At 33.3% G+C, this 144,179-nt stretch overlaps 8 protein-coding genes, 1 long non-coding RNA gene, 1 other non-coding gene and 2 pseudogenes across 16 annotated transcripts; 5 read left to right on the forward strand and 7 right to left on the reverse strand.

Annotated features, from left to right (window-relative positions):
- Positions 1-125: 125 nt before the first annotated feature.
- LOC105784316 (UDP-glucose 6-dehydrogenase 5) lies at positions 126-2,271 on the reverse strand. Of its 2 annotated transcripts, none has more exons than XM_012610163.2 (2): positions 2,188-2,271; positions 126-1,788 (listed from the first exon to the last, which is right to left on the reverse strand). In XM_012610163.2, the coding sequence occupies exons 1-2, from the start codon at positions 2,263-2,265 to the stop codon at positions 325-327; spliced, it is 1,542 nt and encodes a 513-aa protein (XP_012465617.1). In that variant the 5' UTR covers positions 2,266-2,271; the 3' UTR covers positions 126-324. The 2 variants fall into 2 exon arrangements, with proteins under 2 accessions (XP_012465617.1, XP_012465618.1); XM_012610164.2 differs by lacking the exon at positions 2,188-2,271 and adding an exon at positions 2,046-2,177.
- A 4,662-nt stretch (positions 2,272-6,933) lies between these two features.
- LOC105781922 (vacuolar protein sorting-associated protein 28 homolog 2-like) lies at positions 6,934-8,863 on the forward strand (annotated as a pseudogene).
- Positions 8,864-26,834: 17,971 nt separating this feature from the next.
- LOC105783839 (expansin-A8) lies at positions 26,835-27,691 on the forward strand. The gene is made up of 2 exons (XM_012609515.2): positions 26,835-26,988; positions 27,081-27,691. Exons 1-2 carry the CDS (start codon positions 26,835-26,837, stop codon positions 27,689-27,691), a joined length of 765 nt encoding a protein of 254 aa, XP_012464969.1.
- Positions 27,686-32,420, reverse strand: LOC105783838 (beta-glucosidase 40). Its single transcript, XM_012609514.2, has 13 exons — positions 31,981-32,420; positions 30,606-30,672; positions 30,414-30,472; positions 30,205-30,280; positions 30,032-30,103; positions 29,802-29,889; positions 29,461-29,716; positions 29,233-29,348; positions 28,834-29,057; positions 28,685-28,716; positions 28,422-28,524; positions 28,212-28,320; positions 27,686-28,094 (listed from the first exon to the last, which is right to left on the reverse strand). The coding sequence occupies exons 1-13, from the start codon at positions 32,116-32,118 to the stop codon at positions 27,920-27,922; spliced, it is 1,515 nt and encodes a 504-aa protein (XP_012464968.1). The 5' UTR covers positions 32,119-32,420; the 3' UTR covers positions 27,686-27,919.
- A 19,414-nt stretch (positions 32,421-51,834) lies between these two features.
- LOC105781398 (beta-glucosidase 40-like) lies at positions 51,835-62,808 on the reverse strand (annotated as a pseudogene).
- Positions 62,809-62,909: 101 nt separating this feature from the next.
- Positions 62,910-66,573, reverse strand: LOC105783691 (beta-glucosidase 40). Of its 2 annotated transcripts, none has more exons than XM_012609280.2 (12): positions 66,196-66,571; positions 65,481-65,538; positions 65,252-65,310; positions 65,070-65,145; positions 64,889-64,960; positions 64,716-64,803; positions 64,387-64,633; positions 63,890-64,229; positions 63,727-63,758; positions 63,498-63,600; positions 63,291-63,399; positions 62,910-63,177 (listed from the first exon to the last, which is right to left on the reverse strand). In XM_012609280.2, the coding sequence occupies exons 1-12, from the start codon at positions 66,325-66,327 to the stop codon at positions 62,997-62,999; spliced, it is 1,497 nt and encodes a 498-aa protein (XP_012464734.1). In that variant the 5' UTR covers positions 66,328-66,571; the 3' UTR covers positions 62,910-62,996. The 2 variants fall into 2 exon arrangements, 1 of the variants encoding a protein (XP_012464734.1); XR_001130171.2 differs by having other exon boundaries at positions 63,138-63,177; positions 63,498-63,628; positions 66,196-66,573.
- An 802-nt stretch (positions 66,574-67,375) lies between these two features.
- On the forward strand, positions 67,376-70,945 carry LOC105783692 (uncharacterized). Its single transcript, XM_012609284.2, has 9 exons — positions 67,376-67,716; positions 67,798-68,015; positions 68,141-68,255; positions 68,845-68,934; positions 69,099-69,272; positions 69,376-69,495; positions 69,911-70,021; positions 70,104-70,185; positions 70,664-70,945. Exons 1-9 carry the CDS (start codon positions 67,468-67,470, stop codon positions 70,714-70,716), a joined length of 1,212 nt encoding a protein of 403 aa, XP_012464738.1. The 5' UTR covers positions 67,376-67,467; the 3' UTR covers positions 70,717-70,945.
- Positions 70,946-78,742: 7,797 nt separating this feature from the next.
- Positions 78,743-79,590, reverse strand: LOC105784345 (uncharacterized). Of its 4 annotated transcripts, none has more exons than XR_008193032.1 (3): positions 79,507-79,590; positions 79,157-79,219; positions 78,743-79,069 (listed from the first exon to the last, which is right to left on the reverse strand). It is a non-coding gene; the product is annotated as an uncharacterized LOC105784345 (long non-coding RNA). The 4 variants fall into 4 exon arrangements; XR_008193033.1 differs by having other exon boundaries at positions 79,149-79,219; positions 79,507-79,535; XR_008193034.1 differs by lacking the exon at positions 79,507-79,590 and having other exon boundaries at positions 79,157-79,249.
- A 16,737-nt stretch (positions 79,591-96,327) lies between these two features.
- On the forward strand, positions 96,328-101,920 carry LOC105783110 (probable methyltransferase PMT5). 2 transcript variants are annotated; one of them, XM_052626594.1, is made up of 10 exons: positions 96,328-96,495; positions 96,781-97,739; positions 97,918-98,053; positions 98,267-98,507; positions 98,956-99,181; positions 99,366-99,522; positions 99,671-99,975; positions 100,492-100,624; positions 100,974-101,179; positions 101,589-101,920. In XM_052626594.1, exons 2-9 carry the CDS (start codon positions 97,228-97,230, stop codon positions 101,121-101,123), a joined length of 1,860 nt encoding a protein of 619 aa, XP_052482554.1. In that variant the 5' UTR covers positions 96,328-96,495; positions 96,781-97,227; the 3' UTR covers positions 101,124-101,179; positions 101,589-101,920. The 2 variants fall into 2 exon arrangements, with proteins under 2 accessions (XP_052482554.1, XP_052482555.1); XM_052626595.1 differs by lacking the exons at positions 100,492-100,624; positions 100,974-101,179; positions 101,589-101,920 and having other exon boundaries at positions 99,366-99,527; positions 99,672-99,814.
- A 13,803-nt stretch (positions 101,921-115,723) lies between these two features.
- On the reverse strand, positions 115,724-115,796 carry TRNAA-UGC (transfer RNA alanine (anticodon UGC)). Its single transcript has one exon. It is a non-coding gene; the product is annotated as a tRNA-Ala (tRNA).
- Positions 115,797-118,240: 2,444 nt separating this feature from the next.
- Positions 118,241-120,425, forward strand: LOC105781817 (14-3-3-like protein GF14 iota). Its single transcript, XM_012606338.2, has 6 exons — positions 118,241-118,672; positions 118,902-118,989; positions 119,418-119,527; positions 119,600-119,748; positions 120,007-120,068; positions 120,280-120,425. The coding sequence occupies exons 1-6, from the start codon at positions 118,368-118,370 to the stop codon at positions 120,286-120,288; spliced, it is 723 nt and encodes a 240-aa protein (XP_012461792.2). The 5' UTR covers positions 118,241-118,367; the 3' UTR covers positions 120,289-120,425.
- A 9,710-nt stretch (positions 120,426-130,135) lies between these two features.
- LOC105784317 (uncharacterized) lies at positions 130,136-132,385 on the reverse strand. Its single transcript, XM_012610165.2, has 5 exons — positions 132,211-132,385; positions 132,035-132,107; positions 131,161-131,212; positions 130,979-131,048; positions 130,136-130,458 (listed from the first exon to the last, which is right to left on the reverse strand). Exons 1-5 carry the CDS (start codon positions 132,304-132,306, stop codon positions 130,372-130,374), a joined length of 378 nt encoding a protein of 125 aa, XP_012465619.1. The 5' UTR covers positions 132,307-132,385; the 3' UTR covers positions 130,136-130,371.
- Between the last annotated feature and the right edge of the window lie 11,794 nt (positions 132,386-144,179).

Consider the following 144,179-nt stretch of genomic DNA (forward strand, 5'->3'; position numbering starts at 1 on the left):
GATCTCGATGCAAGTCTTGGACATCTCTTTACAGCAGTTGAGAAGAGATATTCTTCACTGTTTATGTAAAGTTTCATTTTATTCATTGTTATACAATTTTTTAAACTCTCTTAAGTTGGGCTAAGTTTGAAAAACTGCTGAGTGGTAAATATTTTATTACATTAAAGCCAATACAAATCAGAGATTCTACCGGCTAAAAGACAAACCCAGAGACAACACAGTCTCAGGTAATAGAATCTTAAAACTAGATGCGAATCAAATGCAATAGGAAAAACATATATATAGAGTAGCCCAACCTTGAAACAAGTTTGGTTCAGAAAATCTCTAAGCCACAGCTGGCATGTCCTTAAGCCAATCATCCAATGGCTTCCCAATGGAATAGACGATGAATCCAATTTTCCGCAGCTTCTCTGCGTCGACGACGTTCCGGCCATCGAACACGAAGGCCGGCTTCTGCATGTCATTGAAAATCTTCTGGTAATCCAGGTTTTTAAACTCGTCCCACTCGGTGAGAATGCAAATCCCATGAGCATCCTTTGTTGCAGTATATGCATCCCAAACCACACTTACGTCCTTCACCGAAGTAGGGCTCATCGGCTGAAGATGGACCGGATGGTCCCAGTCGAATTTCTTCATCGAAAGATCCCTCTGAATCTGGTCTTGGTTCACTTGTGGGTCGTATATGCTCAGTTTGGCCTTGTCCCCTATCAGCCCTTTGCACACATCAATCGCCGGGGTTTCCCTCGTGTCCCCCGTGTCCTTCTTGAATGCGAATCCCAGCACCGCGATCTTTTTCCCCGACACCGTGTTGAACATCGACGACACAATCCGGTTTACGAACCGGGTTTTCTGGTAGTCATTCACCTTAATCACTTGTTTCCAGTAAGTGGCCACCTCAGGGAGCCCATTGCACTCACATATGTAAACTAAGTTGAGGATATCCTTTTGGAAACAAGATCCACCAAAACCAACACTAGCATTCAAGAACTTAGGTCCTATCCTCGTATCTTTCCCAACAGCATGAGCCACTTGGCTCACATCGGCGCCGGTCGCCTCGCATAACGCCGACATGGCGTTGACCGACGAGATCCTCTGAGCCAAAAACGCATTAGCAGCCAGCTTGGAAAGCTCAGCAGACCACAGGTTGGTGCATAAGATACGATCCACGGGGACCCAATGTGCATACACATCCCTCAATGCTTCAATAGCCTTTTTACCTTCCGGGGTTTCCCTGCCACCGATAAGAACACGATCAGGGTTAAGTAAATCACTAATCGCAGTGCCTTCAGCGAGGAATTCAGGGTTCGAAAGTATCGAAAAGTTGATCCCTTTGCTATTGTGGGTCAAAATCTTCTCGATCGCCTCGGCTGTTTTAACGGGCACCGTCGATTTTTCGACCACGATCTTGTTCGATTTCGCTACATCAGCGATCATACGAGCGGCGCTCTCCCAGTAGGTCAAATCGGCGGCTTTCCCAGCTCCGAGACCTTGGGTTTTCGTCGGGGTGTTGACGGAGACAAACACTATGTCGGACTCGGCGACATGTTTCTCGACATCGGTACTGAATGACAGGTTTTTACCTCGGCATTTTTTGACCACCTCGTCGAGACCTGGCTCGTAGATGGGGAGTGTATCACTGTTCCAGGCATTGATTCTAGCGGTGGATATGTCCACGACAGCTACTTGAATGTTGGGACATTTCAGGGCAATGACGGCCATGGTCGGACCGCCGACGTATCCAGCTCCGATGCAACAAATTTTCACCATTTTGGACAAAAATAATTGATCCTAAAAGGAGAAAAGAAAAGTTGAACTCAAACTAAATCTGGGTTTTTTTAGCTTAATTCAAAGCAAAAAGAAAATACAAGACAAACATTGATGAAATAGTGAGAAAAAGATCACATCTATCGTCTACAAAGACCATGTAACAGGCTAAAAGAGTGCAATCAATTGACAGGAAACCAGAATTTCAGTAAAACAATGAAAAACGACAATGTATCCACCAATTAATCAAAAAGGAAAATGAAAGTGGGAGAATAGATTACCTTTCTGGGGTTTGAGATATTAAGATAAAAGCAAGAAGATGAAGAAGAAAAGAAAGAAATGAGGGGTAAAGAAGGAGAGAGATAAGGAAGGGAGAGTAACAGGAAAAGTTCTTCAGGCGAAGAAGGAGGAGATTCAACAAACCTTTCCGCTCTTTATATACTCAACTGATCCTACAAGTTTGTACCGAAAAACAAACCCATCGTTCAAGTGATTTTGCATCTCATCATTTTCATGGCCAATAATATTACATTTTCTTTTAATACTAAAATTCTTTTGGTATTTACTTAGTCATCACCTCTTCCCCGTTTCATCATCAAAAGTGGTTCTGAAATTCAAATATGTTATCTCAATCCTCAAAGTTTTATTATTTTATCAATCCAGTCAGCTCAAAATCATTAATTAAATTATAAACATACGTGTACCTAACATGTTAGAAAACAGAAATTGTCCCAAAATTATATGTGAACTATGGTTTAATGTGCAATTGTATACATAAACTTTGATTTTGTGTAATTTTATACATGAAATTTTAGTTTGATCCAATTCTTATAAATTATTGATATGACATCATTTTATGTTTATATATTGCATATATAAATAATTATATTTATGTAATGTAAAAATAATTTGATGTGTATGATTAAATCAAAATTAAAGTTTCAAGTATACATTTGAACCACAATTAGAGTTTCAAGTGTATAATTACACCAAATTATAGTTCATGTATACAGTTGCACATTAAATTAAAGTTCATGTATAATTTGAGATTTATTCCTAAATTATATTAACACTTCTATTCCTTTTAACACATCAAATTCAAACTATATATTCAATAGGTACATGCATGTTTACAATTTGACTAATTTATTTTAAATATGCTTCTCATTATATAAAAACCAACATGTAATGCCTAAATTTACCATTTGATTGATTGTATATACAAAAGGAACTTACATATTTACAGCTTGATTCATATGTTTTAAATGTGTTTCACATTAGACTTAAATTAACAATTAATTTCTAGGCTAACAAAGGAGTTCACCGATACAATACTAATACTTTAATAATTCAATTAAATTTTTTGAAGCTTAGGGATCAATTAAAATTTAAGTAATAATTTAGGGATGATTGATGCAGTTAACCATTACTAAAATAAATAAAATTATGTAGCAAATATATTTCACATAGTAACTAAAATTGTTTTGAATCAAATATGTCCTTGGTTTATTTATGGACAAACTTTTTTATTTATAAAATATATTAAAATAAAAGTACCCTTATAATTATATAATTTGTTTTATAAAAAATAAATTTTTTGGTAATTCCTTAATGAATTGAGACTTAATTTGACGAGTGATACCAACTCAATAAATAATTATGTGTAATTGGTAATAATAAACTTTATTTGGTTTAAATATTATTTTATAGATTTAAAATTGTAGTTGTTATAATTTTCATATTATACATAAAATTACCATTATACATGACAATATCATAAAAATAAAAACAAAAACATTAGAGTACACATATTTTATTTATATTTCTTATGTAATTGAATCTAATTTTTGTCTCCTAATTTCTCTTCTCTTTTGTAAATAAGTAAATCAAGTTTCATAAACTAGAAAATAATTAATATATTTAAAAATTACAAAATATTGTTTTAATAAAAATATTTTCTAAACATTTTAAAGTTGCTAATTTAAAAATTAAAAATTGAAATTATGGTATAAAATAACATTTAAAATTATAAAATTGAAATTTTATATTCCAATAATTGAAAAAATATTCAAATATATGTGTAAATTAATCCATAACATTTAATTTATTATTATTTTTAACAATAAATTAACATGAGTTTTAAAACTCATTTTAATAATAAACTATTAAAAATTAATTGTAACATTCACATTTTAATTGAAGTTAGATACAGTGATGGATAGTGCAGAATTTTTGAAATGGAACAAATAGAAATTTTGAGTATCAAATTAGAAAGTATTTGGACCTGATAGGAAATTAGAAAATACTCTTTAGATAGGAAAATTTTTAAATAAAAGTATTGATTAAATTGAAAGTGTATAGAAATTGTTGTAGCCAAAGTAGGAAAAATAAAAAGTTAGGAGATACATAGTAGTGGTCGAACTATTGGTATCTTCTCGATTTCAAAACTAGTCGTACGGGTATCTAAAATGTAGACAAGAAATGCAGCATATCCCTTTTTTTACCATCTTAAAAGCCTTCATCACAGACACCACATTCGGCAGTGCATTATACTTTTCACCGATCACAATCACTTGCTTTTCATCTATAATTCTAAAAAAAAATTCTCTTTCTTCTGCAATCAACCATAACCTTGTACTCTGGCAACCAATCCATGTCCAAAATCACATCAAACTCATGAAATGTGAGTGCCATGAGATCTGCTAGAAATTCACAACCCTGAATTTTTTAAGGGGCACCTTCCACACACTTTATTAAATCTCTCACTCTGCCCAAAAGGGTTAGTAACTACCATTTCATGTTTTGTAAGTTCTGCTGATAATTCTCTCTATTTTACTAATGTAACTCTTATGTATGAATGCATAGAGTTAGGATCAATTAATGCAATTACAGAAGAATCAAATAGATAAAATTTACCAATAATCACATCAGGAGCATCTCCTTCTTCCCGTGTTCTGATGGCATAAGTCTGAAATGTTCGAACTTCAGATCTACCAACTGTTTCTCTTGTCGATCTCATACCACTACCAGTACCTCTAGAAATTCCAGGTCATCTACCTCTTTGTGGAATCGAGCTACCTTTCGCAGATTGTTCTGTAACATTTTCTGACACCTTTAGGCAATTTCTGGTCAAATGATCTTTCGATTCACATCGGAAACAGGCTCGAGAATTCAATCAACATTCTCTCCAATGAAATCTTCCACAATATTCACATGATGGCGATGTTGGTTTTCTTTTAGAACCCCGAGTGCTAGCCATAGAGGTTGTCTGTTGTGTTTGTCTTGTTTGACCTCTGGATCTTTGCCCAACCGTAGGAGAGGTATATATGGAATCTCTAGAATCTTTAACTCTCTTTGAAGACTGTGGTGGTGCCGAACCTTGCCTTTAAAATCGATACCAAATGTGATATCAGTACCGAAATCACATTCTATTTTTAAAAACTTGAGTTTTAAGGCCCAAGTATCAATACCTTCATCAAAAATTGAAATTTTAGAGTTCCAAAATGCTAATTTGATATCGATACTGTTCAGGGGTATAGATATCTTTCATAAGGTATCAATACCTTGTGATTAAGTATTGATACTTTCCCCCTGTTTTGAGTAAAAATCATATTTAAACCATTTCTAAACGTAATCGATTAACCACTAATGACCCTGGACAATTATAGTAATAATTATAGGGTTAAATAAGTTAAAATATTATGGGTAAATGTTCAAATTACATGGTGTCTAGCCAAGATCGCTTTGGCACCAAATGTAATAGTCTTATATCGGGTCCCTAAGGTCGAATCGGGTATAGTGGTGTTACATTTATTGGTATCCTAATCATAGGGACATGGTATAAGACTGTTACATTTGGTGCCAAAGTGATCTTGGCTAGACACTATGAAATTTGAACATTTATCCATAGTATTTTGACTTATTCTACTCATTAATTATTGCCTTGAATGTTTGGGATCATTATTGGATGTTCAATTATGCTCGGAAATGATTTAAGTATGATTTTTACTTAAAATAGGGGTTAAGTAACAATATATAAACATAAGGTATTGATACCTTATGAAAGGTATCTATACCCCTGTACAATATTGACGCCAAAATTATCCTCTGGAACTCCAAAATATAAAAAAAATTGTGTAGGTATCGATACCTTAACTAGGTATTGAGATGAAATATTTTCTCCTCTTCTCACTCCTTGTCCTTCTCCTTTCCTTTTTCCTTTAATTGGGTCCTCAACTTTCTTCTTTTTTTTCTTAAATACTTGAGATTACAACTAAACCCTAGCTTTCTCTCTCTTTCAACTTCTCTATGGAAGCTCTCCTCACAAAACTAAAGTATTTACTAGTTTTATTTAGTGTTTTTACTGAAGAAACATCAAAGAAATGGAAGGTTTTGAGCTTGATTTTGCTCAACAATGGTGGAAGGACATGCTTGGGATAAGAGTCGAAGAAGATGAGATGAGAGTGGTGGTTTTGGAAAGAAAGATGAATGCTTTTCTCCATCTTTCTACACATTTCCTTTAAAATATCTCACCATTTTTAATTAAAGTGGTCAAATTGCTAATGAGTTCCCTAGCCATCCCATCTTTATACATTGACCCTTAATCATTATGTTTAAAATTATCTACTTAGCTAATTACCATTTTATCCATTTTCATCTTTTATAATTTCTAAGATGACTCATACATATCATTTGGTAAAATTCATTCTTAATCCTTTCTTTCTTTTCACCACTGTATATCTCCTAACTTTTTATTTTTTCTACTTTGGCCACAATAATTTTTATACACATTCAATTTAATTAATCAATACTTCTATTTAAAAATTTTCCTATCTAAAGAGTATTTTCTAATTTCCTATCAAGTCCAAATATTTTCTAATTTGATACTCAAAATCTTATTTGTTCCATTTCAAAATTTTACACTAATTTTTGACCCGATCCATCACTGTACTCAACTCGAATTAAAACACGAATATTACAAATTAGGTAAAGTACACAGACCATCCCTCAATTATCAAATTTTTTATTTTAAGTAAGTTAAAATAAAAAGTTTACAATTAAAATACAACATTACATAACTCAATCATTTTAGTTACTTTTGTTAAAATGGGAAATGGAAATTATTTTAAAAATTACACCTCATAGCTTTGGTGTCATCATATCCTGTTCATGTTCACCATCTCTGCAACGTCAATTGAAGCCACCACCATCGCCCTCATCGCCATCTTCTTCTCCAACACCATAACTCTGACAACCGCCCCTATATATGCTTCTCCAATCGCTTCTCCGCCATCATGCGCCACTAGTCCATCTTTACCCATCGACTCTTCTCCATCTTCCTCTCTTTCTGCTTCTCTCATGCTCCTGTTGGAACTGTACAAAGAAAAGGAAAAAAAAGACAACTCTGTTGCCTGGAACTAGACGAGAGCCTCCCATATTACAACCATCAATCACCAAACTGTACAAAGAAAAGGAAAAAAATAGGACAAAAAATAAGAAAAGGAAAATAATTGTTAACCTCTGGCACGACAAGCGCGAGGGAGAAATGTACGAAACTTTTGGATAATCAAAGCAACTGAGAAACGTGACAAGAAGGCTTATGTGAGGGACACTATTTTCTCATCATCTGAATTTGAAACTGAGTGTCAAAAGTTTATTGCCCATGTCCCTAGCATTAAATGTTCTGCAGTTACATATAAAATGGACGAACCTTCTGCAATAAATCGTCTGGGGACCTATGGGGTTCGTGCCATTGCTGCATCTTCTACTTCCTCTGCTGTCATTGTGGCTAAATGCGTGCAGAATTTCGTTACTGCCATCATTGATTCATTGAAACTCAATATGGCGACAGTTGATCAAGTGCACCCTCTGTTGCCTGACCTCGTAACATCACTTGATAAGCTTGGTATTTTGCCACCTGATTGCGATGGGAAGACAAAGATGAAGGAATGGGTTTCAAGGTTGTCGAACATGGAGGTAGCTTTATGACTTGGAATCTTCATATGATTCATTTATGGCTGCTTTGCCCATTGTTGGTACTTGGAAGTGATCCAACATACATTTTTATTATTATATATTTTTAAGTGATGCTAACTGATTGATTCTCAATGCTATCCGTAAAGCTGATAACAACATATACATCTTGGCAATTATTTGGTTGATAAGCTCACGATGCTATCTGTTGATTACTGAGAAACTACGAAAAATGGACACCGACACGCAATACGAGTACGGCATAATATAAAAACGATGACATGATAATTTTTAAAAAAATGAAAATATGGAAACAGCAATAAAAAAACATTTTTAATATTTATATATATTTTTTATGTTAAAATACTTGCGTCAAATACATAAAAGCAAGTACAAAACTTGAAATCTTCTCGAATAAGTTATTTTTTAAAAAATTGATTAAGATTTTCATTCAAAGTATGAAGAATAAAAAGGTGTCATTAAAAGCCGAGGGACAAACAAAAATAAAATAAAGACGATAAATCAAAATGGCGAAAATAGTAAACCAACAGTCAGAGCAATAAATAAACATAACCACACACCAAAAAACCTAGCAACACCTCTTCTTTTTTCCCCAGCTTCGATGAAAATCCAACGTTTCATTAATAGGAAACCCTAAACTTTACATTTCTTCTTTACTTCATCTTTTTCCCGCCGTTGACTCTTCATCTGCTACTTTTGAAAGCCAAAATTTTAGTCGCCGTCCGCCAGCTACCATCTAATTTTCTTGCGTCTCTCACGTGTCCGTTTTTAGACACTCGTGTCAGGACCTGTCTGACCTCTTTTTTTACGTATTCTGGTGTATCCTATACGTATTCAAGCGTGTCCGAGTATACGTGTGTCAGACACACGTACGACACTGGTACGATGAGGGATGAGTCGTATCATATAAAAGGTTAGATACAAAAAAAAATTATGGTCGTCATATAGGAGGATCTTGTCTAATTCCGGGCAACAGAGTTGTCCTTTTTCTCATTTCCTTTTCATTGTACAGTTCCAACATGAGCATGAGAGAAGTAGAAAGAGAGGAAGATGGAGAAGATTCAAGGTGAAGATGGAAGAGTGGTGGTTGAAGGTGGATAAGTGATTGGAGAAGCATATATAAGAGCGGTTGTAAAAGATCTGGTGTCGGAGAAGAAGATGACGATAGAGGCGATGGTGGTGGTTTCAACTAACGTAGAAGAGATGATGAAAGATGGTGATGGTAAAATAACAAAACTAACAATACTATTTCTTAGGCCTCTTTGACTGAGTATTCTACTTTAGATAAATCTGTTAATATTTTGTTATTTATTCAAATAGGTTGTTACTTATTTAAATAGGTTGTTAAGCTTTACTAGATAAGTCAGGATCACATTTGTAATCTGTATATATATTCCATACTCTATCAAATGTATAGATAAGCTCTTCACTCCATTCAATTACTTATCTTTTTATGGTAATCAGAGCCTCTCAAACTCACACGAGTTAAATTTTTTTTCCTCTTTCTTCTTTCCCACTCTCTCCTACTCTGAAACAATGGCAGTCACGGTTGTTAACTCCGACAACACTACTCCCTCAGCCAATATAGTTATCCAATTCAATCCTGTGTCCCAGCTGCCGACCAAATTAATCGGTAGCCAAAATTACTCCACATGGAAAGCTCAAGTCTCCATGTTGATGCACGGCCACAACATCTTTGGCCCCCTTGATGGCTCTTTATCCGCCCCACCACTAATGATCACAACCGACAAGCATAATGTCATCAATCCAGCGTATCAAAAATGGTTTCAACAAGACCAGCTTGTTCAAAATGCTCTCTTAGCCTCGGTTAAACCAACACTTGCCTCAACCGTGGCCAATGCCCCAATAGCCCACAAAGCCTGGCTTGCCCTTCAAACTGCTTTCGCAAACAAATCACAAACTCGACTTATTACTCTGCAAGATAATCTTGCCCGACTCATAAAGGACACCCGTCCTGTTGCTGATTATCTCCATGATATTAGAACCATTGCCAACGAACTTGCCACTGCAGGTGAACCTTTGACTGATGTTCAACTCACGGTTCGTATCCTACAAGGGCTTGGGCTAGAATATACAGCCATCTCTGCTGCCATTCGCTCTCGATCAACTCCGATCTCATATGAGGAATTGTATGAGAAGCTTCTTGATCATGAACTCTTCCTTCAAAATGAAGAGAGAAAGAAACCACCAACCATTGTTGCCGCTGTGGCCCAAAACAATTCCAATCAAAGGCCATCCACCACAAGAAATCAAAATTGGCGCTCTACATCCAAAAACAATGCTCAATGGCATCAACAGCGCAACTCGACCACCTCCTCATATGACAAACCTCGTTGCCAGTTGTGTGAACGTATCGGTTACACGGCCAAGGTGTGTCGGTCACAATCACATAATCATCATCAGGCTCGTGCTAATTATGCTGGCTACACTACTCAATCTGAACAAACATGAGTGGTTAACTTCGGAGCAAGTCACCACATGACATCGGATTTCGAAAACTTGGTCCATGCACATGACTACCACGGACCGACTGAGATCACCATGAGCAATGGTAATACCATTCCAATCTCCCATACTGGTAACACTTAGATACTTCAAATCAACAATTTCAACTATCCAATACCCGATGCTCTCCTAATATTGCCTATAATCTTATCTCTGTCTCACAATTTTGCCTTGATAACAATACATCAATTGAATTCTTTCCTTTCTCTTTTATTGTGAAGGATCTGAGTACGAGAGTGCCTCTAATGCAAGGACCAAATAGAGATGGTTTGTACGAGTGGCTATGAAATAATCTGTGTTTGTCCACTCCTAAATGCATTGTGGCTGTGCAAAATTTAGACCTATGGCATCAACGGTTGGGACATCCCAATCGTCGAACTTTACTTCAAATTTTAAATAAGCTTTCAATTTCGTTTTCTACTTCAAAAATTTCATCCGTTTGTAATTCATGTGCTTCGAATAAAATGCACAAGTTGCCATTTTCTGAAAATACATTGCTCAGCACCAAACCGGTTCAAACACTTTTTAGTGATTTATGGGGTCCTTCCCCAGTCATCTTAATTGATCAAAAGCGATATTTTGTTTTTTTTTGTTGATCAATACTCCCACTACATGTGGTTATACACTTTAAAAACAAAAGATGAAGTTCAAAACATTTTTAAAACACTTCATCCTATTTTAGAACGACAATTTGACACTAAAATTTATTCCTTATATACCGATGGTGGTAAAGAGTATCTTAGGCTAATACCGTATCTATACACTCATGACATTCAACATCTAATTTCCCCTCCGTACACACCACAACGAGTAGCCCTTGTTAAAAGACGCCACCGATATGTCATTGAAACCGCAAAGACCCTAATGCACCAAGCCTATCTACCTAGTACATTTTGGACCTTTGCTTGTCAACATGCTGTTTTTCTTATCAATAAAATGCCGACACCAACACTAGAAAACAGAACTCCTCATGAAATACTATTCAAGGTTAAACCAAAACTAGACAACCTCAAAACCTTTGGCTGCTTGTGTTATCCATAGCTCCGACCCTATGCGAAACATAAACTAGTCACAAAATCCAATCTGAGTGTATATATTAGTTTTTCATCCAAATACTATAGTCACCAATGTTTTGATCCGGTGTCCTCCAAAATTTATCTCTCCCGAGATGTTGTGTTTTATGAAAATGATTTTCCATTTCAAACTATGTGTAACCGTTTCAAATTGAATTTCAAACTTGCATCTTGGGAATCAATTGATCAACAACAAAAGGCTAATAATCTCAATCAAAATACAGATTTTAGTGTGCATGCAGGTGATTGTTTCCGGCTACTGTCTCCCATCTCCATCGACCAACATCAAGGGTTGTGTCCGTGCTCAGGTACTCTTGCATCTCCTGCTGCCCCTATGCCCGACGTTGAACCCAATTCAACCGAAACCACCACCTTCCCCACTTTTCTCCCATCGCCTCCCACTCCAGCTGAAACCAGCACACCCACACCTTCGGCTGATCCCGCAAACAATGCAAGCCAACCTGAACCCACATCCAACATGCAACCCACCACCAACATGCATCCCATGATGACTAGATCCAAAAATAATATAACAAAGCCAAAACTATTCGCAGCTTGTACCACCACCAAAACCGAACACATATTGCCTACAAATTACAAACAAGCCTTGAAACAACCCCATTGGCACAAAGTAATGCTAGTCGAACATGACGCATTAATTAAAAATCAGACATGAGAATTAGTTCCATATGATCCCTCTCGGAATATGGTTGGTTGTAAATGGTTATTTCAGATTAAATATAAGCCAAATGGTACGATTAACAAGTATAAAGTGCGTTTGGTTACAAAAGGCTTCACCCAACGAGAAGGCCTAGACTATAAAGTAACATTCAGCCCTGTAGTCGAACCGGCTACCGTGCGGCTTGTGCTCACCATTGCCACTCAAAATTCATGGCCGATTTGTCAGCTTGATGTTAACAATGCTTTCTTATAGGCTACTCTTGATGAAGAAGTATACATGAGACAACCTCCTGGTTTCGTGTATTCCTCAAATCCATCTTATGTCTGCAAATTAAAGAAAGTAATTTATGGATTGAAACAGGCACCATGGGCGTGGTACACAGAACTCACTCGTTATCTGGTTAGTGTTGGATTTCAGCGTTCAAGGTCAGATACGTCTCTTTTTATTTATCAACAATCTGGTTGCACGGTATATCTGTTAATCTATGTTGATGACATCATTATAACGGGCCTTGGCACTACAATTGTTGACAAATTCATTTCTAGATTGGCACAACGTTTTTTCAATCAAGGATCTTGGTACATTACATTACTTTCTTGGGATTGAGGTAGCCCCATTTCAGGGAGGTTTGTATTTATCTTAGCAAAAATATGTTACAGATTTACTGCATGAGGCCAATATGCAAGACTCTAAGGGCGTCTTGACTCCAATGAGCTCTAACACAATGCTTGTTGCTTTCTCTTCTGATTCGATAGTTGATGGCACGGGATATCGCAAGCTTGTGGGTAAACTTCAATATCTTGCCTTCACACGACCAGCTATAGCCTTTTCTATAAACAAATTGGCTCAGTTTATGCACTGTCCTGGAGCATCACATTGGAGGGCCCTTAAACGATTGCTTCGGTACCTCAATCGGACATCAAACTATGGATTGCAAATAGTCAAAGAGAACAATCCACGTCTTTTTGTCTACTCCAATGGGCTGGTGATCTAGTTGATCGTACATCCACAACGGGGTACATTACTTACTTGGGCAGTACGCCTATCTCCTGGTCGTCCAAGAAACAACGAGCTGTATCTCATTCCTCCACAGAGGCTGAATACCGTGCTGTGGCTGCTGCTGTTGACGAGACTAATTGGCTCACTAATCTGCTATGTGAGCTACGGTATACTCTCTCGACACCACCAGTTATACATACAGATAATGTCGGTGCTACTTATTTGTGCAAAAATCCAGTTTTCCATAGTCGGATGAACCATATTGCCATCGATTTTCATTTTGTCCGTGAACAAGTTGAGAACAAACGGATTATAGTTCAGTATCTTCACTCTGCTGATCAGGTGGCTAACTTACTTACTAAACCGCTTTCTTGCAAAACCTTTGATCGATTGTTCACCAAGTTGTCACTTGTCGAGCCAACCACCAACTTGAAGGGGCGTAACAAAGCTAACAATACTATTTCTTAGGCCTCTTTGACTGAGTATTCTACTTTAGATAAATCTGTTAATATTTTGTTATTTATTCAAATAGGTTGTTACTTATTTCAATAAGTTGTTAAGCTTTACTAGATAAGTCAGGATCACATTTGTAATCTGTATATATATTCCATACTCTATCAAATGTATAGATAAGCTCTTCACTCCATTCAATTACTTATCTCTTTATAAAACAATAAAACCAAAGGTATTAGATGTAATTTTAAAATAATTTTATTATTTAATTAAAATTCCACCCATTAATAATTTTAATGGGCATGTAATCTCGGTGTCTAAATTATAAATTTTTATCTTTTGGTGTTTAAAATAAAAATATATAATTAAGTGACCATTAATGTAATTTACTTAACTAATTATTACTAAAAACTAATTACTACTTAATATGTTATCATTATGTAAGATTTATATAACAAAATATAATAAAATAAAATTATCTCTAGGTGCAAAGAGAAGGGCGTAAACAAGGGCTCGTGCTTCGGCTAAAAAAAAATAATTTAATATTTAGTCCCTTAAAAAAAATTCTCTATTGATCATCTTTTTTTTTTATCATTATAGTATTGCATAATGACTTATTTAACTCTCTAATTTTACAAAAGCAAGTTATTTTAGCCATTCATTCAATTTTTTTCTCTTTTAGCTTTTAAACTTGTATTGTTTGTCAAATCACCCTAAAATGAATAAAAAACTAACATTTGTTCACTTTGTTGACATGATATCCACGTGGCAAGCCATATGTATGCCACATCAACAATTAATTGATTTTTAAATTTAAAAAATTCTAAAATATATAAAAATATTTTTTAAAAAACTAAAATTATTAAAAATAATAAAATATATATTTTTAATTTTAAAGATTAATTAATTATTGATATGTCATACATGGGTTGCCACGTCAGCAAAGTGAATAAGTGTTCACTTTTCCACGTAAGTTCAATGACTAAAAGAGACAAAAATAATAATTAAATGAATGGTCAAAATAACTTTTTAAAAATAAAAATTAGAGGAGCATAAGTCATTATGCTTTACAATATTGGGAGAGAAATTAAGGGACAACAGAATTTGAACTCGTGTGCTAGATATGAATTCTAATCACTATTTCAAACAAGTCTTGGCATAAGATTATCTTTGTTTAATATAATATAAATTATCAATATCTTTTATATATCACATTCAAGTGCATGTTTTACATTTAGTTCAATAATATCATTTATTAATTTTATTAATTAATTAAAATGTATTAATTTTATTAAATAATATTATTAAATATGTCAATATCAATAAGGAATATTGATTATTCTAAAAAATTTAAAAATGATTAATTTTCAAGAATTGATCGTGTGTATCAATTAAAAAAATAAATATCTTTCTTAAATTAAACTTATATATTGTTATGTTTTAATTTTGTAATAATATTATTAGTGACAATTTTCTTTTTACAAAAGTTATAAACAATACTTTAATGTAATTTAATTGATTCATAAAATCAACCTACACATATAAAAAGATAATATTTTAAATTATAAAAAAATTAGGGTTTTAAACTTGTATATCATTTATTAATTTTAATATTTTTAGTTCTAAAATGTTCTGTTGAAATTTATTTATAATTTTATTAATAAAATTTATATAAAATAAAATAAAATTTTTAATTTTAATTGATACATACAATAAATATGTGCAAAAATAATTATAAATTAAATTGAAGTGTGAATCAAATACTGATGCAACTTGTTAAGCATTGGAGTAATCTAAAACTAAATAGAAAACCAAATTCTTATGCCACTTCTCATAGTATTTATATTATTAATAAAAATGCTAATTAAATTAGAGTAATGGGTTAATCGAGTGTCAACACGGTTAAAAATAACTAATATATCCTTTTATTAAATAACTACTATTATTTTTTGATGATATTTTTATCTTTTGTACTTTTATGTAAATTTTAAATAAAAGAATAAAATATTTGCATGTCTAAGAATTGAATCCATATATAATAGAGCTATAAATAAATTCTTTACCATTACACTAACAATAATTTTTAGTAAACTTAAAAAAATAACTTTTAACATAAAATATTTTCTCACACTAAGTTTGTGTATCTATCTATATTATTAATAAACCTCTGATCGAGTTGGTGAGATAGGTTAATCAAGTGTCAACTTGGTTAGAAAATGCTTTTCATACTTTTATATAATTTTTAAGTCAAATTCGCTATTAGATCTTGTACTTTGCTTAAGTTGTGGATTTAGTACTTGTACTTTAATTTTGTCATTTTTAGCCCTTGTACTTTTAGAAATTAAAAATTTTAGTCCTAACCAAATGATAACTATTGTAACGCCCTGAATAATTTAAGTCTGCTTTTATGAAATTTGACATAAATATGTATATGGTTTAGTGGTTAAGTGTTCTAATTGTGTGTATGAGATCTTTGGTTCAAGTCTTCCTTTTGGCAAATTTTGTTATTTTTTATCCAAGCCTTATCCCTATTGGGTGGGATTATATTATGTTGTTTATAAACTTATATTAGAATGAGCTTGTTGGTTTGAGTCGTAAGAAGTTAGTTTGCTAAAGGTCTAGTGTTTAAATCCTTGCGTGAATGTGGGTGATAAATTTTTTTGCGATATGGATTTTTTTCAATTTTCAATTTTTTTGTTTTTCTCTTTTCTCTTTCTTCCCAAGAAAATTCTAACATTAGTTTTCCCTTTCTCTGCATATTTCCTGTCAATTGACAAATTCCTATTTCCTCGCTCTCCGTTCTCTGTTGCAATTTTGTTATTCAATTTCAGTATTCTGGTTCTTCGGTGTTGGCGTGCGACTTGGTAAGTGTAGGGGGTATCGTTAGGATAATTTTCAAGTGTTCTTAACTTCTTATTCTTTTCGTTGATGTTGTTTCTGGGATTTTTGGTAGCAATTAATCGTGAGGAACGAAACTCATCTTTTGCAAAATCGTAGTCGGAATCACTTGAGGAATTGGGTAAGTGTGGAACACTTGAACTTTACTATTTTCGATTTTGTTAGTTTGGTTTAATTGAGGAGTAAGATAGATTTTTAGGATCTTGTAATGTCGATTTTTAGGTTCTGGTGTTCTTGGTAGAGGTGCTCATGGGCTGGGCGGCCTGGCCCGGCCCGACGGCCCGCCCGAAATATGGGAGGGTTTGGGTAAAAATATAGGTCCCAAATATGGGCTTGGGCAAAAAAGAGGCCCGATTAAAAACGAACTGCCTCGGGCACAACTTTTTTTGGCCAAGGCTGCCATTACCTACCGAATATAATAAATATTTTTATTATTTTTATTTTTTAATTTTAAAATACTTTTAAAATACTTTTATTAAATTTTTAAATTTTAAATTTTTTAAAATACTTTTTAATTTTTTAAATTTTAAAATATTTTTAAAATACTTTTTTAATTTTTATTTTAATTTTAAAATAATTTTTGGTATTTATTTAAAAATGGGCAGGTAGGCCAGGCCTGTGCTTATGAATTTTTTCGGCCGGGCTGGGCAAAATTCTAGGCCCATATTTCGGGCAGTTGAGGCCCTGCCTAGGACCCGGCCGAAATTTTTTTCGGGCCGACCTACCGACCCATGAGCACGTCTAGTTCTTGGGAGTGGTTTCGCATCAAAATCGAACCAAGTGTGTACCTTAAACACGAAAAATTGAGGTTCGGCAAAAGCTGAAAAAAGGACACTGTCAACGCCACATGGACGTGTGCCCGACCGTGTGATGGTGTGAGTGTGGCCATGTGGGCCACATGGGTTAGACCAAATTAGGCCTGTGGGCCCACATGGGCATACCACACGAGCGTGTGGGTTTTGGACCAAGCCGTGTGGGCCACACGGGCAAGGCCAATTTGGGCGTGTGGGCCCATACGGGCAAGCCACATGAGCATGTGAGCCTAAAATTTTAAAATTTTTCCTAGGGTCGCACAGGTCCTTTCGATTGACTATGGGCCTACCGTAGGGTCGGTAAGGGCTAATCAAACCTTTTTTCATGTGATCTGATATTTTGATAGTCTATTTGAGTAAAAAATTGATATGTACGTCTGACCGTACTGTTTAAGTATGTATGTTATTTGTATACGAGCATGTTAAGCATGTTAAACCTATTATTTCTGTATCCGTATTCTGTATCTGTGTTTAGGGTGAGAATTGTATATGTGGAGGAAGTGATTTGTACGGTGACCTTTCGCTTATTATCTAGCAGCTTGGCTGCATATTATCTGTTATGTGTCGCATCCACACTATATGGTGTATAGGGTTGGGTGGGTGTTTTTAACCCCCAGGGTGTGATGGGATGGACGGAGATGATGTGTAGAGGATGGGGGTAACATGCTTCGATACTATAATTCATACTCTACCCAAATTAATATTCAAACATTATAACCAATGAATCATAGCAATTGAATACTTAACTTATAATCAAGTATAATTCATTTCATATACCGATCATATATTAAGACATCTATTCATATAAATCTATTTCATTAAATACTTTCCAAAAGCACTCTTTATAATTATGCACTTATTCACATTTTACTAAGTCAAGCCAAACCACATGATTTATTAAACATTAATATATATACGACATTAACAAATTCACATAATGGTCAAGTATAAAATTTGGTTTTACCAAATTATGCACATTTTACCAAAATAATAACTACCAATTTCACAACTCGAATCAAAGCTAATTGTACCATTTATAACCATACCTAAATGACCATCAAATAAATTACAATATATGTTCATATTTTACTATCACAAACTGTACTTTAACTATCACACATACATAACTTAACTTATGTGAGCATATGCATTATGTCAAAAGCACATCATTTACCACTTTCAAACATTTACACAAGACAAATTATACATCCAAAATGAGCTACTTTCATGGCCGATTATACATCATCATTAACATTTCTCATTGCCGAATCATATAACCAACATCACAAATATATTTAACATGAAACATACCTCCAAATTAAGCTTATAACATGACCGAATATGTATACCAACATTAGTATCATGATCAAGCCATTTTCGCATGGCTATATACATATATACAAATTTCAAAACCAAACATCTCAAAACTAGCCTATACATGCCACATAACCAAAAACTCAAAGCTTATATTTACCGAAACGATAACCGGATAGTGTGATAAGGTTTCCTATGACTTCCAACCCGAGCAAGTCTCTGAAACTCTATAAACATAGGAAAAATACACAGAGTAAGCTTTGAAAGCTTAGTAAGCCATAAACAAATAAATCATCTCAATGATATTATAATTCAATTTGACTAGGCCAAATTTAGCAAATTTCAACCACATATACATTCATCATACTCGTAAATTCTTACGACCACATTAAGTAACTTCACTTATCTTATTTATCAATGAGCATATAAACCATGCTTTCAAATTCAACCATTTCAATCTCATATATCAATTCAACATTCAAATTAACTACCATACATCAAAGTCATATTACACATGCTTCATAATTCCACTGTTCAAACCATATATACTCCTCATTCAAATATGTATCACATTCGGTCATACAAAACACATAACCAACAAATCAAAACATGCTTATTTAACTCTTTCACATATACATAACATATTTAATAATTTTACCTTATCAATAACATTTATCTAATCATCTTTCAAACCAAACTGACATAGCTCAAACCATGTTTCATGTTTCATAAATCCCATGTTCGAAACATAGGACCACAATTTCATGGTATTCGAACTCTTGAATATAATTAAGCTTATTTCATTACAACTTCATATAACGAGCATATGTATCACCACGTTCATTTATATACATTCATTTTATTCATTGTCATGTATTTCACATATTGTCATTTGAAACATACTCACCTTTCATTCTTGAATATCGTATACACTTCTTACGTACCTGAATCGGATATACTTTCACATAGTCATTCATTTCTCGATATTGTTCGTTGAACCGTTCGAAATCAATAAGGATACTCGGATAGTTGGAAAGCTCTTACAATGCCAATGTCCCAAACGTGGTCTTACATGTAATCAAATATCAATGCCACTGTCCCAGACAGGGTCTTACACGAAATCGTATACGATGCCGATGTCCCAGACATGGTCTTACACGTAAATCTCAAATCGACGCCAATGTCCCAGATGTGGTCTTACACGAAATCACATATCGAAATCCTATGTCATGACATATGTATCCTAACTATTCCTATGGTTTGTACGGGACTTTCAGACGTCGTAATTTGATCGATTCAAGCTCGTATTTAATTCTCCTATACTTATATCAATTCGGCATGAATACATATAAACATAGTAATTTAATTTGACATATTTAATACATATACATTTAAATTTAACGACATTTATTCACTTATGAACTTATCTCGTACGGACACGAACAAACCGGATAACTATTCGAAAATTTTTTATTTTTCCCCCATCCAAATTCGATCTTCTCTTTTCTTGATCTAATTCAATTCAAATTTGGTTTGTTTAATAACATATTCATTCAATTTTATCCAAAAATACATAATTTGGGCATTGAGCAGCCCATTTATTCAATTTATTTTACAATTTGACCCTTCAATTTACAAATTTCACAATTTAATCCATAATACACATTTTTATCAAAAATCATTTAATTAAACATATTAGTTTATCAACAATTATTTATTTTTCATCATCAAACAACAAAAACATCAAGCTATCATCAATGGCAAATCACAAATTCATCATAAATTCTGAAAATTAGGGCATAGGCTAGCTAGAATACGAAGCAACGATCTCAAAAACATAAAAATAATAAAAAACCGAGCAAAAAACATACTTAAATCAAGATTTAAAGGTACTGAAATATTTAAGCAACCATGGTTTCTTTTTCCTTCAACTTTCGGCAAAAAAGATGAGAATGCATGGCTATTTTTTTGTTTTGTTTATTTAATTAACCACTATTTATTTAATTACCAAAATGTCCATTAATAAAACATAAATAAAACACTTAATGGTTGTCCATCTTTGTCCACTCAATTATTCAATGGTCAAATCACAACATAAGGACCTCACCTTTAATTAACTAAAGCAAATAAACACTTTAACTTATAGCAAGCTACTTTTCAATTTTACGCGATTAAGTCCTTTTATCTAATTCAGCACACAAACGATAAAATTTTCACACAAAATTTTCACACATATTAATTAACATATTGTAAACACCAAGAGTAATTTTAAAATATTTTTTGACTCAGATTCGTGGTCCCAAAACCACTGTCCAACTAGGGTCTAAACCGGGCTGTTACAAAATCCATTATTTAACATTGCCCTATTTGTATTAAGCTTTATCCGATCCTTTCTCGGATAAGACCAATTCAATAAAGAGCGCATGGATCTAGGATGATCCAATTCGCATTCGTCTCTGTACAACTCCTCACCCATGTATAACATGTATCCACAATGGCTTGAACACAACTATTACTACTAGAAAAAAACAAAAGAATTTATGTTTTTCCAAAGAAACCAACATAAAATTGAGAATAAAATTTGCTAATCAATATCAGTGTTACCACAACTCCATTTATTCTGTAAAATCCATCAAAACCACTCATTGAACTACAGAGAGAAAAAAAAATATCAGAGACTCCCCTCGAAATCACAACAAGCTAAACAACTCTAGAGAAAGTGTAATCCTGAACTGTATGGATCTTCGTTTCCAGAGCATTATTACATCGAGGATAATCACCATCGTTAGTCATATGTCTTTGCACTCTTTGAAAATTCGTCAACAATATATTCTTCCACAAAATCCATAAGAACACTCTCACCCTCTAAGGTGCCCTCACTTTCCAAATCAAACTCCAAACAGCTGAAGAAACAATGTCTTCAATATGAACCAAATTCCTATAAGTTTCAGTAGAAGAAAACACATATCTCTTCATCCACTTCTAAGCTATGCAATCATAACCTACTTTAGGTGACGGAGGCATTGTGACTGAAATTTGCAAAATAATATGTCTCGGTATAACACCACTAAGACGAATCATGTCCAAACTCCCATTCTCAGATACCATGTCGCAAACTCGCAAAGTGTCATTCGACTGCCCAGGACTTATATAGAAGTCACGGAAAGAACCCACTTGCCTAAGCCACACATCATTCTAAAAGTTCGTTAAACGACCATCTCCAAAAAACTAGTAGACATTAGCAATGATTTCTAGCAAGAACTTCATTAAAGACTTCCAAATGAAAGAACATTTACTCCTGGAAATAGAGCGTGGAAGTAAGCCTTGTACATTGTATTTACTCCTTATCACTCTAACCCACAAAGAATTTGTATTCGAAAGCAATTGAAAGCAAAGCTTCAACAAGAAAACTTTGTTCTGATATTTACAATTTCTCAGACCTAGTCCTCCAGAATCTAGCGGATGACAACATTCACCCCAAAATAACAATGCAAGTTTTTTTAACCATGAACTAGCTCCTCAAATGAAGTTACGGGCAATCTTTTCAATCTCCTTACACATAGAAAAAAGGATATGTCGTACACATAAAATAATTTGGAATAGCTAAGAGAATTGACCTTGATAGAGTTATACAACCAGCCAGGAACAATTTCCTCGCTTTGTAATTTTTTCTGTACTTTGTTCACAAAGAAATCAAAAGTGCTCATTGTAACTCTATTGTGCAACAACAGTAACCCAAGATAGTTACCAAGATCCTCCACCCAGTTAAAACCCATTTCAATACAAATAGTATCTACAAGGTTATTTAGTGTATTACGAAAAAAAGAAAAACACCTGTGATTTACCTCTATTCACTTTTTTACAAGAAAAAAATGACAAAAAGTGTTTAAAATACCATTCACAATATTCGCTTGACCCCTAATAGATTCACAAAATAGCTTTAAGTCATTAGCAAAGAACAAGTAAGATAATGCTAGACCTCTCTGTGAAAGAAACAATGGCTTCCAAGAGCCTTGTTCAACCACCTCTCCAATAAGATGCTCGAATCTTTCCATACACAACACAAAATTATAAGGGATAGAGAATCTCCCTGCCTAATTCCCCATGTAGGCTAAAATGATTTTGTAACAGCACGATTCCAAAGAACCTGAAGAGTCGATGATGTGACACAGACTAAAATCACGTCAACTAAATGTAGAGGAAACCCAAATTCAGTTAATGTGTCCTTCAGAAAATCCCATCTGATTCTATCGTAAGTATTCTCTAAATCGATCTTTAGCACCATCCCATATCAATACATTTAAGACTCTTCAAAGAATGCACAACTTCTTGTGCCACAACTATATTATCAGTGATATTCCTGCCTGAGATAAAACTTACTTGGTTCTGACAAGTTAGCTTAACCATTAATGGTCTCAACCTATTAACTATAGTCTTTGTAATAATCATGTAAAACATAAAATTATCGATCTAAACTGATGAATCCTCTCCAGACTTTGGACCTTAGGCAGTAGTATCAGCAATGTTTTGTTTAGATTAGGATCTAATAGCTGACCCTCAACATCTGCTTGACTAAAGAACATTCCGAAGGCCCAACAATATCCCATTAAGATTGGAAAAAACTTCACCTGAAAACCATCCACCCTGAGCATTTTTAGTGGAGCCATACCAAAGACCGCTTGCGAACCTCATTGTCAAAAACCATTAAGAGTAAACTCCCCTTCTCATTAGACTGCAATGAAGGAAATTTACCACGGCATGGGAATATACAGCTCTTTGAAAAAAATTACATCATGTTGCTTCAACTTCTCACCATCAAAGCACCATTCACCACTCTCAATGATAAGACCATCTACCTTATTCCTTATTTGCTTAGTCAATGTACGACTATGAAAATAACTCATATTCCCTATCACCATTCTTGAGCCAAACTGATCTAGATTTTTGAAACCACAATAACTCCTTATGTTTTAACACTTATTTTATTTCCCGTTAAAGCTCAAGTTCATGAGAGAAAAGTCTTGGAGAATTTTTCCACTTCACACTCTTTTCACCCTTTTCAACTCTGAAATCAACCGCTTTTACGCACAAAAATGTTACCATAAACACGTTTATTGCACTTTTGAACATCCTGGATATGCTCCAAATTTTCATTAACCGTCATCTTATTGTTCCAGTTATCACTAACTAGGTATCTAAAATCTACATAAAGTATCCAACTCGCAAGACAACGAAATGGTATTTCACCCTTTCTCACTTTTGGATAGAGCGAAATTAGAATTGGCCTATGACCCGATTTCAGTTTATGAAGGTCCGTAACAAAATAGTTAGGTGCAAAAGAATCCTAACATGAATTAAAAATATATCTGTCCAATCTTTAAGATAAGTCCCCTCGACACCAAGTAAATTGGGCTCCACTAGCTCCCAAGTTTCGCAATTCATTTCTAAACAAAAATCGCAGAACCATTTGCACCAAATTCTTGGAACAGAAGCACCACCCGCCTTCTTTGAACTATCAATAATCAAATTAAAATCTCCAACCAGAATCTAAGGACCAACTAAATAATCTGCCAAAGGATCTAACAACTTCTATAGCTTCCTTCTAGCTGTTGATTGAAGACTAGCATAAACAGTTGAACAAATAAAGCTATTAGAATCTTACTTACTATGAATCCTCAAATGAATCACCTAACAATGAATTTCCAAGATATCCACTAAAATATCCCTATTCCAGCATAACCAAATTCCACTAGCAAATTCATTAGCCTCAACCCGAAAAGAATTAGGATAACCAATTTTTTTAATAAGACCGTCTACCTTAGCACCATTAACCCAGGTTTCAAACAAATAGATCAACTAAAGAGAAAAATCCTTTATGTACTCATTCACACTATTATGGAACTTGGGATGCCCAACCGCTTGATAATTCCAACAAAATATCTTTATGACCATAAATTATAAATATAAAAGACAAAGCCCAGAAATGATAAACTATTTTAGCAACTAACCTTATCACTATAGTCACTATCAGAATCCATAATTTCTTCCCCACTCGAGTCATCGTCCACCATATAAGCACCATTGGGAACCTGTTCTAGATCACGAACCAATCCCCTCCACTGTCGCATCCAAATCCACCGTGTCATTCGGATGCCTACTAGTAACAATATCCGATGGTTTATCATGTTGTCCATTCCCAACATGTCTAATATTCGATACACTCATTGAGGGGTCCTGCTTAATTTCTCGAAAGTAAAAGTCCCATTCTCCTTCCCTTTAACCACCTCAGAAATTCGCTTCTCCACCACACGCACTACCTTATGTTTGTCTTTGTCCAAATTAGTAGAAACATTGAAGGAATGGACAAATAATTCTTCCCTATGGCCCACATCTATTTTTGGTCTCATCTTAGAGCTATTATCAAAAGCCATATGATCTTTTGTGGCCTTAAGACCCAATTTCCCATTAGTAGGCTTCAAGACCTTAAAACCTTTTTTCAGCCCAGATCAAATCATAGCTCATTTCCCTTTCAAATTAAAATCTTTAGATAATCCTTTAGGTTTTTTAACCTCCAAATTTCCAATTCCTCCTATCATCTCATTTTCCAAATGTTCAACAGTTTCCCCTTATTAATCACTTCGAAACTTTCTCCCTTATCCCCTCCATATGTCGCACCATCATTCTGTGAATCTTGACCTCGTCTCCACTAAGAGTCGCAAACCAAGAACCATAATAACCACCGCTGAAATCATCCTTTCTAGCTGCTCCGGATAAGCAACCCTTCCCCTTCTGCAACCGCTCCACCAACATCGAGGGACCAAAGGGTTATTCCTCCACCTACCGTTAGATCCCAAATTTCTTTGGAACAGATTCGACCATTACTATTTCTCCGTCTGGCAACGGTGCCTCAACCCCAATTCACAGATCTGCTTTATGGTCATAGTGCCCGCACCTGAAACAAACATCTAGTAGAGACTCATACTCCACGTGTTGCAACTGCCCATTAATCCTCACCTTCGACACCAAAGGCTTCCTCAAATTGACACAAATTACAAGCCGTGCAAATCGTCCCCGACGAGTATAACCTGTATGGATGTCAAGTTTCTCGACTGACACAAATTACGAACCTTCTTAGTTGCTCGACTGACACTACTATTCGAACATGAGAAATTAGCACGCACCGTGAACTCCATCGTAGACAACGTTTCTGACATTTTTTACAAAAAAATAAAAAATGCACCATTTATTACTGCAATTAATAGTATATATTAATAATGTTGTTGATTGAGTTGGTGTCACAAGTTAACTCAACATCAACTTAATATTAACGACAATCCGTGACAAACAGTTGTATTCATTTAATATTCTTAATCTGATGTATTTATGAGTTTAAATTTTGTTTTGATCACAATTTAATTTAGTTTTTATATTTTTATTATCGTATATATTTCATGTGTCATTATTAATTATTTTCAAACCATCCATTTTATTTATTGTATGTCAACTCGATATTTAATTTTTAAAAATAAAATTTTAATATTGAATTTTTGTTTCAGTAATTTGATCTCTTTTGACATGCAACAGAAAAATGACAATACCATGGTTGTTATTGAAGTGCATTTAATATTTTTAATATGATATATTTATCTATTTCAATTTTCTTTTACTCACAAGTTAAACTATTTTTATTTTAATTTCGTACCTATTGCAATTGTGTTTTTATCATTATTAATTTCAAACTTTACATTTCATTATTATTGTATGTTATTTTAAACACATATTTATGTTCTAAATTTGTATTTTCCACATGTATGCTCATGTAATAGGATTTCCCATATAGATAATATTGTTGATTGAGTTGATGTCACAAATTAACTTAAACTTAACTCGGATTGATGACAACATCATGATAAACAATTATAGTATATTTAGTAAGAATTATTATTAATTAATTTCAAACCATGTATTTTATTATTTATTAGATATTATTTTTAAACTAACACAGAGTATTCACCAATTCCATAAAATTTCTAATATATAAAATTAATTTCTTGACATTTCAACATTAATCATAAACCAAATCCAAAACCTTAATAATCATTAACTCATACTAGTTAAAAATTAATTAGATGCTGATTTAAGCACTTGCATGGCTTACACTTTGATAACTTTCATTGTTGTAGTTATTATTATCATTTATTTTTACCAAAAGCTTCAGATTCCCTTCCCTTCCTCTCTATTTTACTCTCATATTTAGCACTTAGTTTCATCTTTTGTTAGCCAAAATATCACTAATACAAAGCTGGAGAGGTACATAACATGGCTGCAAATAGGACTTGGGGGTTCTTTTTTATGGTTAAGTTCTTGAGTTTATGTTTGATCTTTAGGCTCACAGGTTCCCAATCACCACCTGCATATTGGAATGCAGCCCATGCAACTTTTTATGGTGACATGAATGGGACTGAAACAATGAGTAAGTTTCAAGCCATTTTTTTATGTATGTATGTATGTATGTATGTATGTATGTATGTATGTATGTTTCTGATTTCTTGAATTGTCTGACAGTGGGAGCTTGCGGTTATGGTGATCTTATAAAACAAGGTTATGGCCTTGAAACAACTGCCTTAAGTACAGCTCTCTTCAATAACGGTCTGACCTGCGGAGCCTGTTTTGAAATCCGGTGCTATGACTCGGTACAATGGTGTCTAAACGACACCATCATTGTAACTGCTACGAACTTTTGCCCTCCGAACTACAGCAAACCTGAAGGAAACTGGTGCAATCCACCATTGCAACACTTTGATCTATCCCAACCGATGTTTCGCAAGATTGCTGTTTATAGAGCTGGCATTGTTCCTGTCCTGTATAGACGTGTTCCTTGTGTAAAATCAGGTGGTGTTAAGTTCAAAATCAACGGAAGCCAGTACTGGATACTGATATTAGTGTACAATGTGGCAGGCGCTGGTGACGTTGTAGACGTTAAGATCAAGGGTTCAAGTACGAGTTGGATTCAAATGTCGCGGAATTGGGGCCAGAATTGGCAAACTTCGACTAATCTTATCGGCCAAAGCTTGTCTTTTCAAGTAACTACGAGTGACGGTAAGATGGTGCAGTCTGATGATGTTGCGCCGGCTGATTGGAAATTCGGTGGTGTTTATGAAGGCAAACAGTTTTAAAGTAAAGCAATTAAAATTGCATGTTCATTAACAAGTGTAATAGAATGAAAAACTATGAAGATTATAATCTAGCCTTCCTAAACACTCCGATTCATCTTTCGGTTTTCTTACATCTTTGACAACAATCAATATGTTCTTTATTAAAGAATAACTACCATACAACTGTTCTAAGTGTTGCAATTTGCAACAGTCTCAGAGACCGACATCTGCAATTCATTTACACCATTCTTAAGCAGACCCTAGGAAGTTCTTGAACCATTTGACAGAGTCCTTGGGGTATCTCTTGAGATTGTCTTTATAGTCGATGAAATATAGACCGAATCTCGAGGAGTACCCGGCTCCCCACTCCCAGTTGTCGAGTAGCGACCACACAAAGTACCCTTTAACATTGCAACCATCTTCCCTGCAATTATTCATCAAAAGTTTGGTATTCATTACACCTCATGACATGATCACAGCATATATATATTTATGCATGTAACGCTAGAACATAGATGGGTGATAAGGGAATGTTATATACTTGATAGCAGCGAGCAGGTTAGTTAAGTAGTCATTGAGGTATTTGATTCTTTTCTCATCCTTGAGAGCATTTTTAATGGATATGAATTGGCTATTCGGGTCATCCATACCTGTAATAACAATAAACCAACAATGAAATGTTTAGATCTTGTTTAAAGGCCATCCAAGAGTGGAACTTTCTATAGCTTAACAGATATGGAAGAACTTTAACCATTTTCTGTAACAATGACCGGAGGGTTTCCGTATTTTTCCTTGACGTAATTCATTAGGCTTCTCATACCACGGGGTACTATGTATAACCATATAGAATTTGCCTGCAATTTGACCAAGAAAAAAACATGGTTAATTAGGCATGAAAGTTGAACAATAAGAACAATGATTGGCAAATACGTCATCCGGTTATCTATCTACTTAGCATGTGCACGATTACACGAACTGGAAAATGGAACAATGGACAGAGATCGGCTTCAGTACCTTGTCTCCTATGGGTTTCCCATGCTTGAAAGCTGCATGCATTTAGAACAAAGGAGCGTCCTCGGTTAGTCACTAGTGTATCAACACAACAAACGATTAATCCTTAAGGATGAACTAGAAACAAGATTACAAAGAAGATGTTTACTTACGTAATGTAAAGGCACCGGAGTCCGAAACAGTGTCATTTAGTATACTACCAATCAGATTAGTTTTGTTTTCTCTTGCATAAAAGGTAGTGTAGTGATTAATGCCAACAAAATCCAAAGATCCCTTAAGAAGACCAGACTCAGCTTTAGTAAACCTCGGCAACCGGCTTCCTACTTGGGTTATCATCGAACTTGGATAATCTCCGAACATCAGTGGGTCCAAAAACCTGCAGAAATAAAGCATTACATCACCCTAGTAAAAGATAACTTGATTGCTATGAGAAGATAGTATGACAGCATATACAATCAGTTCATTTTACGAGTGTAACAAAATCGAACCCCAGTTCTAATTCTATGTGAAAGGATGAAAGAAATTCAAGATGATTGCGGACTTGGAGTTACCAGCCAAGCTGAAAATCTTGAGCTCTTTGAGCTGCTTCAATGTCTTCAGTTGAATTAGTCTCTGGTTCAAACCAAATAACATTAAACGATACCCCAACAGATCCATGTTGCTTTGCCTGCACAGCAGATACTCTTATGTGAACCAAATCTAAAGTCCAAATTTTATCAACTCTGCCTAGTTTCTTTCCGATTTTGACAAAAGTAACCCGATAGTATCCTGAATTTTACCTTGTACTTTTTCCTGTAAATATCCACAGCAGTTGCATGAGAAAGGAGAACATTATGGGCAACTATGTAAGGCTCGGTTCCAGAGTTTCCGGCCTTGCAGAACAGATGAAGAACTATGGAGCAGCGTCCCGGAGCTTGAAGACCTACATCATAACCCTGTACCGTAAATGTATCAGGTTCATTAAAAGTCATCCAGTATTTCACCCTGTCACCAAATAACTTGAAGCATGTCTCAGCATACATCGCAAAGTCCTTTCTGCAAATGAACAAAGTCACAACGATATTCATCGCTACTCCGTAATCATTTAGATAACAATATGACAATGAGAATTGTATTTTACATAATTTGAGGATCGAGCCATCCATTGTATTTGTCCTCCAATGCTTGAGGAAGATCCCAGTGGTAAAGGGTCACATATGGTTGGATTCCTGCATATGAAACATGCATTTCAAATTGTCTCTATATATGATAACGAAATGCAGCCATAGATATCATGCACTGCAGTTCATGTTTAAACAACATTTTGATCTACAGTTGAACCATGTGACGGTAAACCAGAATTCCGAATACCTGCCGCGAGCAAAGCATTAATGAAATTGTTGTAATGATCAACACCGGCCTGGTTTATTTCGCCCGTACCATCTGTTTCAGGCCAAAAATGTTAGAAATATTTCTCACATTTCATTTTATTAAATTGAAGAAATGATGATGGTAAATGATAGTGTCAGCAATGTAGAACTTACTAGGGAATATCCGAGACCAGGCTATTGAAAACCTGTAAGCATCCATCCCCATGTCTTTCATCAGTTGTATATCTTCCTGTTTTCCAGACAAAAAAAAATTAATCTTGTGCCATTCGTGTTTTAGGAACACGGAAAATCATCGGAAAAAGGAGAATCCAATGAAGAAAACGAAGATCGGAATATAATCAGTTACAAAGATCATCACTTACAGGATAACGGTGGTACTGATCCACAGCAACATCCGCATTGCTACCATCAAGTATCTTCCCTGTAACATAACATAAGGTGAAACGCTTAATGATCCTGTATACATAAATACATGCTTGTTTACATACATACGTACGTACACTGCATTGTACAAGAATCATGGCATGGCAAATTACACTAAGAAAAGACATTACCAAAAGTATGCGAGAATGTGTCCCAAATAGTTGGTCCCCTTCCATCCTCCTTCACTGCTCCTTCATACTGGAAAAAATAATATTTTCAACACTGGGTTAAGACATTTCATACGCACAACAGAAGAACCTTGATTTGGATGACAAACTGTCGTGTTGAGACATAAATTAATTTAGAACAGCAAATACTTGGTCGTTTTGTCTTCACTTTTCCTGGAAAATTCTCCTATTTGGTTTGTCATTTTCCATTGAAGTTTATAATTACAAAAGAAAAATCATGATTTGCTGCTATTATTATTTTTTTCCTTTTCATATAAGCAAAGAATTTACTCAAAGTCAAAATCATGACTTTTGAAGTGACACATGAATTTGCCACCTCCACGTATTTAATTTCTTTTTCCCTTCTTATTATTTGAGATTCCACTTTTAGGGAAAAAGTGCAATTTTAGATTATATTATTTAAATCAGATATGAATATTTTCCAGATATGTCTACACTTAATTTTCTTCATATATTTAAAATACATATATAGTTTCATATCTATTTCAAATATGTACAAAATATAAAAAGAAAGAGTCAGAAACAAATAATTTTGACCAACTGTGCAAAAAACATTATTTTAATTTATTATTTTTGTTGGCGTGATATTGGTATAGAATGTTATTATAATTTTATTGTTAAATAAAATTTATGCTGTTTTAATAATTTATATATATATTTTAAATAAATGATATAAAGTGTGAGGGTGAAGTCATTATGCCAATATACTTCCATTATAAAATTTTAAAATGTCTTTTCTACGCCATTCTTTTTGGGTTTGCACTACAGTTAATTATAATTTCTAAAGAAGACAAGAGAGAGAGAGATTGAGGAAATTTAAATTAAATAAAAGGAAAAAATGAATGGCTAGAATCCAAAATTAAATAAAGTAGACCAAAAGCTCTCTATTAGATTAGATTGAAATGGGAAATTTAAACTCTCTAAGTTAATTTTATCCTTCTAATTATATATTAATATTATTACAAATTCAGTGTAATATTTATTCCAAAAAAAGACAGTTAAGTAATAATATTATAAACATAGAAGGCTGGTAAATGAAAAAATTGTAATTCTGATCTCTGTTAAATCCTTTTACTCTCATCCTTCAACTTAGTATTCACGAGTAACCATTATCAACCTCACAAACCTTTTTCCATTTAATATATAAATAAAATACTAATAAAAACATCGAATCTTCATCAAAGTTGAATATTCAAGTTTCATCATTTTCAATTCCTTATTATCGAAGGCTGTGATTTATTCCAAAAAAATAATATACAAAAGAAAAGAAATTGAAAGACTGAAACTTTCATGGATAGTTTACTGGAAAAAAACCAACCTGGAAAGCAGAAGAGGCAGTCCCAAAAATGAAGCCCTTTGGAAAACTGGCTTTGCTAATATTCTGAGAAAACCCAGCCTGGATTCCCAAAGCTAGTAACAATGTAATAATGGGTAAAGCAATGCCCTTTAGCACCATGCCTTTAATTCAACTATTACAGAAAATTGATATGGGAGAGAGAGAGAGAGATGGAGAAAGATTTGGGTTTGGGTTAATGATTATTTATAAAGGAAAGACAAGTGATAAAAGGAAATGTGAAGAGAAAATAAGGAAAGGGGTTGTTAAGAAATGGAATAATTAAGATGATGGTAATGGTAATGGTGGTGGTGGTGGTGGGCGGGACGCAGCTAATGAGCCAAAGTTCAAAGTCTTAAAGTTCACACGTTATTTGTTGCAATGGGGTTAGTGGGCAAGTTCTTTTGGAGGGTTATACTCTCGTTTCTTTTTTTGCAGTTTTTGCTTTAGTTTTGGTTTTGTCTATAAATACGTGCAATTGGGTGCTTGTTTGGTTATGCATGTCCCCCCACTTTTCATTTTAATGATTTTACATCTTTTTCGCTAGATATGCCTGGAACCTTATCTTTAAATTTAAAAAAAAAAAAAAAAAAAAACCCCAAAAACACCTATCTCTTTTATTCACATTTGGATTATGGATAATATTTAGTAGAATTTAAACACTTTATGAGAAATATTGAGTTGATGATAAGTGTATATAAAGTATAATAAATATATATACAAAAAATGAAACACATAACAAATTTATAATATTATTTTGGAGTTTAACTACACCCTCACTATACCAAATACTTATCTTTTGGATCATACATCAACTTAGTTAAGAAATAAGTTAAAAGCATTCGTTTACGACTAATTTATATACATGCATTTTTTTTAATTATGAGTTTAGGTCCTTTTTTTTTATGTATATATATTTATGAGAATAGGTCAGTAAAAACATGCCCTATAAGATGTGTTTTCTGGCAACGGTAACATCCCCAAATGCTCACAATTCTAACGACTACATCCCCCAACAACCATATTTTTTCCTTATATAAATCTTTCTAAACTTCATTCTTTTCCATTCAAATCTATTCTTTCAAATCTCAATTCTCTCAATAATTTCGTTCTAAATCTTTCTCTCAATCATATTCTCTTCGATTTTATTTTATTCCTTTTTAATTTGTAAAATGACAAATCAACTTATTCGTTTGGATAACAAGCACATCTCCGACGTTCATTTACAAATGGTAAGAAAATATTATTAAATTATTATGTTGTTAACATTATTAATTTTATATTTTTTTATGTTTATATACTCAGGTCAAAGATCAGGTTTTGGAGACATACACAATTTAAATGTGAGTGCACTGGTTGACATTCATGGGAACTTGCGAGATGTGAGATTCTTGTATGTGTGACCGCCTCGACCGCCATTGGTGGGCGAGAATCAGCATTAAAACAACAATCAAATCCAAATAATTACATGCGGTGTTTGCAAGTATGACAGGTTAGTTGTAATATAATTTGTACAACGGGGTACAAGAGTACTCTAAGGATCGAACCCACAAGAATCAATAATTGAGCGAATTCTAACTACAAACATGAAAATAAAGAATTTAAACAACTACTCACTAGATAACATAGTACGACAGGCCATGAAAATGAGAGTATTTAAATTAATTAACTAGCTAATTAACAAAAGGACTAAATCGTAAAACATGCAAAGTGACAACAGACCATATGCATGTTCCCCACTATTAATTTTAATGATTTCACATATTTTTTTTGCTAGATATGTCTGGAACCTTATCGTTAAATAAAAAAAATCTAAAAGATGCTTAGTTAACATGTTTTTGACATCATTTCAACCCAAAAAAACTTGTCTTTGTACTTCAAAAAGGAAAAAAAAAACATGTCTTTGACTTTTCTATTCGATTTATATTTGACATTTGGATTATGGATAATATTTGGTAGAATTTAAAATTTCACCAGAAACATCGAATTGATGATAAGTGTATATAAAATATAGTAAAAATATTTTTAAGAAAAGAAATATAAAAAAATGAAACACGTGATAAATTTATAACATTATTTTTAGAGTTTAAGTACATCGTCACTGTACCAAATACTCGCATTTTAGATCAAATATCAATTTAGTTAAAAAATAAAAATTATTATATTTATAAAATAAGTTAAAGTATTATCTGGATATTTTTATCATATCAAAGCATTCATTTAGGACTAATTTATATATATGTCCTTTTTTTTCATTTATTAGTTCATACTTTTTTTTATATTTATGAGAATAGGTCAATGAAAACATGTCCTATTGGATGCGTTTTGATGCAACAGTAACATTCCCCCCACCACCCAATGGTCACAATTCCAATGGCTACATTCCCCAACAACCATATTTTTTCCTATATAAGCTCCTCTAAACTTCATTCTTTTCCATTCAAATCTATTCTCTCAATTTTTAATTCTCTCAATAATTTCGTTCTAAATTTTTCTCTGAATCCTATTCTCTTTGATTTTATTTTATTTTATTCTTTTTAATTTGTAAAATGGTTGTTAGCTCTAGTTTTACAAGCATTTTGATATAAAAAAGTATATTAAAAATCCCCTACTTAAATTTGAAAAAATTGTTAATAAGTCCTTCAAATTATTTGCAAAGTGTTGGACAAAATAAACTTCTAAAAAAGCCTTGAATTAACTTCATTTTTAACGAGTTTTTGAAGTTTGAAGGACTTCTTCCGATACTTAGGTGGACAAGTATCGGTAAAACTCAAGATGAAAAGACCTTGAAAAAGCTACAGAATTCTATCGGTAGAACTGGGAGTTCTATTGATACAACTTGGAATTCTATCGGTAGAATGTACTCCAGTAAGCAAGGTAATTTTGGCCTGGTACTTCTATCGATACCCTGGTCCGATCTACCGGTACAACCAAAGTGCTACTGATACCTTTAGGACTTCTACCGAAACAAGTGAAGTTAGTAGCCAAAGTTCAGCATCCCCTACACTTTTATTGATACTTTGATGGATTCTACCGATACCAAATGAAACCCTCAGTGCTATACCGATACAAGAGGACTTATATCGATAGAACGAGCCTAACAGCCATATTTTGGAAAGACTTCTACCGATACAAGTTTCCTTCTACCGATACAACGAAGCTGCAAACTGCATTTAATGCTGACTTTTATAGCTGCAACGACTCCATTTTGTTTATAATGGCTACAAACGTCCACAAGGTTGTTAGAGGACTTAAATATAAGGTCAAGGCTCCCCCATTGAAGTTAACAAAGACAAGAAACAAGTGCATAATTTCCAAGAACTCAATTTTCCAACCTTTCTCAATCTTTTACAAAATATTTCTTGTACACACTTGTAGGTTAAGTTTTCTATCATTCTTTCAAGTGTTGTAACTTTGTGTGAGAGTGCTTAATTATTGATTATCTACCTTTTAGAGGTATCATCTTATTCATCATTAATTTTCTCTCATTTGTGAAGTGTTACTTAAGGTTTTGGGTAAAAAAACCTTAAGGGAAAGTGGTTTTATCTTACCATTGAAAAGTTAGAGATTTGTAAGGTTAAATATTATCCTTAAAGGTTCAAATCTAGTGGATTTGGGAAATCCTTAGTTGAGGAAAGCTAAGGTAGTGGATGTAGACAGTTGAGGCCGAACCACTATAAATACTTGAGTCGTTTTGTTTTTTCCCTTTCTCGAAAACATTTAAATACACCAATTTACCCCTCTTTATAACACCCCTAACCCAAATCCGTTGCCGGAACAGGGCTATGGAGCATTACCCGAGTTTGCAAATCAAACAAATAGAAAATGCAAACATTTCATATCATATTGCATTCAAGTCAAAAACCAATTAAAATCATACATATTGTCCCTTATATGAGCCCTCGAGGCCCAAATTAAGCATTAGAAACAAATTGGAACTATATCGGAAATTTAAAATTTTTTTAAGAAAAGATCAAAATTTTTCAAAGCTGCAGGGGACACATGTCCGTGTGGCTAGGTCGTGTGAGAATTCGAAATAGGGACACATGGTCGTGTCCCAGCCCGTGTCCAAAATTATGAACTCTCTAACTTGGGTCACACGGCCAAACCACACGCCCATGTGCCAGGCCATGCGAATATATTGACTTGTACTCTTTAAAAGATATAGGGGACACATGGCTGTATGTCACACACGGCCGAGGCACACGCCCGTGTCTCTGTCCATGTGGATGAAAATAGACTATTTTATAAGCCATTTTTCTCACCCAACAAGGCATGTACCTATAGTTATCATCATACATACAAACAAGCCATATTATGGCATCCAAAACAAATAAAAGATCAAGTCTTAAATATATAACATCTTAACATACAACCAATATTCCTTTAGGCACCTCAGATGACATATTATAACATGTGTGTTAATGTATTCAATATATTCATATGTACAACTAACGTATATGCATAATTGTACCCAAGGTTTACCAAGCTAATTTGCATTATTTCAAAACCAAGTCGCTACCTAGCAAAACATACCATATGATGCCAAAATGTATTTTAAATACTAATATATTTAAATATATTTATACCATATATATTAATGTCTCGATTCTGATCAATTCATCACATCCCAAAACACATGTATATAAATGCACTTTTAACTAACATTTTACCTTTTAACATACAATCATAAACCAAATCACACATCAATCATATAAGGCAAATATGCACCAAACCAAAATGTGCCAACATACAAGCTAAATAAGTGACTAATTTTAACAAAACACACATAGGCCAACATTAACCAAAATACCTATACATGCCATTATAGCCAAAATTAAAACATCCGAAAGTACTGATAGAACCGATGGATAGTGTGATACATCTCCGACAAGCTTCCAACCCGATCGAGCTTCCGATAATTTGAAAAGTAAAGGAAAATAACTACATAAGTAATGAATGCTTAGTAAGTTCATATAAACTTTAATCATATCAATTCATTTTTAAATGCGTTTTGATGCAACAGTAACATTCCCCCCCGCCACCCAACGGTTACAATTCCAATGGCTACATTCCCCAACAACCATATTTTTTCCTATATAAGCTCCTCTAAACTTCATTCATTTCCATTCAAATCTATTCTCTCAATTTTCAATTCTCTCAATAATTTCGTTCTAAATTTTTCTCTGAATCCTATTCTCTTTGATTTTATTTTATTTTATTCTTTTTAATTTGTAAAATGGTTGTTAGCTCTAGTTTTACAAGCATTTTGATATAAAAAGAATATTAAAATCCCTACTTAAATTTGAAAAATTGTTAATAAGTCCTTCAAATTATTTTCAAAGTGTTGGACAAAATAAACTTCTAAAAAGCCTTGAATTAACTTCATTTTTAACGAGTTTTGAAGTTTGAAGGATCGCTTCCGATACTTAGGTGGACAAGTATCGGTAAAACTCAAGATGAAAAGACCTTGAAAAAGCTACGAATTCTATCAGAGAACTGGATTTCTATTGATACAACTTGGAATTCTATCGGTAGAATGTACTCCAAGAAGCAAGGTAATTTTGGCTCGGTACTTCTATCGATACTCGTCCGATCTCTGGGTACAACCAAAGTGCTCTCGATACCTTTAGGACTTCTACCAAACAAGTGAAGTTAGTAGCCAAAGTTCAAGATCCCTACACTTTTATTGATACTTTGATGGATTCTACCGATACCAAATGAAACCCTCAGTGCTATACGGATACAAGAGGACTTATATCGATAGAACGAGCCTAACAGCCATATTTTGGAAAGACTTCTACCGATACAAGTTTCCTTCTACCGATACAACGAAGCTGCAAACTGCATTTAATGCTGACTTTTATAGCTGCAACGACTCCATTTTGTTTATAATGGCTACAAACGTCCACAAGGTTGTTAGAGGACTTAAATATAAGGTCAAGGCTCCCCCATTGAAGTTAACAAAGACAAGAAACAAGTGCACAATTTCCAAGAACTCAATTTTCCAACCTTTCTCAATCTTTTACAAAATATTTCTTGTACACACTTGTAGGTTAAGTTTTCTATCATTCTTTCAAGTGTTGTAACTTTGTGTGAGAGTGCTTAATTATTGATTATCTACCTTTTAGAGGTATCATCTTATTCATCATTATTTTTCTCTCATTTGTGAAGTGTTACTTAAGGTTTTGGGTAAAAAACCTTAAGGGAAAGTGGTTTTATCTTACCATTGAAAAGTTAGAGATTTGTAAGGTTAAATATTATCCTTAAAGGTTCAAATCTAGTGGATTTGGGAAATCCTTAGTTGAGGAAAGCTAAGGTAGTGGATGTAGACAATTGAGGCCGAACCACTATAAATACTTGAGTCGTTTTGTTTTTTCCCTTTCTCGAAAACATTTAAATACACCAATTCACCCCTCTTTATAACACCCCTAACCCAAAACCGTTGCCGGAACAGGGCTACGGAGCATTACCCGAGTTTGCAAATCAAACAAATAGAAAATGCAAACATTTCATATCATATTGCATTCAAGTCAAAAACCAATTAAAATCATACATATTGTCCCTTATATGAGCCCTCGAGGCCCAAATTAAGCATTAGAAACAAATTGGAACTATATCGGAAATTTAAAATTTTTTTAAGAAAAGATCAAAATTTTTCAAAGCTGCAGGGGACACATGTCCGTGTGGCTAGGTTGTGTGAGAATTCGAAATAGGGACACATGGTCGTGTCCCAGCCCGTGTCCAAAATTATGAACTCTCTAACTTGGGTCACACGTCCAAACCACACGCCCGTGTGCCAGGCCATGCGAATATACTGACTTGTACTCTTTAAAAGATATAGGGGACACCTGGCGGTGTGTCACACACGGCCGAGGTACACGCCCGTGTCTCTGTCCATGTGGATGAAAATAGACTATTTTATAAGCCATTTTTCTCACCCAACAAGGCATGTACCTATAGTTATCATCATACATACAAACAAGCCATATTATGGCATCCAAAACAAATAAAAGATCAAGTCTTAAATATATAACATCTTAACATACAACCAATATTCCTTTAGGCACCTCAGATGACATATTATAACATGTGTGTTAATGTATTCAATATATTCATATGTACAACTAACGTATATGCATAATTGTACCCAAGGTTTACCAAGCTAATTTGCATTATTTCAAAACCAAGTCGCTTACCTAGCAAAACATACCATATGATGCCAAAATGTATTTTAAATACTAATATATTTAAATATATTTATACCATATATATTAATGTACTGATTCCTGATCAATTCATCACATCCCAAAACACATGTATATAAATGCACTTTTAACTAACATTTTACCTTTTAACATACAATCATAAACCAAATCACACATCAATCATATAAGGCAAATATGCACCAAACCAAAATGTGCCAACATACAAGCTAAATAAGTGACTAATTTTAACAAAACACACATAGGCCAACATTAACCAAAATACCTATACATGCCATTATAGCCAAAATTAAAACATCCGAAAGTACTGATAGAACCGATGGATAGTGTGATATTTTTCCGACAAGCTTCCAACCCGATCGAGCTTCCGATAATTTGGAAAGTAAAGGAAAATAACTACATAAGTAATGAATGCTTAGTAAGTTCATATAAACTTTAATCATATCAATTCATTTCAAATATGAAATTTATACATATCAAGAATAATCCATTATCGACACCACAATACTCGTGAAGTTATATTCAATAACTCACAAGGTGAATAAATTCATAGCATCACTTGTACATATTATCCCTAACATAGTAGGATTTTAAACAACCTTTAACTCTTCCAAATTTCTTTCTTTTCATTTGCATTTCTTTACTTTCTACACTAATTCCATATGCGTAACATATTAATCATAAACATATCATTCAATCATAGCCACAAGCTAATGCATTTAAACATAGCCTTTTTCGAATTAATCATATAATAAGTCATTTCATAAGAAACTACATAACATTAAACTTACCACTCTTTCATGAACACAAGCATATTTTAATTTGAGCACTTACCATTTCAATGCATCTTATAATTAAACATATTACCATTCAACCAATAACTTGGCACTTGTCTAAGCATCAAACAACAACACTTGTTAGCGTACTTGAACATATTTCATATAATTTCAACATCGATAACCTTACTATCTCAACATGTTACACTTGAGGTTATTACTTGTCTCAACTTACATAATTTACATGTATCAACATATTAATATATTGATATATATATATATACATATTATAATACATATCATTCTCTTGTCGTTTCTTCATATACATATATCATTCAAGACAACTCCTGATATTTTACCTTTCGAAGAACGACTTATGGATTTGAGTACATCGTTAATAGAAGCTCGAAAGCTGAACAGAAGCTCATGAGAGCTAAATAGATACCCATAAGGGTTGAACAGAAGCTCGTAAAAGCTGAACGAAAACCCATATGAGTTAAACAGAAGCTCATAAGAGCTGAACAAAAACTCATAAGAGTTAAACAGAAGCTAAAAGAGCTAAACGAAAACTCATATGAGTTAAATAGAAGCTCATAAAAGCTAAACGGAAAGTAAAACATGAGAGTTCGCAACAAATGATGAACCTCAGTTTACTTGGGTAATATTCCGTCATTTTCTTCCAATGTCGTCAATTCATCAAATCATGAATGTACTCAAATCTCACGTTCAATCCAAACTGAACATTAATTTCAATAATAATTTTTCCAACAATAATTCATTTTCAACAACAGAACATATATATATTACCAATCACCAATTAATATTTACTTTAATCAAAATTATACAGAATACAGTTCATACGAACTTACCTAGCTAAATTGCAGCAATACTAAAGTTCAAGGGCATTTTGGTAATTTTTCATTTTTCTTGATTTTCCACCCAATCTCGATCTAAATTAACAATTTCATTCAATATATTAATTTATACGATAAAACCATTCATTTCATGCAATTTATTCATTTTTGATATTTTTATAAATTTGCCCTTAAAGTTGAACTTTTATTCAATTTAGTACCTGAACTCAAAACATGCAAATTAACCATTTTTAACACAAATCCAAGCTATCCAAATGTTCATGGCATTTAATATAGTCCATTTTTACAATAATTTCACAACAAACCCTTGTGCTTTTACTATTTCAACAATTTAGTCCTTAATTGAAAAATTCATAAAAATTACTTAACAAAATACTTTTAAATATCAACCAATATATCAAATTCATCATTTAATATCTAAAATCATATTGATTCATCAACGGCAACATTCAAAATCTTTAACAGTTTCAAAATCGAAGTTACGTGTTAGCTAGACCTAGTTGTAATGATCTCAAAAACATAAAAATTATTGAAAACAGGGCTAAATCTGTAACAAAAATGTGAAAACCAGCTTAAAGCTCTCCCTCCATGTCGGTTTAAGCAGAAGGTAGAAGATGAATTGCATAGAAACATTAAAATTCAATTTGTTTGTTTTAATTTCAAACAATTTACCATTTTGTCATTAAATCCTTTTATTTTATTATTTTCGATGCTTATGCCGCCTCATCATTTTATTTTTGGTATATTTACATCTTAAGTCCTTCCTCTTTTCTTAATCAAGCCATTTAATCTCTTAAATATTATAATTAGCAAGTTTTGTACCTTTTTCAATTTAGTCTTTTTAATTAATTAACTATCGAAACGTTAAAATTTTTCAACGAAAATTTAATACCACCTTATTGACATTTTGTAAATATTTATAAAAATATTTACGGCTCAGTTTATAGAAACGAGGTCCCGATCCTCATTTTCTAAAACCACTTGAACTAGGGTTTTATCACTCAAATCTAATAATTCATTATAAGATATAAATTATTAATTCAAAAATATTTTTAAAACCATATTTGACTCGTAAATATTAAATAATAAAATTTACAAGCTTTCTCGCTAGATTTGGTGGTCTCGAACCATTATTTTCGACACCACTGAAAAATAGGCTGTTACACTCTTAGTGTATTTCGATCTTAACAATTGGTATCAGAGCTAGAATTCTAGAGATAATTTTACCACTAAGAGAGAAGATCTTCAAGATATCTAGATGGAAGCCATAAGTTAAGAAATTTGCTTTATGGCATTGGAGCAAAATTCCACCATATTAGGAGAAGGGCATTCCACCATGAGGCCTCATTTATTCAATGGCACCAACTACTTATATTGGAGAACAAGAATTTACCCCTCTCTTGGTGTATTTCAATCTTAAAAATTGGTATCGAAACTAGAACTCTAAAGACGATTTTACCACCAAGAGAGAAGATCCTCAAGATATCAAAATGGAAGCTATAATTCAAGAAATTTACTTCATGGCATTGGAGCAAAATTCCACCATATTAGGAGAAGGGCATTCCACCATGAGGCCTCCTTTATTCAATGGCATCAACTACTCATATTAGAGAATAAGAATAAAGTTATTCATCCAAGCTAACGACTATAAAGTTTGAAGGATAATTACTAATAGGCCATCCCTTCCAATAAAGAGGGTCGAAAATGTTTTTGTCCCAAAGGAAGAGAATGAATGAGATGATAATGATATCAAGAAGGTGCAATTAAATGCAAAAGCTATGCACACTATATTTTGTGCTCTTGGTCCAAATGAGTATAATAGAGTCTTCTTGTGTAATAATGCAAAAGAAATATGATGCAAGCTTGAAGTCACCCATGAAGGGACAAGTAGAGTTAAGGATTCCAAGATAAGCCTTCTCACCATTGATTATAAGTTGTTTAAGGCAAAACTAGAAGAAGGAATCAATGAGATGTCCAATCGCTTCGCCCACATCATCAATGGTCTCAAAGCCCTTGGGAAGATCTATCCCAACAAGGAGATGGTGAAGAAGATGTTGAATAGTCTCCCAACATCTTGGGAAGCTAAAGTGACGACAATAGAAGAATCAAAGAATCTCAATTCACTCTTCCTTGATGAGCTCATCGGTTCTTTATTAACATATAAAATAAAGATCAACCACAATGTATAAAAAAATCAAAAAATCTCCAAAGAAAGTGAGAGTTGCCTTCAAATTAACAACTTGTGAGAAGGATAAAGACTCTAGTAATAATGATAATGAGGAAGAGGTGACAATGTTTGCAAAGAAATTCAAAAAATTAATGAAGTTAAACAAAGCCAAAAGATTCCCAAGAAGAGACATCATCAATGATGAACCAAACAAGAAGGAAATGGACCAAATCGTTTGCTATGAGTGCAAAAAGTCAGGTCACATTAAATTTGATTGCCCATAATTGAAGAAAAAAGGGGCATTAAAACAAAAGAAAGAAAGCCATGATGGCAACTTGGAGCGATAACAATTCATCCGATATTGATGAGGACAATGAAGTTGTCAACCTATGCCTTCTAGCTGTTGAAGAACCAAAAATAATCCTAAGTTCTAGTGAATTAAATGAATATACATTTGAAGAATTAGAAGATGCCTTTGACGAATTAGGTATAGATTTTGAGACTATGAACTCCAAATATAAGAAAATGATTTCAAAATTAAAAGAGGAAAATAAGTGTCTAATCATAGCTAAAGAGGAAATAGAAAAAAATTAATGATATGCAAGCTTAAATTGATGATTTGATTTTAAAGAATAAGAACTTGCATAATTCCTTTTTTATGTTTCATATAGGGCAACAAAAACTAAATAATATGCTTGAATATCAAATAGCCTTCTTTGCAATAGTGGCTTAGGTTTTGTAAATTTACAAAGAGAAAGAAAATTTAAATATTTCTTTGAAAAGCCAAGCTATATTTATGATGCCTCACTCTCATGCACATATTGTCATAAAAAGGGGTATGATAGAAAAGTATGTTCTTTAAAGAAGCTCACATCTAGAAGCAAACTCACTAAGAGTGTGTGGATTCCACAAGAATTAAACACATCTCAAAATGAGGCTACTTTAAAGAATTGGATTCTTGAGGGGATAAAAATTGTTAAGACTAATGCTAACAAACCCAAGAAAGTTTGGGTACCAAAATCCAAAGTTTAACTTTATGTTTGTAGGAGGAAAGAGCATTACTTCAAGGTAAGCAACTCCAAGAAGAACTCATGGTACCTTGATAGTGGATGCTTTAGACACATGACCATTGACAAAATCCATTTCATGGAACTAATTCAAAAAAATGGAGGAGATGTCACATTTGGTGATAACTCCAAGGGACTTATTGAAGGCATTGGTTCTATAGGTATAAATTCTTCCACTCTCATTAAAAATGTGCTTTAAGTCAATGGTCTTAAGCATAATCTCCTTAGCATTAGTCAAATTTGTGACAAGGGGTTCAAAGCAATATTTGAGTCTAATGGGTGCAAAGTTCTAGATATTGTAAATAATAGGTATTCCTTTTATAGGACATACGGTAGCTAATATTTTTATGGTGAATCTTGATGACATATCTTCCTCTAATTTTTGCTTTATGACTCATAATAAAAATTCATGTTGGCTATGGCATAAAAGATTAGGACATGCAAGCATGAGTATTATTTCAAAGCTTATTAAAAATAAACTTGTTGCTGGCATGCCTAACTTTCCTATTGACTTTGATAAAGTATGTGATGCATGTGCTAAAGGTAAACATTGGAAAACATTTTTTAAATCTAAAAATATTGTTTCTACATCTAGAATAGTCTAACTTATTCATATTGACCTTTCTGGACCCACTAGAACTATGAGCTTAGGAGGTAAACAATATGGATTTGTTATTGTTTATGACTATTCTAGATATACAAGGATTTTTTTTTTCAAAAGATGAAGATTTAGAAAAATTTATTACTTTTTGTAAAATGATTCAAAACCAAGTGAGATATTCAATTTCAAATATAAGAAGTGGTCATGGAAAAGAATTTGAAAACTTTGGCTTTGATAATTTTTGCAATGAACATGGTATTAGTCACAATTTTTCGGCACCTAGAACCCCTCAACAAAATGGAGTTGTTGAGAGGAAAAATAGGACCTTAGAGGAAATGGCTAAAACCATGTTATGTGAAAATAATTTTCCAAGATATTTTTGGTCGAAAGCTATAAACACTTCTTGATATATTATAAATAGAGCTATGGTTAGGCCTATTTTGAAGAAAAAACTCCTTAGGAATTTTTTAAAGGAAGAAAACCTAACATAAGTAACTTTCATCCTTTTGGTTGCAAATGTTTTGTTTGAATAATGGAAAAGAAAATTTAGGAAAATTTGATGCCAAAAGTGATGAAGGTATTTTTTTTGGATATTCCACAAATTCTAAAGCTTATAGAATTTTTAACAAGAGAACCCTTATTGTAGAAGAATCTATACATGTTATTTTTGATGAATCTAACTCTCATTCTAGAAAGGAATCTATTGATTTTGATGATGTAAAAATATATCAAGTTAACCAAAATCAAGCATCACATGAAGATCAAAGCGTAAGTTAGTTGGTTCAATAACTCAAAATTGATGAACTCTAAGAACCAACTCACGTTGAAAGAGAATCTAGTCACCCAAGAGAGCTTTCATATGTTAAGGATGGACACATCATTGGTGATCCATCTAAAGTGGTAATAACTAGATCTTCAATTAGAAATACTTGTAATCATGTTGTTTTCATTTCTTGCATAGAACCTAAAAACATTGATGACGCTTTAAGTGATGAGTTTTAGATAATGGATATGCAAAAGAAAATTAAATCAATTTGAAAGAAATCAAGTATGGAATTTAGTTGATAGACCTAGTGATCATCCAACTATAAGAACTAAATGGGTTTTTAGAAATAAACTTGATGAAAATGGTAACATTGTTAGAAACAATGCTAGATTAGGTACAAAAGGATATAGCCAAGAGTAAGGTATAGACTATGATGAAACTTATGCATCAGCAGCTAGGTTAGAAGCCATTAGGATGTTATTAGGTTTTGCATGTTCAAACAATTTCAAACTTTTTCAAATGGATGTCAAAAGTGCAATTTTAAATAGTTTCATAAATGAAGAAATTTATGTTGAAGAACCTCCTAGTTTTGAAAATCCAAATTTTCAAAATCATGTTTTCAAATTGTCCAAAGCTCTATATGGTTTGAAGCAAGCTTTTAAAGCTTGGTATGAAAGGCTTTCCAAATTTTTAATTGAAAATGGTTTTAGAAGAGGCAAAGTAGACACCACCTTGTTCATAAAAACTAAAGACAAAGACATTTTAGTACAAATTTATGTTGATGATATTATATTTGGTGCTACTAATGAACTTCTTTATCAAGAATTTTCTAAGATTATGCAAGGTGAATTTGAGATGAGCATGATAGGTGAGCCCAACTTCTTTTTGGGGCACTAAATCAAGCAAACTAAAAATGACATCTTCATTAATCAAGCCAAATACATTAAGAAAATGCTCAAGAAGTTTAAAATGGAGGACTTGAAGCCTCAATCAACACCAATAAGCACTTCGACAAAGCTTGATAAAGATTAATAAGGTAAATGTGTTGACACTAAACTTTATAGATCTATTATAGGGTCATTGTTTTATCTTACCGCAATTAGATCAGATATAATGTTTAGTGTTTGTTTATGTTCTAGATTTCAATCATCCCTTAAGGAGTCACATTTACAAGAAATTAAGAGAATCTTTAGGTACCTTAAGGACACTCCAAATCTAGGACTTTGGTATCCCAAAGATTCATCATTTAGTTTATATGCTTACTCCGATGTGGAATTTGGAGGATGCAAGTTAGATAGAAAAAGCACTTCTAGAACATGTCAATTCTTAGGAAACATGCTTGTTTCTTGGTTTTTTAAGAAACAAAATAGTGTATCTTTGTCCACAACTGAAGAGGAATATGTTGTCATATGTAGTTGTGCTCAAATTATTTGGATGAAGCAACAATTTGTTGACTACGGTATTGATATGGATCACATTCCTATAAGGTGTGATAACACTACTGCTATTTGCTTAACCAAAAATCCTATCCAACAATCTAGAATAAAACACATAGAGATAAGACACTATTTCATTAGAGTTCATGTACAAAGAGGTGACATAGTTCTAAAGTTTGTAGATACTTTGCATCAACTAGCCGATATTTTTACAAAGCTTTTAGATAAAGAGAGATTTTGGAAAATTAGGGGAGAGTTAGGACTAATGAGCATGCCTTCATAAGCTTCTTGTATAATCTTTTTGACATTCTTGGACACTTGTGTTGTTTTATGCATACTTTGTGTACATTACTTGATTATACTTTTAAACTTGTAAATTCTTGGTTTCTCTTTATTCTCACATGCTTGAAATATTGTTAATATGTGATATAATTAAGTTAGGTAGTATTTTAAATCATAGATCAAAATTTGAGTATGTTAGTAAATGTATTTTCCACCTTTTGATTGTCTTCAAGCATGTTTTTACTTGATTTTCTTGTAGATGTTTGTTTATTATATGATTTTACATATGTTATCTATTTATTTTGTACCTTTTTCATGTCTTTTTCTTTTTTTTTATTCTATCTACTTGTTTACATGCTTCATTTTTCTTTTGTTTATATTTCTTCTTCTTATGTCTCCAAATGTTTAAATATTGTGCACTTACTCCCTTAGTTTTTCAAGCATTTTATATTACAAAAAGGGAGAAAATTGCAAAATTTGCATAATATAATTTTCAACTAAATCTTAAAGCCAAATTTTTAAGTTGAAAATTTAAATGAAATAACGTCTAAATTTTTTTCCAAAAATAGAGCTTATTTTGAAAATAATGTTTAAGATGGGGAAGTTAGCAAATTTTTTCAAAATGTTTTGTTGTACCAAAAGGGGAGATTGTTAGCTCTAGTTTTTTAAGTATCTTGATATAACAAAAGTATATTAAAATCCCTACTTAAATTAGCAAAAATTGTTTATAAGTCCTTAAAATTATTTTCAAAGTGTTAGACAAAATAAACTTTTAAAAAAGTCTTGAATTAACTTCATTTTTAACGAGTTTTTGAAGTCTGAAAGACTTCTACCAATACTTAGGTGGACAAGTATCGGTAAAACTCAAGATGAAAAGACCTTGAAAAAGCTACAGAATTCTACTGGTAGAACTAGGAGTCCCACTGATACAACTCTGGGTTCTACCGATACAACCTAGACTTCTATCAGTAGTGTAATAGGCCAATTTAGCCCGGGCTCATAAAAAATAATAAACCCAAAATAATAAAATAAAGTCTAAGTCCAGTACAAAATTATATCATTTGGCCCGATCAGAATGGCCCATTACTTGAAAAGGTTGAAAGCTTATGGAAACATATTCTTCAAGGATATGCAATCTTAGATATGATATGCAATCTTAGATATGATATATACAATCTTAGAAGATATAATTTTGTAATCTTAGAGATTTAATTTGTAAATATCCTTTAATCTTAACCTTTGATGTAATTGATCTGTACCGTTGGATTTTGGGAGGTTCAACTATAAATAGAGGCCTCTCCCTTCATTGTAACAGACTGGAGTTGGGAGTAATAATAATTATTAAGAGTATTCACTCAAATTTCTCTCTCTCTTGCGTTCTTATTTTCTTTTGCTTGTTCTTATTTTGTTGATTTGTGTATAATTTATTTATTGATTTGTATATTGTTGATTTCAAATCTCTTTTCCTTATTATTCATTTTCAAATTCATTATTTTCAAATTTGTTCACATTTTATTTTGCCTTATATATATATATTTTATTTTAAATTCATTGGTCTTTGATTATTGATGCTATTTAATCCTCTATTTGTTATTTTAGTTTTTATTATTAAATTAATTATTTTAATATTATTAACACTATTATGTGGCATCATTAATCTTGTATCATTATTATTTACTTTTTATGCCTTTAAATTTCAAATTTTGTTATATATATGCATGTATACATACATACGTTTTATAATATATACATATACGTACACATTTTTAATTTTATAAATATATATACACACATACTTTTATATATTTTCTATGTTTCATAATTTTATATACATACTTATATATTTATTTTACATATTAAAATATGTATATTTATATATATATATTATTTTTTATAATTCACACACATATATATTTTTCTTATATGTACATATATATTTTATATTTTATAATTTTTATCTATTTTCTTTGTTATTATTATTGCTTTACTTGATGTTTATTTATTTATTTATTTACATGACCATTATTATCATTATTATATTCTTTAAATGCTTCGGTTTTATTTGTTTATTTACTTGATATTGTGTATACATGATTGATTTGTTTTTTATTTATCTTTTCATTATTATTATTATTATTATTATTATTATTTTTGTTCTTGATCATGCTATTTATATTTACATTATCACAATTGTTACTCCATTATATAATTTTTATCCAAATTCGTATAAAGAGAAAATTTTGAAAAATAAAGGCAATACTCGGTATTTAGAATCTTCGAGAGGATCGAGCCCTAACGTATTGGGTTCCAACTCTTTCGTTGAATCTGAATAATCGAGAATGCTCTTTAATCAAAACATAAATAAAAAAACTCATTATCGAGAATTTAATACGTTGTGTCCTAACGCATTGGATATGACATGCTGTTTTCTCGAGATAAGAATTTTTTTTTCTAAATATAATAAAGGTAATATTCAATGTTTAGAATTTTGAGAAATTGTGCCCTAACATATTGGGCTGCGATTTCTTCATCTGACTTAAACAATTGAATATCCTTTTAAATTTTATTGCACGAGTTTTTTTGGACAAGCTCGTTTTTGAGGAAGTGAAATATCATGTCCTAACTCATTGGGTGTGACATTTTCTCTTTTCAAAATGAGAGGGTCTTATCGAGTAACTTGTTTTATATAAGTTTAAAAAAAAAAACAAAAGATTGTATTTTAAATCTCTTCAAAGTTTTTATTTTTCGACATTAAGACATTAATTAATTAACTAGGTACCAATTTTTGGGCGTTACGAGGGTGCTAATCCTTCCTCATACGTAACCAACTCCCGAACCCGTTTTTCTGAATTTCGTGGACTAAAATCGTTGTTTTAATAAAGTCAAATCGCTTATTAAAAATAACCACTTTTTGAGGTTACTCGATCACACCTAAATAAAAAGGATCGGTGGCGACTCCTATTTTCATTTTTTTCAAAATCCAAGTCGACCCAGTTTTTCAAAATAAAAATGGTTTCGACAAGTAGAACGCACTCCAATAAGCAAGGTAGTTTTGGCTTGGGACTTTTATCGATAACCTGGTCCTATCTACCGATACAACCAAAGTGCTAACGATACCTTTAGGACTTCTACCGAAACAATTCAAGTCAGCAGCCAAAGTTTAGCATCCCCTACACTTCTATCAATACTTTGATGGATTTTACCGATACCAAATGAAACCCTAAGAGTTATACCGATACAAGAGGACTTATACCGGTACTAATTTTTTTAATTAGTATTTGATAATTGGAATAAGGGTTATGTATAAGGTTTTCTTTCTTAAATGTGGTTTGCATATAACGCCCTATTGTCTTTAAAGCATCAGTAATTCTACTTATAAAAGCTTTGCTTCATTTGAATTATGTTTTTAATGAAAGATATTAAGCTACGCTTAATTGGATTGATGCTACTTTGAGTTCTGTACTCTTTAACTAAAAGACATTGATGAATTTGTTTATCATGAAGTAAGTTTTGATAATAAACCTAATTGTTGTGTTATATATGCAAAGCTATAAAAATCTATACACATAAAAAAAAATCATTATTGAGTTATTGATAGAAGAGATTATCTAATCTTGTAGTGTGACGTGACAAACTATTATAGCGGACATTCTAGCATGAGGTACAGACATAGAGATTCAGATAATATAAAGTTGTTGCTATTTTCTGATAGAGAATATTCGTCCTTAGAGATGTATTCGACTGAAAAATAAAATTTTCAAAAACGGATGCTTACCCTATATCTAAGAAAGAATTATTTAGGGATCGTTTCGTGCCGGTGGTACACTCACGAAAGGCCTATGCTACATTAGCCAAGGCAGGAAGTTTGGAAGGAGTCAACAGACGTCAAAATCATCTATTCTACTCACAGGTACGAGATGAGGAGAAGAATAACAAAATCTATGTATTAGGAATGATCTAAAATTTTTAAATATATATTTATCTTCGAAATCACAATCAATCAAAGTAAGGTCAAGAAGCCATCGTGTTCCTTCCACGTTGTGTATTTGTCGATTCCACAGTTTATGCAAATTGCTATGTCAACATGAAAACGAAAGCTTTTAGTATATACTATCTATATATATATATATATATTATTTCGAAATTATTAACGTAAAACGTACCTTTCTGTTTTTTCTCTTATCGTTATTGTTTTGCTTCTAATCATCTTATAAGCAAAGCTTGCTTAAACTTTAAAGTAACGTAAAACATGCAAAAGAACAAGTTTATCAACCTCATATAAAGCCTGGTCATTATGCTATCTGCAAATCTAAACAATTTTTTAATGGCATTTTCATTGTTTTTTTAAGCCGAAAACATCCAAAGATATAATATTATTCTTGTAATTATCAACTTGGCATGTAATTTATTTTTGTCATCACTTTCTCATAATCCATATCATTACAAGAAAAAGTAAACATCATTCACATGAAATATATTTAAAAGATCATATTATATATTCGAGTTTGGAATCGTGTCGGACATGTATTATTTTTTCTGTTTACCACAGCTCATCTCTTGAACCTCATTGTGGCTTATGGGAAAAAGCACACCTGACCGCTAAGGACAAGGGAGAGCTAGTGGACATATATTATTTTTTATGATTAAGGAGATTCTAGGAAGCTCTTGAAATATGTAACTGAGTTGTTAAGGTATCTGGTGAGTTTTTCAGTACGGTCCACAAAATATTGACCAAATCTCGAAGAGAATCCAGCAGTTCATTCCCAGTTATCCAGCATAGACCATACAAAATAACCCTTTTAACATTGCAACCGTCTTCACTGCATCATAATGTTAGTAACCCACATCAAATATAGGTGTCAGGATACAGGTACTTCAAAAAAAATGAAAAGTCCGGGTAACGTACTAGATATATGGTACACGTAAAGGGCATAGTTAACGTACTAGATAGCGGCAAGAAGGTTAGTTAAGTACTCAGTGTGATACTTGGTTCTTAACCAATCCTTGAGAGCATCTTCAATTGGGGTTATGTTATTTGTATCATCCACTCCTATAATAAAATCACAAAAGAATAGCAATTTAGCTCTTCATGGTATGGTAATGGCTGAATAAAAATGGATTATTGAAGAACTAATAACACCCTATGTATATGCCATTTGCTGTGAGAATGATTAGAGGGTTTTCATACTTCTCCTTGATGTATTTCATTACACTTCTTATGCCATAAGGTACGATGTATAACCATTCAGAATTTGTCTGCAATGCAGAAACCATATCGGATCGAATGAACCAAATAGATTAACAAGTATGAAGAATAATATCGTAATCGGTTGCTCCCGAAATGATAGACGAAAGTTCGACTTGTATACCCTTCCTCCTATTTGCTTCCCATCTTTGAATGCTGCATGCATTCAGTTAAATGGCTTATGATGTCTTCATTCTTGTAATTAACTATGCAATACAACTACAGTTCGGAAATGTTAATGTGTTCTTAAGGGACGCAGTTTACTTACGTATAACAAAGGCATTGGCATCTGATATACAGTCATTAAGGTAATCGAAATCCGAATTAGTTGCATATCCCCTTGCATAAGATGTAGTAAAATGATTGATACCAACAAAATCTCCTACATCGGTTCTCATTGAGCTCGAATAATCTCCAAAGAACAATGGGTCAAGAAACCAGCCAAGCTGAAAATTGTTGGTGTTTAAGGGCAGCAGCAAGTTGATTTGTTTTGCTTGAACAGCAAGCCTCGAGGCTTGCAGAAGAAACAACTGAAGAAAGAAACAGAAAATAAAGCTTGCGAATGGAAAACAGAAAAGAAAAGAGAGAATTTGAATGAAAAACAATTGAAATTTTTCATTAACCTTGAGAATAAGGCATTAAGCCATTACATATATCAGCTAACATGTAAAACAAACAAGTAATCACCTAATCAACTACCTAACTCAACTAATCTGCCTTGAAACTTACAAAATTATCTTCCACATATTGTTATGCTGATTTTTCAATCAATCAACATCAAAATTACATCAAAACATTTACCTACTTAGTTCAATATGAACTAAATTACAAAAGGATTAAAAAAGAACTAAATGCAGCAAGTAAATCAGCAACTTTAAGCTTCAGCTGCTGCACACCATGGCTCGATTGCTTGCTGCCATTTCTTCCTGCATGGCCACCTTTGCATGGGAACTAATCTCAACACTCCTCCTTAGTTTCCATGCTAGTAACACCTAATTCTCTTTTCAATTTAATAAACTTTGACACATTAAGTGCCTTTGTGAAGATATCAGCAATTTGCTCTTCTAAATTGCAATGAACCAGCTCGATTTCATGAGCTTGCTCCATCTCTCTTATAACATGTAACTTGATATTAAAATGCTTCGTTCTGCCATGGAAGATGGGATTCTTTGCAATTGCAACAGCAGATTTGTTGTCACAGTAAATCTCTGTTGCTCCTTCTTGATTTTGGTTTAAATCAACCAGGATTTTTCTAAGACATATGGCTTGATTTATAGCAGATGCAACAGCAACATATTCAGCTTCTACTGTTGATTGTGCTACTAGGCTCTGCTTCTTAGAACTCCAGGAAAACATGCCTGAGCCAAGGCTAAATGCATATCCAGATGTGCTCCTCATGTCATCACATGATCCAGCCCAGTCACTATCGACATATCCTGTTAACTTTATGTTTTCAGCCCTTTTGAACAACACACCATGATCAATGGTGATGTATCTCAGCACTCTTTTAGCTACTTGAAAGTGCTGATTATTGCAACAATTCATGTATCTGGATAGCACACTAACTGCAAACATGATATCGGGCCTTGTTGCAATCAAATACAGTAGACTACCAATGAAACTCTTGTACATAGTCTCACAAACTGGTTCACCACTTTCCTGCCTCGATAGCTTCATTCCAACAGCCATTGGTGTGCTTGTTGGCTTGCAGTTCTTCATAGAGAACTTGTTTAAGACCTTCATAGCAAAGGAACTCTTGCTGAGAAATATTCTATTTGCAGTTTGTTTCACTTCCATTCCTAGGAAGTAATTCATTCTACCTAGATCAGACATCTCAAACATTTTCATCATTTTTCTCTTGAAGCCATGCAGCATATTCTTGTCTCCTCCAGTAACCAATAGATCATCAACATAAAGTGAGAGGATAAGCTGAGTTTCAGCTTGATTTTTCTTCACATACAGTGTTGGTTCACTGACACTTCTCTCGAATTCCAAACTGATTAGGTAAGAGTCAATTCGAGCATACCAGGCTCGAGGGGCCTGCTTCAAGCCATACAAGGCCTTTTTCAGCCTGTACACCATGTGTTCTTTGCCTGGAATTATAAAACCTGGAGGTTGCTCAATGTAGATTTCTTCTTCTAGGAAGCCATTGAGAAATGCAGACTTCACATCCAGCTGATGAATGGTCCACTAATTTTGAGCACCCAAGGCAACTATCATTCTGACTGTGTCAAGCCTGGCTACTGGTGCAAAAGTCTCCAGGTAGTCCAGGCCATATCTCTGACTAAATCCTTTGACAACAAGCCTGGCTTTTAGCTTGTTAAGACTGCCATCAGCATTTTTTTTGCTCGATAGACCCATTTCACTCCAATGGTCTTCTTTCCAGCAGGCTTATCAACTAATTCCCATGTCTGATTCTTCTGAATCATGTTGATTTCATCAACTATAACCTGTTTCCAGCCTTCATTTGCCTCAGCCTCTTCAAAACTGGTAGGTTCTGCTATAGCAACCTGTGCTCTTTCATAAATTTCATCTAGGGACCTTGTGCCTCTCACAGGCACATCATCGATGTCCATTTCAGGACTAAGCTGCTCGAGTTCAGCTTGATTAGGCACCAGGTCTTCTGAAGTAACATCTCTGCTTACTTGAATTTTGCTTGTCAAGGGATCCAGAACCCTGTAGCCCTTCTTGACTGAGCTATAGCCTACTAGAATACCAGGCTGAGCTCTCTTTGAAAGCTTGTCCCTCTTTACTACTGGTATTTGTGCATAGCACAGACAACCAAACACCTTCAGATGTGCCAAGGAAGGCTTGAATCCAAACCAAGCCTCGAGCTTTAGTAGGAAGCCTATTCTGAAGGTAGACAACAGTGTTTACTGCCTCAGCCCACATGGTTTTGGGCAGTTTCTTCTCAAAGAGTAAGCACCTGGCCATATCCATCAGGCTTCTCTTCTTCCTTTCAGATACCCCATTTTGCTGAGGTGTGTACACATTTGTTAGCTGGTGTTTGATGCCAGCATCATTACAAATGGCTTGGAACTGAGCTGAAGTGCACTCAGTCCCATTGTCTGTCCTTATCAATTTCAGCTTGCAGCCTATTTCTGTCTCAACAGCAATTTTAAACTTCACAAACACTTGAGCTACCTCAGACTTGTGTTTCAAGAAGAAAATCCAGCAAAACCTTGTAAAATCATCAATGAAAAGGATAAAATACCTGTTTTTGCTGATTCAGTTCTCATAGGTCCACATACATCAGAGTGCACCAGTTGCAGTCTTTCAGTGGCTCTCTATGTTGAGTTTGTGGAAAATGGTAGTCTTGCCTATTTTTCCATCTGGCATACTTCACGCACATCATCATGCTCCACTGAGTTGGTGAAGTTCTCAGCCAAGCCCTCTCTGGCCATTCGAGCCATCGACCTGAAGTTGGCATGTCCAAGCCTTTGATGCCAGAGCTTGGAATCATCTGTAGAGGCTGTGTATGCTGACTTTGAGTCATTTGGCCAATGAACCTCAAAGCATTTGTCAGTCATTGTGACTGTCATAAGGCTTGATCCACTTGGATCAGCAATCTGGCACTGTTTGTCTTTGAACACAACTGAATAGCCTTTCTCGAGTAGTTGAGCTATGCTGAGAAGGTTTCTGTCAATCTCAGACACCAATAGCACATTCGAGATGACTTTGTTGCCTGTAGGAGTGCATATCAGGACATCTCCTTTTCCTTCAGCCTTTATAAACTGACCATTTCCAACCTTGACCTTGGTTTTGCAGCTTCTGTCCAAGGTTTTGAACAAGGATGCATCTAGTGACATGTGGTTAGTGCAGCCACTGTCCAATAGCCAACCTTTTAAACATTTCTTCTCAGCAGCTGAGCAGGACATAGCAAAGACCTGCTCCTCTTGGTCACTACTATCTTCTGCCACTCGAGCTTTAGCCTTTAGTTGTTGAAATTGGCTCTGCCTTGGTTTGGTTTTGTTTTTACAAATCTTTTCAACATTACCCTTCTTTTTGCAATGCTGGCATATAGCATCTAGTCTGAACCAGCATTTGTCTTCTGGATGACCTGGCCTCTTGCAATGTCTGCAGGGCTGGTCACTGCTTCTTGCAGCATCAGGCTTAGGCCTGTTTTCTAGGGCTTTTTGCCTCTATGAGCATTGGTGCTCGAGGCTTCTCTGGCTCTAGCTTGAAATGCACCTTCCTGGTGGTCTTCAGCCCTACTAGCTCTCCTTTGTTCCTGAGCATAGAAAGTGTTGATTAGCTCAATTAAAGAGATGCTAGCTAGATTTCTTGAGTCCTCTAGAGAGGATATGTTGGCCTCATATCTCTCAGGCAGAGTGGAGAGGACTTTCTCCACAATTCTTGCCTCATCAAAGTGCTCACCTAGGAGCTTTATGCTGTTAACCACTGCCATGATTCTATCTGCATACTGCTTCACTGTTTCTTCTTCCCTCATCTTCAGATTCTCGAAATCCCTTCTCAAATTCAACAACTGATGTTGCCTTGTTCTTTCTGTGCCTTGAAACTCCTCCTTCAGCTTATCCCAGGCCTGTTTTGGAATCTCACAGGCCATAATCCTGGTGAAGATGACATCTGATACACAGTTCTGAATGCAGGACATAGCTTTGTGCCTTTTGGTCCTCTCATCAGCATGTTGTCTGATCTGAGCTACTATGGGATTGGCCCTCAGTGGTGCTGGCTCAGCATCTGTGTTGACAACTTCCCACAGATCAAAGGCCTGCAGGTAAGTCTTCATCTTGACCAGCCATATGTGGAAGCCTTCTCCATTGAAGACTGGTGAGGCTGCTGGTGAAAATCCTGAAGAAGCCATTCAGGTTCCTTGGTTTGATACAGCAGGTTTACTAAGACAAGGGCTCTAGATACCAATTGTTGGTGTTTAAGGGCAGCAGCAAGTTGATTTGCTTTGCTTGGACAGCAAGCCTCGAGGCTTGCAGAAGAAACAATTGAAGAAAGAAACAGAAAACAAAGCTTGCGAATGGAAAACAGAAAAGAAAAGAGAGAATTTGAATGAAAAACAATTGAAATTTTTCATTAACCTTGAGAATAAGGCATTAAGCCATTACATATATCAGCTAACATGTAAAACAAACAAGTAATCACCTAATCAACTACCTAACTCAACTAATCTGCCTTGAAACTTACAAAATTATCTTCCACATATTGCTATGCTTATTTTTCAATCAATTAACATCAAAATTACATCAAAACATTTACCTATTTAGTTCAATATGAACTAAATTACAAAAGGATTAAAAAAGAACTAAATGCAGCAAGTAAATCAGCAACTTTAAGCTTCAGCTGCTGCACACCATGGCTCGATTGCCTGCTGCCATTTCTTCCTGCATGGCCACCTTTGCATGGGAACTAATCTCAACAAAAATCTTGGGCTCTTTGAGCTGCTTCAGTGTTTGCTGTTGCATTGTCTGTGGTTCATACCACTTAGCATCCAGTGGTATCCCAATTAATCCATTTTGTTTATCCTGCATACAGACAATTTCCATTGATGTTAGTTTATTTTGTAGATAATATGTGAAGTTACCAATGTTGCCTGCATAGACACGGTCCGAAGCAAACCGAACAGCTGTTTCATGTTTGCATTAGACAAAAACTAACCTGAAAGTAACCCCAATTTCTTACCTTGTAGTTTCTCCTATAAATATCTGCGGCTGTTGCATGAGACTGGATGGCATATTGGGCAACTATGTAGGGCTCAGTTGTTGGGTCTCTAACCTTGCTCAACACCGACGAACGGTGCCCCGGTGCATGGTTTCCTTTATAATAGCCTTGTATGGCGAACGTATGAGGTTCGTTAAATGTGATCCAGTGCTTCACCCTGTAACCAAATTTTTCAAAACATGTCTCAGTGAACAAAGCAAAGTCCTTCCTGAAAATGTATACAGTCATGTTCATTACTCCTAAAGATTCAGAACATGAATATATAGATGATCTGCAACGATCAATTCGTGTGTAAGAAGGTACTTTACCTAATGTGGCCATCGAGCCATCCACCGTACTTGTCCTCCAATGCTTGAGGGAGATCCTAATGGAAAAGGGTCACGTATGGTTTAATTCCTGCTTCATAACACACAATAAAAAATGCTTCTATATAATTATAGCATTGATGAGATTATTGTAATGATCAACACCTGCCTGATTGATTTCTCCTGCACCAGCTGTTCCAAGAAAAAAACACAAATTGTTGCAAAATTTTCACCACTTTTTTTGATCTCTTACATGATAAAAGCTATGAGTGCAAGTGAAATTGGCAAGCTCACTAAGGAATATCCTAGACCAAGCTATTGAAATCCTATAAGCATCCACCCCCATTTCTTTCAACAGTTGCATATCTTCCTGTTTTTCGGGCAACGAAATCAATCTCGTGTCATTCGTGTTTTAGGGATGTGAAAAACCATCGAAAAAAGAAGTATCCAATGAAGAAATCGAATATCTGAATATGAACAGTTGTGATGATCATCACTTACAGTATAGCGGTGGTACTGATCCACAGCAACATCAGCATTGCTATCATCTGCTATATTCCCTGTAACATAACATAAGGTTAAATGCTTAATGATCCTATATACATGCATGGATGCATACATACATACATATACTGCATTATTCAAGAATCATGGTATGACAAATTACACTAAAAAAAACCAATACCAGAAGTATGTAGGAATGCATCCCAAATAGTTGGTCCCCTTCCATCCTCTCTCACTGCTCCTTCATACTGGAAAAATAAAACAAAGTTAATAAACAAAAAAAAATCATATTTTCAACACTAAGTTAAGACTTTTCATATGCACAGTACTTTGATTTGGATGACCATCTGTCATGTTGAGACATAAATTATTAAAACAGCAAACATTTTCTAATTTCCATCAAAGTTTATAATTGCAAAGAAGAATCATAATTTGCTGCTATTTTATTCCTTTTTATATAAGAAAAGAATTTACTCAAAATCATAATAATGACTTTTAAGGTCATACATGAATTGGCCCACCTGCACATATTTAATTTCTTTTTCCAGCTCCTCCTTATTGAAGATTGACTTTGGGGAAAAAGGTGAAATTTTAATTATATTATTTAAATTGGTATAATAGGATATTATTTTTCAATAGTTTAATATTCATATTCAACTTTAGGATTTTTATTTTGATTTAAATTTTTTATGACGAAAATATTAATGTGTCATTAAACTATTTAAAAGAGATACTGATGATAGCATCATTATTTCATACAATTATTTCCTTGTCAAATATATGTACACAATTTTTAATTTATTTTAAAAGATTAAAGTATGTTGCAAGTTTCTGTGCCCTCTGCAAATTTAGAACTTTTATTTCCATGAATTTAATTTTCTTACTTTTTAAATTTCAAAATTTATGTCTAGTTGTTAATACTATTTTTTAAAAAATTGTTAGTGTGGTATATTAACAGTTATGAAATAGACTTTAATTTTAAAATATAAAAAGTAAAAGACTAAATTCCTAAAATAAAAATACAAAAATTTAATTCTAAATTTACAAAACAATACATGTTTTAATTATTTTAAAATGTTATATCTATTTCAAATATATATTGGATATAAATATTGAAAAACCGATTTTTAGCAAATTAAACAGTTGAAACAAATTTATTTTAATATACTAATATTATAAATTTTTCAATGTCTTTTTTTCTTTAAGAAGATTTTAAAGCAAAGTCAAGGGAAGACAGTTGAAGAGTATTATTTTCCTCTCATAAACTATCAAAATAGTCACTTTTATTTATCTTAGTTTATATTTTAGTCATTTATGTTATTATATTGTAACATTTTAATCATTGAGCCGTTATTTACCATCAACGATTAGGTATGAAGAAGTGATGTAACACATTAAATCATTATTTCAAACAAAAATTTTAGATTAATTTATACAATCGGTCCCCATATTTTTTGTTTTGAGAAAATTCTTTTAACTTTTTTTCATTTTTTTCGCTTCTCCTCATTTTCCTCCCTTTCTCATTTCTTTTAACGTAGTTTTTCTATGTTTTTATTTATTAAAATTAGCCTTTATACTTTTATCTTTTTGAACAATTTATCTTTTTTGAGTAAAGCGAGCTTGGGGACTAACTTTAACAAATAAAAATATAGAAAATTACGTTAAAATAAATGAAGAAAGGAGGAAAGTAGAGGAGAAATAGAAGAGAATGAAAAATAAAGTTAAAAGAACATAAAAAATTTAAATTGCTCAAAATAAAAAAAATATAGAGATCAATTATAGAATTTAACCAAAAATTTCGCTTAAAATAATGATTGAACGTGTTATCACGTCAACTTACCGTTACATCCTTAACGAAAATTAACGGCTTAGTAACTAAAATGTTACAACACAATAATATAAGTGACTAAAATATATCATGAGAGAAATAAAAATAACTATTTTGATAGTTAAAGGCTGTGATTAATTTTCAATAATAATAATAAAATAATAAACCAATGTGATTAACTCAGAGAAACAAAAAAACAGCCTGGAAAGCAGAAAAGGATGCCTCCAAAACGAAGCCCTCTAAGGTACTGGCTCTGCTAATATTCTGGGAAAACCCAGCCTGGAATCCCAAGGCTAATAATAATGTAATAATGGGACGAATTGGGTTTAGTATTACTTATAAGGAAAGATGAGAAAATGGAAACATGAAAAAAAATATGGGTTGGGTTGTCAAGGAAAAAAGCAAAATTAAAAAAAAAAGGAAATTGTTGTAACTAGTGCTAGATGATACAATGACGGTAGTTCACATCATGAAAAGTATAAAAAGCTGTTAGAGTGAGAGTAGTTCACATTGTTGATGATGTGTAGAGCTACTGGAACAAAATTTTAGAGGTGTAGAGGTTATAGCACTACGTGGGTTGTTTGTTCTTCTCTCGTGCCTCGGTGTTGATAAGGGGTATTTATAGAAAAAGGTTGGCTGGGCATGAGTCCCAGCCATTGAGTCTCCTACTCCATAAATGCAAGGAGTAGAGTGACAGATGTTTGTTGAGAGCATTGTTTGAATTGATTTGAAGGTATTGGAAGAGACACTTGTCAAATTGGGAGGTGATGAATGAATGATTGATGAGTAATATCAAGAACTCTTCCTCATATATATTCTTTGAATTGTATAGACCCATCTATTGTGTCAGATGTGTAGGAGAGGCATTCTCCTAACGAGGTCACAAGCCTGGCTTCACCAAGCTCATATAGTCTTTGGGTTGTCTGGTAAGGGGTGCTAAGGTAACGGTATAATAATTGTCATTAGACAAAAGGCAGCTTTAAGTTACTTAGCTTGAGTCAATTTGTTGACAAGGCTCACTAGGGATCCTTGGAGATTACAACTATGTTAGCCTTGCGATGTTTGCGACCATGTCATTATAGGTATGACTTCTTGGTTCGATTGGAAGTGTAGTGCAGAGTGAAGTGATTGTCGATGGAATGGGTTTTTTTTTCTCTCTCGTTGCACATGTTTGAAGCAGATTTTTATCTACCCCTTCATCCTTGGTTTACAAAGACTCTAATTGTACCATGTTGCCCCGGATAGTTGTCTAAGGTATCTTGGCATCTATTTTGTATTTCTTGCACTGTAAGAAACGTTAAGAGGAACCTCTTCCAATAATGTTAGGAATTTATTTACCTTTACTTTTAAGGGTTGTTTTAAGGTGAGTCAATTTTAATCGTGTGATAGTGATGACCTTAAAGTGTACCAATTTTTCAAAAAAAAAAACTTTATTTTTCTCCTATAAATATATCCTGATTGAGGATAAGTTAAGAGATTTTCGTTTCCCTTTGAGGTGGATCATTCCCTCGACTGCAAGGCTTTCTGCACCTTTCTTTGATGGATCCTTTGCTCGGGATCAATGTTGTGACCTAAGAACCAAGGAAATTAAGTTTGGCAAGGTATGGTCTTTGAATAATTTTTGTAAGTTTTTCTTTAACGAGTGTAGCTCTAATGGTGTAACCCTATCAGTCTTGTCTGATTAGCCTTTGAAAGAAGTATTGAGTTAGGTTGATTCCTTAGGCGGAATGTTTAGATGGAGCATTAAGCCCAATGAGTTCGGTTTAGATTATTTGCCAAGAAAGAGAATAAAAATGCAAAGTTAGCAGATTTTGTTGCAGAATGCTCTTTTACTGCTCAATCAACTTCCTAATAGTCCATCTCATACCGTTGATCCTGAGCATTCCACGTGGGCCGCTCATCCTTAAAGAGCATTTCAGGGGCAAGCATAATTTTGGTTGATCCACATGGAAGGAGTAGGCAATATGGCTTAACTTTTGAATTCCCCACCTCCAACAATGTCGTTGAGTACGACGCTCTTATGTCCAGGTTGTAGTTGATGCATTAACATCATGTCAACCGGTTGCAACTATGTGATTGTAGACCAATTGCAGGTATGTGATAGAATAGTAGATTTGAGCGAGCCGAGTATTGAATACATGAGCATTTGTTTTGCACAATTAAAAAACCCGTATATTTAAAAGGATAATATTATGCATCCATGTCCAAATCGTGTGAATCATATATTATTTTTTATGATCGAGCAGATGAAAGGAAGTTCTTGAACCATTTAACAGAGTTCTTGGGGTATCTCTTGAGATTATCATTATAGTCCACAAAATATAGACCAAATCTCGAAGTGAATCCAGCGACCCATTCCCAATTATCCAGAAGAGACCATACAAAATACCCTTTAACATTGCAACCATCTTCCCTGCACCATTATATTAGTTTACTACATCAAACATAGGTGTCGGGATTCCGATACTTAAAAAAAATGAAAATTTCGAGTAACATATGGTTAACGAAGGGGCGTAGTGAACGTACTCGATAGCAGCAAGCAAGTTAGTTAAGTAATCAGTGTGATACTTGATTCTTTTCTCATCCTTGAGAGCATCTTTAATTGGGGTTAGTAAGTTATTTGGATCATCCATTCCTGTAATAAAATCACAAAATGACAATTTAGCTCTTCATGGTAATGGCTGAATAAAAAGGGGTCATTGAAGAACTGAACTAATTACTATATATATTTACCATTTTCTGTGATAATGACTAAAGGGTTTCCATACTTCTCCTTGATGTATTTCATTACACTTCTCATGCCATAAGGTACAATGTATAACCATATAGAATTTGCCTGCAATGCGGAAACGATATCGGATTTTCTGCTTGATTGAATGAACCAGATAGATTAACAAGTATGAAGAATGTGTGTCATAATCGGTTGTTCCCGAAATGATAGACCAAAATTCGATTTGTATACCTTATCTCCTATAGGCTTCCCATCCTGGAAAGCTGCATGCATTAAGAACAGAGCAGCATCTTCAGTTAAATGGCTTATGATATCTTCACTCTTGTAATTAGCTATGCAATACAATTCCAGTTCGGAAACGAGAATTTGTATATAAGGGGTGCAGTTTACTTACGTATAGCAAAGGCATTGGCATCTGAGACACAATCATTAAGCAAATCGAAAATCGAATTAGTTGCATTTTCGCTTGCATAATATGTAGTGTAATGATTGATGCCAACAAAATCCAATGATCCCTTAAGAAGAGCAGACTCGGATTCCGTAAAAGTTGGCAGACGGTTTCCTACTCGGCTTCTCATTGAGCTTGGATAATCTCCGAAGATCAATGGGTCAAGAAACCAGCCAAGCTGAAAATCTTGGGCCCTTTGAGTTGCTTCAATGTTCTCTGTTGCATTTGTCACCGGTTCATACCACTTAACATCCAATGATATCCCAATTGATCCATTTTGTTTCTCCTGCATACAGACAATTGATCTTAAAATGGTACCTTATCCTGTAGGTAATGTGAAACTACCGATGTTGTCTGCATAGACACGGTTCAAAGTGAACCGACCAGCTGTTTCATGTTCAGATTAGACAAAAACCAATCTGAAAGTAACCCAAATTTCTTACCTTGTAGTTTCTCCTGTAACTATCTGCAACTGTTGCATAAGAGAGGAGAACATTGTGGGCAACTATGTAAGGCTCAGTTGTAGAGTTTCCAACCTTGCACAGCAGCGACGAGCAGCGCCCTGGTGCTTCGTATCCTGAATAATAGCCTTGCACAGTGAACGTATGAGGTTCGTTAAATATGATCCAGTTTTTCACCCTGTCACCAAATTTCTCAAAGCATGTCTCGGCATACAAAGCAAAATCCTTTCTGCAAATGTATAAACCCATGTCTATTACGCCTAAAGATTAAGAACACGAATATACAGACGATTTCAATGATCATTCTTTACATAATTCGGCGATCGAGCCATCCAATGTACTTGTCCTCCAATGCTTGAGGGAGATCCCAATGGTAAAGGGTCACGTATGGTTCAATTCCTGCATCACAACACAATAAAAAATGCTTCTATACATATAAACACATGTATCAAATTCTTTTTTTGAAGGCATAGGTAAACAATACCTTTAGCAAGTAGAGCATTGATGAGATTATTGTAATGATCAACACCAGCTTGATTGATTTCTCCTGTACCATCTTTTCCAATTTTAAGAAAAAGACAAATTGTTACACATTTTTTTCACCATTTTTTTTTAATCTCTTACAAGATAAAAGCTTTAAGAGCAAGTGAAATTGGGAAGCTCACAAGGGAATATCCTAGACCAAGCTATTGAAAACCTGTAAGCATCCATCCCCATGTCTTTCATCAGTTGTATATCTTCCTGTTTTCATGGAAACAAAATCACATGCTGTTCATATATTGTAGGAAAATGAATCAAATCATTTGATATGAGCAAATTGCCGATGCTGGTTTTGTTGTAGGCTTACAACATAGCGGTGGTACTGATCTACAGCAACATCAGCATTACTTCCATCAATTATTATCCCTGCGATCATGGAATAAACGTTCCATTTCACTAAAAATCAGAGCTCAAGTGAATCTTGAATACGTACAGGTATATAATTCAGCACGGATATATTCTATGTTTTAACTTTTTCATACATTTGCAGGATCATACATTATATCTGCATATGAATATGGCTAAGGTACATATACCTGAAAATGTATCCCAAATAGTTGGTCCCCTTCCATCCTCCTTCACTGCTCCCTCATACTGGAAAAAAATATAGTATTTAAAAAAGTTGAGTTGTAATTATCAGAATTGTTTAACTTGTTTTAATTAATATGGCATGTGATTCAAGCATTCATTTCAACAGCAAACAAATTGAGTTTACGCCAGTAGAATCATAAATTCTTTCCATTAAGAAAAAGGGTACATAGAGGCCATTTTGGTATCTTTAATCCTTCCAAAGAAGAAATCATTGACTTGGTTATTTCCAAGGTTTCATATTTCATTGTCAAAATTTCAAGGCTATTCGGTTAAATGGTCTAATTTCTCTTTTAGCCCCTTTTAGATATAACTAATTCAGTTTAACCTTTTTAGCTCATTTATTAAATGAACAATTTAAGTTATTGTAATACTCTTTTTAGCACTGGCCCTCCAAAGTTTTTAACTTTATCCCACCTCAACAAAACCCTGCTCTCCAAAGTCTTGACAATTGAATCCCAAGTTCTTATCCCTTTTTTGTATGAACCACTAAAGGAACAGTTGATTCTATTTATTTTCCAGGAAAACTAGGAGCTGTGGGTATTATTTATTTATTTATTGCTATGTAAAATTCAAAATTAGATAAAACAAACAATACCCAAATCACATACAGAGTTTGCCTTGAAAAGAATAATTTAAGAAAAGAAATTAAAAGACCAAAACCTGGAATGCAGCAGAAGCAGTTCCAAAAACAAAGCCCTTTGGAAAACTGGCTCTATTGATCTCAGACAAGCCTGCTTGAATTCCAACAACAACTATTGTTATTGCTAAAGCAACGCCTTTCCTCGTATGCATGGTTTTTTTTTTCTTCTAACATAAATTTCTCTTCAACTAGAGGATATTTTTGTATTGATTTTCTATTTGCTTTTATATAATATTAGTTTGTGTATCTATATATATGCAAGTATATTGCTTTTTTCTTGTTCTAAGGATGCTTTTCCTCTCTGGTATGTTTTGTTTGTATTACCAATGGCAATGGGAATCCCCGACCCTGTTGGTGTTTTCTTGTTTTACCTGCCCAATGTACCAGCCACAAAGTGCGATTGGATAGGGCTTTGTGATTTTGTCCTTTCAGCCAGGCCTCCACTCCTCATTTTGAGCAAAAATCACTTCGGCGTATTGATGTGATATTTGAATTTTATTTCTTTAAAAACATGTGAACACAAAAGACTATACACACAGAAATTAAAGATATGAAAGCTAATTACTTGAGACGACAAGTAGCTTGTTAGGATCAATAATCTTGTCAGAAAGGACACTAAAGGTTGCAACTCAATAATTTGGTTGCTGGGCAAACTAGCACGCCAACATGGCTAGATTGTCCACCAATAAACAATCTCAAAGCATTCTCTTGGGCAACCCAAAAATAAGGTATAGCCTATTTCCTCTCTATACACGCTTAGCTTGCATTCCTCATTTAAGTATGAGACAGCATCAAGAAGCATAATGTTCGACACTTTTTGATTCATATTAATCTTGAATGAACTCTAAATTTTTAAATTTTAAAATATTTATCTTAAAAAGTTACATTCAAGCTCGTCCCATCACCAAAAAGATATCAACAATTGATGATATTTATGAAAACTTAATAGAAACACAATCCACATCCTTATTTAAGGAAAGGTCTAGTGTTTTATAAGAAAAAAATATAATCTCACATCATAATTATATATAACAAGTGTCACATACCCACGATCTATGTCCTTTCTCAGTGAACAAAGCTATGGAAACGATCTTTACTTGTAAAAGGAACAATACCTCATCATGTTATCGATACATTCTGACAATCTTTGCATCAACAGATACAACATCGAAAACTATTTTTTTAGGGTTGGACAAAAATTAGGTAAAAGCCCAAAACCAGCACTGGGTTGACTCACCCAAGTTCCAAAGCATTGAAAGCGGACTCCAAATCAAAATCAAGCATGTAGGCCTATGAGTATAAGAGAAGGATTGAGGACCCATATTTCTCCAAAATCCCATAAACCCCCAAGTTTGTCTTTGAGACGCAAAAAGGAAGGAGGAAAAGTAATGGCTGACGACCAAGAAGAGCCACCTCTTGCTATTCGAATTGACCAAACGGTGGAGGAACCTTCCCAATCTGATCAAGAGAAACCTCAAAACGACTACGTTTCAGTTGGGGTAACAGTCATCACTGGCTACCTCGGTGCTGGCAAATCCACTGTAATCAAATCAACTCATCAAAACACTTTTTTGTTTTGATTATCTTTCTTATAGCTGATGAAAGTGTTTTTTTTTTTTTAGCTTGTTAATTATATATTGAATGCCCAACATGGTAAAAGGATTGCTGTGATTTTGAATGAGTTTGGTGAAGAGATTGGAGTTGAAAGGGCTATGATAAACGAAGGAGAAAGTGGTGCCCTTGTTGAAGAATGGGTTGAGCTAGCTAATGGGTGTGTTTGTTGCACTGTTAAACATAGTTTGGTTCAAGCACTGGAACAACTTGTTCAAATGAAGAAAAAGTGAGACTACCCCATTTCACCCTTCTTTTTTGTTCTACTTTTTCAACACTAAACTTGATTATCAACAGTGTTTGGGTTATTTTTGATGTGATGACCAGTGAATATTTTGTTCTTTTTGTTGATAGACTTGATCATATACTGTTAGAGACCACAGGGTTAGCAAACCCTGCTCCTCTGGCATCCGTTCTTTGGCTGGATGATCAACTGGAATCTTCAGTCAAGCTTGATTCTATAGTTACTGTAAGCGACTAAGTACATTTGCGGTCTCGAATATGAATTCAACGACTTGGGATAGATTGTGTGTGTGGCATTTAGACTCCTTGTTGTCCTTTTTCTTTATGGGGTTTTTGTGTTCAATTTGCTGTCATCGTTCTCTTTAATCAATATGCTTATGTGGTTATATGGAAAGTATTTGTATAATTTGCTGAATGTGGATTACTTCTTGAGAATGACATGATATCAAACTGAACAACCGGTTTTCATGTTCCTATAGTTTTCGGTAATTTAGTGTATTGAACTGAATAACGGGTTTTCATGTTCCTATAGTTGTCTTAGCTTAGCATATTGAACTGAATAGCAGGCGTGTTTTAGTACATTATGAAAGTAATTTAATAGAAACTGAGTAGTATTTGTTGTGTATTACTTTGAGGTATTTGTCTGTATGTATTTTTCATTCATGTTGCCTATATACGCATCAATGTTTTGCTTATGTATAGTTAGACATTGTGAAGCTTAAGTTATTGATATACATTTTTCTGTGCTGGATAAAGATGACTCGAAACAACCAACACTATTTCTTCATCATCTTTCTTTTTTGCTGCTTGAATAGGTTGTAGATGCCAAAAACCTGCGGTTTCAGCTAAACAGGCATCGTGACTCTTCCTCATTTCCTGAAGCATTTCTTCAAATAGCATTTGCGGTACTTCTGATCACTCAACTTACATATTACATCCTAAGGGAACAACCTTTTCAGCCTTTTTTTACAAATGGCTAGACCATTATTTCATTTATTATCTGATATTCACTGGCTACTTGCATAGGTGCTCGGTGTTTATCCGCTAAAAGTTTTGTCCTCTCTTGTAGGATGTTGTAATTCTTAATAAGGTTGATTTGGTTTCTCAAGAGCAATCTGAAGGTGCTCTAGAGGAGCTGGAAAATGAAATACATAGCATAAACTCCCTTGCCAATATCATTCGTTCTATTCGATGTGAAGTAGACTTGTCTCAGATACTTAACCGGCAAGCATATGATGCTACAGTTAGTCCTACAAAACTCAATCGTCATAGTATACATATTCTTAGATCATGCTATCCTCTCTTTTAACTGATACTGCCCTTATTGGTTCCTTCCAATTGTTTAGCATGCCACTCATTTAGAAGCCCTCTTAGAAGAAAGCAAATCATTATCTTCCGGAGATCTTCATGATAGTGGTGTGTGCACACTATGCATTAATCAGACGGAGGCTGTCAATCTTCATAAGGTGGCTTCTGGACACAATTTATTAGATTCATTCACTTACAAGTTGATGTAATTTCTCAATTCCAGAGAAGTCTTGTATTTTGTCACAATGACACTGCATTAGATGGATGACTTGCAGCCATGTTTCATGCTCACAAATGCGATGCTTGATTCTTTAGGTAGTCAACTGAGACAAGCCTATAGCTGAATTCATTTATAGTTTTCTTTGCATAAGCCATGACATAATCATTAGAAGTAACAGTTTGTATTGTATCGGCTTCATTAAGTACGTAAGTCAGGTTATTCGACAATCCATAGTTATCTTTTTCCTCATGAAGAATATATTTGTCATGCATTAGTTTACTTTCTGAATCATTTATTTTCGAATATGCAAGGGACATTTATATTGTTCCATGGTTGCTGGTACTATCTTTTAGGTCCGTTTGTGGATTGAGGAGATTCTCTGGGATAAGAAATATGGCATGGATGTATATCGCTGCAAAGGGGTTTTACGTGTTGGAAACTCTGATCAACTACATACTTTGCAGGTCACATGCCATTATCAAAAATAGTTTGTTTTTGGCACCAACAATTTGTTTTATGAACCATTACTCGTTGAACATTCTACAGGCTGTAAGAGAGATATATGAGATCGTTCCTACTCGCCAATGGAGAAACGAGGAAAAGCAGATGAACCGGATAGTTTTTATCGGTAATATACTCTACTAATGTCGATTTATGAACCAGATTCTGAATTAGTCTCTAAACTTCAAAATGTTCTAATCGAGTCCTCAAAGTATTAGTATTGTATCAATCAAGTCCTTCATATGTACTTATTGCATGGAAACAATGTGTGAAAAAAATCAGCTTTTGTCATTAAAAAATTATTAGGGAGCTATTTTTTTAACAGGTTAGATCCAGGGGATAGGTACACACATGTTTAAATTATGACCATTGTCTTTTAAATATGTTCCACTATAGATCTAGGTTAGCATTTAGCGATTAAACTAACTACTAGGTTGACAGAAAGACCTAATACAAATAATGATAATTTGAGGACTCAATTAGGAAGCTGCGAAGTTTGGGACCAATTTAAAATTTGAGCCATAGTTTGAAGATGTTTAGTAGAATTAACCCTTTTTTTTTCCAAAAGGACTTATTTGACTAAATTCTTAAAATGGTTTTTGCAGGTCATAATCTGGATGAAAATATACTCATTGATACCTTTAGAGGTTGTGTATGAGAATCAACTTGGTCTGAGTGACACTCACCATTTGTGAATTCATTTTGGTAGAATAAAAAATACCAAATCTACTGTTGTGAACAATTTTTTATTGATGTGATGTAAGAATAAACATTTTAGGTAGGAGTATAACCTACATTTCAAACTGTTTAATGTGTTTTGATATTTAATTGTATCATCTGCATGTTTCACTCACTTTATTATTGAATAAGATAAAGATATTCATACATGTCCTGAATCTGAATCTTGCAATATAATTGGATTTTGAAAGAATTTGTGGTTAATATTAAAAAAAAAAGTCGACTTTATCTGAGTGAGCAGGGTCATGGTTAAATGATACAATTGCAACTTTAGTCTCTTTCAAATTTTAATAATTTAATTTGATAGTATTTGATTCATTTTATTTAGGGTGAGCATTTGATCGAATCGAGTAAAACATTTCGAGTTAATTGAGTTAACGAGTTATATTTTATTATTTTAACTCTATTTGATTTTTTTAATTGAATGAAATTGTTCGAGTTAAAATTGATCATGTTAAATTAAAATCTTATTACAATATAATTAATTTTATATTACAACACATTAATTTAAAATAATATATATTTGAAAACTTTTTCAAAGAAAAATAATAAAAAAATCAAGATACTTTAAAAATTATTAAACTCGAATAATTAATTAACTTATTTAGGTTTCAAAATTATTGATTTGACTCGAATTCAAACTTAAATTACTTATTCAAGTTGGCTCGAATAACTTGATTCAATTAATTTGAAATTTAATTTTTTTTCGATTTTCTAAATCAAATCAAGTTTTACTCACCCTAATTTTAATATAATTTTTTATCTTAGGTTGTTAAATATTTAAGGCTTAATTCACAATTTAATTTCTAAATTATACATGTAATTTTTTTTGAAATATTCAATAAAGTTATTATCTTTTATCCTAATTTTGAATTGTTTTAAATTATTATTTTCCTTATTCTATTTTAGATTTACCTCTATAAATAGAGGGTTTTATCAATAAATCAATGGAGTCATTACATGGTCTTCCGTTTCTTCAATAAAATAACTATCATTTTGTTTTGTTTTATTTTAAAATTTGAAAGTGGTACACCAAAATAGATCGATACCAATACATACTAAATTCGGTAAGAAAAACAATACATTACCTTTATAGTATTGGCTACAATAAAAGTACCATAGGGGTCCTTGTAATAGAAGTTAGATTGCATTTTGCCCCCTCCACTAAAAATTGGACAAATTAGTCTTTATACATTAGGTCAAAGAGCAAATGGGTCCTTCTATTAAAAATTTCATCAATTTTTGCTATTAAAAACTAGTTTTTGTACGTTAGCATTCCTAGAAAATAATGGATATTTTGGAACTTTGAGGCGTATTATTTTATTGATAAAATTGAAGGTTTGAATAATAAATTATGGATTTATATTCTATATAATATGCTCGAAATTGTTCAGTGATGAATGATAAATTAATACTCAAATTAAACAATAGTTCTGTCTCTTAATGAACAGTTGTATCTTTTAAATAATTGTATCTCTTGGTGAACAAATTCATTGCTTTTGGTTTAATATTGCATCTTTCCATTCATTGTGTATGTTCACTTATATAACTTTTCAACAAAACTCTTCATGAATCGGTCAAATCTCTTCATTCATTTCCTCTCGTCTATATAAAGCCAAGATAGGAGACTTCCAAAACACATCATAAAAAAAAACCATCAATATCAAAAACTCCTACTAAATTCATTCCTCCTGGAAATAGAGAAAGGCAAGGTTGTGTTCGATTTATCACTATTGTTGTGCTACTACTGTGATCATTTGTTGTTGTATCATGGGTGACAGATGTCCAACGTTACTTAAAGCACCGAGGAGAGGTCGAATCTGTCTTAAGAAAGCTGTTCATACAGGCCTCAACAAAATTCTTCTTCTAATTTTCAACTCTGTCCGATTACAGGTATTCTGTTGTGTTACTGCTACTACATTGTATAGCATTATTATTGTTACTGACATATTAATACTACATACGATATTATATTTTCTTACAATCTTAAGACATATGATTTGTTGTAGTTTTAATCTAAGGCATACAGATTACCATCGTAACTTATTTAGGTTGGTTTATACTTCTGTTTTGGATTTTAATTTATTTACGGATTTTGGTTCTTCATTTAGATTACAGAAAAATGTCTCATACGTTAAAAAACTCATCCAATTCAAAGGCTAAGGCAATTGTTGCTGCTTAGGCTCAAGTTGCGAACCAAACGTTACTTATGACTATGACTTACAATGAAAAGCCTGCGAAATTCACTAGAGAGAATTTTAAAGCATGACAATAGAAAATGTTGTTCTATTTGACCATGTTGAATATGGCAAAATTTCTGAAGGATGGTCCTCCTATTTTTAGAGAGGATGAGGAAGATGCTATTACCGCCTTCAATATTGTCGAAGCATGGAACAACTCTGATTTCCTATGTTGTAACTACATTTTGAACGGTTTACCTGATGAACTTTATGAAGTATACAATATCAAGAAAATGGCTAAGTAATTATGGGAATCGTTGGACCATAAATAAAAAATTGAAGATGATGATGCTAAGAAATTCTTAGTTGCCAAGTTTTTAAACTTTGTAATGGTTGATTCTAAAGTTGTTGTAAATTAGGTGCAGGAATTCCAACTGATCATTCATGGTATTCTGGTAGAAGGAATGATTATAAGTAAATCCTTTCAGGTGGCAACCATTATTGAAAAACTTCCCCCTACTTAGAATGACTTCAAGAACTACCTTAAGCATAAGAGAAAGGATATGGCAGTGGAAGATCTAATTGTTAGACTTCAAATTGAAGAAGAAAATCGAGGTACTACTAAAAGGCTAAACAAAGCAACCAATCCTAACTTTTCCAAGGCAAACATAGTGGAAGTCAAGAAGGACTCTAAGAAAAGAAAACATTCTCAGACTGGGTCTAAACTAGGACCAAAAGGTGGTGTATTCAAGAAGCCAAAATTCTAAGGAAAATGCTTTAATTGCAATAAGATGGGACACAAGTCATCCGATTGTAGGCTTCCAAAGAGGGTCAAAACAAATGAGGCCAACACTATGGAAAATATTTCTAAAGAAGTATCTGATCTTGACTTCTGCGTTGTGATTTCTGAAGTCAACTTGATCGATTCAAATCCAAGAGAATGGTGACTTAATATTGGTGCCACACGTCATATTTGTTGTGACAATGACTCTTTTGTTAAGTTGGTTCCTTATGAGAAAGGGGAGAAGCTCTATATGGGCAACGCTGCAACTTCCAATATCAAGGGGAAATGCACTGTAATTTTAAATATGACTTATGGTAAAGAGTTGAAACTTCAAAATGTGTTGTATGTGCCTGACATACGCAAGAATTTGGTCTCTGGGACCCTCCTAAGTATGCATGACTTTAGGATGGTATTTGGATCTTACAAGTTAGTTTTGTCAAAAGGGGGAATGTTTGTGGGAAAGGGATATGTATTAAATGATATGTGGAAACTCAATTCTATCTCTGTAAAAGCTAATACTATGAATAAGAATGATGCTTCTTCTCATGTTTATATGCTTGAGTCATTTGATTTATGGCATGGTCGGCTCGGACATGTTAATTATGATACTTTGCGTAGATTAATTAACTTAGAACACATTCCTTCATTTCACATTAATTATAATCATAAATGTGAAACATGTGTTGAGGCAAAACTAACAAGGTCTTCATCTGAAAGAAATATTGAACTACTTGATCTAATATATAATGATATTTGTGGCTTAAATTTTATTCAAAATAGATGAGGGAATAAATATTTTATTACCTTTATTAATGATAGCACAAAATATTGCTATGTATATTTGCTTAAAAGCAAATATGAAGCTATAGAAAAATTTGTTCTCTATAAGCAGGAAGTTGAAACCCAACTTAATAAATGAATTAAGAGGGTAAGAAGTGACCGTGGTGGTGAATATGTTGAACCATTTGGTAAATTTTGTGTGCAACATAGTATTATTCATGAAATGACACCACCACACTCTCTTCAATCCAATGGAGTAGCAGAGCGAAAAAAATCGAACCCTAAAGGAAATGATGAACGTAATGCCTGGAAGTTCTAGGTTGTTACAGAACATGTGGGTGGGAGTTGTTTTATAAAAGAACTACCTTTTAAATAAGGTGCCCCGCAAGAAAAAGAACAAGACATCATATGAGTTATGGGAGGGTAGGAAACCTTCCTACAACTACTTGAAAGTGTAGGGGTGTCTTGCAAAGGTAATGATTCATTTACCGAAGCAAATGAAAATAGGTCCTAAAATGGTGGATTGTAATTTCATTGGTTATGCACGCCACATCAATGCATATTGGTTTCTTGTGCATGAATCAAAGAATCCTAAAATTCATAATAATACAACATTGGAATTTAAAAATGCCTTATTCTTTGAAAATATATTCCCTTGTAAGACTAGGGAAGTTGGGTCAAGTTCAACAAAATGAACTTCAGAGACTATTGATAGTCAAGATTTTTAACAAGAGGTTGAAGTCGAGGTAGAACCAAGAAGAAGTAAAAAGGCAAGGGTGGAAAAGTCATTTGGATCAGATTTTCTAACCTATATGCTAGAGATTGAACCTCAAACTTATAATGAAGCTATAGGCTCATCTGAAAGCACTTTTTGGAAAGATGCTATCAAGAGTGAAATTGATTCCATCATGAAAAATCATATGTGGGAATTAGTGGATCTACATCAGGAAATTAAACCACTAAATTTTAAATAGATTTTCAAACAAAAAATGAAAGCATATGGAACAATTGATAAGTACAATGCGATATTGGTTATAAAAGGTTATAGATAAAAGGAAGACCTTGATTACTTTGATACATTTTCTCCTGTATAAAAAATAACTTCTATAAGGATGATACTTGCTATTGTCGCTTTATGGAAATTAGAAGTTTATCAAATGGATGTTAAGAGAGCTTTTCTAAATGGAGATATTGATGAGGAGATGTACATGGAACAACCTGAGGGTCATGTAGCTTCAGGGCAAGAAAGAAAAGTATATAGATTGGTAAACTCTTTGTATGGACTTAAGTAAGCACCAAAGTAGTGGCATGAAAAGTTTGACAGTGTCATGATATTAAGTGGATTTAAAATTAATGAGTGTGACAAATGTGTGTATGTCAAAACCACTGTTGATGGATATGTAATTCTATGTTTATATGTTGATGACATACCCATTGTTGGAAGTAACAATGAAATGGTAAAACATACCAAAAACTTGTTAAATTCAAGATTTGACATGAAAGATATAGGACTTGCTGACATGATTTTGGGCATCCAAATTAAAAGGCCATCTGAAGGTCTCGTATTGACTCAATCACACTACGTAAACAAGATTCTTGAGAAATTTGGTAAGGATGATTTTGGTGTAGCCAGAACTCCGATAGGTATAAGTCAACATCTGTCCAAAAACAAAGGTGAAAGTGTTGACCTAGTGGAATAAGCAAGAGTCATAGGTAGTCTAATGTACCTTAAGAGTTGCACTAGACCTAATATTACTTTCACTGTAAGCAGTTTAAGCAAATTCACAAGCAATCTAGGAGAGAATCACTAGAAAGCGATTGTGAGAGTACTAAGATATCTCAGATATACTCGAAACTATGATTACATTATTTTAGAGATCCTGCAGTGTTAGAAGGATTCTCCGGTGCCAGTTGGATATCTAATATTCAAGATACTAAAGGCACAAATGGTTATATTTTCACATTGGGAGGAGGAGCTGTGTTGTAACACCCCTTACCCGTATTCGACACCGGAATAGGTACGAGGCATTACCAGAACACATACACTTATAAACATGTTAAACCGAGATAAAATTTCGTTCAAATTTAAACTCTTCAAAATTTTAACATGCTTTTATAAATCTTCACGTTATAACTTCAAACTACTATATTTGTAACAAATAGGGCTTCTGAGACCCAATACATACTCATGCAATTCAATACTTCATTTCCATTTCATTTAATTCACGATTCTCATGTTGACGATTCGATTCAATTTCTCAATCTAATATACATTTCAATACCACAATAATTCATTTAATTCAAATCATATCATTTACAATTTCCATTTAATTCACGTACAGTTCAATTTCATTAAGTTTAATACTAATACATATTTATCGTTTAATTTAACGTCCCCTTTTTGCGTCATTTTACACTTCAAGCATGAACTTAGTATTTCATTTCCTTTCCACTCCCATTTCCTATGCATATCACACAAGATAAAAACATTACACTCAACCACAGTCGCAAGCTAGTTCTTTTTGAAGACTAACCACATGATAAACCATTTTAATAAAGATTACAAACTTTAAACCTTACCACCTTTTATGATCACAAGCATATTTCCATCTAGACATTTACCATCTCAATGCATAATTTTATAAATTTAATGTGGCATAATCCAGCCACAACTTGGCCAAAGTCTAAGCATACACACCAAACATGCTAGCCAAATAAACATATAGTATAAACATTATAAGCATGGATAAGCACCACATTTATTTATGTATCAAACTTATCAACATGAGTTAATTCATAAACCATTTCTGACATTGCTACATACCAAATCATATACCAAGTATACCACATACACATACTATGAAACTTTATTTTCTCACATGAACTTTAACCATAACTAATAATGCACAATTATAAACATCATTTCTTTTCAATCGTTTATCGATTATAATCGAGCATATGGCCAATTATACACAAATCATTCATATGTTCTTCCAAATTTCCTCCTCCTCTTCTCCATTCCACATCCTTCATGTGCATAACACTCTTAGAGCACGTTTGGTTCGCTGTATTGGAATATAGGCGTAATGGAATAGAGGCGTAATAGCAAATCAATTGTTTGGTTGAATGTAATGGAATAGAGGCATAATAGTATTCTTGTGTTTGGTTGAATGGAATGGAGGTGTAATAACATAAGGAAAAAACTAAAATGACTAGAATACCCTTAGTAGAAATTTGTTTAGGTAAATGATTATTGTTATTGTTATTAAATTTTAATAAGATTATTAATATCAATAATAAATAATTTAATCATATTTTAACATAATTATTATTAAATATATTTTAATTAAAATATATAATTTAATAAAATTCTTAATAATCAATATTCTTATATGAATTTACTCAAATCATAATATATGATACTATAAAATATAATTTAACATAATTATTATTAAATATATTTTAATTAAAATATATGATTTAATAAAATTCTTAATAATCAATATTCTTATATGAATTTACTAAAATTATAATATATGATACTATAAAATATAATTTGAAATAATTATTATTAAATATATTTTAATTAAAATATATGATTTAATAAAATTCTTAATATTAAATATTCTTATATGAATTTACTAAAATTATAATACATAATAGTATAAAATATAATTTAAAATAATTATTATTAAATATAATTTAATAAAATATATAATTTAATAAAATTCTTAATATTAAAATATTCTTATATGAATTTACTAAAATCATAATATATAATACTATAAAATATAATCTAAAATAATTATTATTAAATATAATTTAATAAAATATATAATTTAATAAAATTCTTAATATTAAATATTCTTATATGAATTTACTAAAATCATAATATATAATACTATAAAATATAATCTAAAATAATTGATTTTGTAGATTTGATTAATTGATGACTTAATAATTATTATTAAAAAACCCATTTGAATAATATAGTGTGTTAAATATCTTCCTTTTAAAAAAAAAGAAAACATGATTTGTTTGTAGCATTTTACTTTTTTTTTTGTTTCGCTTTGTTGAGATAATTTTGTAGTGTTAATTATAATTGAACAAAATTAAAAATTAAAAAGAATTAAAAATAAACTCCATCAAACCTGTGAGCCATTCAAACTCCATCAAATTCTATCAGTACAAGACTCTTGTAATTCTACAATAACAAACACAATGATACTATTTATTTTGTTACAAGAAAATTGAACAGAAAAGATCTCTGCTTCGAAATGAAAATAATTTAGATGTAGATATTCAAACTCCAAATCTACTTGATAACACATAGTACATACTGAAAAAAAATCAATGACTAACTGATCTTTAGGAAGAAGCTCTAGGTAAAGCACATTCTACATTTTTGGATATGTTCCCACATCAATATCGGTATATTGATCTTTAGGAAGAAGCTCTAGGTAAAGCAAACAGTTCTAGTGCATTCAAGATGAACATGAAGGCAACATATTTGTAGAATGCAGGTCTTGCTGTAGAAGGACAAAGAAGCAACAGTAAGTCTATGATTAATCAACTTGCAAAAAATGTAAGTAACTTAGATGAACATACCAGGTTACCTTTCTCTCCACTTGGAATGGTACATAAACAGTATGGAGCCATAAATAGCAGTCAGCACTAGCCTGTGAACAACCCACAGACCCTATATTATCTGACGTGGATGTTCAGAGTTGAAGGGCACACCGAATCCAAATGGAAAGAGAAGACAAACACATTTATTTAAAGATGCTGGAAAATATTTGCAACAAATTAAGCAAAAATTGATTTCCAGCAGTAACGAGATTATGAGAAAACATATTAAACAAATGTCAATTGAGTACTACAGGGATTATGCATTTAGTGGATTACATTTGTGCTTGTATGGTTCTTGAACACAACATGATTCCAACAAATTTTAGGCGCTACTTACCGCAAGAATCACAAGTTACAAATGCATCACACTGTAGATCCTTCGTGCATCCTTTAGCAGCTTCAGAAAAAGAGAGCAAGATCTCTGTCTACAAGTTTTCCAAATAGAACATATTTTAACTTGAAATGTAAGGCATGAACGATTATTTTTATATTTATTTAACCAACAATTAGAAATTACAAACCTCATAGGCATCTGTTATCTCTTGAAACTTCCTCTTTGCAGAAGGATTATTTTTATTAGCAACAGGATGGTACTTCTTGGCAAGCTGCATAATTGAAGCTAAAATCATCAATAAAGAGCTAAAAATGAAGCATAATTCGCCGAATTAAATTGAAATTTAGTATAAATAGTCAATAACAACATAGTGTAATGGGATTTGACCTTCATTGTCCTTCCAATAGAAAGAAAAAACAAAGATTTTAACAACAATGCTTACAACACCGGAAAGAGAAAAGAGAAATATAGAGCATTGTGCACCATTTAAATAAAAAAATTTCTTATTTACTTCGGTATGCTTTTGAAAACGGTTCAAAAACACTCTAAAGACAGTTATTTCACATTTGTTTATGTGCATTACAGGTACATCAGACAGGGATAGTTTCAGCACACACAAATAGGTTAGGAGGTGAATACCAGTAAAACCGTAACAGCGATACAATAATTACCTTAGCATTCACATCAGCATTAGCAGCCATAACCATTAGCAGCCTTTAGACACTTTTTTAACATTTTGAACATCTTACCAACATTGAACACACTAAAGATTGCTTCAATATGTTAACAGAACAAACACCAATCATAACAATTTCCACCAGCTCTTGCAAAAATGGAGAAAGCATCACACAAGCAATTAATCTAGCAAATATGGCATAGAAACACAAGACTAAAAGATCCTTAAAGCATATATCTTATCGCTTTCTTACCTATTCTATGTCAAGCAATTAATCTTGGCAAAACATATTAAATGGGAAACATTAGAACAAATATTTCATCTTGTTCAAATGGCCAAATCATGCAAATAAGTTTTGAGACCAGTGAATAACTTATCTCGAAGTCATGCCAGCATACAAAGCAAATGATCCATCAAAATAGGTTTTGAGACCAGTCCATTGTTCTTTTAAACATGCATAACAATATAAACAACCTCAAATTTAGCACAACTCTAGGAGAGTAATTTCAATGGAATCTAGAATGCAAAATCAATCGCAATGCAAATGTAAGCTTCAAAGATGCTAATACTACTACCGAAATTGCTTCCTATTGAGACAATCAACTGAACTTTTCACTTTCACAAATGGATAACCAATAAACATAAAATGCCCACAACTTAGAATTTTAAGGCTATTTTCAAGACCCACATTTTTTCTAGAAACCCGCATAAAGACACCGGATCAACCAATCAAAAGGGTACCTAATCGATCCCAAATATTCGATTCAGGGAAATAAAATTAAATCCGATTCGTAAACTATAAATCGGGTGAATTATCAAGTAGTTCCAGAAAAACATAACTTCAAAATTATTTCTTCCTAAGCACCCAAGCACCAAAATATAAAATCAAACAATAAATCGTGAAATGGATGTGAGAAAAAGGGGTGACCTTGGAAGGATCAACTTTGGGGAAGCTTTTGACAACGTCGAGGACTCTGTCGATTACTTTGGGGAAGCTTTTGACAGCGTTGAGGATGAGGGCAGAAAATGAAAGAGAAAAAAGGGAAAGACGCGGAATGGGTAATCGGCGCTGAGGGGGCGTAATGCCTATTACGCGCAATCAATGTAATGGGGGAGTAACCGATTCGGGGGGAATGGGAAAACAGCGAACCAAACAGCCGTTTCCTGGTGGGCCCGCTACATAGGGGGAATACGCATGCAGAGGGGGGAAAATAGCGAACCAAACACGCTATTAGAAATAACATTTTCTATAGTTTCACTATTCACTTACATGTATACTTAAAATTGTCTCTCCGAGTCAGAGTCACTAAATTATTTTTACCTAGAGCTACAAACCTTCAAATTAAGAGACGTTAATTTTTCCTGAAACTAGATTCATATATCTTTTTACCATAAAATTTTCAGAATTTTTGGTTTAGCCAAATAGTACAGTTTATTCTTTAAAGTTCCCTTGTTTCACTGCTCGATAGTTCTAACCTCTCTTCACTAAAAAATAGTTATCAAATTGTACAGAATTTGGATATTGTTTCCGTTTATTTCTCTTGAAAATAGATTCACTGGGGATTTTAAACATATAAACTTTATCCCATAATTATTTTTATACAATTTTTGACAATTTTCCAAAGTCAGAATAGAAGATTCCGAACTTATTCTAACTCTGTCTAACTAAACTTCAAATATCTCAAAATATATAACTCTTTTGCTTGCTCTATTTATTTTATATGAAAATAGACTCATTCAGCTTCAATTTCATATATTATTCAGCCTCTAATTCAATATCCACCATTTTGGTGATTTTTCAAAGTCACATAGCTGTTGCTGTCTAAATTGTTTTATTGCTAAATGTACTCTTTCATAATTTCACTTTTTCACTTTCAATCACAATTCAATTCAAAATTCACTTTTTCATTTCTAAGTCAATATTCAATTCAATTTCACACCTATATTCATTATTCAATTACACTTAGTCAATTTCCCGATGAACACTTTGGAATAATAATAGATACTCGGTGGATTTAGCACATAGCAACCACCTTATTAATCAATGATGTCCGGTGGAATCAGCACATAGCAACCACCTTACTAATCAATGTGTTCGGTTCACATAGTAGCCTGCGCATAGCACTACACATGTGGCCATTACCATTCGATGCACGTAGTAGCCTGCACATAGTACTACACAGGTGATCGAAACTATTCGGTACGCATAGTAGCCTGCACATAGTACTACACATCGACCTATCATTCCGGTACACGTAGTAGCCTGCACATAGTACTACACACGTGAACAACACTTTCACTTTTACATAGTGGCATACACACAATCCGTGCCACACATGTGATCATTTCTATCACTTCATTCGTATCCCTTTTTATTCTAAAGGTTCATTCGGGAATTTTTCACTTTTTCTCACTTTCCTTTTTATCGATCAATTTCAATTTCTCGTCTTTCTTGATTTATAACAATACATTTAACTTATGTAACCTTCACACTATTCATTCCAGTCCAAAAATCATACTTTGGAAAAATTATGTTTCTTCCCCTAAAGTTTTACAAAATTATGATTTTGCCCCTAGGCTCGTAAAATAATTTTTATTCAATTTCCTTGCATTTTAGGCCTAGCTGAACCATTTTCATAACTAGAGTAGTCCACAATACTCACTTATTCACACACTTGTGACATATTTTATAACTTTTACAAATTAATCCTTTTAGGCATTTTCATCGAAAATTACTTAGTACAAAATTAGGCATTTTCATCGAAAATTACTTAGTACAAATCGTTTATCACACTCCAAACATTCATATTCTTCCATAAAATATCAAAATACATTCATATCATTCATGGGTAAATTTTTAAACACAAACTCTAGTTCAAAACAATGGTAAAAATAGGTAGATCTTGTTACGAGGATTTCAAAAACGTAAAAATCATTAAAAACAGGGATAGGATAGACTTACAATCGAGCTTGGAAGCTTGAAAAACCCTATCCATGGTTTTTCCATCAAATTTTTGGCCTAGGGGTTGAAGATGGACAAAAATTGGCTTTTAATTTTGTTTTTAATTCATTTTAATAACTAAATGACCAAAATGTCCTTAATGAAAAACTTTGGAAACATGTCTAACCATACCCATTTTTGTCCACCAACTTAACCAATGGTCTAATTACCATGTAAAGACCTCCAATTTAAAATTTTGTAACAATTGGACACCTCTAACATATAGAACTCAACTTTTTCACTTTTTACAATTTAGACCTTTTGACTAAATTGAGTGCCCAAACGTCAAAGTTTTCGAACGAAATTTTCACGAAATTATTTTATGAAATCGTAGACCGTAAAAATATAATGAAAATAATTTTTTTCTCGTCGAATTTGTGGTCCCAAAACCACTATTCCGACTAGCCCCAAATTCGGGTTATTACATGTGTCATGGAAATCCTCAAGGCAAACGATTATAATCAAATCCAAAATGGAATCTGAGTTTGTAGCTCTAGTCAAATCTGGAGAAGAAGCAGAATGGCTACGAAACTTTTTAGAGGATATTCATAAATGGCCAAAGCCTGTGCCCACAATATGCATATATTGTGATAACCAAGCAACAATTGGTAGATTACATAACGTAATGTATAATGGTAAGTCGAGACACATGTGTCGTCGACACAATACTGTTAGACAACTGATCTCAACTGGAGTTATCTCTATTGATTTTGTAAGATCAAAAGATAACATTGCGGATCCGCTAACCAAATGGTTAAATCGAGATCAAGTTGAAAAAAATCGAAAGGAATGGGATTAAAGCCCATGAATGTTTAAGGCGCTATGTGAAGGAAAATCCAATCTAGTTGACTGGAGATTCCAAGATCTAGGTTCAATGAGACAACCTACTTGCATAGACCTTGTAAGGTCACTGTAGGGGTTCTTATCCGAAGTTCATTCCTATGATCAAAACAGTAATTAAAATGTGGAAAAGGTTAAGCAATGCTTTTAACGACCATTGCGTGTTTCGGTGAAACGAACAACATAAGTCACCTATATGAGAGTGAAGTGAGGCTGCTTCAAGGAGACTATTGAGGCATAGTTCTCTAAGCTCTTGCAAAACCAGGAGGATGTTCACGGCTATACGAACATACCTATGAGAACCAAAATCTTATCAGAGAGGTATTTGTGTGAGGTATATCATCGTTTACACAAACGGTATAACAGTTCAAAGACATCGTGTCTACTAGTCAACTAGTAAAGTAAATATACTTTCATAAGGAAAGGTTTAAGGGTTGATGCCTACCTATCGTATGCAAATATCGAACATAGAATCTATCACCTCTTTGAGTCTAGTTGATCCGTCAATTTCATTCATGTGGGGGATTGTTGGAAAATAATGGATATTTTGGAACTTTGAGGCATATTATTTTATTGATAAAATTGAAGGTTTGAATAATAAATTATGGATTTATATTCTATACAATATGCTCAAAATTATTGAGTGGTGAATGATAAATTGATGTTCAAATTAAACAATAGTTCTGTCTCTTGATGAACAGTTGTATCTTTTGAACAATTGTATCTCTTGGTGAACAGATTCATTGCTTTTGGTTTAATATTGCATCTTTCCATTCATTGTGTCTGTTCACTTATATCTATTAACTTTTGAACAAAACTCTTCATGAATCAGTCTAAATATCTTCATTCATTTCCTCTTGTCTATATAAAGCCAAGATAGGAGACTTCCAAAACACATCATAAAGAAAACCATCAATATCAAAAATTTCTTCTAAATTCATTCCTCCTGGCGATAGAGAAAGACAAGATTGTGTTCAATTTATCACTGTTGTTGTGCTACTACTGTGATCGTTTATTGTTGTATCATGGGAGACAGACGTCCAGTGTTACTCAAAGCACTGAGGAGAGGTCAAATTTGTCTTAAGGAAACTGTTCATACAAGCCTCAACAAAATTCTTCTTCTAATTTTCAACTCTGTCCAATTACAGGTATTCTGTTGTGCTACTGTTACTACATTGTAATACATTATTATTTTTACTGACATATTAATACTTCATACAATATTATATTTTCTTACAATTAGATATATGTAGCACGTCATGTGTCACTATCTAATTATTTTGTCATCACGCCATTTTTAATAGTATAAATGGATGAAAATTTTAATAGAGATGGTCAATTTACTCTTTAATCTAATGTAAATGGACTGATTTATTTATTTAGTGGAGAGGATAAAATGTAATTTAACTCTTAATTCGGAGACATCCATAATACTTTCACATATTGACTACCGATAAAAATAATATAACAAAATGATAATTAAATTATAATATAACACAAAAATAATATAATCTACAAGAAAAAATATAAACATAATTTAAAATTTTAATAACAATCATGACTCAATCAGTTTAAGCGGCTATAATTGAAGAGTTCTAATACAACATTCAATCCCTTGCAATTTGGGTTTTTCCTTTTGGTGATTAAAGTTCCAATTATTGAAATGATGAATGGATGTTTCTCTCTCCCTCGTTTTAGGATGGAGTAATTCCCACACCTAATCACATCATAGGCCTCCTTTGTTTTTCAATACACTCTACCAATTACATGGATGGTTCAAATTTCAATCTGGTTAACTTTTATTTTACACCATGTTTGGTTGGGTGTAATGGATTAGCCATTACACCCCTATTCCGTGGCCTCACTCAATACGTCGTTTGGTTCGCTGTATTGCCCTAATACGGGCCAATTACGTTGCGGACGGATTCGGCATTTTCTCTGCTTCAGCGTCGATTTCTAATCCCTTCCAAAAGCAAAGATTAGCTATTACGTTTCTGTTCTGATTTTCTTTTCAATTTTGCCCTCGCCTTCATCTTTCATCAGAACTTTCTTTCCAACCATCTCTACGCTTCCTTTTTTTCAATTGATTGCGAGGAAACCTAGATATTTAAGGTAATTTTTAATTTTTCCTCCTTCTCCTTCTTGCGTTCTTCATCTTCTTCTCCTTCTTCATCCGTAACTTTCCTCCTTCTACTTCTTCCGTTCTTCATCTTTTATTTCCAATTTTCCTTAGCTTTGTCTCATCGATATCTTCTCTTCTCGTGGTCTTTGTTTTGTTTCGCTCAAATCTATGGTCGCTTTCACCTCTTTCTTTCTTTTTCAGTACTCTTTTATCTGTTTATATTTTGTTAATGTTAAGGACAGAGTGATAAAGTATTGATTTTGGGTATTTGATTTGGACAGTAATTATGCAACGACTGGAAGGATTGTTGTAATTGTGAGAGCCTCACCACGACTCTCTTCTTCTCTCACCTCCATCAATTTTCTAACACCAAATCACTCATGCAGGTATTTTTCTTTTCTTTTTATTTGGTTGGGAAGTTCTCTTATTTCGGCATTCAATTGATGAATCTTTTTTTTCCTTTTTCATGTCGGTTTCCTTTGTTGATAGATAGTTTGAAACCATCTGTTAATGCTAATTATGGTGTTGTTATCTAGAATTTATTAGAGAAATAAGAAAATTTAAGTGAAAGAAAAATTAAACATGGGGTGGTCAGTAATATTCCTTGTGTTTCGATATGTAAATAAGTTGAATCAAATTATTATGGCTTGATCACCAAGTATGTAAATAAGCATGCAGGGATCGAAATGGCTCAACTCATATGTGGAGGTTTTCGAACATTTCTAACGTATACACGTGGAGCAGCAAGTATAAGATGCTCTTGCTGTCACACCATTAATGTTGCACGGTACAATTTAATGATTCTGCATGTGATATAAATTTGTGGTTGTAATGTTTGGAATTACGTAAATGATTCATTAAAGAAGAATGGAAAATTATTTTGTGCTTTTAAGAAAATATAATGCTTGTGGGTTGAAGATCTGTTTCTTCAATTTGTTTTCGACCGTAAACGAGTTTAAGGAATCTTGTTCATTTTTCTTTTCTAAAAAGGGGAATGCGATTTCATTTCTCGATCGATGCTTCTTTGTGTCAGTATTTGGTTTTCCAGCGTTATAATGTGTCGAGCATGGATGTCTTTTATTACCTTTATATTCTTTGTTTCTATTGTTATTGTCATCTTCGTTTGGTAGTCTTCGAGCTACTTTAGTTCAAGATATCCACGTGGATAATGGTCGTTCTAATCAAATTTGAGAGTGAGTACAAACCATACAAGATTTTCTGTTTTGTTTCTTCATTCATCTCATACCATTGGTTTTCAGTTGCCTTGCAATACGATTAATAGGTTACCTTATGTTTTGTCGGTTTTTCTCTCTTTTTCACCTTCTGCTCGGGGACATACCTCTCAAATTTGGTCTTCTGGCCATTCACTTATCAAATATTCAAATTTTATGCAGCCTTTCATGCTGGGGTATATATTTTCTTACATTGCAATATATTAGACATCAATGGTTTAATGGTATTGATTGCCCCTGGTCAAATAAATATCAGTCAAAAGGCTTTTTCTTTGCTAAGTTTTCTAAATTTAATCGGAAGGATTAGAACTTATTATCCGCTTTTGCCCATCCAATAAATATTTTTTAGAGAACCTTTGTGAGATACTGTATATGCATGAGTATGTTTATAGGGATAAATTTAGAACTGTCATTGGCATAATTTATGTTCTTAATGGTAGTGTTTGTGATGCGGAATTATGCAATTAGTTTTGAATTTGCTCAACTGTTTAGTTTTTATGTTTGAGCTGCTTCTTACTTCAACTTTGTTAAGCAGTGTTTCTTGCTGCAACTTATAAGTTTAGGACAAGCTGAAAAATCAACGAGCTTTAGCTCTTCCATGATGAGAATTTTTCAGCGTGGTCTTTTGCGTCAGAGGTGCTATATCATGCCATGAACTTTAGCTTCATTTCTTTTATGCAATAGATATTGAGGGTTCTATATCTCACGATTGGTGTCATGATGTATTTATGTCTATTTCTCTGAGATAAAGAAGCTCCAAGATTAATCGAGAGTGGTTTCCAATTCTTGGTGTGCATCATGAAACTTATGGCCCTTTTGCCTCTTTTTCTCGTTGTCTGTCACCTAAATTTACTTCTCATCTGTAATTTACAGTTGATGGATACAAATGCTCACTTTGGTATATTATCGAGAGTATATCTCCAATTCGAGGTATATTTGATGAGATAATTATTGTGTTCGCTTGGAACTTGTTTGTTAGAGCTATTGTGTTTTACTATTGTTAAGTTCTTGAAGGGAAATTGGCATGAATTTATTGTAAATTTTATTTGTTATTGGTTTATTAGTATATATTATCCTCTTAAATGTGAATGTACCCAGGGGGTGTGATGCAGCATGCACTAAAGTAATAGCTTGTGTATTCTTGTGTGCTTGAGCATTAGAAGCTACTTTTAGTTCAAGAGAAAAATGTGCCATTTCCTATATGGGACTTTTGGTTGTATAAGTGTTTGTGGATTGATGGATCCATATACTGATAAGCTTAATGAAGGAAAAATAGAAATTGGCTTCTTGTCTTGGCCTTATACTAATAAGCTTGTACTTTATATAATTGCTTTTTGATTTGTTGTCTTGCATGAAGTGATCTACTACACCTTCAATGGAGAGAATATTTGCTTAAAAGTATAGGACACAAATGATTAAATTGTAAAGTTTGGATATTGACTAATTTTAATTTACTAAATTTTATCATAACCTCGCTTTCCTTTTTGTTTTAAAAGAAGCACAGTTTACTAAGTTGAACTTATGGAATTTAATAAAATAAGTTTATTTTATTTTATTATTAAAACATGTTATTTTTATAAGATTTAAGCTTAAATTTAATCAAAATGATATAGAAGAATGGTATAAGATTGATATAAAATTAATATTCCAAAAGAATATAGGAGATAAAATGTTAAGTTAGTTGAAATATAAAATTAAAATAATTTTACTCGGATGTAAATGAAAACTCTCATTACATAAATATATATATTGATGTATTTTATGGCTAAACAAAATCAGTCCCTTGATTAGTCAAACAATTAATTCGTTTCAGATCCTGTATCTTCAAATAAAGTGGGGAATTATATATTTTAATAAATTATATTTAATAATAATTATTTAAAATTATATTTTGTAGTATTATATATTATGATTTTAGTAAATTCATATAAGAATATTTAATATTAAGAATTTTATTAAATTATATATTTTAATTAAAATATATTTAATAATAATTATGTTAAAATATGATTAAATTATTTATTATTGATATTAATAATCTTATTAAAATTTAATAACAATAATAATTATTTACCTAAACAAATTTCTGCTAAGGGTATTCTAGTCATTTTAGTTTTTTCCCTTATGCTATTACGCCTCCATTCCATTCAACCAAACACAAGAATACTATTACGCCTCTATTCCATTACATTCGACCAAATAATTGAATTGCTATTACGCCTCTATTCCATTACGCCTCTATTCCATTACACCTCTATTCCATTACACCTCTATTCCAATACAGCGAACCAAACGCGGCCTTAATGTTTTTTGAGTTATTTTTAGATTGATTTCGAGTTTAGTGTATTTGGGGTTTGTATGGTTTCGGGTTTGAGTCAATTTAGAATTAGGTCGGGTTTAAATTTGGGTTGATCGATTTGTATCAAATTTGTTAGTTTATTTGTAGTTCATTGAATGAACTCGATTCGATTAATTCAAGTTCAAATCTAATCCAATTCGAGTTTATTATAGAAAAGTCAACATTCCTAACTCAAATATGATCTAAGCAAAAAAAAAACAACACCACATTTTTGAAAGACTCAATTCTCAATAGACCAAACTTAAAATGATTCAATTTCAAAATGGTTTGAATAAATAATCCGAAAATGAATACCATCGGATTAACTTCATCCAATTAATAGGTTAGACAAAGAAATGTTTGAAGACTGGAATCATCCTCAGGTTTTTTTTTTCTTCTTTTACTGACAGAAGATGGGGCGCATAAAGGAGAGAACTTGGGTTTTGAGCCCCAAGACAATTGATACATTTACAGGGAATTTATGTTGAGAGTTAACCAAGTCAAACTAGACTTGTTATCACTCCTATTCTTTAGGATCGTATTCTACTTAAAATTTAGATTCAAATTGTGAATAGCTGTAGATAACACTCTGATATAATCTTGTATATATTTGCTATCAATAGTCAAATTCAAGTGAGCTGAATTTACAAACCAAAATCACTATTCTTCATGGTATCAGCCTGCCAGTAGAAGGTTTCAATCACCGTCTTCTCTCTCTTTTTTTTTCTTTTCTTCCTCATGGCCAATTCGACTGTTTCCTCTCCACCTTCCATGCCAAATCAAATCACCATCAAGCTTACTCCCTCTAATTACCTCCTGTGGAAAACACAAATGACCCCTCTCTTATAAAGCCAAAAACTCATGCATCATGTCGACGGCACAGCAGCTCCTCCCAAGACCGTTGACAATGCTCCTAACCCGGCCTATGAGCCGTGGTTTCTTAAGGACCAAATGGTTCTTAGCTGGATCCTTGGCTCGTTGTCTGAGTTCGTGCTATCTCAGGCAGTCGGAACCACTACCGCATTCGCAGCTTGGACAAAGCTGCATCAAACTTTTGCTTCCGGATCTCGGGCTCAAATTCGGACCCTTAAAGGCTCTCTTCATGCCTTGTCTCGTGGCGATGATTCAATCGTCATATACATGGATCGTACGAAACGAATTTTTGATCAACTCGGTGTTCTAAATGCGGCTATTTCTGAAGACGATCTTGTCGATCATATTTTACGAGGACTTGGTGCTGATTATCGACCATTCGTTCGCAATCTAGAGGAAAAACTACAGTCAACATCCTTTGATGATTTGTTTGGCTTATTACTTTCTGAGGAATTACAATTGAAAACTGCTCAAGAGCCTCGTCATCCCATCGTTGCCTACTTACTTTGGTCGGTCGGCATTCTTCGCTTCCGCTAATCGTGGACGGGTCGTAAAGAAGCTTAATGGCAATTATTCCGATCGTGGCCGAGCCGCCTCCCCCCCAAGGATCCAACATGTTACAACTGCAAGGGACGTGGCCACACAAGTCGTCCGTGTCCTAGCCCAAGATATGCCGAGTCCTACCCCAAACCCTCAAAGAAACTATAGCTCATCTCCTCAAACAAATCCCAAGCCATGGATCGTTGATACCGGTGCCACTCATCATTTGACATCCGAATTGAGAAACACAGGCATTCATTTCGAGTACCTTGGTTTCGATGAAGTCACTCTCACCAATGGTAAAACCTTACCTATCTCTCGTGTTGGCTCGTCTGTCTTAACTCTTAATTCTCATCCTTTCAAATTGTCTAATATTCTTCATGTTCCCGAGGCTAACCTAAATTTATTGTCCGTTCTTCGTTTACACTCACTAATGATGTCTGTTGAATTTTTCCATGATTATTTTGTGATTAAGGATCGTGGATGAAGCAAACTCGCATAGAGGGTACATCAAGAATGGTTTATATCGCCTAGCCACGGATCCAGATCTCTGTTTGTCATTCGGTTTGGTTGTCTACATGGCATGCTAGACTAGGCCATGCTTGCTCAAACACTGTCAATAAAGTTCTTAGTTTCAATAAATTGTCTGCTTCTAATAAGCATGGTTCATCTCTTTGTGAAACTTTTTGTGTTAGTAAATCACACAAATTGTCTTTTTCAGATTCTACTTATGAAGCAAAACAACCATTAGAGTTAGTTTGTTCGGATTTGTGGGGTCCTTCTCCAATTGCTTCTAGTAATGGTTTTCTATATTATGTAGTGTTTTTTGATCATTATAGCAAATATACTTGGATCTATTTTCTTCGTCGTAAATCGGATGTTTATAATTGCTTCATTCAATTTCGTGCTATTGTTGAGAAATACTTTGGTTTACCTATTAAGCAGTTCCAATCCGATTGGGGTGGGGAATTCCAAGCCCTTGAAAAATATTTGGCCTCTGAAGCTATAATCTAACGCAGCTCTTGTCCCCATACCCCTGAACAAAATGGCTGCGCCAAAAGAAAACACCGTCATATAACCGAAACTGGTCGCGCCTTATTATATCATGCCTCTGTCCCTCCCAAATTTTGGGATCATGCCTTTGTTGCTGCTGTATACACTATCAACCGTCTCCCAACTCCAAAATTACACCATAAATCACCCTACCAAGCTCTTTGTCATCGTGATCCTGATTACAAGTCATTGAGAATTTTCGGTTGTTGCTGTTATCCCTGGTTGCGTCCATACACCAAAAATAAGCTTGAGCCTAGGTCTGCCAAATGTGTTTTTCTTGGTTACAGTGTTCTTCACAAAGGTTATAAATGTTTATCTTTGTCCACCAATAAAGTGTTTTACTCACGTCATGTTATTTTTGATGAACAGGTTTTTCCATTCAAGTCAAGTGATGGGCACGTATCGGTTCTCGGTCCTCCACCTTCCCCGACAACCATTTTTTCTCTTGGTCATCGCTCCGACTCTAATCCATTACCTGCCGTCCCACTGCCTACAGCCCCATGCCCCAACCAGCAGCTCCCTACTGTCCCAAGTACCCCCCACCGCCTACCGATCAATCTCTTGCCATCACCACCGTGTCCTCCCAACCTGCTCCTATTGTTCCCAATGACCCTATCACATTCCCGATAGGTTCTAGCAGTCCCAATCCTTCTCCTACCACTGCTCAGGCACCTACAGTGCGTCATTCAATGACTTTACGCTCCCATACTGGCTCACTTAAACCAAAGGTTTTTCATGCTATCTGCGTCCACTACTACTGTCGCCCTTCTTCACATATAATCAAGCAACAAAGCAGCAAGTATGGCGTCTTTGCAATGGGAGAAGAAATTGATGCTCTTCTATCAAAAGGCACATGGGATCTTGTTCCTCGTTCTCGAGCCTCGAATATCATTGGTTGCAAGTGGGTATACCGTGTAAAAACAAAAGCGGATGGTTCCTTCGATAGATGTCGTGCGCGGTTGGTTGCAAAAGGGTTTCATCAACGACCAGGCCTTGATTACATTGAGACTTTCAGCCCTGTTATAAAGTCGGCCACCATACGGTTAATTCTTTCCATTGCCGTCAATCGTCATTGGCCCATTCGGCAACTTGATGTTTCGAATGCCTTTCTTCACGGGACTCTTGATGAAACTGTTTTTATGGAACAACCACAGGGATTTGTTGATCATTCTAAACCCGATTTTGTGTGTGCTCTAAAGAAATCGCTATATGGTTTAAAGCAGGCGCCACGCGCTTGGTATTTTTGCCTTTCGAATGCACTACAACAGCTTGGTTTTCACAGTTCTAAGGCTGACAGTTCGCTGTTTATATATTCCGGTAATGACGAGTATGCATATTTCTTGGTCTATGTTGATGATTTGGTGTTGACAGGATCATCCTGTTCGCTGTTACAACGGTTTATTGCTCAACTTGGGAAGGTTGTTGCGCTCAAGGATTTAGGACCACTATCTTATTTCTTGGGTGTTGAAGTTGCGTGGTTCTCGAGTGGCTTGCAGCTCACGCAATCCAAATATATCAAAGATTTGCTCCATCGTGTGAATATGCAAGATGCCTCGTCGGTTTCGACTCCTTCAACGCCGCAAGCCGACCTCACCGGCACTACTTCTTCTACCTTTGATGATCCTAAGCTTTATCGACAGGTTGTTGGGTCTCTTCAATATTTGGCACTCACTCGCCCCGACATAACCATGGCAGTGAACAAAGCTGCACAATTTATGCATTCTCCTTGCCTCCATCATTGGCAAGCAGTGAAACGGATCCTACATTACCTCCGCGGCACAATAGATCATGGTCTCGTGCTTCGCTCTTCTCGCCAAGCTTCACTTGTTGCTTTTTCGGATGCTGATTGGGGTGGCGACAAGCTTGATCGAAAGAGCACTTCTGCATATGTTGTCTTTCTTGGCTCCAATCCGATCTCTTGGATTTCTCGTAAGCAAAAGACTGTCGCTCGTTGAAGCACGGATTCGGAATATCGAGCTTTAGCATCAGCTGCTTCGGAGGTTTATTGGCTTCAGTGCCTTCTTCGGGAACTCAATTACAAGCTTCCAACAACGCCGAAAGTATGGTGCGATAATGTTTCCGCTACCTATCTAGCTGCGAATCCCGTTTTTCATTCTCGTAGCAAGCACCTTGAGTTGGACTTTCATTTTGTCCGAGACCAAGTACGCTAGAAGAATCTTCTCGTCTCCTATATTCCGACCATTGATCAAATAGCCGATGTCTTGACGAAGCCTTTATCGACAACTCGGTTTCTTACGCTTCGAGACAAACTGATGGTGACTTCCCCCATCCATTTGCGGGGGGCTGTTGAGAGTTAACCAAGTCAAACTAGACTTGTTATCACTCCTATTCTTTAGGATCGTATTCTACTTAAAATTTAAATTCAAATTGTGAATAGCTGTAGATAACACTCTGATATAATCTTGTATATATTTGCTATCAATAGTCAAATTCAAGTGAGCTGAATTTACAAACCAAAATCACTATTCTTCAATTTAAACCGTTGACATTTACCGCATATCAATTTGATGGTTGTTGGTCTGAAATTCCCCTGGATGAGGTGAATTCATGTTCTTCTCGATGGAGGCAAGGCAGTGGGCACAGCTCATATTGTGCTAATGCAACCCTGGATTCTGACACAATCCTTCCATTTGCATAATCAAAAAGAAAAAAAAAACTTTTGTCCATTGCTGGGTTAGTCTTATATTTTGCATAACGCCGTGTGTGGGCAAGCATTCAAATATGACAATATTCACTGTAAAATCAGAATATTGGATCATAATAAGCTATTCTTTAAAAGTAATTATATGAATAAATCCTGATTTATTTGTTTTTGTTGTCCCTTTTATCAAGTCACGTAAAAATTAATGTATTATTCAACTCCAAAATTATTCCCCACAAAACAAACCAAAACTTCACCAACTAGATGTTGTGTCTGTGTGTTTTAAATTTAATTCGTAATTAAGCTACACCAAAACCAATATCTTCGGCCTTGGATTTATATCTTTAATTCACTTCCATTGTCTATCAATTATTTATTCTTGTGAACTGCTGTTATACATGTGAAACTCTAATTATAGTTTAATTATATACTTAAAATTTTAATATTAATTTAATCATACACATTTAAAGAAATAAATAAATCAATTTATTTTTATATTGGATAAATATATTTATTTATGTATGGAATATATAAATATAAAATCATGTTATATCAATAATTGTGTTAACAATTTACAAGAATTAGATCAAATAAAAATTTCATGTATACAATACATGTATAATTTTGAGATTTATCCTAAACTTTTCAACAAAAAGTGTTGAATAAGATAGGTACCTAGCTACTTATGATTACGTGGACAATATTGAGTCGATTTTATTTTATTAAAATTTTGAAATAAATTATCATTTTTAAAATGAGATATTCAAATTACCATATTTATCTTTCATCCAAAACTACTGCAAATAATATAAAATATTATATTAATAATATTAAAATTAAAAATAAATAATCTTTTGAAAATTAATATTTACTTTTTCCAAACAACATAATTATATTCGATACTTATATTTACTAATTAACCAAAAAAATTTCTAATATAAATTCAGAAATTAAAAAAAACTCTAGCACTTAAAAATTTCAGTTTATAAAGCACATCCTAAATTACATCAAAATTTAACTAAAGGATTAAATCTTTTATTTCAGTATAGTAGAGGGACTAAGGGTGAGTTTAGATAGGCGGTGCATTTACCTGCGGTTAGTGTAAAAATAACGGTGGCAATGAGATTAGATACTGTAACGTGAGACAAAAATAAACTAAACGCACCATACCGCACCCAATAGTCCATCCAAACCCACCTTAAAAGTAGAATTAGACTGATTTTAAATCCTCCTTAAATGAAAAATCGCGTTAACCTCGTTTTAACTCCCAATTTTTTGACGGGTAAATCAGAATCGTTAATTTTCAGTTGACCCCACCGTATAAAACATCAGGAGCCGCCCAATCAGGAACAGCATCAACACCACCTGTCATTCTTAGGGTAGCGTATATTTCAAAAAGAACCAAACAAGCCCACCATTTAATAAATGAATTAATAAATAAAGTCGGCAAACATAATAAATCCTAATTAAAATAAATCATCTTCATGTTACTAAATCATTTCTGCTCTCTCTGTTTGTCTTTTTGCCTTCAGATCTATTATTTTATTAACAATTAAAAAAATTGTTTTTTTTCTCATTAAAGAAACACTTCTCTCTTTCGCTCAATCACTCTCTTCACCATTTGTCAATTTTCGGAATTTTGAATCTCTCCACAAGTAAGCTCCCACGTAAACCCTAATTGCTTTTTTTAAAATTTTTTTTCAGTTTTCAATTCACTTCGATTGGTGTTTAATGATCTTGATCTGTATTGTTTCCATTTTGAGATCTGACTTCCGTTTTACGGGTTCTAAAAACGGAAAGTTTTTGCATATCCTTTTTTTTGGCCAAGAATAGAAAATTCTGTTGTTAGATTCGATATCATTTTCATCTTATCAAAATTCACCGTTAAAAGAATTATAATTTCGTTATTTTGAGTTTTGATTTTAGTGGATCACTTGCAGCTTGGTGCGATTTGTCACTTGCTGGAGACTGAGGAATTGACATTACTCAAAATTGAGTTCCCGTCGGCTCTATTTCGGTTTGGTTTGGATCAGTGTTGTGTGATTTAGTTGTATAGGTGGAATTGTTGATCCATAATAAGGAATTGAAATTCAGGTTTATTATTGTGATTTTTTTATATATACTGGTTATGGTGGATTTATAGTGAACTTTGGATTTTGTTCTAATTGTTTTGAATCTGTTGATTGTGATGGTTGGGGAAAGATCGGTGCTGGGAGGAGTGTAGAGTAGGTGGTTTCAATGCTTGTTGGGCTTATCCAGATTCGCGGTGACATATATAGAAGTTTGTATGTAATGATAGGTTATGTTTTTCACAGTTCTTGGAGACTTAAGCTAAAGGGGTTGATTGTTTAGTGGCTTTCCTATCTTTAAAGTTTAAAGTTTTGGACATGAGAAGCCCCTTGCTTAATAAACTATCTGTTATTTTCGGTCCTAGACCGCCTGTCAGTTGGTTGTTATTATGCTTTGTCAGTGTGCTTGCGCTGATTGCAGTCTTTGGATCATCGTCTTCCAATTCATTTGACTCTGTAACTTCCACTCCCGTACCTGAGATCTTTACAAACTATAGAAGGCTAAAGGAGCAAGCAGCAGTTGATTATTTTGAGTTGAGAACTATCTTGTCAGGATCTAGTCGGCAAAGGGAACTTGGCCTTTGTGGCAAAGAAAGAGAAAATTATGTACCTTGTTACAATGTAACTGCAAATTTGATATCAGGGTTTAAAGATGGAGAGGAGTTTGATCGACGTTGTGAAGTGCCAAGGCATGGAAGCTGGTGTTTAGTTCGCCCTCCAAAAGATTATAAGATTCCACTCCGCTGGCCTGCTGGTAGGGATGTGATATGGAGTGGAAATATCAAGATAACAAAAGACCAATTCCTTTCGTCTGGAGGCGTGACAAAAAGGTATCTATTAAATGCTTCTAGATGCTTTGTGAAAGTAGCAAGTGTGAGGCTTATCTCCTTTAGTACAAACTTTACCTTTTAGAATTAATCTGTGTCTGGTTCTGGTAGCAGCTTATGTTCTTCATGTGATCAATAACAGTTTTAATTTATCTTCATAATTATTTAAAAAATTGTCTAGAATCATGTTGCTAGAAGAGAATCAAATTGCTTTCCACCCTGAAGATGGCTTAATCTTTGATGGTGTCAAAGATTATTCTCGTCAGATTGCAGAGATGTTGGGACTGGGAAGCGACTCTGAATTGTTTCAAGCCGGAGTAAGTCTTTTATTTCACTTTATCATGATATTCTTACAGCTTTTTGCATTTTGGGATACCTTGAGCTTTGAAAGTTTGGTATTTTAGGAATATCTTTTTTCCCATATATTTTAGCTTGTTCTGTTTAAAAATATGAGAAGATATTGTATGGTCTTCAAGAGGAGGTAAAACTATCTGCGCTATATGGTATTTAGTCTCCTACTTTGATTGCAGGTACGCACTGTACTTGATATTGGTTGTGGATTTGGAAGTTTTGGAGCTCATTTAGTTTCACTGAAGTTAATGACTCTTTGTATTGCCGCATATGAGGCGACGGGAAGCCAAGTTCAGCTAGCTCTTGAGAGAGGTCTTCCAGCAATGATTGGAAACTTCATATCAAGGCAACTGCCATATCCATCATTATCATTTGACATGGTTCATTGTGCTCAGTGCGGTATTGTTTGGGACAAGAAAGGTACTTTCAGAGTTTAATAATAGGCTTGCTTTCTATTATTTATTGATACTCTTCTGTTGTACTTTCCAAATTATTTGGGAAAATGTAGCTATACCACTATTTCATTCCTTATATTTTTAGTGATAATCTACATTTAATGTTTCAGTATAGAGTTGTTTGGTGCATTGTAAATAATGCTTTCTGTTAAGCTTAATAACACCGCTAGCCATAAAATGTATTTGACAACTGAAACTTCAACTGCTGTTCTTTGATGAAAAAGACTATTTAGGGCCAAAAAGGAAAAATAGAAAGTTAATGCATGTAGCTTGAATTATCTGAAGTGTTAACCTTAGATATATGTATGATCTTAATCCATTATATATGTATCAATATTTAATAAATAGGCAAGTATTTTCCCTATTGTAAAATTACGTAAGCTTTGCTTTCTAACAATGGCATTATAAAACAGAGGGGATTTTCCTTATAGAGATAGATCGGTTACTCAAGCCTGGAGGTTATTTTGTTTTAACCTCACCAACAAGTAAGCCACAAGGAAGTTCAACAAGTATGAAGAAAAGAAACATGCTAACACCACTGGAACAATATACTGAAAAAATTTGTTGGAGTCTTATTGCTCAGCAGGATGATACTTTCATCTGGCAGAAAACAGCCGATGCTCATTGCTATTCTTCTAAGTGAGTATACACTGATATTTTTCACTCTTCTGTTGGTAACTCTTAGATCAACTGATTTATGGAACAGGCTTTGTTTTTAGGTTATCTTACCCTTTAACTTTGAATTAGTTGTATCTGGTTCTCTTAACTTATAACAGTCAAACCTGCTCTGATGTTTTTTGAACTTTCATTTTCTTGAATATAGCAAGAAGAACGATGTACCTCTTTGCAAAGAAGGATATGATGCACCCTATTATCAGGCCTTGGTACCATGTATTACTGGAACTTCCAGCAAACGCTGGATTCCTATTCAGAACAGGTCCTCTAGCTCAGATTTGAGCTCAGCGGAGCTTGAAGTTCATGGAAAGTATTGTTCCTGCTCATTTTTTCTTCCTGCTCATGCTTTTTGAAAAACAAAGATTCCATTGTGCTGCAACATGTAATACATAGGATATTGATGTAGTAGATGGTTTAGTTGGCTAGGATATTGATGTAGGTTAATCTTGTGCAGGAGTTAGTCCAGAGGATTTCTTTGAAGACTTGCAAGTTTGGAAATTAGCTTTAAAAAACTATTGGTCTTTGCTTACACCATTAATTTTCTCTGACCATCCCAAGAGGCCAGGAGATGAAGATCCTTTGCCACCATTTAATATGGTACGCAATGTGATGGACATGAATGCTCATTATGGGGGTTTGAATGCTGCATTTCTGGAGGAAAGGAAATCGGTGTGGGTGATGAATGTTGTGCCTGTTAGGGCACACAATACGCTTCCTCTCATTCTTGACCGGGGTTTTCTTGGTGCTTTGCACGACTGGTCAGTTTTTTACAACTTCATCAAAGCATTTTGTTTAAGTTGATAGCTATGTTCTGGTTTTGGAGTGTAAGTTTTAACATCTTTGTTTGGTTATGGCTATATATCTTCACAAACTTTTACCTTTTAGGAGTGATTTTTCTTTTTGTGTTACCTGATTAAGATAATGTTAAAACTTTTGGATCCCAAATTCTGTTAAAAACTAAAATAGTTTGCTTTAGTTCAGATTCTTTGTTAAAATTGAATATCATTGTTGCCTATAAAGTTTCTGTATCTACTGAAACCTTCAGTTATTGAACTATTATTTGGCTTATTTGCTCAAATTAAGTTGGGAAGTGTATTAGATTGCTAATAGTAAAATTTAAATTCGGAGTTTGAATGTACGGTTCTCTTTGAGCTCCTTCAAAAGTTCTTTTTTTTTTTTTTTTGCTATTAAGTTTGCTCTTTAAGGCGTGCAGATATGTCATTCCTTTGAATGCTGAAAGGGAATTTTTATCTCATGTATCTGGTGCTGTGCAGGTGTGAACCCTTCCCAACATATCCTCGAACGTATGATTTGCTTCATGCAAATGGGCTCCTCTCACATCTCACTTCAGAGAGGTGTGGCTTGATGGAGTTATTTATAGAGATGGATCGAATTCTTCGTCCGGAGGTACTCAAATTTTCTGGGTTTGTGCTTGAAATTCAGTGCAGTGTCCCATTCTTTCCTCTTTCTATTTTTCTGTGTGACTTTCCTCCTACACCTCTCAACTGTTTGTTATATTGTTTGAAGACTTGATTTTGTTATGTTTGTATTTTATGCTCAATACCCTAATCCTCCTCAATAAGCCCTGTCTAAAAAGAATTTGATATTTTAATCAATGCCCTACATTACCATTTCAATTGTCGCAGCCTATAATTTGTTGTATTAATTAATGGTTTCTGAAATAGTTTTTAGCTTCTTGAGCAACGGTATACTAGAAGTTATTGAAATTCATAATCTTAGCTTGTGTTTTTTGCAGGGCTGGGTTGTGCTCTCTGATAAATTAGGAGTTATAGAGTTGGCACGTGCACATGCTACACAAATACGATGGGATGCAAGGGTGATCGACCTTCAGAATGGTAGTGACGAGCGCCTACTTGTTTGTCAGAAACCTTTTCTGAAGAAATGATTGCTTTAGCGCCAAAAGGTCTCAAGACCACAGATCTGTAAACTTTTCTTGATCTGGTAATCCTCTAATTAATCCACCGCAAAACCCTTTTTCACTCAAACATGCATGCATGCATGCATAGTCAGCGTAAAATGTCAAACATATTAATGATCCTCTTATTAATTGATATCTCATGACACTGGAACTATGTTGGCTTTGGTTTCCAGATCACAGAGTAAGTGGTATGTTTTAATAATTAGGTTTACGCTAACCGGATTTTATGGGTACAAAGCCTTTCAAGTTTTTGACGGTATCATATCATGCACCAAGCTTATAAGCATTCGACTGGTCCAATGGTTATACATATTACACTATTGAAAGAAAATTGAAACCTCCTATAAAACCTAGGCATCAGCACTTATCATTTTTCAAAAGATCATAGTTAGGTATTATGTTCTAGAACTGATGATGCAGCTATTGTGGCAGAGGATGAACTATCGGTGGCATCACAATGTTAGATATGCTCCAGAGTTTCGACAGGTTCGATATTAATGACTTGAGAAGGAGCATGGTGGAGGATTGTAGAATAGATTAGAAACGAGGTTTGCTGCTAAAGTAGCTGCCTTTCGTTTTCTTCGTCAAGGTATTTGTAGCAATTCATTCATCCACATTTTTTCCCACTTGGTCTTACTTTTGAGTTTGTTGATTTCTTTATTATTTGATATTGAACTCCTTGTATTGAACCATCAAAATTCATTGCTGTGCAATGGCCATGAAATGTGATAATTACAAATAGATCAAACAATCTTTCTTTCTAATGGGTTTTTGAGGTTTCTTTTGTTCTTTTTACTTTACATTCGTTTCTTCTGTGTTTGTTAGTGTGCTTGTAAGATTTTGGTTAGGTCTAAATCAGATCACGCAAATGACGAAAACTCTCATGGATATGCTCGAGCCAGAGCTGTCAACATGCCCAGGTCTCGTTAGTTTTGGATTGGGTCAATTTGGATTTTAAAAATTTTGGATCATTAGGTTCAGGTCACTTTAGATTTGGATTGTTACGGACTTGGGTTATTTTGAGTCAGTTTCATATTATGTTTGGGTCATTCACGTTTGCCTGTTGGGTTTCTCAGTTTGTCATTTTGGTTTGAGGTCCTTTTCGATATTTGTTCAGGTCATTTTTTATTTCAGTCATTATTAAATCAAGTCGCTTCTGAGTTTGATGTTGTGCGGGTCCGAATGGACTCTTTATGCTTGATTGGGTTGAGTCTAGCTCAGATGTGGCTAAATTAAATCATTTTATTAGATTTAATTATAGGTCCAGCTCTGAGTCATATTTTCTCATTTGGCAATTCTCAGTTTTCTATTAAAAATGCTTTTATGATCAGCGGAGTAATAGTAGCCAAAAATGGCTCAAGCTCTCTTCCACTAAATTATCATATCTTATTTTCCAAGTTTAATTCTCAAATCCCCAATTAGCTAAAACTCCAAAAGAGAGATCTAAATCCAACTGTAATGAAAGAAAATTGATCTAAAATATGAAATTTAACTTGTACTATGATTCTCATTTTTAATTGATTTCTAAGCTTTAAAATGTTTTAATCATATCTTTAAAATTTTAAAATTACATTAAGTTATTTCATTATTAAAACAATTAATTTTATTTTTAAGTGATTGATGGGCGTCGAAACCACCGAATATAAATTTTTAAAACAAATATAACACTAAATTGAAATATAGAGTAGTAGGGTCGAATCCACAGGAATTGGTTATTTAATTTTGCCTTTTCTTGTAACCAAATTCGTTGTCGCGGCCACAGTCTTTCCCATAAGGAATTACGAAAAACAAATCAAAAAAAATATATTCAAAAATACAAAAATAAATTTAAGAAACTAAAATAAATGGATAAATAAATTATTTTTTAAGCTTAGTTTTAGCCTCAGTGTACTCCAATCTTGAATTGATCATTGTAATAGATTTTCCCTTCTAATTGATAAGCTGGTTACAGCAATTGAGAATCCCTCAAACTGCCAACTCTTCCTCTCATAGTCAATCCCGGTATCACCTGCAAATCGACCCTTGTCAAATTTCCAACCACGTAGCACGTACCTGTAATTTAAGACTTCAACAGCCTTGCGATCTGAAAAGCCCAACTTGAATTGACGGCCTCAACCATGTGGGTCGTTTAAATCCGATCACTATCTCCCTTGACGGAATCCAACTAGCTTTTTTCCAATTGAACACGCTAATTTGTTCGCGGGATTTTGAATACAGCACTGCCGACTAAACTTCCCAACTGTACGACAAACGATTCCAACCCAACGCGCGCTTTTTAAATTGAAATCGAATCAACTTTGAGGGACGAATTTGTACTATCCCATATACCGAAGAGATAGCGAATATCGAATTGCAAAGTCTTTAGTGTGAGTTTATATCTCACGATTATTTTGTCGAAGTGATAATCGGGCTAAGGCTAAAAATGATTTAGTCAATCATGAAAAAAATCATGTTTTGAAAGTGGTTTTGTGGAATTGTGAAAGATGGAAAGGGAAAGGGCATTGGAAGCCAATTAAACCAAAAAGCTGAAAGTTTAAAGAAAAAAAATTGAAAGAACAGAATAGGGAGACGCAGGAAGGGAGAAAAAAAAGAATTTATTAAATACCAAAAGCAAAATGTGTGCAATTGGTTGTAGCCACTAGATATTTATACATATTTTTAGTGTTAAAATTTAACTAGATTTTTCCTAAATATTATTACTAAATAATTCTAAATATTATCACTAAAAATTCAAAATTTAAAAATCAAATTTAAACTAGAATTTAAACTAATTATAGAGTTGTAACAATATTAAAATCCTTCAATCTTTATCCAACCACTTAAAAAAATCTTCAACCCTTCAATCTTTATCCAATCATCTTTGAATATTCAATCTTTCAATCAAACCCTCCTCTTTGCTTTTTGTTCCAATTTAGCCATTTTTTTTGTAAGACTTTGAATTCAGCACACCAACTTTATTCCTGATAAGAAAAATCCAGATTTAATAGCGTTTTATTTGGTAATTAGCCAAAAATAAATATATTAAAAATACAGATTTATCTTGCTATCAAATTCCCCTTACTTAGCCGATGCTTGTCCTCAAGCATGATATCCACTAAAAATAATTTGTCAATCCCTTTCAAAATCAAAATCCCCTTTCTTAGTCAAGCATACATCAAACAATTAGGTGAATAAAAAATAAACAATTGTTAAACTCAATCAATAAGCATTTTATAAAATCTTAAATAGTATGTCAAACTCAACTATTTCACTAAATTTAGGCTCAATCAAACATGCAAAACGATCATACTCAATATATGCTTTTATTTATATCTATATGCATTTTTTTGTTTTATTTTTATTTTTCAAACGTAGTCAAGTCTTTTGACGTGAAGTGAGATGACAACCCAAGCACCTCACCCTGGTTACTCAACCCGACACGTTCTCTTTATTTAAATTTTTTTATTTTTAACGAATTCGAGACATAATCAAACCTTTTGACGCGAAATGAGATGACAACCCAAGCACCTCATCCCAGTTACTTAGTTTCACATGTTCCTAATTGATTTATTTCTTAAGGCACCTCAATTATCGGAGTGTTACAAGCTTCGACTCATCACCAACGCGAAATGAGATGACAACCCAAGCACCTCATCCGGTTACTCAACTTGGTCACATTTCTGAATCTTCACTCTTAACCAAGCTATTTATTTATTTAAACAAGTACTTTCATTAGGCAAGTTCAACAAAACTAACAATTTTCATGAAATATCGACTAAGGCATAATATTTTCAATTCTACAAAATATTCATTGATCAAGTAAGCAATAGTTATTCATGATTCACCCACTTATTTAAGTAAACTAAACATAAGAATTAGAGGTTTATTTTTGAAATGAATTAAAAAATTATTCTTAGCAAAACACATGCAAAAAGAAAGTATGACATGATCCAAAATTCCCCCTACTTAGCCCATATTGTCCTCAATGTGTAAAAAGAATAATATGAATGGAGAAAGTGTACTCCCCGTTTATATTTAATGGGCTGGAGGGCGATGGAAGTGATCACTTTGTAGAATGGTGAGGATGTTTGAGATGTTGGCTTCCATTATTTCGAGGCGAGCTTCAATGCAATGAAGTCGTTTGTCTACAATTGAAGGTGGTTGCTCCTGGAAAACAGCACAATCAAACGAATTAAAATAATATTTTATTTAACTCTCAAACTAAACTAAACTAAAATTTAAAATTAAAATAAATAAATAATAAATGTGGGTTGCCTCCCATTTAGCGCTTTTGTTTAACGCCGTTAGCTCGACGACCTGGAAAATTTAATTGTTCGGCTCCTCGAAAACTAATTCCTCTACCACGTGTACTTGAAAATTCTCATAAAGGGTTTTAACCTTTGTCCATTGGCTTTCAAATATTTCCCGAACTCATCATTTTTAATTTCGACTGCACTATGAGGAAATAGTTTAGTAACAACAAAAGGACCAAGCCATTTGGTTCGAAGCTTACCTACAAAAATCCTCAATGCTAGGTTGTAAAGTAACACTTTTTGACCAATTAGAAATTGTTTGCAAGATATTCTTTGGTCATGAAACGCCTTAGTTTTATCTTTATAAATTTGGGCGTTTTCATATGCGTCACGTCGGATCTCTTCAAGCTCTTGAATATCTAATTTACAATAATTACCTGTGGCGTCAAACTCCATATTGCATCTTTTTACTGCCCAAAATGCCTTATGTTCCAACTTAACTGGAAGGTGGCACGGTTTACCGAATATGAGTCGGTAAAGGGACATTCCTATGTGTCCCTTGTAAGCAGTACGGTACACCCACAATGCATCATTTAAACGTAAGCTCCAGTATTTCCTATTTGGTTTCACGGTCTTTTTCAAAATCGACTTTATTTCGCGGTTTGAAACTTCTACTAGACCGTTTGTTTGTGGGTGATAAGTCGTAGCCACACGTTGTGTCACCCCATACTTTTTCAGTAGAGTGTCAATTACCTTGTTGCAGAAATGAGTTCCTCGATCGTTAATTAATGCCCTCAGCGTGCCAAACCTGGAAAAAATAGAGTTCGTTAGAAAATCCACTATAGTTTTAGCATCGGCATGTCGAGTAGCTTTAGCTTCTACCCATTTAGGTACATAATCTACAGCCAAAATAATGTAAACATTATTAAATGATGAAACAAACGGTCCCATAAAATCGATGCCCCACACATCAAAAATTTCACATGCATGTATAGGTGTTAGGGGCATCTCATTTTTCGGCTTAAATTCCCTACTTTTTGACATCTCTCGCAAGTTTTGTAAAATAAATAAGTGTCACGATATATGTGTGGCCAAAATAATCCACATTCAAGTACCTTATGTGCGGTGCGCTTAGGACCAAAATGCCCTCCAAAAGTATAAGAATGACAAAAAGAAAGGATAGATTTACCTCAGTTTCTGCGACACAACGTCGAATTACTTGATCGGAGCAGTGTTTCCATAGGTATGGATCGTCCCAAATATAATATCGTGAGTTTCTTTTGAGCTTATCCTTTTCAGAACGTGATAAGTTGGAAGAAACAATACCTGTAGTGAGGTAATTTACTGTATCTGCAAACCATGGGTAATTGTCTGAGCTGACAAAAGACTTTCATCCGGGAAGTTATCTTTAAGAGGTGTGTCATCTTTTGAGAAAGAAATTCAACTCAAATGATCAGCTTCTAGGTTCTCACTTCCTTTTTTGTTCTCGATCTCGAGATTGAATTCTTGTAAGAGAAGAATCCATCGAATCAACCTAGGTTTTGCCTCTTTTTTCCTAATAAAAAATTTCAACGCTGCATGGTCAGAAAAAACAATAACTTTAGTGCCTAATAAATACGATCTAAATTTTTCCAAATAAAAAACAATAGCTAATAATTATTTTTCAGTAGTTGAGTAATTGCTCTGGGCAACATCTAGTGTTTTAGAGGCGTAGAATATGACGTGAGGTTCCTTCCCAATTCTTTGCCCGAGGACAGCTCCTACAGTTTGGTCTCTTGCATCGCACATGAGCTCGAAAGGGTAGTCCCAATTTGACGGTTGTACTATAGGAGCTAAAACAAGCTTTTGTTTGAGAGTGTCGAATGCATTTTTGCATGCTTGATCAAATTCGAACTCTTTATCTTTTTGCAAGAGATTACAGAGCGATCGCGAAATCTTAGAAAAGTCCCTAATAAAACGCCTGTAAAAACCTGCATGACCAAGAAAAGAACAAATTTCCCTCACAGTTGTGGGGTATAGAAGTTAGTTGATAACGTCAGTTTTGGCCTTATCGACCATGATCCCTTCAGCGCAAACAATATGCCCTAAAATCAATCCATTATCTACCATAAAATGACATTTTTCATAATTAAGAATTAGATTAAATTCTAGGCATCTCTCCAAAATTTTAACAATGTTTGACAGACATTCATTGAAAGAATTATCATAAACTATAAAATTGTCCATAAATACCTTAATTATTTTGGACGTAGTTAGAAAATATACTTACCATACACCTCTGGAATGTGGCTGGCGCTTTGCAAAGTCCAAACGGCATACATCTGTAGGCGAACGTGCCAAATGGACATGTAAATGTTGTTTTCTCTTGGTCCTCTGGTGCCACTAAAATTTGGAAAAAACCTGAATAACTATCAAGACAACAGTAGTGAGTTTTTCCTGCTAAACGTTCTAAGATTTGATCAATAAAAGAAAGTGGATAGTTGTCTTTTTGAGTTAAAGAGTTCAACTTCCTGTAATCTATGCAAACTCTCCACCCATTTTGGACTCGAGTAGAAACTAATTCTCCTGTTGCATTTTTTATTACAGTCATACCGGTTTTCTTGGGGACCACATGAATTGGGCTGACCCAATTACTATCGGAAATTGGATAGATCATCCCGGCATCTAATAGCTTTTGAACTTCCTTTTTGACAACCTCCATCATTGGTGAATTAAGGCGTCTTTGAGCTTCTCTTTTTGGGCATGCATTTTCTTCTATCGGTATTCAATGTATACAAGTTAAGGGATTTAACCATTTTATGTCGGCAATCGTCCATCCGATATCCCCTTTGTAGTCTCTCAAGAGTCGAATTGAATTCTCCTCTTCTAACCCCGAAAGTTTACTGGTAAAGTGTTTCCATTACCTAAATAGACATACTTCAAGTGTTCCGGCAATGATTTAAGATCTATCTTAGGGGCTTGCAAAATAGAAGGCAAAATTTTAGTTTTAGAAAGTGAAAGTTCAAAGTACTTACCTTGGCTTCTAAGGAATTGAGGAGTCTCCAATAGAACAATGGTTTCTCAAATCGCTTCTCTGAATATCATTATCTCTTCCAATTTATCCATCATATTGAGGTCTAAACTCTTGGAAAGTACAGTTTGTAATCCATCCCCTTCATGATACTCAAAATGAAATTTTGTTAGTGGTTCAATAATATCAACGCTAGAAATATTCGACATTCTGTTAGGCTGGCCCATCGCCTCATAAACATTAAAATTTTCCACCTCACCGTCGAATTCCATAGTGAGGGTTCCACTACGAACATCAATTTTTGTACGTGTGGTACTTAGGAATGGCCTCTCGAGTAGAATATCGAAAGCATTTTTCAGGTGGTCGTCTTCTATATCAATGATGTAAAAGTCTATAGGAAAAATTAATTTATATACCTTTACGAGAACATCTTCCAACACCCCTTCTGGATATATGCATGACCTGTCTGTCAATTGAATAATCACCCTTGTTTCTTTTAAAGGAACCCTATTTAACAATTTAAAAATAGATAAAGGTATTACATTAATAGATGCTCCTAAATCACACATGACTTTCTTTATGCCAATATTACCTATTTTGCAGGATATAGAAAACATACATTGGTCCTTACGCTTAGGCTATATTTTCCTTTGTAGCACTGCAGAAACATTTTCTCTTACATTCACCCATTCGTTTCCTTGGAGTTCCTTTTTGCCGGTACACAGTTCTTTAAAAAATTTTGTATAGTGTGGAACCTGTTTAATTACATCAAGTAAAGGAATATTAATTTCTACCTTTTGAAATGTCTCAAGGATTTCTTTTTCCTCTCGTTCCTTTTTAACATGGGCAAACCTTCCAGGGTATGGGAGAGGTATGACAAATGGTTTATGAGGCATCGGCTCAGTGGGGGCTGCTGGTTTAGTTTCTTGTTTAACATCGTGGTCATGACTCGTGCCAGTCACTAGTTTTGAATCTTTCCAATCCTTTACGGTCACAACACTTGCATTTGGACGTGGATTCAGCTCAGTTTGAGATGATAATTTTCCTTAATTCTCTAAATGACTAACCATAATAGCTAACTTACTTATTTGTTGATCCATTTCTTGGAGATGCGCTTCAGTCTTTTGTTGGAACTTTTCGGTGCTAACGGGTAACCTTTTTACTATAGTTTCTACAGATGACTTTAGAGGTTGATACTGTTGAGGTGGATGTGGTTTTTGTTGATATGGTTGATTGTATCGATGGTTCGATCCATAGCTTAGATTGGGTGGTCCCTCTACCCTGCATTGTACGTGTGCGAATATGTCTTTAAGGAAGCCCTGGGAAGTTCCCAACGACATCTACTTCACAGTTGTGTTTTCAAGTAAAATCGGGCACGAATCGGTAGGATGATTAGGCTTAGCACAAATCTTGCACAATCGAGCTGGGTTCGTCTGTCCTGCAAGCATATTTTTAACCATATTAGTAAGTTCATCAAACTTATTTACTATGGAAGGAGTACTTAGCTCATGAACCCTTCTCGTAGGTTCCATAGGTGGTCGATACTGTTGAGAATTCATAGCCATAGTCGAAATTAATTCCCTAGCTGTTTGGGGAGTCATGTTCACAAGAGCCCCTCCACTAGCAGCATCAATCATTTTCATTTCCATTGGGAGTAACCCTTCGTAGAAATACTATAAGAGTGACTGTTCAGATAGGCCATGTTATGGGCAACTTGTGCACAACTTCTTATATAGCTCTCAATATTCATAAAGTGACTCTGTTTTCTTTTGTTGTATTCCGACTATACTCCTCCTTAATTTGGCTCTCGAGCTATTGGGAAAAACCTGCCAAGAAACAATCGAGACATATCAGTCCAAGTATTAACAGATCCCGGAGGTAAATAAAACAACTATTCTCTAGCAGAGTCAGCTAATGAAAAAGGAAAAGCGCGTAGTTTTATTTGATCATCAGTTACTCCTTCTGGTTTCATGCTTAGACAAACCACGTGGAACTCTTTTAGATGAGTATGAGGGTTCTCGTTTTTCAAACCATGAAAAGTAGGCAATAAATGTATTAATCTTAACTTTAACTCGAACGGTGTTTTGCCCGCCAGATAAGTTATGCATAGTGGTTGTTGTTCATCTGGTGTAACTGCAAGTTGGCGTATAGTTTGATCTTCCATTTCATTTGAATCTTCGGATGAGTAGATATCTCGGTGTAAAATCCTTCTTCAAAATCAAGTTGTGGTTGTTTACCACGCCGAATAGCTTCTCTTCGAAGTGTTAGAGCCAACTTTTCTATCTCTGGTTCAAATGCTAGAGTCCTCGATTCTGACCTAGTCATAAAGAAAATAAACAAAAATTAGAAATTTTTATCAATTCCCCGGCAACGGCGCCAAAATTTGATGGGCGTCGAAACCACCAAATATAAATTCCTAAAACAAATATAACAATAAATATTTGAAATATAGAGTAGTAGGATCGAATCCACAGGGACTGGTTATCTAATTTCGTCTTTTCTTGTAACCAAATTCGTTGTCGCGGCCACATTCTTTCCCACAACTTGTGTGTAGTAATGTCAAAATTTTTAAAAAAAAATGGAGGTTTTAAGTTGATTAAGATAATAAAATAAGGAAATATGAAAAATAAATAAAATAAAAATATATTCAAAAATACAAAAATAAATTTAAGAAACTAAAATAAATGGATAAATAAAATATTTTTTAAGCTTAGTCTTAGCCTCGATGTACTCCAATCTTGAATCGATCCTTGTAATAGATTTTCCCTTCTAATCGATAAGCTGGTTATAGCAATCGAGGATCCCTCAAATTGCCAACTCTTCCTCTCGTAGTCAATCCCGGTATCACCTGCAAATCGACCCTTGTCAAATTTCCAACCACGTAGCACGTACCTGTAATTTAAGACTTTGACAACTTTGCGATCTGAAAAGCCCAACTCGAATTAACGGCCTCAACCATGTGGGTCGTTTAAATCCGATCACTATCTCCCTTGACGGAATCCAACTAACTTTTTCCAATTGAACACGCCAATTTGTTCGCAAGATTTTGAATATAGCACCTCCGACTAAACTTCCCAACTGTGCGCCAAAAGATTCCAACCCAACGTGCGCTTTTTGAATTGAAATCGAATCAATTTTGAGGGACGAATTTGTACTATCCCATATACCGAAGAGATAGCGAATACCGAATTGCAAAGTCTTTAGTGTGGGTTTATATCTCACGATTATTTTGTCGAAGTGATAATCGGACTAAGGCTAAAAAGGATTTAGTTAATCATGAAAAAAATCATGCTTTGAAAGTGGTTTTGTGGAATTGTGAAAGATGGAAAGGGAAAGGGCTTTGGAAGCCAATTAAACCAAAAAGTTGAAAGTTAAAAGAAAAAAAATTGAAAGAACAGAATAGGGGTGACGTAGGAAGGGAGAAAAAAAAAGAATTTATTAAATACAAAAGGCAAAATGTGTGCAATTGGTTGTAACCACTAGATATTTATACACACTTTTAGTGCTAAAATTTAACTATATTTTTCCTAAATATTATCACTAAATAATTATAAATATTATCACTAAATAATTCAAAATTTAAAAATTAAATTTAAACTAGAATTTAAACTAATTACAGAATTGTAACAATATAAAACATCCTTCAATCTTTATCCAATCATCTTTGAATCTTCAATCTTTCAATTAAGCCCTCCTCTTTGCTTTTTGTTCCAATTTAGCCCTTTTTTTTGTAAGACTTTGAATTCAGCACACCAACTTCATTCCTGATAAGAAAAATCCAAATTGAACAGCATTTTATTTGATAATTAGCCAAAAATACAGATTTATCTTGTTATCGGTGATACATTAAATTTTAATTTAAAAATTAAAAACTAAAGAAAAATAAATCCTTAGAAAAGAAGAAAAGTTAAAAAAAAAAACCAAATCAAAAGGAAAACTTTGTGGCATAAAGTAAAAACTTAAAATGTAAAAAAGCAAAAGTAAACTAAAACCTAACGAGGGAACGAGTTGAAGCCTTGTAAAACCTCTTTTGCCTTTAACCTTGTTTTCATCTTTAATTTCAAATTATGTTAAATAAGATTTGATGTGTCACTTAACGATGAAATTAACAATTTTAATAATAAAATGACCTAATTTATATAACCTCAAAAATTAATTTAAAATGTGAGTCATAATTGAAGTTTTACTCATAATGTAGAAGTTATCCTCTAAACTTAAAAACCTTAGTCTTGGTAAATGCATTTTTTTTTTTGGTGGTAAAAAAAATTATTCATAGATGAAATCAATATAAAAGGAGATTATGGAGTCTCACAAGGAAGACGAGAGTAAAGCAAAAAAACAAGAAGACATGGTCTGAAGAGCCTCCAGGTCGCGTTCTATTGGTACTCAAAAGTCACTTATCATCCAGAAAAGAACATCTTGTCTTGATGCCAAGCCTTATTATAGGCTTCAGCCATTAGTATCTCCCTCTGTATGTATTGATTTCCCCCCCCCCCCCCAAAGATTAAATGGATTGATCGAATCAACAATTGATTTCTTTTCAAGAGATTAAACAAATTAATTGAAAATAACATAGGATATCAATTGAGTACATCAGTAAGCTCAAACAAAATGAAATCGACAACATCAAGTAGCTTTGGAGGCTCTTTCATGAGAGTGGCATATGGGCCAACAAACAACAAAAGATGTTTGTGATGAAAGTGTTACACTACTACTCTATCGTCATTTTGGTATGTTTATTTGTTATTTCTTTCCACACATTTCTACATGTTTTAAGTAAAATCGAGTCATATTAGTGTTAATTTATGTTTTTAGGTGCTTAACTAGTATAAGTGTGTTTTAAAGTAAATTTTATGTTATTTTATGTTTTTGATAGATTTTTTATATCTAAATAAGTTTGTGTGGTTGCGGTCACGACCACAAGTCATGGAAGTTGCGACATTGAAGATAGATGCATGAGGAGCTGACACAGGCATCTCGCCGCGGCGTCGAAACACTTGACCCTGTGACATTGCAACCTCATGTCGTGATGAAGAATAGCTGACATCGCGACGGTTACAATGGACACTGACCTGCATTTTAAGGACATTTTGTGATCATTCTTCAATTTTAAGCCCTGAATATTATAATGATATTAATGACATTTTAGTCTTGTAATTCTTTTGGATATAAACCAATTTTGATACTCATTTTAGAGGGATTAATAGATTAGAGAGTAGACAGTAGATGATATTTTTCTTTCGTAGGAATAGATAAAAGTAGAACTTTCTTTTCCATTTTTTTAGTAGTTAGATCTTGATTTTATTTTTTTATGTGGAGTTTTTTTTTTTCTATTTCGATTTTAAAATTTTTCGATTCGAGTAGACTCAAGATGGAAAGTTGTTGGATAAGGATTTTGTAAAGTTGTGCTGAGCGATGAAACCGACATGGTACTCCTAATCAAGAGTAGTAAACAACTTGATTCAGATAGTAGATTAGCTTAATCGATACTTGATAAATTGATTTATCTTAAGTTAATGAGTTGGCATTGTTTAAACAAGAAATAGGAAGTCTTTAATTTCTAATAGAATGTCTAGGATTATTTTTATCTTGATTCTATTTCTGGTTGCACTACTAATTTGTGTCTAAATTAGATTAGTATTTGCTTTGAAATAATTAATTTGATAACAATATTTATTAATTTTGACAACCCCTTAGGTTCAGTCCTCAAAATACTTCGTGTATTTTGTTATAACACATATAAATATTACAATTGACCTGTCACATTTGCAGTAGAAGTCGCTTGCTTTTGTTTTTTCTGCTTATTAATTCTATATATTTTGTGCTTATTTTCTCTAGATGGTGTTCATACACTATATCGCAATCAACTACCTTTATTTCTATTCTTAAATCTCATTGAATGAAGCATAAGGCAAAAATCGACCAAATCGTCTCTACTACAAAACCAAGAATGACAGCCAGAATTGAACACTCAAAACAAAACAAAACAAAACTCAGATAACTCTACGATAAATCTACATTCACTACATCTTCATGAAGTTAATGAAAAGTCACATGTCGTAGGGAGGGCGTAGCCTGTGGCATGCAAAACACTTGACTCCCTGCTGGTTTAAGAAAAATTACATACTGTTATGATGTTCGTCATTACCGACCCGTTACCCGCTTACCCGATTTGGACTGACCCAATCCTCTTTATTTTAGTAGTAATCGCTTGCATAGTTCACTTACATGAGTTCGCACGTGGTGGGTTCGCATCATCGTGCAAGCGAACCCACACTCAAGGGACACGTGTTAACCTTAGAATAGGGTACATGTTGGCATGCATAAGGGCCTACTTAAAACGTCATATATAGAAATTATATCATATAAATAGGAAAATTAGCCTCCTTGAGGGAGAGACTCACAAAAATACTCAACACATTCTCAGCCTCTCTCAAGAAACAATTAAATCACTTTAATTCCTTAGTTAAATGAAAAATTTTATAATCTATCTTGATCTATAATATAATATGTCAAACTTCACCTTGGTTGTAAGTGCAAGCTTCATGAAGCAAAAGAAAATGGGAAGGGAACCAATTGACATAAGATAAGAAGAAGAGCCAAAGTGGTTTTGGAAATTCTAGTTCTTCGCTTGAGAGATAACAATAAGTCGATTTCAATTTAGGACTGTTTTAATTAACTTAATATTTAATATTTTCTTAATTATTTTAAATATATTTCTATTTTATAATATATAAATCAGTTAAGTTAATTCAATAATTTATATTTTCATTGTTTTAAATATATATTTTACAATATATTTTAAATAAATTGGTGAATTGACTTAATCGACCGAATTAATTAGTGTTAATTCAATTCACTTACATAAATTATATATCATATAAATCGGTCGATTCAATTATTGTATATGATTATAGGTTAAGTTAAAAAAATCGATCGAATTAATATGATTTGGTGTGTACAAATAACCATCGTTAAGAACTGAACACTTGGCTGACTAGAATGAAAGTATCCTAAAAATTTTAGATGACTAAAATAAAAACAACCTAAAAGTTGAGTGACTGATTTACCCATGATAAGAAAAAAAGTCTAAACATGATTGTTGAATGTGTCAAAGTGATTGGCGCTTCAATTTTATTAGTGGAAGGGAAAAAAATTTGGGTGACGAAATTATAAGAAGTTTTTAGATGACTAAAATGAAAATAATCTAAAAGCTGAGTGACCAACTGGGGTGTTTTACCCATAAAAAAAAAAATCTAAAACATGGTTGGGGAAGGAAAACACTTCGAATTTTCAGTGTCGATATAAAATGGTTTTCAACTCATTGGAGTTGCAGGGGATCGAACCCTGTACCTCTCGCATGCAAAGCGAGCGCTCTACCATTTGAGCTACAACCCCATTTGCTTTCATAATTTTAGTTTCCCTATAATATTTTAAATACTTGGATTACATTTTAGGCAGGGACGTCAATTGGGTGGATTGGAAAGAAAGAGAGGGAAGAAATTATAATATATATATATATATATTCATGTTGTATTATATTTAATTTCCAAGTAATATTTAATATTTTTGCATCAATTTATTTTATGTTTATAAATTTGTTAATGTGATTCAATTTATAAAAAAAATTGTGTCTAAAATTTAATACATAGCTATAGATTATACATTTAAAAGTTTAGACAATAATACATGTTGATTCACTATTATATTTAGGATTCATGTTCCACCAACTAGATAAAAAAAAAAGAGTAAGTTTATATTTGTTGATTGAGTCTTAGCTCTATTGACATCGGTATTATTATCAGTGTAGGAGAACATGGATTCGAGTGCGCTAAAGCGTATTATTCTCCTATTTAAGGGTTAAGGAGGAACTATGAGTAGTTCTAGACATTATATCAAAAAATAAGAACTTATTGAGATTAATGTTCAAAAACTTATATTTAATTTTAATTATAATATATGTATTTAAATATTAGTTTGCATGAAAGTTGATTTAGAATCCGTATTCAATATTTCTCTTGAATTTTTCTTTAATTTTAAATAATCTATTTAAACTTTTTCATGAAAATATATTTAAACAAGTTAATTTAGACAAATTTGTATTATTTAAATTATTTACTTTTAAGGATTAATTCAATGATTACACAATTAAGTAAATTTATTTCGTTTTCATGTCTCCGTATTTTAATTTTTAATAATATTTTGTTTTAAATTTATCACATATTTTACATAATATATCTAATTTATTTAAATAAAATATTAAAATAATAATTTTAATATAATTAAAATTCAAATTTTTATAATTAATTCTTCAAATCAGTTTCTTCTTTAATTTAGTTATCTCTCATTTCAATATCAAATTTCCATTAATAATATCATATAAAATTCTTATTATTAAAAATTTTGTTAATAATTTTTTTTAAAAAGTAAATAATCATTTAAAAATAAATATTAAGCAATAACATCTTAATTAAATTTACAGTAATTAATAATAAAACAAAAAATATATAAGAGAGAAATATACAATTTTTAAGAAAGAATTGAATAAGTCTATAATAACTAACGGATGGCGCGGTCTCCCTTTGAAAACCTCTCCCTAAACTTTGCTCCTCCATTAGCTTTCTTCTATAAGAAATCATCTTCTTCTTTCCTTTCTCTCATTCCCTTTTTTTTTTTTCTTTTCTTTTGAAGTACACTTTCTTTTTTGAATTTCTATCTCAACAATGTCTTCTTCAGAAAAGGAGAGAGAAACTCATATTTATTTAGCTAAACTTGCTGAACAAGCCGAACGTTATGAAGGTAACGGAAATTTTATTACTAATAATAACGATGAGTTTTCAAATAGAGATGGCAAAATTTAAACATTTCTATAAATTTGGTAGAATTTTACATTGCAGTGTGCTGAGAAAGTGTTATTTTAAAATTTTAAAATTATTTACAAGTTTGAGTTAATTTTCATTTATTTAGAGTTTAAATTTTGAATCATTTTAGATTTAAATAAATTTTATTTAAATCATTTTCAAGGATTTTTCACTTTAATATTTTATTTTAGTTAAATCAAGTTTGATGCTAGATCATTTTATGATAAAAAAATCTAATAGATTATGGATAAATTATTATAATATTAAATTAAAAATTATTAGTGAAAAGCAAAGAGTAGTGAATATAATGGCATCTATAGTATAGTATGTGTAAACTTTAGTTCGGCTGGTAAATACAAAACTTAAGTTGTATGTTTAAGTAAACATTACAAATAATAAAGCCTTAAAACATAACATAAAATAAAATGTAAACATTTTTGAAAAGAGGTTACAACAATCCCTTTCTTCTCAGAAGAATGTAGGAAGTAAATTTCATTTGAATGCTACTTAAACCTCTCTCATTTAAATGCTTTTATTTGTGTTTATAATAAGCCTGAGTCAATTATTCCTATTGTTATTGTTGAGGCTAATGGATCTCCACACAGTGTTTTAATCTAGTTCATGTTTTCTAAAAAGAAAAGAATACTTGCCTCTATTTTATGCTACGAATGGCGGGATGGCTAGCCCCTATTTATAAGCAACCCCAATCATCCACATGGACCGTTAGGAGCATTTCTAGTCTAAAAATCTTGTTCTAAGCAGTTTAAGGCCCTGTGTGGCTTATTTAAACAGACAACTCAGGACGCCTCTAGACCCTTCGCAGGTTCCATAAGGCCTCCTCCCACACCATGCGGGCCTACTAGGTGGCTTGTCTCAAGCATCCCTCTTCAGTTGCACACTCTCGGCAGTTATGTGCGGGCCATGACTCTGACACATGCTCATTTTCAACATCCATACAAACAAGAGCATAGAGATGGATAAAGCAATCTCTACTATTGCCCTCCTCCATAGTCATCCCTTAATTTAAGTTGTATTTAAGATTGGACCAGCAAGTTTGATATTTTTTTTCTTTTATCTCGTGCTTTTGGTTTTTGGATGTGAGATAGAAATGGTGGAGAGTATGAAAAAAGTGGCGAAACTTGATTGCGAGCTGACGGTGGAAGAAAGGAACCTACTGTCGGTGGGATACAAAAACGTGATCGGGGCACGAAGAGCCTCATGGCGGATCATGTCTTCCATTGAACAAAAGGAGGAATCCAAAGGGAACGAAGAGAACGTGAAGCTGATCAAAGGGTACCGTCGAAAAGTAGAAGAAGAGCTTTCCAACATTTGCACTGACATTTTGAGTATCATTGATAAGCATCTCATCCCTTCATCTTCCTCTGGTGAAGCCACTGTTTTTTACTACAAGATGTATGTTTTCCTTTTTCACTTTTCATTTTAAATCTTTCACTCCGCTTCCTCATTGCCATTGATACTGCATATTCCATACACTTTTACTCTAAGGTATAAGTCTCAAAGTCTTGTCTAAGTTCATATATATACTAATAATTTGATTCTGATTATAGTTATTTGTGAATCTAAACTTCTTGGATAAAAAGTTCAATACAGTTTTTATATATATTAAAGCAATGGGATTCAGGAAAGGTGATTACTACCGGTATGTTGCTGAGTTCAAGACAGATCAGGAGAGGAAAGAAGCTGCTGAGCAGTCTTTGAAAGGTTATGAGGTAACTTAATGTTTAGTTGTTTACCCTCTTATCATATAAAAATATCCATAATTTGTTTATTGGTTAAATTTTGGTTTTAATCCCTCTATTTACTCCAATTTGAGATTCAATCCTTTTATTTTAATTTGGTATAAATTCATCTCTTTACTGAATCATTTAATGATTTCAGTTAAAATACTAAAGTAGATATTTGTTAATAACACTCATTTAAGCATAACCATGATGAATTGGAAATGTGTTTTTAAGAAAAAAAGGGTAAACTAATATTTTAACCCGAACTAGATTATGTTAAAATAAAATATAAGGATTAAATCTCAAGTTTGAGCATAGTAAAAGGGTTGAACAACAATTTGACCTTGATTATAATGTTCTTCATTTCTGCAGACTGAGCTGTTTTTTTTTTTTTTTGATTTATTTTTACTAAAAAGGCTGCTTCTGCTGCTGCAAACACTGATCTTCCTTCAACCCATCCAATTCGTCTGGGCCTTGCCCTTAACTTCTCTGTGTTTTATTATGAGATAATGAATTCACCTGAGAGGTATATATTAAGTCTCTGTCTGTCTATATATAGTATCGGTGATATATTTGGTTATAAATTGGGAACGTGCAGGGCATGTCATTTGGCTAAGCAAGCATTTGATGAAGCCATTTCGGAGTTGGACACTTTGAGTGAGGAATCATACAAAGATAGCACCCTAATTATGCAGCTTCTGAGAGACAACCTCACCCTCTGGACCTCTGATTTGCCTGAAGATGGAGGTATTGTCTTGTTTTCAACTGAAAATAGCTTCCTTGTACTCCCACATCAACTTCATTTAGGATCCTTCAAACTTGAATATACCTGTATATGAAACTCACACACAAGTTGGAGTAAACATTATTGAAATAGCAGTGACATAGGACATAGTATTTGATCTTTTCCATGCTGTCCTATTCAAACATGAAGCCTTTTGGTTACATTGGTATGTTTGGGAAGCATTGTCTTGAGACATCTAAGGACTATGAATTTTGATGCAGGTGAAGACACCGTAAAAGGTGATGATACTAAATCTGTGGCCAAATCTGAGGCAAAAGCCGAGGTATAAGGGCTTATCACTTGCCACCATTTCTTCTTTTTATTATGATTTCATCATATTATGGTTTTCATCCCTCTAAACACGGTCATTTTACTTTAATAATCTCATTTTAACTATTCCACTTAAAATCCCAAATTTGAGCATAGTGTAAGGATCAAAACCATTATTTGACCATTATTATTGCTTACATTCCTCACTAAATTGGGTTTTGCAGAAACATTGATAAAGAAAATCTGGGAGCCAGAATTTGGGGGGGGGGGGGATTCAATGTTTAAAATTTTCTAGTACTCTGTGTCTAAATTGGCTTCTTATAACTGTTCTTACAAGAGGATTGGATCAACCAGTTTAGCCCTTTTACAATGCTAAACGATCATTTGCAGTACAAAAAAAAACCAGATGATGAAATCGATCACTTGAATTTTTATTTTTGTTTTAATTTAATATTCTCTAATATGAATTACTTGTTGAAATTATGGATATTTTTGTTTTTTGTTTTTGTTTGCTTTATATTGTATTGGTTTCCCTTTCCTTTTTTTGACTATATTTGGTGTCATATTATAAGCTTCTATTTTCAAGTACTTATAGGTTGATGAATTGAATGTGACTTTATGAAAAGATAGCAGCCTGCTGATTTTGAGATTACCCAAAATTGGAAAGTTGAAAATGGTTTATTAGATGTGAGAATGGTTTTATTTAGTGGTAAGAAGGGTTTAATGATTATGTATCCTGAGAGATAATATTAATTGGGTAATTAAGTTTGGTGAATAGAGAAAATAAATGTTATAAAACATATACTCTTTAGTTAATAATTTTATTGAGCTAAATTTCAAATTTAATGCCACTATGAACATAAATTACTTTTAGAAAAACCTTTAAATATTAAAATTTGGCATTTATATTAAAACATATAAAATTAGCAAGCTGCAATGAAAAGATATTATTAGATCTATCAATTTAATTATTCATGTCCTACATTTTAGGATTTCTTAAGTTTAACTTTTAAAATATATATAATTTATTAAAGGACGATATTTTGATTCATGAAATGTAAAATTATTAAAATAAAATTTTGATTATCTAAAACCTTATTTATTAAATTGTCTTCATTAATGATTTTTTTTTTTTTTTGGAAATATGAGATGTTATAAATGGAGAATGAAAAGGGAAATGGGAGAAATTAAAGGCAAAGCTAACAGGGTTTACCCAATATAGACAACTCTATCTCCATCAATATAAGGAGATATATTAAAAGATAAAACAGAAATGAAAGAAGCAGGGATATTTGCTCAAGAGATGCATATAAAAAAGCTACCTGCCCTTATTCCCACTTCATTCACTCAATATCAAGCTCACTTTTCAAAGCGATACAATCGTTTATAACCGACCCAAACTCAGAACGGAACCATGGGGCTGATCAACGCATTGTACACCACCATGCTCTCCAGCTCCAGAACAACCCTTTTCCATAGTATTAAATTGCGGTGGCAACGTAACGGAAATGGAAGCTATCGCGACGCAATATCAGCGCAACACATCAAAGAAATTGCGTCACAATTGTTGCTATTAAAATCCGTTATATAATGCCACAATAGTTATTAAAAAGTAGCACAACGGCGCATCAGCACCGCAGCAGGTCGTTTAGAGCTTTGTTTGCTTAATTGCAAACTTTATTACATCTAATAATCAAATTTAAAGCTTCTATAAACTAATGTTGGAGTTTTTCAATGTTTAGGCTATAACGGGATAACTATAGTAGGCAACTACCAAGATAATCAATGGCCAAAGATATGTCTGTGGGTCAAAAGAATAAAAGAATCAAAATGAAAACAAAGAATCATTAGCAGTATGATAGTAGCAAGCATGAAACTTGTAGACATTGTGAGAGACTTGAAAACTAAGTTCTACAATAAAGCAATTAAAATGATTAGGTTTCATATTCTTGAAAATTAAATAAAACTCATAAACGTAGACAAATCTAGATCATGTTTCATATAAGCTACACAATTTTTTTTTTTTTTAGTTTTGAACTTTTGGTAGTATACCAGATTTTGGCAGAAACTGAGAATGTGGGTATTGAGTTTTCTTTTGAATTATTACAAAATAAAGTTATCTGAAATGGAATGAAGTGACACTATCACATGCTTTGTGTAAGAATAGGAACTAGTGTACGTATATATATTCTTTCCCCCTAAAATTCAGCTGAAAGCTTTAAAGCAAAACTTGTAAAAGGTCCAAATTCTTATTTTACATTACTACTGAAAAACATTTTTGGCTGAAAGAGCAGGAGTATTGAATTTCAAATTCTCTCAACATTTCAAGAGCTATTTCTTCTGTTTTCTATTTCAAGAGTTGTGTTCTTGAGTTAATAGTGAGGAATCTACATCATCTCAACTCATTTGTAAAGCAAGAAATACAAGTTATGTAATTATTATTTTGTTTATTACTTAGTTTAAATAATATATTTGTCTTACTAGTTGAATTTAGAGTTGCTATGTAATTATTATTTTTACATATTTAATTAATAATTAGTTATATTTATATTGAATTTTATCTGAATTTTTGTAAATATTTTGTACTGTTAATTATAAGTTTTATATTTTGTGAATCTTTTGTATTATTCATTATAGGTCTTATAATTTTTCCATTTTTAGTTTTAAGTCTTAATAGCAGTGTTTCTACTATTAGAGTTTTAAGTCTTATTATTTTGTTTCATTTTTAGTTTTAAGCCTTATCATTTTGTTTCATTTTGGTGAATATTTTTATTGTTAGTTTTAAGTCCTATAATTTTGTTTTATTTTTATTAATCTTTTACTAGTTGGTTTGAACTCAAGTAATGATTAATAATAATTTTCATGCAGATATAAGAAAAAATGCCACGTTCAAGAAATAAATAAGATGCTGCTCCTAGTGATGATTATGGTTGGAGGTGGGGAGAACCTGTTGAAGGTAATCGTAATAATGTCAAGAGGAATAACACGGTTGAAAGAGCATTTGGCTGCAAAAAAAAAAAAAAAAGGAATGTAGTACCTTGTCCACATGTCTTGGCAAAAGTTAGAAAAACCATTCCACAACAGCTTCAAGAATATCATAGTGAAAAAGTTGCGAAGCAAAGGAGGAAAGAAGAATTAGAGGAAATAATAAGATTAGGAGACCGTGTAGACTATGGTGATAGTGGTGATGATGATGACAAAGAGTTAACTATCACAAGACGTGAGAGTATGAGATCTCAAGTTGAAATGGAAGAAAGGCAACGTCGAAGAGTAAGAATCAATCAAGATTCAGTTTTTGAAATTGGAGGAGGTAGTAATTCTGGAACTTAAGGAATTAGACAATCATTTAGTGTTCGTAATTCTGAAAGAAGTGGAAGGGAACGTCAATGAACTAATTTGGACTCTCCTAGAGCTAGATTAGCAAACATGGATCCTGTTCTTGAAAGATCAAAAAGTTCGAAGCAATCAAAACTTAATTCGAGCTTTCTTAAAAATGCAAAAGGTAAGCTAGGGAAAGCAATGTCCAAGTTGATATTGCATGAAGCTTTACCTGCAATTCTTGCAGAGTCACCATTTCTCCAACCTGTACTTCAAGTTGCAGCGAAAGTTAGAAAATTGGTTAGGGGTCCTTCAGCTTATGAGGTGACAAGAGTGTATTTGGAAGATGAGTATATACAAGAATGAGTAAATAACTTTAGGCCTATATGGGAAGAAAGAGGGGTGACCATTATGTGTGATGGGTGGAAAGGGACAACTAATCAACATATAATCAATTTCTTGATTTATAGCACAAGAGGTACTATTTTTAAAAAATCCATTGATGCTAGCAGTGTTACCTCCCATACTGCTGAGTATTATTTTGGTTTAATGGACAAAATGGTCTATGAACCCGGTGAAGAATTTGTTGTTTAGGTTGTTATAGACAATGAAGCAGCTATGAAAGTCAGCGGTCATATGTTGATGCAAAAGAAAAGGCACTTGTATTGGTCTACATGTTTTGCTCAATGCTTGGATCTTATTTTGGAAGAATTTGGTAATAGAAAAAGTGTGAAAAAGGTCTTAGATGAGGCAAAAATGATAACTTCTTTCATATACAATCATAATTGGCAAATTGATTATATGAAAAATATACCAAGGGTGCAGAACTCTTATGACTTAAGATCACTAGATTTGCTACCAATTTTATTGCTTTGGAGAGCATTGTTAGAAGCAAACAAGCACTAAAGGAAATGGTGACTTCTTTAGCATGGAAAAGGCCACATATGCAAGTAAACCAACTGGACTAGAAATGATGGAAGTCATTAACTCAAGTAAGTTCTAGAAAAAGGTTGTTGATGTCTTAAAGATCCAAGAACTGTTGGTTAAAGTGTTAAAAATGTGTGATGGCGATGAAAAACCAACTACGGGTTTTATTTATGAAGCTATGGATTAAGCAAAGTTGGCAATTCAAAGAGATTGTCGCTATTACCAAAAATATTGGGATATCATTGATAAGAGATAGAGTAATCAACTTCATAATGATTTGCATTCTGCTGGTACGTTGTAAAACTTTTAAATATTTTAATTTGTAAAGTGTTTTATTTAAATATTTACTATATTATTTATTATACAGGATATTTCTTAAATCCACAATTTCTGTATGGAGGCAATTCCACAAACCATGTGCTTTGTGAAACCATGAATGGAGTTAAAATGTTATACAAAAGCTAGAGCCTAACATGAGTAATCAAGTTTTGGCAATGAATCATGTATATATTTATATACCTAAATTTGTAAATGAACCTAAAAATTCTTATATTGTACTAATTGATTTATTTATTTTTAGTTGTTGCTATATCGAGATAAAGTGGATTCTTTTGGAACACCATTAGCTCAAGCTGTAATTCTGAGGACTACTCCTACTAAAAAAGAATTTTACCTTTATAGTTTTGTAGATAATAAATATATATTTATAGATACTTTATGAATTGCATCTTATTATTTATGTTTTTTATGTAGCTGAATGGTGGATTAATTATGTAGGTTGTGCGCCTCAACTTCAATGCATTGCTGTTAGAGTTTTGAGTCCAACAACTCATCTTCAAATTGTGAGCGCAATTGGAGTATATTTAGTTTGATCCACAAAAACAAGAGAAACAGGTTCAGGCATAAAAAGCTTCAAAATTAGTTTATGTCTATTATAATATGAAATTGAAGCTAAGGCACATGAAAAGAAAAAGTGTAAAAGAGTTAGAAATGGGATTTAATCCAATCAATCTCGATAATGTTTTTGAAGAGGAGGATCCATTAAATGCATGGATTGAAGAAAGAGAGGATTCTATGCTTGATAGTGAACCCAATTTTTCATGGTTGCCTGAAAAGCTACTTAATGAACCTGATGAAGAAAATGTCGATGAAGAAACTGAATGCGATGATATGGATGACATTTCACCTGCTCAATCTAATGAGGAAAGTGTTCAACTATCGACATCAAGTGGTGGTGATGGTGGTGATCTTGGTAGAAATAATGAAGATGCATGCTAAACAGAACATGAGGACATGTATTCTGACACATTTTATGGAGGCCAAGGTATGACTAGATATCCTTATGCTACTGCTCCAGGTTTGTATGAAACAAATGCATCTATTAGTTCACAACATAGAAGAGGTAGAGATGATAGAACTCATGGGAGGATGAGAGAGCACTTTCATGATTCATTTACAAGCTCATCATCACGTGGTTTAGCTACAAATAAGAATGAAATTAGTGAATCATCATCTTAGAGTTCTCATTACTACCAACCAAATGCATTTTATCCACCTTACTTTGGACATAATTCAAGCTATGGATCTTTTGGTTATCATTTACCTCATCACATGTTTCTTACCAATGATGCATCACATGGTTCTATCCCTCCACATTTTGCATACAATGTGATGTCTTTTTCACATGGAACGGGAGGTGATCGAAACTAAGGGAGTGATGAAAATAGAGATGATTTAGATCCTTCATATCATTCAATATGGTGGTGAATTATATAAAAAATAGAGTTTTTATATTTGTATGTTTATATTTTTCCTTTTTAAGTTGATGTAAAATTAACTTTTCATGTCAAAATATGAGATAATTTATATGTTATTTATTAAAATTATGGTTGTTATTATTCATGATTTAGTGTGGTAATGTTTGTATGGTTCATATTTGTTTTCAATGAATTTTTATTTATAAAATTATATTTTTATTTTATAAATTAAATAAAACTCATAAAAGAGTATCATTAATATTAGAATAATAAATATGATTGTAAAATGTATAAATATAATATTTTTGAAACATTGTGATTTTTGAAAAAAATCACGTCCGCAACAACTATTTGCATTACATAATGTCCGCAACATTCACAACCGCAATTTAATACTATACGACCTATTCAGCTGTAAAAATTTTATCCATCATATGCCTCGGCTACATGAGCTTCGAAAACACCAGCCCTTTGACCTGAGAGTGCCTCTATAACACCACCATCATCATCCCACAATACAATAGCAAAACTAGAAGCCCCTTTCCGCCTGAAAAACCACTACACCAATATTGCATTTATAACAGCTACGTGTCGGAGCCGACCAAGTGGTAGCAGCTACTGGAAGATGAGATGGTTGGTTAGGCTGCTGTTGAAGAACAGCTTGAGAATCAACCCAATTTTACAAGAAGCTGACTAACCGTAACATCCCACTCATACCAAAGAAACCAATTTTGTTTGAACCATTAAAACCATAAATATGCGAACAACTAGGGTCGTACTTCGCTTCCAAACAGTCCTCGATGAAGCTCGAAATAGTAGTAGTACTGACCGAAGAAGAAAAAGAAATGGAGATACCCTAGTTACAACTGTTTTGTTCCTCCAAGGTGGAGCCACCACCCAGTTCGCTGCTGTCCCTTTGAATCTTTGTGCCCCAAGCAACTCCATTGAATCTCTGTCCCCTTTTTTTTCCTTCTCTTCTCCTGTTTTTCTTTCTTTTTTCTTAACTCTAGTCGCCGCTGTTCATGGCCTTCTCCGACCAACCGTCATCACCAAATGGCTCATCTTTTCCTCTTCTCAAATCTCAATTCAGATTTCCCAATAAGCTTTCAAAATATCGAGATTAAGACCTCAAAGCTTTGAACAAGGCTTCAATGGATCTTTGTCATCCATTGCGGATCACCATCATATTTCGGCCATGACTCTTTTCTTTCCAACCATGACTCTTGACCACTCGGATCATTGAACTGGTGGCTTGAGTTCTTCAACTCATAAAACCCGAAATGGGTGTGGGTTTCTTCTCTTTTGATTCTCTCCCTTTTTTATTTTTTATTTTTTTACTTTTCTCTTTTAATGTAGGCCAATTTGGGATTCTTGTTCTTTTTTTGCTAGTTTGATTTTGGATGCTTGCTATTTAGTATTTTTGTTTTTGGTTGGGATTTCACGGGTCTAGAATGTTTAGGGGTTGAGATTTGATGGTTATGGTGGTGGTGTCTTGGCAAAGGAGTGACAGTGAGTGATGATGGTATGGTGATTAAATGATAGTGGGCTTGTGAAGGTTGCTACTGTTGAGGGTTGTGGTGAGGGAGTTGAGAGGGATGAAGAAAAATGGTGAAAATCCCCATTTTTCTCTTTTTGTTTTTGCTATTTAATGGTGGCGTGTGAGAGGGATGATGGGAAAATGCCCAACATGGCCAGTCACCCGTCCCGTTAAGCCTGTAATGGAAAATGTTAATGAGTGACTGATTTGTCACTTTTTGGTAATGTTAATGACCGATTTGTTATTCTTTGAAAGTTGAGTGACTAAATTGAAAGTTAAGTAGTTGTTTTGTCATTGAGGTCAAAGTTGAGTGACTATTGGTGTAATTTATCCTTAAAACAATGGAGCAGTACATGATCAATGGTTTCGGGTTCCCCACACCAACCACACCAAATATCAACGTTAAGACTCCTAGTTGCACTGTTGGTGCATAAGTCTCATTCACATAATAAGATAACCATTGTCATTGGTATAAAACAAAAATAAATATTGAAAGATTTAAAAATAAATATAAATAACTTTATTTTTTAAAATAAATATTAATTTATAATTATTAAACATAAATAAATATAAAAATATCAAATTTGAAACTCAAAACCCTAAGCCTGAAATCTAAACTTGAAAAATTGGTTCATGAAACTCGAGAGAGAAATAAAATAATCATAATTAATATTTAATTATGTTTAAATAAAGTTAGTAGTATTTATTTTCAAGTCCTTCAATATTTTTTATTTTACACTAGTGATGATTTGTCATCTTATTATTAACTAATGGTGCATGAAATCTATACACCCACGGTTAGACTTGCTCATGGGCCGAGTCACCTAGCTCGACCCAAAGGCTCGCCCGAAAAGTGGAAGGGTTTGGGCAAAAATATAGGCTCGAAAAATGGGCTTGGGCAAAAAATTAAGGCCCGTTTTAAAAAAAGGCCAGGTTTCGGGTAAGACATTTTGGCCCGAGCCCGGCTCGAATTCACTAAATGCCAAGAAAAATATGTTTTTTTTTGTTATTTTTATGATATTTTCTTGTTGTTTTCTCCCTATTTTGTTATAATTTCATTATTATATTGCTACTATTTTGTTGTTATTGTTTGGATATTGTATAACACTTGTTTTATTATTACTTTTGTTATTATTTTAGAGACATTTTCTTGTTAAGTTGCATCTATCTTAGTATTATTTAAGTATACATATTTTTTAAAAGTTATTTTCAATTTGTTTGGAAATAGTTGTTTTAATGTTTTTAGTATTTTTGATGTATTATATATATTTAAGAGTTATGTAAACAAATAGTATAATATAAAAAAATTAATATGAGTGGGCCGAGTCGGGCCCGTGTTTTAGCATTTTTATCTGGACTGGGTTTGGATAAAATTTTAGGCCTATTTTTCAGGTCGGACCCTAGCAAACAGGCCTTAATTTTCGCTTGGGCCTGGTCCGGCCCATGAACAAATCTACCCACGGTGCATCAAATATTAATCCTAAATAAAAATTTGCAACAATTTTAGACCATTAGCATGCAAATTATTTCTATCTCATAGATGAATTTTAAAACTTACAATAAAATTAGCAAAATATCATATATTTTGGAAAAAAATTAATATATATGATAAGTATATATATTCTTAATTCAAATGTATATATAGTTGGAATGTTATTTGAAGAATAACTTGTTTCATCAGTTATTATTATTATTATTATTATTATTATTATTATTATTATTATTATTATTATTATTATTATTATTATTATTATTATTATTATTACGTTTTAGTTGAAGAAAAATAAATTGAAGTCATAAAATAAGATAAATATGTCTAAAATGTCACATTAGCAAGGAAATATAAGAGTACATAAAGAAAATGTAGTATTGAGAATCCTCTTATATTTCAGAATTTTGATACTATTGGAAATAATAAATTACTGGCTCAAAATGATATTTGAAATCTTAAGCTAAAATTTAACATTGCCCCAAAATGTTACTTTACTTCAACCAAAGACACCCTAATAACAAAATCTGTTGTTTTTAAAATTTATTATTTTTAAAAAATCCAATTAAATTGATATGAAATATATAAATAGTAATTGGATTAGACTCAGGACTTCATGAATTGGATTTAAAAATAGAAAATTGTTTAAAAACAATTTTCTACATTACTTATAAACCCTAAATCTAAACTAATTAGGTTAGAATATTATACGTGCTTCAGTGCTCTAATCACTATTTTCCTAATGCTATCAACTGAACAAAATTCAATTAACTATTTTTTAGTACAATAAAAATATATGAAAATAAATCATATTTTTATGTAGAGTATAAAAGAAAATAGTGAGAAGAAACAAATGTAAAATTTTAAACACTTTTTTTTCATAAAGAGGGCATATCTTTTATAAATAAAGATATATAACTTTTAATTACAAATTAGGTTTTCCATCAATTATCTATTTATTCTTTTATCACTTTGACTGGTGATACATTCAATTAAGAATATTAGTATAAGTCTAGATTTTAGAAAAATATTTTACCCAAAAAGAGAAATCATAAAGTAATAATAAGCTGAGATAAATAATAATAATAATAAAGTAATAATAAGGTGTCAAAAGATGGTAGAGCCAAACTAATTACATCCCATCAAAATTGCAACCTAATTTTTACAATAATATTGTGCAAATTGATAAAGGAACATTATCACAGTTAGAAATCATCAGATCTCAAGTAAAAAAAACCAAGTCTAGTGCAAATATCAGGATGCCCCCCCAAATTCCCCCAAAATTGATTTAGGGTTCTTCCTTGACAAAATAGCTTTGTGGCAAGCAAAAATCTTCCTCATGGTTTAGGATATCAATCTCTTCATCATCTGGTTTCTGATATTTACAAAAGAGAGAAATTAGCTTAACAAAACTATCTTTTGACATCCCCAAAAGCAATAGCACTTTTTATTAAGGGTTTTAGGGCTAATTTTCCTTCTTTTTTTTTTATTTTTTATCAAAAAGACTTTGTACCATCAACAAACATTAACTAGCAACCCAGTTTTTCAGGAGGCACTTTCCTCCTATAATTTACTTGGACTTGATGGTGAGCATCGGACTTGGGTATGTGCTAACATAAGTAAACTCGATTTTTTTTTTCTAAGTTTTCTATATTTTTGGAGGATCATATATGTGCATATCAATATTTCAATATACATCAGAAATAGATGTCAAACAGGGGTACTTAGAAGAAAATGAAGAGTATAAGTAACAATGACTTCCTCATCTAAGATACAAGACAGCTACCAATTCTTATGTTGAGACCAAGACAGTAATCAATGCATAAAACTCATCTTCAAAGGAATACCATATTAACTGATGGACATGAAAATTAATTATAGAACAGGCAAGTTACCAGCACTTCCAAGTTGTAGAAACGATCTAGCAACTGCAGAACCTCGTCTGGAGAAAAATGCCGGTCCAGGCTGTGACAAAATTTAGCAAAACGATAAGTAAAAATGAAAGAAACAAAAATGAAAGAACAGGATCGAAAGAGGGGATCAGTTCGGAGCAGCAAGAACAAGAGGCAGAACAAACCTTTTCCTCAGGAATTCCATCAGACCATAGAGGACAAAGTGGCGATGCACGCCTGCGGAGAAGCAAATTAGATTCAAAGTTATGCATTAATGTAGATTGTTAAAGACCAAAATGAATCCTAGTTATTTTACCATAAAAATGTGCATTAACTGCTAAATGCACCAAATAATTAACCACATATAAGTTATTTGAACAACTGAAGTAGCTCTAAGGTTTGAAAGCTTAACATTGGCCTATAAACAATATACATGAAGCACCATTTGTTTTTGAAGTTACAATTTACAAGTATATCAACAGTTTCCATCGAAATCAATCATTACAAGCACTGAACTGAACAATTAAGTCAACAATCAAACTAACTTGCGCATACATGATTTACACATGAGGGACTTGAACTTGGAACCTAGAAGTTCCTAATGCCTCAACCTTGCCATTTGGCCAATGTCTCATTGACATGAAAAACACCATTAGGTTCTAAAACTACCAGATCAAATACAGAATCAAGTCAACTACAGAAATAAAAAGCTGACCTTTTTACTGCAATTACCAGCTAAATACATATTCATTAAAGGTTTTTGCTGAAAATATTGCTTAACCATTTTTCACCACAGCAATAAGAAAATTAAAGGAATCAACATTTGAATTGATCACATCACTAGCATGTTAAAAAGTAATTCACAAACTGAATCATAAATACAAATTTCCAATAAAACTTCACAATTAGAATCCAGAAAAAGAAAATTCAATTCATTTTTTTTCCAGATAACTCCTAAGAATCAATATTTAAACTGAAATACAAAAGAACTTCTCCCTATAAAAAAACAATTAACAAATTTTAAAAAAAAAGAAGAAGAAGAAGAAGCGATGAACGTGCCTCGTAATTTGACGGGAGGATAAATTTCAAGTGCTTCCAATAGCCTGAGCTCCAATTCCACCTCCTGTTGCTCCTAATAAATCAACAGATAAATATAAAATTTAAATAAAAATCAACAAAAAAAAAGTGATAACTAATTGCATAAAACGGAGAAAAAACGAAACGGCGAGAGAAACCTTAGGAAGAGAAGAGGCGGAGGACGGCGGAGCTTTGCAAGGAGAATGTACGGAAACGCCATCTTGTTCCTCTTCTTTTTCTCTTCCACCCTCCATCCCCTCTTTAATTACTTTTCTGCAGTCGTAAAAACAAACACCAGTAGGTGAAATTAGTTATACTATCTCAGATTAAACTTCAAAATTTGAACTATTAATATTTTTTCCCCTTTCTTGGGCTGGATCCGAAATATACTTCCCATTCCAAGTTTTGTTTTGTTTGTGCCACGATTGGTACGGCCCATTATTTTGGTAGATTTCATGGGGAAATAAGAGACCTTGGGCTTCCTTACCTCTAAATTTGGAATACCTTAGTAATTCGTCAAAATTTCATCCCAATTACAGCTATATCAATGGTTCCACTAGAATTTCTTTACCTTAAATTTTACTGCTGAATTCTAATTTTGATTATTTGAAATATTTTATTTTTTTATTTAAAAATATTAAAAATTTAATAAATTAACTGAAAATTTTGTATTTAATTAAATAAATACTTGAAGAATAGAAATATATAAAATAAGTTTTAATATTATATTATTGTTAAATATTAAAATAAGATATAAAAATATTTTCATTGAATTTTGTGTTCAAATTATTCTAAATTAAAATTGAACAGTAAAGTTTAATAAAACCAAAATTTAGTGGTAAAATTTAATCAAGTAAAATGGCAACATTCGATGCACAATTAAAGCATGGTAGTAAATTTAATTCATAAATATCAATAAAAATAAAATTACATACTAATCCAATAATCTAGTTTTTTTTAAGTATATTGGAGGAGTTAATTCTTTATATTTTATCGATTTTTTTATGCATCTAAAGGTATGAGATTTCCCCTTTTGGAATTATTGATAAGACTCTCAAAATTAATCAAAAATAGGAACCCTAAAAACCTCACAAGGAGAAACATCATATGATTGTGTGAGTTTAGCATAATTATAATGGTGGAAATATGATGTTTATAACCAATGGCTGAAGAAGAGAAAGAGTGAAAGAAGAAAAGGTCACTATAATAAGGAAAAGTTGGGACCACATGGTTTCATTGTCTCTTCACACTTACAGCTGATTTTCATATATTGCAACATCTAAATTTTATTATAAATTTATGAAGTTTAATTGTTTTTAAAACTTAATGCGCATGAACAAAAGTTGGCTCACAGTAGCACGTTTTTCGTCTCTCTTTGTTTGTTCACAGTAGCAAGTCTTTTGTTCCTTTTGATTTCTTTATTTTTTATGCCACCTTTGCCTTTTGCTATTTTTGCTTTCGAAAATGGAAAAAAAAAAACCTTGCTAAGTTGAGTAAAGAAGAGGTTTGGCAATTTTCTCATGGATTTGAGTTGCAGAAAAAAGGCTTATGAATTCAGTCTTGTTGGATGTTTTATTACGGCAAGTGTGATACATTTTCCTACAATGAGAAACACTTCGACAAATCTCTTGCATTCATTCGGGTAAGTTCAAATTTCAGATTTGGGTGAGAAACGTTTTTTATTCAAACTCTTTCATGCACTTGATATTGATAGAATGATCAATGGCGCCCTGTTGACGTTCAATAACCACCTTTTGGTGTTTTACCGTTTAAAGGAGGATGAAGATCCGATGCAAGTTCCTTTGGTTTTCTCGTATTTTTGGGTCCAAATACATGATTTACCCTCTGGTTTATTTTTTTGAAAATGTTGCTAGATAGTTAAGAAATTTCATTGGAAATTTTGTGGAATATGATTCTAAACTGCAAAACCGTGGGTATACAAATTTTATGAGGATTCTAGTTCAAGTAGATGTTCGTGTTCCATTAAAGAGACGAAAGAAAGTAAAGATTTCTCAATCGAGTTTTGTTTATGCGAATTTTAAATATGAGAAATTAACGCTTTCCTGTTTTATTTGCGGATGTTTGGGACGTGGTGATAAGTTCTGTCTGGTTAGATTATCGCGTGGACAATAAGAGTTAGAGTTAGGTTGGGATTTGTCGTTGAAAGCATAGTCAATAAGGGAAACTACCACGACCAATTTTTGGCTTTGTGAGGAAGATGATGCAAATTTTTCGAAAGCCAATTTTGAAAAGCAAGATTCTAGGAGAAATTTATGGAATATTAGAGGGCAAGAATTAGGGTACAAAATTAATCCCATATTGGGATTAAATCTGAAAGTAAATTCGAATATTATGGAAAGAAAAGTGGTGGGCTGCTCAAGTGGTTTAGGTAAAGATACTATGGACCATGACTTGGAAAACAACCCATTAGAAGGTCTTGAAGGCAAGAAAAGACAAAGATCGAATTTTTTGAGCTCTATAGTTTCTGAGTTTTCAGATTTGAGGGGGATCGATGATGGGTATAAGAACACCCTACTCAAAGGATATCAGCGACAGCCGACCAGATGCAATGAAAATTCTTTGTTGGAATGCCTGTGGATTGGGGAATCCGCGGGATGTTCGTAGAATTCGACATATGCTAAAAATTTACCATCCCCATATTGCCTTCTTTATGGAGACTAAACTAAATTCGAATGTATGGAGAAAGTTAAGAAACAGTGTGGTTTTCAATGTAGGATTGATGTTCGGGCTGAGGGTACTTGTGAAGGATTGAGTATTGGGTGGAATAAGGGGTGTTCTATTATATTGAGGAATTTCTCAAGAAATCACATCGATGTAGAAGTGCAAGAAGTTCCCACTAAGCCCAAATGGAGAATGACGGGTTTTTATGGTGTTTCTAATTCTCGTCATAGAATTGAATCATGGAATCTATTACGATTGTTAGGACATGATCAAAATTTTCCATGGATGGTATGTGGCGATTTTAATGAGATTATGTATGCTTTTGAAAAAAAATGGAGGCATTCCTAGGGGTGAAGGACACATGGAGGAGTTTCAATTGGTTCTTATAGAATGCCAGTTAGAGGATATGGGCCATTTAGGTCCTTGGTTTACGTGGGAAAAGGGTAATTTGCTAGAAAACAATATTTGAGAAAGACTCGACCGTGGAGTGGTAAATGCTGAATGGCGGTCATATTTTTCTGAATTCTCGTTATGCCATCTCTCTCATTCTATTCCAGATTATTGCCCCTTATTTATTAATACAGGGAATGAAGCCCAACATCATACAAAAGAAAGTTTCGCTTTGAAACTTAGTGGGCTATGTAGGAAACTTGTGAGGTAGAAATAAAACATCTATGAGAGAATAGTTCTGGTCACGTCACTGATCGACTGCTCAACTTTGTGGAGGTTTACAAAAATGGGTGGATAATTTGAAAAATGACAGAGTCGATAAGTCGAAGAAGCTTCTTAGGCGTATAGATCAATTGGATGCGATGGAAAGAACGAAAGAGAATCTTGCTGAACTGATTGATGTGAAAGTGCATCTTAATATGAAAATCGAAAAAGAGGAGTCATATTGGGAACAAAGAGCTAGGGTGAATTGGTTAAATTCGGGGGATCGAAATACAAAATTTTTCCATAATTGTGCTTCACAGCACAAAAGGATAAATTGTATTAGAGGTTTGCCTGATGAAAATGGCCAACTTATTTCAGGAAATTCTGAAATGGCTGCTATTGCTAGTACGCATTTTTTAAAGGTTTTTCTACTCAAGGGATTGGCGACACGAATCACATTTTATTATGGGTGGAAAATTGTATTTCTCAAAGTCTCCTAGCCAAGTATAGTAGAGAGGAGATTTGGACAGTCTTGAAAGAAATGGGTCCAACAAAAGCTTTAGGTGCAAATGACATTCCAGCTTTATTTTACCAAAAGTATTGGCACATTGTTGGGCAGGACATTAGATCGTTTTGCTTGGATGTTCTAAATTGAGGTATTTCTCTAGAATCCTTAAATCTCACTCATATTATTTTAATTTAGAAGGTTGCTCATTCGAATGATCTAAGGAAGTTTCAGCATATTAATTTTTGCACGATGCTTTATAAGATTATATCTAAAACAACAGTAAATCGATTTAAACAAGTCTTCGACATATGTATTGATGAAGCACAAAGTGCTTTCGTGATGGGAAGACTCATTACAGACAATATTCTTCTAGCCTATGAAGTATCGCATGTTTTTAAGCGAAAGAGAACGGGTCAAAAATGTTTTTTGGCTCTAAAACTTGACACGAGCAAAGCCTATGATAGAGTGAAATGAGATTTTCTGAGAAGTATGATGTTAAAGATGGGATTTGATCGTTCATGTGTCATATCCCAAAAATCAAGTTAGTAGAAATTGGGTTAATGAACCAAGAGTGGTCACGCTCAGATTTTTTTCAAATGATCGTTTTCTCATTTGATAATAAATAAGTATCAAGTATAGTGATTGAGTAATGCTGTCCTTAATGATTTGTGTTCGAATCCCTTCCCTCACATTATTTTCTATATGGTGCAATTTTGCTTCAAATCTTAGCAAATGTCACACCATGTTTTTAAAATAAATGTTGTAGTTTGTGAAAAAGGAAGTAAGTTGACTTAGTGGTTATAAGCTTAAATAATTTCCTAAGAACCTTGGGTTCAAATTTTCATACTCTTCATATTTTATTTAATTATTTGGCAACTTTTGCATGGAAAAAATCTTCCATAACCATCCACTCCTAGTTACCATGCAAAGGAAGATTATTTCCTCTTTTAACTAGTTAACTTTCGCTCTTAAACCTCCATTTTCACTCCCATGGTCCCCTTTTTGCTCCTTTATCCCCTCAACATGCCTATTTTCTTCACCCTTACCTTATGTGACATGCATTGAACATGGTCAAGGTGAATTAAACCTTTTGATGTTTATATTTTTTCCTTCTTCTCCATTTTTGCCGCCCCCTCTTTTGCTCATATTTTCTTCTTTCTTTCCTTTTTCATTTTTCTTCCATTTCACCTCCTCAACAAAGCCTTTTTCCTTAATTCTTCCACATCTCTTCCATTCCTAGCCAATCACACCACCACCTCACCACCACATCTCCACCGCCGGACCTTCATTGTCACCTCCATCGCCGTGTTGTCGCCATTGGCCACCACCATTTTTCACCGTTTTCTTTTTTTTCTCCCCCTTTATTTCGTAATCAACCTTTTTATTATTCAACTTCATATATCAATTTTATTAAAAGGTTTTATTGTTAATATTTTCTAATCTATCATTTTTATTATTTTATTTTATTTGTTAGTTGAGAATCCTCCTCTTTAATCGAATCACTATAAGGATTATTGAGACTACTTACCCTTGAGATTACACAAGTATTGGTAAATCCTCTGATTAAATTATTTCTTTTTTTATTCTTGTTTATGAAAGATACTAACAAGGGTATTTATTGTTCGTGCATGAAGTGTTTATTTGAAACCCTGAATCCATACTCCATTCTTTATAGGTGTTTGTCATTGGGACCATTGATTAAGTAAGTGATTCAACTTAATCATTTATTCGAAAATATTATTAAAAATGTCAAAATACTAACGTGGTATTAACGTTTAACTAAGGATTCAAGGGTTGATCTCCTCTCTTAGAGTTGGGAAACAAAATCATTATTATCGGGTCATACAAATTCAGGTGTGGGTCTAAACTGATACAAGTTATATAACATTAATAATTCCTAAACAAAATATTATTATTTGATTTGTGATTTATGTGAATACTTTGAGTATTCTAAAACCAGAGACTAAATTTGTTGAAACGAATTATACTACTAGGTGATTTCGAACCAACTAATTTTGTGAAAAGTATGTTGTGTAGTTATGATTTTCACTGTTTGAAAAGTATGTTATTATCATTCTCATGTTAGGTGATATTATGTCATAATTGATTTTACATGACAAATAACTAGTGATATTTTGATATCTTGAAATAATACGTGAAACGCATGTTAAACATGCCCTACATGATATTATATGATTCGATTTGCATGTTTCAACATGCCCAATGTGGTAAATGATATTTTGAAATGAAATATACATATATATGTTGATTGTGGCCATATCACATTCATGAGGTGGGATATTGTAAGGAGGAAGAATTGGTGTCTTCGTCTACAACCTACATGGCAGCTTATCTGCAAATATTGGTGGCTTCGCTCACAACCTTTATGGTGGTTTGTCCACAACCTACATGGTAGCTTGCCTGCGAATATTGGTGGCTTTGTCCACAAACTACATGGCAGCTTGTCTACAAATATTGATGGCTTTGTCCACAACCTATATGGTAGCTTGTTTGCGAATATTGGTGGCTTCATCCACATATTGGAGTGTTTGGATGAATGAGTTCTAGGGAACTCTTTTTGGAGTGTAGCGATGACGGGTAGGATGTTTTATAAAAAAATGCATAATTGTTTTCCAAAAGTTGCACTACCATGACCATATGCATAATATTGATTATGTTGTACAATATGTATGTGCTTATTGTTATTTAACTTGTTATAAGACTCACACTGAGCTTTATAGCTCACTCCCCTTTAGTTTTTTTTATTATTTTAAAGATAACCTCAAGGTTAGGATGCGATGACAACATTTGAAAGAGTTTCTCGGAATTATTTTTGAATTAAAGTAATTAAATTTTATTTTGACATTTTGTTATTTTGGGTTTGTAATAAGTTTGATTATGGACTGTGGCATGAGACTTTACTTTGGGAATTTTTCATTCTGATTTGCATAAATTGCTTGCATGACATTAAGTTTTAAAAACTGCATAAATTAGTATTTGATTAATATTATGCATGAAACTTGATTTTTATTAAAACTTGACAAAATCAGTTTTTTTCGCTACGACAATGAAAACGAGTTTAGACAAATATATGAATTTTTTTTTGAGATTTTAAATTGCCTATTGATGTTTTATTGAATTTACATGAAATATTGATTTTTAGCAAAATATGGTTTTAGCAAAATGGTTCGTTGCAATTTTCATAAAAATATATCAATATTACATTTTTTTTTGCAAATATGAGAAATAAGTTCTTAATAAAAGTAGACTTAATTTCAAAATTTATAATGTTTACAAATGAAATTTCTTAAAACATTTGATTTTATGAATTTAACTTGTTTTTTTAAAATAGTGACGAATAGTCAAGTTCTTTAGTTTTGAATAAATGATTTTGACATATGATTGAAATTATGACAGTTTTGAACAACGATCAAACATTTACAAATAAAATACTAAAGTCATCGATTACTAAAATTTCTCGATTTCACTAGTTTGAAATGATTTATGCAAATGGTTTAAAAAAGTACGTTTGAAAACTATGAAAGATTTTCTGGGCCATTTCAGTGGCCAATGTAGCTTTTCGAATTCGGCCATAGCGCTTAGGCCGGGTTTGGGGTGTTACAAATGGGTGGACTTCATCATGCACTGTATTAGTACTATGAAATATTCAGTTTTGTTAAATGGTGAGGAAGGGGAGATTATTTCACCATCTCGAGGATTGAGGTAGGGTTATTTTTTTGATTTGTAACAAAGGTTTATTAGCATTGTTGAGATTAACAATAAAGGATGGGCTATTGACGGGGGAAAATTTTGTAGAAAGGGTCCACTAATTTCTCATATTCTATTTACTAATGATTGTATCCTATTTGGTGAAGCTATAGAGAGAGGTATTCACATTTTGAAAGAGAGACTTCGTGAATATGAAGTGTGTACTGATCAATGTATAAATTTTGATAAATCTTTGCTCTAATTTAACTTAAATGTCATTGATGAGTTACGTGAGCACGTTTCTTGCTTTCTTAATGTTAGATTTTCTATTAATGCAGAAAAGTATTTAGGCCTCCTAATATGGTGGGAAGGGGAAAAAGTTTGATTTCCAGGTGTTAAAAGATCGCGTGAGTAATAGAATTAAGGTCTGGAGTATTAAGCATCTCTCACAAGGGGGTAAGGAAATTTTTATCAAGACGGTTTTGCAGGCAATCCCGACTTACTCTATGTCATGCTTCTTATTGCATAATTCCTTATGTTTAGAGATGGAAGGAATTATTAGCAATTTTGGTGGCAGAGAAACCATAATAAACATGGGATTCATTGGTGTGATTGGAAGTGGCTATGTGAGCTTAAAGAGAATGGGGGAATGAGATTTAGAAGTTTGGCGAAATTTAACTTGGCTTTGCTTGCGATGCATGGATGGCGTTTCATTTGCAAAGTTGATTCGTTATTATCTCGCATGTTAAAAGCTAAATGCTATCTAGATTTAAATTTTGTTAATGTAGGTTTGGGAACTTACCCTTCCTATACTTGAAAAAGCATTTGGGTGACCAAAAAGCTTCTTCAAGACGACATGGTTGGAGAGTGGGAATGGGGTCCCAAATTTTGATTTGGTCTAATGACTGGATTTTAGGGGTTGTAAACATAACAAGAATATGGTTAGTAATGCGAGCATTCAAACAATAGTTGATTTGATAGAGCCTATGGCTAGAAGTTGGAGAACAAAGTTTTTTCATACTACCTTCAATGAAGAAGATGTAGATAAAATTCTTTGTATTCCACTGGCTCGTGCTCCACATAAAGATAAATTGGTTTGGCGGGGGGAAGATTTAGAGGAGTATTTAGTGTGAAGTGGGTACAAGTGTCTGTTACAAGGGAGTATTACAGAAAGAACTAGTACAGTGTAGACTACCTATTCTCCCTATTACAAAAAATTATGGCAACTCAACCTTCTGGCTAAAATGAAAATTACAAACTAGAGAGTGTTTGAAAATTATATCCCTACATTCCATAATCTATACAGTAGAAGGCTAATTGGTTCAACAAATTGTGTTAGATGTTCTGATGGAATGGAATCGGTTAAACATGTTTTTATAGATTTCTCTTCTGCAAAAGAGATTTGGTAGTTACTTAATTTTTGTTGCCCAAATATAGTATTAAAAATGGATTACAGGGAGTGGATGAGTAATACCTTTTCTAGCAAATCAAGTTTTCAATGCAGAATCATAACATGCACAATATGGGCAGTTTGGATGGCTCGGAATAAACCTATTCATGAGGGAGTCAAACTGTAATATCCCATTTTTCAATAGTGTCAGAAACAATAGTTTTGGGACAACAATTTTGATGTGTAAGGTTGTGTTTTAGTATTTAATTAATGTTTATGGAGTTACATTAAGGTCATATTAAATTTTGGTGAATACATTTTATTGTTTACTTAGTTAATTGAATTACAGTGATTAAATGGTGTAAATTTTATAGGTGGAATGGTTTAATTGGTAATTTTGCCATTTTAGTTTAATATGGATGATTTAGGGATTTGATTTAGCTAAAATATGTGTTTAATTAAAGGGTAGTATTGTAATTTAAGAATTTGAAACTTAAGAAACAAATAAAATAAAACATATAACAGCTTGATTTTAGGGTTGTCAGAACAGTGGTTTCGAGACCACAATTCAAGGTCAAAATAATTATTTTATTATTTTATTAATGTTTACAGTATGATTGAATGTTCGGGTGAAAATTTCATAAAGAAAATTTACCGTTTGAGTGATTAATTTGATAAAAATGATTAAATCGCGTAAAGCGTAAAACTTGTGTTCTATTAGCTAAAAGTGTCAAATAGCTATAGAACATTAAAGTAAAGGTCCTTTTGTGATAATTAATCTAATTGTGAGCTAATGGATGATATTTGGTTTGACATTTGTGTAAATTTAATTAATTTTAAAGGTTAATTTAGTAAAAGGGTAAATAATGATAATAAATAAAATAAAACCAAATTTCATTTTTCTATTCATCATCTTCCACCGAAAATGAGAAAGATGAACAACCATGGAAGCTTTAATATTCGGCCAAGTTTTGTGCTTTATTTGGTGTGTCATTTTTGCTCGATTTTTAATAATTTCTACTTTTTTGAGATCGTTGCTTCGTAATCTAGCTAGCCCGTACCTCTGATTTCGAAACTGTTAAAGATTTTGATAGTTGTCATTATTGAATACATGTGTTAATTGATGTTTGATGATGAAATATGAAATTTTGATGATAGTTTTACATGTCAATTTTGGACTAAATTGAGAAAAATGATAAATCGTGTGGTAAGTGTGTATAAATGAAAAATGTGGGCTGTTATGGCAATAATAAAAATTCGGCTAGCTTGGGTTTGTGTTTAATTTCATGAAATTGTGATTTTATGTGATAATGACTAAATTACAAAAATGTGAAAGTATAGGGGCAAAAGTGTAAAATTTTCCTAATGTGTAAATTGTGTTAAATTGAGTGAATTATTGATTAAATAAGTAAATTTTGTTATTATATAGATTGAGAAAAACAAGATTTGGACCTAGAAATAGGAGAAAAACTACGTATTGGATTGGTCGACCTAATTCGTCGTTTCAACGAACGAGGTAAGTTCGTATGTTAAATAATGTTCTTAAATTGTGTTCTTAAATGTTCATTTATCATTGAATTGAATTAAATGTTGATTGGATGAGTACGAGCATGAATCGACAAAGTTACGATGTCTGAAAGTCTCGTACGAACACTAGGAATAACTTAGGATACTGAGATGTGATTACGTGTAAGACCATGTCTGGGACATTGGCATTGTTATGTGATTCGTGTAAGATCATGTCTGGGACATTGGCATCGATATGAGATTCATGTAACACCTTGTCTGGAACATTGGCATCGATATGAAATTCGTGTAAGACCATAGCTAGCTATTGGCATCGATATATGATAGGATGTAAGACCATATCTAGGATATGGCATTATGCTAGTTATACGAGATTTCTGAGTATCCTTAGTGATTCCAAATGGTTCAATGGGAAAATTCAAGATGAGAATAAAAGTGAAACGAAATAAGTGGTAAAGGTATGTACGATACTTTTACGTATATTGAATGAAAGAAGATTGATAAATAGATGTGAGCTCGTGTATATTACATGGAAAGGTTTGAGTTTATCTAAGTGTTTGATTTATATAAATGCTTATTGAGGGTATCGAATTTCACATGATGAGTAAGTGGATAATTATGAGAAATCCATATGGTTATATTGATTATGAATATGTAATGAATATTGGATTGAATGTGGGATATCTTAAAATGCTTTTGCATATGTAAATGTGAATGAATTGGTGAGAATATATTAGATCTATATGAACATAGAAATGAATAAGCTTGTGAGACCCTTGGTTAGCTATGGTATGGATTCATAATATAACGGTGAAAGTAAATGAGTAACATTGTAATTTGTAAATACTTAATATGTGTTATTTGATAAGTTGAGTATATTATTACTAAGCTGCATAGCTTACTTTGTTTTCTTTCCTATGTTTATAGTGTTTCAGAGGCTTGCTCGGGTTGAAAGTCGTCGAAGATTTCATCACACTATCCAGCTATCGTTTCGATATTTCAAAAGCTTTGTGATTTTGGTTATGTGGCATGTATAGACTAGTTGGTTTATGAAGTGTATAAGTGACCTTTGGCTATTTATGATATGTGTTTGATATGTATTTAGCCATGAGATTTGGCTTAATAATGATGTATAGTTTAATGTGTATAAGCTATGTTCATATTAGTTTGGTATGTAAATTTCCTTCTGAAATGGTATATCTTGGTATGTTTGATTATGGTTCAAATAACTCAATAGACATTTGGTAAGTGGCATGTATATGTTTGGTTTGACCATGAATGCAAATGTAGTGGCAATGTGGCTTAAGAAATGGTATGTATAAATATGAATTTGAAATGATACTTTGGTATGCCTTGGTTTGGTTTTAGATTGAATGATTTGGTTGGATATTTAGTTTGAATTTAAGGCATGTGATAAATATAATTGAGAGTAAGTGGTGAAGGATGAATCATGTGGAGTTGGAATGCTTTGAGCTAGTTTGTGGACATTTGATGAGTAGTAAAGAAATGGATATACAATGGTATGAAATGTACATGAAATGGTCATTTTTGGTTGCTTATTAGATGTGAAATTGATGCCAAAATGGTGTAGTTTAGGTATGCATGTGAAAGGTGAGAAATGTAGATTAAACCAAGTCTATTTTCATGCCACATGGTCT

This window comes from Gossypium raimondii, chromosome 13 (assembly GCF_025698545.1).
Source record: "Gossypium raimondii isolate GPD5lz chromosome 13, ASM2569854v1, whole genome shotgun sequence".
NCBI classification, from domain to species: Eukaryota; Viridiplantae; Streptophyta; class Magnoliopsida; order Malvales; family Malvaceae; genus Gossypium; species Gossypium raimondii.

What these genes read in the sequence shown, in the direction of transcription:
- LOC105784316 (XM_012610163.2), bottom strand. Translation starts at nt 2,265, where the DNA reads ATGCAAAATCACTTGAACGATGGGTTTGTTTTTCGGTACAAACTTGTA. An exon ending in AGTATATAAAGAGCGGAAAG is followed by an intron (nt 1,789 to 2,187) that starts GTTTGTTGAATC and finishes TTCTCCTTTTAG; the next exon opens with GATCAATTATTTTTGTCCAA.
- LOC105783839 (XM_012609515.2), top strand. Translation starts at nt 26,835, where the DNA reads ATGGCTGCAAATAGGACTTGGGGGTTCTTTTTTATGGTTAAGTTCTTG. An exon ending in GAATGGGACTGAAACAATGA is followed by an intron (nt 26,989 to 27,080) that starts GTAAGTTTCAAG and finishes ATTGTCTGACAG; the next exon opens with TGGGAGCTTGCGGTTATGGT.
- LOC105783838 (XM_012609514.2), bottom strand. Translation starts at nt 32,118, where the DNA reads ATGGTGCTAAAGGGCATTGCTTTACCCATTATTACATTGTTACTAGCT. An exon ending in ATCAGTACCACCGTTATCCT is followed by an intron (nt 30,281 to 30,413) that starts GTAAGTGATGAT and finishes TCTGGAAAACAG; the next exon opens with GAAGATATACAACTGATGAA. An exon ending in AACCTGCTCGCTGCTATCAA is followed by an intron (nt 28,095 to 28,211) that starts GTATATAACATT and finishes GAATAATTGCAG; the next exon opens with GGAAGATGGTTGCAATGTTA.
- LOC105783691 (XM_012609280.2), bottom strand. Translation starts at nt 66,327, where the DNA reads ATGCATACGAGGAAAGGCGTTGCTTTAGCAATAACAATAGTTGTTGTT. An exon ending in TATTTGGGATACATTTTCAG is followed by an intron (nt 65,311 to 65,480) that starts GTATATGTACCT and finishes CCATGATCGCAG; the next exon opens with GGATAATAATTGATGGAAGT. An exon ending in TGGCTCGATCGCCGAATTAT is followed by an intron (nt 64,634 to 64,715) that starts GTAAAGAATGAT and finishes ATACATTTGCAG; the next exon opens with AAAGGATTTTGCTTTGTATG.
- LOC105783692 (XM_012609284.2), top strand. Translation starts at nt 67,468, where the DNA reads ATGAGTATAAGAGAAGGATTGAGGACCCATATTTCTCCAAAATCCCAT. An exon ending in TCGGTGCTGGCAAATCCACT is followed by an intron (nt 67,717 to 67,797) that starts GTAATCAAATCA and finishes TTTTTTTTTTAG; the next exon opens with CTTGTTAATTATATATTGAA. An exon ending in TTCTTCAAATAGCATTTGCG is followed by an intron (nt 68,935 to 69,098) that starts GTACTTCTGATC and finishes CCTCTCTTGTAG; the next exon opens with GATGTTGTAATTCTTAATAA.
- LOC105783110 (XM_052626594.1), top strand. Translation starts at nt 97,228, where the DNA reads ATGAGAAGCCCCTTGCTTAATAAACTATCTGTTATTTTCGGTCCTAGA. An exon ending in TCTGGAGGCGTGACAAAAAG is followed by an intron (nt 97,740 to 97,917) that starts GTATCTATTAAA and finishes AAAATTGTCTAG; the next exon opens with AATCATGTTGCTAGAAGAGA. An exon ending in ATCGAATTCTTCGTCCGGAG is followed by an intron (nt 100,625 to 100,973) that starts GTACTCAAATTT and finishes TGTTTTTTGCAG; the next exon opens with GGCTGGGTTGTGCTCTCTGA.
- LOC105781817 (XM_012606338.2), top strand. Translation starts at nt 118,368, where the DNA reads ATGGTGGAGAGTATGAAAAAAGTGGCGAAACTTGATTGCGAGCTGACG. An exon ending in ACTGTTTTTTACTACAAGAT is followed by an intron (nt 118,673 to 118,901) that starts GTATGTTTTCCT and finishes AATGGGATTCAG; the next exon opens with GAAAGGTGATTACTACCGGT. An exon ending in TGATTTGCCTGAAGATGGAG is followed by an intron (nt 119,749 to 120,006) that starts GTATTGTCTTGT and finishes ATTTTGATGCAG; the next exon opens with GTGAAGACACCGTAAAAGGT.
- LOC105784317 (XM_012610165.2), bottom strand. Translation starts at nt 132,306, where the DNA reads ATGGAGGGTGGAAGAGAAAAAGAAGAGGAACAAGATGGCGTTTCCGTA. An exon ending in CCGCCTCTTCTCTTCCTAAG is followed by an intron (nt 132,108 to 132,210) that starts GTTTCTCTCGCC and finishes TTGATTTATTAG; the next exon opens with GAGCAACAGGAGGTGGAATT. An exon ending in ATGGAATTCCTGAGGAAAAG is followed by an intron (nt 131,049 to 131,160) that starts GTTTGTTCTGCC and finishes ATTTTGTCACAG; the next exon opens with CCTGGACCGGCATTTTTCTC.